This window comes from Mercenaria mercenaria, chromosome 11 (assembly GCF_021730395.1).
Source record: "Mercenaria mercenaria strain notata chromosome 11, MADL_Memer_1, whole genome shotgun sequence".
Lineage (NCBI taxonomy): Eukaryota > Metazoa > Mollusca > Bivalvia > Venerida > Veneridae > Mercenaria > Mercenaria mercenaria.
The window spans coordinates 74,274,774-74,375,876 of NC_069371.1; the positions used below are offsets into that span (position 1 = coordinate 74,274,774).

The 101,103-nt window shown below is 35.7% G+C and overlaps 2 protein-coding genes across 4 annotated transcripts; one reads left to right on the plus strand and one right to left on the minus strand.

The window, feature by feature from the left end:
- Positions 1 to 682: 682 nt before the first annotated feature.
- LOC123531670 (BRCA1-associated RING domain protein 1-like) lies at positions 683 to 31,807 on the minus strand. The gene is made up of 12 exons (XM_053517760.1): positions 31,650 to 31,807; positions 23,749 to 23,805; positions 17,108 to 17,271; positions 15,640 to 16,389; positions 15,086 to 15,198; positions 14,313 to 14,393; positions 13,457 to 13,629; positions 4,187 to 4,289; positions 3,524 to 3,653; positions 2,981 to 3,082; positions 2,277 to 2,398; positions 683 to 1,531 (listed from the first exon to the last, which is right to left on the minus strand). Exons 1-12 carry the CDS (start codon positions 31,730 to 31,732, stop codon positions 1,199 to 1,201), a joined length of 2,211 nt encoding a protein of 736 aa, XP_053373735.1. The 5' UTR covers positions 31,733 to 31,807; the 3' UTR covers positions 683 to 1,198.
- An 8-nt stretch (positions 31,808 to 31,815) lies between these two features.
- LOC123531669 (E3 ubiquitin-protein ligase HECW2-like) lies at positions 31,816 to 100,071 on the plus strand. 3 transcript variants are annotated; one of them, XM_045312837.2, is made up of 25 exons: positions 31,816 to 31,900; positions 42,794 to 43,522; positions 46,309 to 46,419; positions 49,817 to 49,926; positions 72,221 to 72,293; positions 77,353 to 77,516; positions 78,531 to 78,679; positions 79,775 to 79,872; positions 80,620 to 83,397; positions 84,046 to 84,180; positions 85,470 to 85,700; positions 86,422 to 86,659; positions 87,344 to 87,449; positions 87,960 to 88,118; positions 88,854 to 88,905; positions 89,994 to 90,174; positions 90,615 to 90,724; positions 91,226 to 91,361; positions 91,934 to 92,200; positions 94,185 to 94,283; positions 96,133 to 96,265; positions 96,845 to 97,106; positions 97,488 to 97,573; positions 97,931 to 98,043; positions 98,845 to 100,071. In XM_045312837.2, exons 2-25 carry the CDS (start codon positions 43,225 to 43,227, stop codon positions 98,954 to 98,956), a joined length of 6,201 nt encoding a protein of 2,066 aa, XP_045168772.2. In that variant the 5' UTR covers positions 31,816 to 31,900; positions 42,794 to 43,224; the 3' UTR covers positions 98,957 to 100,071. The 3 variants fall into 3 exon arrangements, with proteins under 3 accessions (XP_045168772.2, XP_045168771.2, XP_045168774.2); XM_045312836.2 differs by having other exon boundaries at positions 31,834 to 31,972; XM_045312839.2 differs by having other exon boundaries at positions 31,834 to 31,972; positions 84,046 to 84,147.
- Positions 100,072 to 101,103: the final 1,032 nt, after the last annotated feature.

Genomic DNA, 101,103 nt, shown 5'->3' on the forward strand with positions numbered 1-101,103 from the left:
AGGTTTTTCTATTATTTGACCTAATGACCTAGTTTTTGACGGCACGTGACCCAGTTTCGAACTTGACCTAGATATCATCAAGGTGAACGTTCTGACCAATTTTCATGAAGATCTTGTGAAATATATGGCCTCTAGAGAGGTCACAAGGTTTTTCTATTTTTAGACCTACTCACCTAGTTTTTGACGGCACGTGACCCAGTTTCGAACTTGACCTAGAAATCATCAAGGTGAACATTCTGACCAATTTTCATGAAGATCTTGTGAAATATATGGCCTCTAGAGAGGTCACAAGGTTTTTCTATTTTTAGATCTACTGACCTAGTTTTTGAAGGCACGTGACCCAGTTTCGAACTTGACCTAGATATCATCAAGGTGAACATTCTGACCAACTTTCATAAAGATCCCATGAAAAATGTGACCTCTATAGTGGTCACAAGCAAAAGTTTACGGACGGACGCACGGACGGACACTGCGCGATCACAAAAGCTCACCTTGTCACTTTGTGACAGGTGAGCTAAAAATAATCAGATGCTAAAAACCATTTGTTTGCGATAACATGACCTACCCTTGAAAATCGCTGTGACTCAACTTTTTATTCTGGCCAGTCAGATGAAAAGTTCTTCACCTATGATAATATGCAAAAAAAAAAAAAAAACCCCTCCCTACCTACCCACACAAAAAAATTTTGGGTTGTGTTTCCACAAACAAATTTTTAATTATGGCATGACTTGATGGATCAAACAGCAGCTACAAAGGGCTCCAGTCTGTCCTACATACAATCTAATAGGTGTAAAAAAACAAAAGGTTTTTATGGTCAAATACATTTGTTTTATACTATTCAATATACATGTACTCGACTTGCAATTTACTGGTATGCAATCAATTTTACATCCGACAGTTTTACTTCTGACAGCAGAATATGAAAATTATGACTGCTCAATTACTATTTATACGTATAACTGAACACTTAAACAGTAATCTGGATGTCCTAATAATTTGACATTCAAAATCACTTTTTTGCAGTTACTATTTTAACGTGTTGGTTCTGAATTAAACCATTCCACTGATGAAACAATGTGACTTAAGTTTTATCAAATGAAAGAATTGTTTTGAAACGGTAATAATTTCAATTTTTAAGCCTCTTTTAATCTTTCAGAGTTCTGACTTTTCAAGAAACACTGATAAGTGATAAATGGCTTTAACTAACATCAGGTAGTGGCAACAGTTTGAAATTTGCCACACAGTCCATTATCCATGTAGCTGGAATAGAACACATGTTCGCAGTCCTGATTGGTTTAAACTTAACATTTGCTTCATGAACAATGTAAACACAGCATGAAGCAAGTTCACTCTTCACATCCGCATGGTACGGTACTGTCAATGTCATCTCAAGATGACCCGGCTTTGGTTCACGACTCAACAGTTTGCCACCTCCAGCAGTTACAATACTGATGAAATCTTCTTTTGTTGGGTTGGCATATTCAAAACTTCCGTGGAAATAAAAGTAACAGCCATCAAACAATCCTGGAAGCTGTGGAAAAGGGAGTGAAAAAGGAAAATATCTTTAATATTCATAATAAATATGACTTTGCTTCTGTTCAAAAAAGCTTTAAAAAGTCCAATAATGGTACAAGTATAGAGTTACATGTTACATTCAGGTGTGGTTGCGACCTTTGAATCTGTGGTCCGATTTGGCATGGGGCACCTTTTATCTTATTCTGGTTAATTGTTTTTGCCAAGCTATTTGAATATCTATTCATGGACGTAAAAAGAAAATTGTTCTCTGCAAGAACTTAGAACAGCAAGACCCTGACAATTTCCCCAAATGGTTTGTTTTGTTTTTTGCTGGTTTTAACATCACGCTGGCACAATTACTGGTCATATGGCAACTTCTAGCTTTTGACGGTAGAGGAAGATCCCAGGTATTATTTCATCACAGGCAGGCACCAGGTAGAACCACTGACCTTCTTGAAGCCAGCTGGATCACTTCCCCAAATGAAAAATTCTAGGCCCTAAGTGAAGCTCAAACCCACATCTGTGAGGAGAAAATAAAGTCAGTGACCTTAACCACTCATCCACAGAGGCCCCCTCCCAACATGGATCATAGGTGGAGGATAAACAACTTGTCATATTGTCACAGACAACATGGACCCAACGGACAGAACTCGCAACCTCTTAATTTATTGAATAACGTTTTCCAGATAAAAATAAGTGTACAAATAAAATTATAAAATTACTTCTTCTTTTATAAATATAGTGTGGCAGATGTAGTTTACCTGTTGTTTCCTGTTCATTCTGCCTTTATATGGAGCCTGAGCATGCGGGAACAAGCTGGTTCCCTGTGCCTCAAAAGCTTCCTCACATACCAAACTACCAAGCTGTGAACTGGTCTCTAACCCTGGAATAAACATTACACACTTAGTGCATAGTGAAAATTCTGAAGGGTACAACATACCAGTAGTTATTTAATATTCTAGTCTGAAAAAAAAAATCCATTCACATTTTCATTTAAACCTGGCAATATTGACATCACATCAACATATTTGGTATCATAAAGCCGCTGAGGGATATAACATCTGATGTATTAATCTAAAAGTTGCTTCAGAACAAAAAGATATAACTTTACACTAAATTCACACACACTGTACTATTTATTAGGTGTGCAGAATAACTACGTAGAGGTATATGCACTCCTAAGTGATTCTACATAACATGTTAATCACTGAATTTTAACACTTAAAACAGGGCTTCGGCTAGCATCATGTCAACCTACAATATCTGGTGCCATACATGCACCATTTTAATCAAATTAAATATGAAAGACATATCAAAATGAAAATAATACCTTAAAGAAAAGACCTAAGTTATGATATTATCTCAACAATGATTTAGTTATATGTTGCATGTAAAAACAAAACGAAATACTGTTAAATCAAAGAGTTTTCAAAAACATTTAGCTCTGTGCTATGACATAACATACATTCCATATTCAGGATCCATTTTCCTGCAAGTATTGCCTGAACAATCTTGATGGTTCTTGGACACATTCCTTCACTGTTAAACTTTGTCACTATGTGGGTCACTGAAATACAGCACAAACAAATCAAATGGTTTCCCAGTTAGTTCTCATTTAAAACAGGTTGGTAAAGTTAAAGATTATGTGGGCTCGATTCATAACAGCAAGTTATCCCCATCACATAATGGGTATGACAAAATGCGCCATATTTTCGATCGGGCTATTCTGCATGTCCCACCGCAGGTGAATTGATGCAGTGCAAGTAGTCCGACTAAAATGAGAACCCTGCAAAATCGGTTTACCGGGTGAAATTGGTATTCACAAAAGAGCCAACCAACTAGTTTTCATTTTAACATATAGAACAAGAATATACATGAACGTGCAACCAGAGACACAACCTTTACTAATAATTCTGACATTGTTTTTGATGGAACAAGGAGTGCATTTACTTTTCAAAATAAATATAGGGACAACTTTTTAAAACTGTATATCAGACACTGTACCAACCTTCTGGGGTGACTTCATCTAGCAGTTTGACCTGTAACTGTGACGCTGCCTTCTGTAACAAAACTTTTTCTTCTCTCGATAGGCCTGTCCCCATCAGACAAGGTGTCTGGTACTCCAATACATCCACTGGCTGTAAAATAAATGTAAAATGAAAAAAGTCTGTACCTCATGTTGTAGCTGAATGATAGTTTTATTACCTTGAGTTTCAGTTTTCAACCGATTTGGTTTTCACATGCATAAAACGTCAGGCACTGGGTAGAACCAGGGTCCTTCCGTAAGACAGGTGGATGGCTTCCTCAAATAAAGAATTAAAGCGAAGCTCGGACCTGCATCTGTGGCGGCATTTCAAAGTCTGCAACCTTAACCACAGAGGCCCCAAAGTATAGATAATACGCGCTTAAACAGCAATACCTTATAGGGAAGCAGGCTGTACAAAGCTGAAAATTATACTACAGTTTACAATTTATTACAGTTTTTTAGTTTTGTATTATCAACCAGTATTTACAACACTGCCAAGATATTACGATGTGTTGAAGAAACTCTTCTGTATCTTCCTGGGTCAAAAACAGTGTATTATCCCAGCAGGAATGGAAATAATGGAAACCTTTAGTGTGGGAAAATGTAGAAAATAGTTACTTTTATCTAGTCTAGCAGACAACCTACCTGACTGGTCCGAGTATCAGCAGACGACATAACAGGTGTCTCTAGCGCTTTCTTCATTGTCTGTGTAATAGCAAGGTCCCAAGCTGTATGTCCATGCATGTTCCTAAAAATATCCACACAGTGTATAACAGTCAAATACAATGCTGGAAACAACTAGAACTGTCACAGGAGTGACTCATACCCCCACCATACGGTCTTGTCACAGAAGAATGGCAACCATAAGAAATCTTAACAAGAGCACCGCCTTGCGGGTGCTGACGCTCATCTGATTTTTTTTGTGTAATAGAAATATTGTCCTACCCATGATTTTCTACCCATGATTTTCTAAGTCTAAAAAGGGCCATCACTCTTGCAAAAAGCAGGATAGAGTTATGTTTCTTGATGTACAGTGTCCACTTATGATGGTGAAAAACTGTTGCAAGTTTTAAAGCAATAGCTTTGATAGTTTATGAGAAAAGTTGACTTAAACATAATATTCAACCATTTTTCTAAGTCCAAAAGGGGCAATAATTATTGCAAAAAGCAGGATGGAGTTATGTTGCTTGCTGTACAGGGTCAGCTTATGAGGGTGAACAAGAGTTGCAAGCTTTGATAGTTTAAGAGAAAAAGTTGACCTAAACATAAAACTTAACCAAGAAATCTGATATTTTCTAAGTCCAAAAGGGGCCATAAATCTTGCAAAAAGCAGGATGGAGTTATGTTTCTTGCTGTACAGGGTCAGCTTATGATGGTGAACAAGTGTTGCAAGTTTTAAAGGAATAGCTTTGATAGTTTAGGATAAAAGCTGACCTAAACATAAAACTTAACCAAGAAAACTGATTTTCTAAGTCCAAAAGGGGCAATAATTCTTGCAAAAAGCAAGATGGAGTTATGTTTCTTGATGTACAGGGTCTGCTTATGATGGTGAACAAGTATTCCAAGTTTCAAAGCAAAAGCTTTGATAGTTTAGGAGAAAAGTTGACCTAAACATAAAACTTAACCAAGAAATCTGATATTTTCTAAGTACAAAAGGGGCCATCAATCTTGCAAAAAGCAAGATGGAGTTATGTTTCTTGCTATACAGGGTCAGCTTATGATGGTGAACAAGTATTCCAAGTTTCAAAGCAATAGCTTTGATAGTTTAGGAGAAAAGCTGACCTAAACATAAAACTTAACCAGGCAACGCCAACGCAGACGCCGACGCCGACAACCGCTCAAGTGATGACAATAACTCATCATTTTTTTTCAAAAAATCAGATGAGCTAAAAATACTTTGGAGTACTTCATCCTGGGCTTCCACATATAAGTAATACTAGTATAATACTAGTATAGTAATACCAGTAAATATATTAAATCTCTAATATTAGAGATACACTAAAAGTGAATACAAAAAAGTGTCTTACTGACCCATGTTACCACAGAAAAATGTTTTTACTTTTTACATAGGACTTACAATAAAAAAGTTAGAAAAATACCTAAAATATTGAAAATCTAAAAATAGGATTTCTAAAAAAAGAAACTCAGTACAAAAGTTAAAAAAAAGTTACTTCTCTTTGGCTCTAAGCCAATCAGAATGAGATAAAGTGAAAATACATCAAAATTAACCTTAAATTCTAGGTAAAAGGGGACACAATTCAAGAAAAATTAGTGTCAAAGTTATGCATCTTGTGTCACATGATGTGGGTGATGAGGTGGAACATCTATTTTAAGTCTGAATCAAATCCATTCAGTAGTAACTGAGATATTGTGAAAATACATCAAAATTAACCTTAAATTCTAAGTAAAAAGGGGCATAATTCATGAAAAATTGGTGTCAGAGTTATGCACCTTGTGTCACATGATGTGGGTGATGAGGTGGAACATCTATTTTAAGTTTGAATCAAATCCATTTTGTAATAATTGAGATATAGTGAAAATACATCAAAATCAACCTTAAATTTAAAGTAAAAGGGGACATAATTCATAAAAAATTTATGTCAGAGTTAAGCACCTTATGTCACATCATCTGGGTGATGAGGTGGAACAACAATTTTAAGTTTGAATCAGTTCCATTTAGTAATAACTGAGATACAGTGAAAATACAACAAAATTAACCTTAAATTCTAAGTAAAAGGGGACATAATTCATGAAAACTAGGTGTAAAAGTTATGCACCTTGTGTCACATGATGTAGGCACATGATGTGGGTGATGAGGTGGAACATTTATTTTAAGTTTGAATCAAATCCATTCAGTAGTAACTGAGATATAGTGAAAATACATCAAAATCAACCTTAAATTCTAAGTAAAAGGGGTATAATTCATAAAACAAGAGCTGTCCGTAAGACAGCCAAGCTCGACTATTCCAAATATTGTCACAGAAGAAGGAAATTATTACCCAAAATGTTAAATATCAAAAGAGTTTAAGTTCGAAAGGGGACATAATTTGACCAAAATACATATCAGAGTTATGGGACTTGATGCTATCAACTAGTTTTATAACCCCGAAGAAACATGTTAGGTTTAAATTCAATATCTGCATTAGTTTTGGAGATAGTTACTTGCATGTAAACTTTAACCAGAATTTTCTAAGTCCAAAAGGGGGCATAATTTGTTCAAAATACATGTTAAGAGTTATGGAACTTGACCTAGTGAGGCTGGTAATTGACCTAGAAAAGGAATAAATAAGATTCAAAGCTAAATGCCTTTTGGTAATAGCTGTATGTACTTGCACGCAAAACTTTAACCAGAATTTTCTAAGTCCAAAAGGGGGCATAATTTGCCCAAAATACATGTCAGAGTTATGGGACTTGATTCTATCAACTAGTTTTATAACCCTGAAGACACATGTGAAGTTTCAATTTAATATCTATATTAGTTTTTGAGATAGTAACTTGCATGTAAAACTTTAACCAGGATTTTCTAAGTCCAAAAGGGGGCATAATTTGCCCAAAATACATGTCAGAGTTATGGGACTTGTCCCAGTGAGGTAGGTAATTGATCTAGAAAAAGAACAAGAGCTGTCCATAAGACAGCCAAGCTCGACTATTCGAAATATTGTCCCAGAAGCAGGAAAATATTACCCAAAAAGGTTAAATATCAAAAGAGTTTTAAGTTCAAAAGGGGGCATAATTTGACCAAAATGCATATCAGTTATGGGACTTGCTGCTATCAACTAGTTTTATAACCCCGAAGGCACATGTGAAGCTTCAGTTCAATATCTGCATTAGTTTTGGAGATAGAAACTCGCATGTAAAACTTTAACCAGAATTTTCAAAGTCCAAAAAGGGGAATAATTTGCTCAAAATACATGTAAGAGTTATGGGACTTGATCCAGTGAGGTTAGTAATTGATCTAGAAAAAGAAAAAATAAGTTTCAAATCTATATGCCTTTTAGTAATAGCTGTATGTACTCGCACGTAAAACTTTAACCAGAATTTGCTAAGTCCAAAAGGGGGCATAATTTGGCAAAAATGAAAGTCAGAGTTATGGGACTTGATGCTATCAACTAGTTTTATAACCCCGAAGACACGTGAAGTTTCAAATCAATATCTGCATTAGTTTTGGAGATAGTAACTTGCATGTAAAACTTTAACCAAAATTTTCTAAGTCCAAAAGGGGGCATAATTTGCTCAAAATACATGTCAGAGTTATGGGACTTGACCCAGAGAGGTTGGTAATTGACCTAGAAAAAGAAAAAATAAGTTTCAAAGCTATATGCCTTTAATTGATGGCTGTATGTACTTGCATGCAAAAACTTAACCAAGGTGTGACGCCGACGCCGACGCCAGGGTAAGTAGAATAGCTAGACTATTCTTCGAATAGTCGAGCTAAAAAATAAGTTTCAAATCTATATGCCTTTTAGTAATAGCTGTATGTACTTGCACGCAAAACTTTAACCAGAATTTTCTAAGTCCAAAAGGGGGCATAATTTGGCCAAAATGAAGGTCAGAGTTATGGGACTTGGTGCTATCAACTAGTTTTATAACCCCGAAGACACATGTAAAGTTTCAATTCAATATCTGCATTAGTTTTGGAGATAGTAACTTGCATGTAAAACTTTAACCAGGATTTTCTAAGTCCAAAAGGGGGCATAATTTGCCCAAAATACATGTCAGAGTTATGGGACTTGTCCCAGTGAGGTAGGTAATTGATCTAGAAAAAGAACAAGAGCTGTCGGAGGACAGCAACGCTCGACTATTCAACAGCCTTGTCGATTGAATGAATACGAAAGTCGAAAAAGGGGCATAATTTAAAAAAAGCAAAATAGGGTTATGGAACCTGCATAGTGCTTATCAGCTCATGACAGTGGACAAGTGTGTGAAGTTTCAATCCATTCCCATTAGAGGGTACTGAGATACCAGCTTACATATAAGAACTTAACCCAAAACTCCTAAGTTTAAAAAGGTGCATAATTTTGTAAAATGCAAAGTTGAGTTATTGACCCTTTGCACTGCATGTCATATCATGACAGTGAACAAGTGTGTGAAGTTTCAATCCTTTCCCATTAGTGGATACTGAGATACCAGCTTACATACAAAACCTTACCAAAAAATTCTAAGTCGAAAAAGGGGCATAATTTTGTAAAAAAGCAAAATAGAGTTATGGAACCTGCTTTGTGCATGTCAGATCATGACAGTGAACAAGTGTGTGAAGTTTCAATCCATTCCAATTAGTGAGTACTGAGATACCAGCTTACATACAAAACCTTAACCAAAAAATTCTAAGTCGAAAAAGGGGCATAATTTTGTAAAAAAGCAAAATAGAGTTATGGACCTGTGCAATGTAAGTCAGTTTATCACAGTGAATAAGTGTGTGAAGTTTCAATCCATTCCCACAAGTGGTTACTGAGATACCAGCTTACATACAAAATCTTAACCAAAAATTTGTAAGTCAAACAAGGGGCATAATTTTGTAAACAAGAGGACCATGATGGTCCTGAATCGCTCACCTCTTCTTACATGACCCAGTTTTGAGTATGACGTCATTTTTTCTATTATTTGACATAGTGACCTAGTTTTTGAGCTCATGTGACCCAGTTTTGAACTTTACCTAGATATTATCAAGATAAAAATTCTGACCAATTTTCATGAAGATCCATTGAAAAATATGGTCTCTAGAGAGGTCACAAGGTTTTTCTATTATTTGACCTATTGATCTAGTTTTCGAAGGTACGTGACCCTGTTTTGAACTTTAACTAGATATCATCAAGGTGAACATTCTCACTAATTTTCATGAAAATCTCATGAAAAATATGGCCTCTAGAGAGGTCACAAGGTTTTTCTATTTTTATATCTACTGACCTAGTTTTTGACTGCAGTTGACCCAGTTTCAAACTTGACCTAGATATCATCAAGATGAACATTCAGACCAATTTTCATACAGATCCCATGAAAAGTATGGTATCTAGAGAGGTCACAAGGTTTTTTTATTATTTGACCTACTGACCTAGTTTTTTATGGCATGTGACCCAGTTTCAAACTTGACCTAGATATCATCAAGGTGAACATTCTGACCAATTTTTATGGAGATCCATTCAAAAGTATGGCGTCTAGAGAGGTCACAAGGTTTTTCTATTTTTAGACCTACTGACCTAGTTTTTGACCGCACATGACCCTGTTTCAAACTTGACCTAGATATCATCAAGATGAACATTCAGACCAACTTTCATCAAATCCCATGAAAAATATGGCCTTTAGAGAGGTCACAAGGTTTTTCTATTATTTGACCTACTGACCTAGTTTTTGATGGCACGTGACCCACTTTCGAACTTGACCTAGATATCATCAAGATGAACATTCAGACCAACTTTAATACAGATCCCATGAAAAATATGGCCTCTAGAGAGGTCACAAGGTTTTTCTGTTATTTGACCTACTGACCTAGTTTTTGAAGGCATGTGACCCAGTTTCGAACTTGACCTAGATATCATCAAGGTGAACATTCAGACCAATTTTTATGAAGATCTCATGAAATATATGGCCTCTAGAGAGGTCACAAGGTTTTTCTATTTTTAGACCTACTGACCTAGTTTTTGACCGCACGTGACCCAGTTTCGAACTTGACCTAGATATCATCAAGATGAACATTCAGACCAACTTTCATACAGATCCCATGAAAAATATGGCTTTTAGAGAGGTCAAAAGGTTTTTCTATTTTTAGACCTACTGATCTAGTTTTTGAAGGCACCTGACCCAGTTTCGAACTTGACCTAGATATCATCAAGGTGAACGTTCTGACCAATTTTCATGAAGATCTTGTGAAATATATGGCCTCTAGAGAGGTCACAAGGTTTTTCTATTTTTAGACCTACTGACCTAGTTTTTGAAGGCACGTGATCCAGTTTCGAACTTGACCTAGATATCATCAAGGTGAACGTTCTGACCAATTTTCATGAAGATCTTGTGAAATATATGGCCTCTAGAGAGGTCACAAGGTTTTTCTATTTTTAGACCTACTGACCTAGTTTTTGACGGCATGTGACCCAGTTTCGAACATGACCTAGATATCATCAAGGTGAACATTAAGACCAATTTTCATGAAGATCTTGTGAAATATATGGCCTCTAGAGAGGTCACAAGGTTTTTCTATTTTTAGACCTACTGACCTAGTTTTGAAAGGCACGTGACCCAGTTTCGAACTTGACCTAGATATCATCAAGGTGAACGTTCTGACCAATTTTCATGAAGATCTTGTGAAATATATGGCCTCTAGAGAGGTCACAAGGTTTTTCTATTTTTAGACCTACTGACCTAGTTTTTGATGGCACGTGACCCAGTTTCGAACTTGACCTAGATATCATCAAGGTGAACATTCTGACCAATTTTCATGAAGATCTTGTGAAATATATGGCCTCTAGAGAGGTCACAAGGTTTTTCTATTTTTAGACCTACTGACCTAGTTTTTGAAAGCATGTGACCCAGTTTCGAACTTGACCTAGATATCATCAAGATGAACATTCTGACCAACTTTCATAAAGATCCCATGAAAAATGTGACCTCTAGAGTGGTCACAAGCAAAAGTTTACGGACGCACGGACGCACTGACGGACGACGGACACCGCGCGATCACAAAAGCTCACCTTGTCACTTTGTGACAGGTGAGCTAAAAAGCAAAATAGAGTTATGGGACCTGTGCAGTGTAAGTCAGTTTATCACAGTGAATAAGTGTGTGAAGTTTCAACCATTCCCACATGTGGTTGCTGAGATACCAGCTTACATACAAAACTTAACCAAATTGGGACGCGGACGCGGACCCAGACGCCGACGCCGACGCCGACGCATGGTCGAGTCCAATAGCTCTACTATTCTATGAATAGTCGAGCTAAAAAATAAGTTTCAAATCTATATGCCTTTTAGTAACAGCTGTATGTACTTGCATGCAAAACTTTAACCAGGATTTTCTAAGTCCAAAAGGGGGCATAATTTGCTCAAAATACATGTCAGAGTTATGGGACTTGACCCAGTGAGGTAGGTAATTGATCTAGAAAAAGAAAAAATAAGTTTCAAATCTATATGCCTTTTAGTAATAGCTGTATGTACTTGCACGCAAAACTTTAACCAGAATTTGCTAAGTCCAAAAGGGGGCATAATTTGGCCAAAATGAAGGTCAGAGTTATGGGACTTGGTGCTATCACCTAGTTTTATAACCCCAAAGACATATGTGAAGTTTCAATTCAATATCTGCATTAGTTTTGGAGATAGTAACTTGCATGTAAAACTTTAACCAGAATTTTCTAAGTCCAAAAGGGGGCATAATTTGCTCAAAATACATGTTAGAGTTATGGAACTTGACCCAGTGAGGTTGGTAATTGACCTAGAAAAAGAATAAATAAGTTTCAAAGCTATATGCCTTTAAATGATAGCTGTATGTACTTGCATGCAAAAACTTAACCAAGGTGTGACGCCGACGCCGACGCCAGGGTGAGTAGAATAGCTAGACTATTCTTCGAATAGTCGAGCTAAAAATGGTGTCAGAGTTATGCACCTTGTGTCACATGATGTGGGTGATGAGGTGGAACATCTATTTTAAGTTTGAATCAAATCCATTTAGTAATAACTGAGATATAGTGAAAATACAACAAAATTAACCTTAAATTCTAAGTAAAAGGGGACATAATTCATGAAAACTTGGTGTCAAGAGTTATGCAACTTGTGTCACATGATGTGGGTGATAAGGTGGAACATGTATTTTAAGTTTGAATCAAATCCATTTGGTAATAACTGAGATAATAGATTTCGGGACGGGACGGGACGGGACGGGACGCGACGGGACGCGACAAAACTGACTCCTATATACCCCCCTCAAACATGTTTGGTGGGGGTATAATGATCGGTGGCACCATGCAAAATATCCACACTGTACAACAGTCAAAAACAATGCAGGAAATACTGATGGGTGGCACCATGCAAAATATCCTCTCAGTGTATAACAGTCAAATACAATGGTTGAAATACTGACAGGAGGATACATGCTTACATTTCTGTTTAAGGAGATGTATTTTATTCTTCAATTTAAAACAAAAATTCAGAATGGTATCAGGCATATTTTCTCCTGCTTAGTTCGCAACAATCTTCAACAATAATCAACAGTCATACTCCTGAGCTTAGATTTGCATCTACTAAGTTCCAAGATGAGACTAAAACTCTTACATCATTAGCAAAATTTGTTGTCCATAGGTGATTAAACTAAGTATGTTTAGACTCTTGTCCAGTATCTCCGTCATTTTAATAACAGGTTTGTACACCATTTCCTTGTGTTATAATTTGCTTTCATGTCTCATTTAATGTAAATCTTCTGATCTATAGTATATGACGGAATTCACATTGACTTTCAATATTTAATTCCCTCAACTTTAAATAAGCAATTTCAGAAAGAGTTCCATAAAAAGTTAAGACAAAGCACAGGAGAAGAATAATACTGAACAGTCTACAGTGAAACACTGCAGTTCAAGCACCAATGATTCATGCATCTGAGCAAGAGCAATTCATGTTACCACCATCCAGTTTCCTTTTTATTTTCTATCTTTGGACTGATCGAAATCCAGGATAACTTATATATTTTGCTCAACCCCAAGCAACCAAGTGAACAGTGTTTTACTGTATTTGTCTATCGTTTAATGACATCATGCAACCGTGCCATTTTTAGTATCTTAGACAACTGCCACACCTGTTACATAACTTACCTATGAGTGAGAGAGGCTCCTCCAGAAACAAGTAGTTTAACACAGTCCACTCTTCCACTGTTAATGACATCATATAACAGTGTCATTTTTTAGTATCTTAGACAACTGCCACACCAGTTACATAACTTACCTAAGTGTGAGAGAGGCTCCTCTGGATACTAGAAGTTTCACACAGTCCACCCGACCATTGTTAATGGCATCATGTAATGGTGTGTCATTCTCTAATCCTGGTATATTTATCATGGCACCATGGTCCAGTAATAACTTGGCTATCTCCAGGTAACCATGGTTACAAGCTTCATGCTGTCAAAAAATGGCACATGGAATGAAACTCGTATATACATGAACATTTTCATTTAAAATACTAGTTAAATCCATAAATATAAAAGTCATTTTATTCGTGCTGGCTTTTAGGTCATCTAAACACAATGTACGTCCCTTTCCAACTTCTGTGGTGGAGAGACCTGACCTTCCCCTCTGGGCATCATTTCAGACATGGGTATAAACCACGGTAGAGGCATCGACCTTCAGTATACTGTCTGGATGACTGGGAAGCATTGTGGGAGGTTTAAATTCAAAACAAACAGTTAATACTGAGATTAAATTAGATGGTTATTTGCAAGTGAAACTTTACTGACTTCAAAACATATTTTTTTACTACAGAGATACAGTCTGATAATTGCATGCAAAACTTTAATCGAATTTCAAGTAGAAAAGAGCCACAATTCATATTAAATTCAATGAAGAGTTACTAAACTTAGTTATTTTCAGTAGGTCTGATCACTGAGATGTACTATGTGACCTTTCAATCCGATACATATTACTGTTGCTACTATGACTTTGCATACAAATCTTTAACCAAAGTGTGACACCAATGCTCACACGAGTAGAACAGCTCTCATTTTCCTGCAAAAAATGAATATCTCAACTCCCCCCTCCCAGTCTAAGAACTTTGACTCAGTTGACAAAACCTCCTGTGCTCTTACCAGTGGAGTCCATCCAGCATTATCTCGTACATTCGGATTAGCTCCTTCACCAAGCAGCTGCTTCACTCTGTCTATGTCATTCTGAAAGAAACATCATTATATTCAGCTTTATCAAACACAGCCAACCCCATCCTCATAGGAAACAGAAATAGTGGTCTTTGTTGACAGGTTGTCCCTAAACAGAGGTAAATTTATACTATTTTTGCTAAAAAGGACAAGATCATAGTACTTTGTAAGCATGTGTGTGTGTTTGGTGTAAGTCTTGTACAACAATTTTTCAGTTGTATAAACGACAGTGTCTACTTGTAGCAGTGAGCACAATGCCCAAATTTATTGTGCTGCCTCACTGGTATATCACACCTTAGACATGCCACATGATACCCCATCCAGTCACATTATACTGACACTGGGCTGACCAGTCCTAGCACTATCCTCTTAAGGTGATGAAGCTGTTAGTACCATTTTTTCTGTCTTTCTATGAGGCGGCTAGGGATCAACCCACAACCTCCTGCACACGATGCGGGCACTCTACCACTAGGCTTCTGAAGCAGTTTTATAGCAGTGGCTTTTATTAAGAGATTGTCTTTATTAATAGTATGACAGCTTCTTAAACTGTTGAACGAGAGCTCTTCCTAACGGTGAACAAAACACTTGTAAGAAATTGAAATCGGAAATGGCAGCAAAAAATGGTCATATATAAACAATTAATGCCTTTCATGAACCCATTTACAGTAAACATAGATATGTACAAACTGAAGGCAAACAAAATTTACCTTGATAGCAGCAACTTGAAGAGGAGTTTCACCTTTTGCATTTCTCTTATTCAAGGCAGGTGACTGTGCAGACCTCTGGTCTTTTCCCAGTTGTCTCCCTTTTGGTGTGCTCACTAAACAGACAAGATTTGATTTCACAGTATTTTCTACCATTTTTTCATCTTTCTTCATTTCTTAATTCTTTAGAAACCAATTCTTTCTTTGGGCAGACTAGAACAGTTTATATCAAGAGATATGGAATGTACTTCTTAACTAAACAAAGCTTTTACTTATAGTACTTTTAAAAAGGTGCCATTTAAAGGCCCACTACCCTGTAAAAAGTTTTGAAGACCATGCAGGCTTCCCATAAAACAACTTTATTTCACTATTTTTATTCCCTTTTGCCCTAAAACTGACCTGTTTCCACCTCCTCTCACCTTCCGCACAAAATTAAGTGACCCATACCCATTCACCTCTGAATGAAATATTTCCCCTTTAATAAAATAAACCTGCTTAAGTAAAAAAGGAAGAAACAAAATGAAAAAATATGGATTAATTAATCCTTTCAGCCATACCTTGTTTCTCACTGTTAATAACTGGGGTATGAACACCTGTTAACTTCGACCTTGACTTTGCAGACACAGGTGTCCTCTGACCAACACTCCCAGTGTCACTAACTGAAACATCCAAAGCACTCTCATCTCCTTCAGTTGCCTTTTTCTTCCCTTTCCTCTTTTTTGCTGTTGATGTACTCTTTGCAGAGGGAGTAACTTTTTCCGGAGTTACCTTCCCAATGTTACTATCTAAACTATGTCTAAGTCTTGTTTTTGGTACATTAATGGCTTTTTGAGTCTTTCTACACTTCCTTTCACTTTTTGTTGTCTTTTCATTTTCACTATCATCTGCTTTATCTGAACAATTCAATTCCTCCTCATCTTCATCATAATCGTAAAACTGTGTCAAAGTCGTCTGATCGATCGGTAAACTTTTCCTTCTCTTATTTGGTGATTTCTCATTTGGCGAGGGAACTTTAGAGATTGCTCTCTTACTGTCACGCTTTTCAATAGATCTTTTTGCAGTCTCTGAACATTTAGTGGCATTAGTTTGCTTTGTTTCTTCCTTTTCTTGCTGTTTTCTTTTCCTAATTCTGGTTTTACCTTCTGTTGCTGGTGAAAGGACTACTTTCTTTCCAGCAACTTGTTTACTCAATGATCTATTTTTAGTATCAGTCACATGATCATGGTTTAATACAGATGTATTATCATATGATGCAGATCCTGGGATTGGTTGATTTGGTGTGCACTGAATCTGAGGATCCTCGTTCTCTAGAAATACAAATTTATAATCAATCAAATATACAATGAAACACTGATCGTTTCAGGTTTGCAAGGGAATGCATAAATTGCTTGGTTATTCAGGATTTTAAGCTATCCAAACATAGAAATTCAGGAAAATTGCCGGGAACCACAGGAAAATTGCCGGGAACCACAAACAGCTTCAGTCAGCCCTGGTGCACTAGCCACAACATTTTTTCCACAGTCTATGGAGAGACACAAATGCTATTCTCGGCTTTTCTTAAGACATATAAATCATTTGTTTGATATCCAGCATGCATTTAAATTGAGTTAAGTATCATACTGTAAAGTCATTTCATTTCCTGCGCATGAAATATTGTGGTTTTGTTCAATATAGCTTTTTCATTATGGTGATATGAATTCATGAATTTCAATTTTACAAGAAAGCAGGAATGGAAAGTTTATTTCTTCATTTGAGTTTAACCCTTATCATGCTGAACAAGATGGATTCTGCCTTTGCGTCATCCATGGAGTCTGATCAAGGTCTGCACTGTTCGCCATTCAGTCAGTATCTTTTTTGTAAACACCCCTTTTAACAGTTAATGGTACTGTCCCAATTGAAAGATGGACAAGTTCATTATAGAAATTTAGCAGGGTAAGGGTTAATGATTGATGCTAGCACAAAATATTAGTACTCTACAAATATTAATGATCTCACTCTTATCCAACTTTATACAACTGTACAAACCTTTATAGTTATCTAAAACTTTCTCATCTACAGCCAGTTCTTGCCTCAGTCTAGCACACAATGACGCCAGGTTGAACAGTTGTCTGTCTACATCAGCATCCTTCACATCGGCTGGAATACTGCACACGGGGCATGCTGTACCAAGGTAAGCCTCACAACACAAGCTGCAGATAATTGCGACATAAATCGAAATATTTCGCAGTTGTTTCAATCTTGTTTTCATATCCAAATGAGAGAAACTAAAATTTTACAATCTAGAAAACACAGGTCTGTTTCATTAATTTATTACAAAATTTATTACACAGATAATCAAATTTCATTACTAATTCATATTTTTCAAACTATTTATAGTAACATATTTTAAAATCGTCCTGGCACTATTTTGATACATTATAACTCATGTTTTTGTATGGTCTATATACGGCCGAACCAACAGTTTCAATAAACAAGAGGACCATGATGGTCCTGAATCGCTCACCTGTCCCCACATGACCCAGTTTTGAACTGAGTATGACGTAGTTTTTTTCTATTATTTGACATATTGACCTAGTTTTTGAGCTCATGTGACCCAGTTTTGAACCTGACCTAGATATCATCAAGATGAACATTCAGACCAATTTTCATACAGATCCCATGAAAACTATGGCCTCTAGAGAGGTCACAAGGTTTTTCTATTATTTGACCTAATGACCTAGTTTTTGAAGGCACGTGACCCAGTTTTGAACTTGACCTAGATATCATCAAGGTGAACATACTCACCAATTTTCATGAAAATCTCATGAAAAATATGGCCTCTAGAGAGGTCAAAAGGTTTTTCTATTTTTATACCTACTGACCTAGTTTTTGAACGCACATGACCCAGTTTCAAACTTGACCTAGATATCATCAAGGTGAACATTCTGTCCAATTTTCATGAAGATCCATTCAAAAGTATGGCCTCTAGAGAAGTCACAAGGTTTTTCTATTTTTAGACCTACTGACCTAGTTTGTGATCGCAGTTGACCCAGTTTCCATCTTGACCTAGATATCATCAAGATGAACATTCAGACCAACTTTCATACAGATCCCATGAAAAATATGGCCTCTAGAGAGGTCACAAGGTTTTTTTATTATTTGACCTAATGACCTAGTTTTAGATGGCACAAGACCCAGTTTCGAACTTGACCTAGATATCATCAAGGTAAACATTCTGACTAACTTTCATGAAGATCCATTTAAAATTATGGCCTCTAGAGAGGTCAAAAGGTTTTTCTATTTTTAGATCTACTGACCTAGTTTTGGACTGCACGTAACCCAGTTTCAAACTTGACCTAGATATCATCAAGATGAACATTCTGACCAACTTTCATAAAGATCCCATGAAAAATGTGACCTCTAGAGTGGTCACAAGCAAAAGTTTACGCACGGACGGATGACGGACGCAGCGCGATCACAAAAGCTCACCTTGTCACTTTGCTACGTGTTGTAGCGCCATCTTCCATTGTCTCTATTTTTCAATTTGTTGAATGAAATTTCTTTAAACTGCCTTTTTATAGACAAAGTCTTTCTTAAAGACACTTACATCAGTTTCTTGTATGCGAGATGGGGCAAAAATTTCCGAATAATAGAATTTGTTAAAACTTTGTATATGAACACAGTTTCATGTTAGAAACAGAAAAATACAAAAGCAATCATAGGCCAGAGTTATCTACCCTTAAAACCAGATCTTTCTTCAAATTTGCATATTCAAGGGCAGATAACTCCTGAACAAGCATGGTGACCTTCGATTTTTTTTTTCATACTTCTGTTTCTAACAATAGAAGATGCTTTTGTAGAGAAGCGCATGTCTTCCCAATGCACAGTCGTATAGGCAAGAAGTCAATAGGCGACTGGAGCGAAATTCAGAGAGACACTGATGGTTGGCTGCAATAGGGATAATCTACTTGGCATGTCCAATCATCCCACTAAGTTTCAACACTCTGGGCCAAGTTATGAATTGCGACACTCTGGGCCAAGTTATGAACTGTGACCTTGACCTTTGATCGAGTGACCCCCAAAATCAGTAGGGGTCATCTACTCTGCATGTCCAATCATCCTATTAAGTTTCAACATTCTGGGTCAAGTGGTTCTCAAGCTACTGATTGAAAAGAGTTTTCTATGTTCAGCCCCCTGTGATCTTGACCTTTGATGGAGTGACCTAAAAAACGATAGGGGTCATTTATTCTGTAAGTCGTATAACCCTATGAAGTTTGAAGGTTCTAGGTCAAATGGTTCTCAAGTTATTGACCGGAAATGGATTTCCATGTTCTGTCCACTGTGACCTTGACCTTTCATAGAGTGACCCCAAAATCAATAGGGGTCATCTACTCTGCATGTCCAATCATCCTATGAAGTTTCAACATTTCTCAAGTAACTGACCAGAAATGGTTTTCAATGTTCAGGCCCCTGTGACCTTGACCTTTAATAGAGCGACCCCCAAAATTAATAGGGGTCATCTACTCAGCAAGTCCAATCATCCTATGAAGTTTCAACATTCTGGGTCAAGCGGTTCTCAAGTTATTGATTGGAAATGGTTCTCCATGTTCAAGCCCCTGTGACCTTGACCTTTAACAGAGTGACCTCAAAATCAATAGGTGTCATCTACTCTGCATGAACAATCATCCTATGAAGTTTCAACATTCTGGGTCAAGTGGTTCTCAAGTTATTGATCTGAAATGGTTTTCCATGTTCAGGCCCGTGACCTTGACCTTTGACGGAATGACCCAAAAAACAGGGGTCGACTACTCCATAAGCCCTGCCACCCTATGAAGTTTGAAGGTTCTAGGTCAAATGGTTCTCCAGTTATTGACTGGAAATGAAGTGTGATGGACAGACGGACAGAAAGGGCAACAAGAGGACTATGATTTTCATGAAGATCCAGGGGTGTAAAATTCCACTCGCCCGCTCGCATTGGCGAGTTAAAGTATGGATAGGACGAGTGGATCTCGCTGTATACTCTACCGATCGGGCGAGTGGTTTTTACGTCGTAGCTTTAATGAAATTTAGAAATTACATCTTGAAAAACCTCAACAAACTTTGAGATAGTTCAGTTGCTACTTTGACTGGAATTTACCCGCGAATCGTAAAGATATCAAAACGTCATGCCAGTAATTTTCCATTCCGATAGCACGTGCGATCTATCGTAGTATCAAATTCACATCTCCGTTACTTTTGTTTATGGACACGTACACAAAAAACGTGCGTAGTGCATTCATTTTTTAACATTATCGCTTCAGTATTTCAACATCGCTTGAGAAGTAATACAATTTGAAATCTACTAAGATTTCAATAAAATATCGACGGAAATATAAGCAAATTTGTATGAAAACGGTGGAATTTTCATATAATCATTTGTTAAATTTCAAACAGCGCGATCTTAATTACTGATTTCTTTCTAAGAGAAAATACGTGATACATACTATGGGCATAAAATGCAGACTTTTGACCAGAAAGAACAAAAAACAAAATTAAAAAATCTTAAATAATGAAAAAGCGGCAGTAATTTAAATACATTGAGTAAAACGATTTTTTTTTTTTTTTTTTTTTTGGTAAAAATGTCTCGTGGACGTAAATAGAAATGTGGTTTTAAAATAAAACGAAATGATGTTGTTGCGGTTTTTAATAGTTTTAAATGAATCTTTGTGCATGTATTTTTATTTTATATAAAATATTCCTTGAGGGCAAATAGTCGCATGGCGCAAAAACTGTAATATGACGTAATGCCATGACAATCTCGTGCGACAATACCGCTTTGATCTCCATTTCAGATGTCATGATACCAACACACTTCTTTTAGCTCTTTGAGAGGATGTTAATTGATGATGAAAACAGGCCAATTACTTAGTTTATCAACAGAATAATTACCGATGATCGTCAACTTTTTCTTTTCGTTTCAAGACGGGTAGGTGGAATATGATTATTGTGTCCATATTTTTAGGACACTTTTCAAAATATTTTTTTTTCAGGAAATAAGTCTTGAGAAAATTAAAATAACTGATGTTTAATACTTTCCTGACACTTTGGGAAACTACGGCAGGGGTTAGACTGTGTTTATTTTTACTATCGATGCAGTTATTATGGAAAGCAACTTGGTGGTGGAGATGACAAATTAGTGAAAGAAAAATGAATGTCTGGTGTGAAAAGGAAATTTAAAGAGTAACAAAAACGGATAATCAAAAAGGAAACGTAGTGTACGAGCTATGCGTTAAGTTTGAAATTTGCTTGTACATAATTCTCCTTTCATAAAACGTGACAGTATTAAACATGTCAATTATTAGGGCGAGTGACTGTCCACTAAGGGCGAGTAGATTTTACTAGCTACTAGTCCTGCAGGGCGAGTGGTGTGAAAAAGAATTTTACACCCCTGAGATCCATTTAAAAATATGGCCTCTAGAGAGGTCACAAGGTTTTTCTATTATCTGACCTAATGACCTAGTTTTTGACCGCACGTGACCCAGTTTCGAACCTGACCTAGATATCATCAAGGTGAACATTCTGACCAATTTTCATGAAGATCCATTGAAAAATATGGCCTCTAGGGAGGTCACAAGGTTTTTCTATTTTTAGACCTACTGACCTAGTTTTTGACCGCATGTGACTCAGTTTCGAACTTGACCTAGATATCATCAAGATGAACAATCTGACCAACTTTTTAAAGATCCCATGAGAAATGTGACCTCTAGAGTGGTCATAAGCTTAAGTTTACGGACTGACACACACATGGACGGACGACGGACGCTGCCAGGGTTCGACACTAACGGTGTCCCGGGGGCCCGAGGATCCCAAATTTTGAGGAGGAACACCAACTTCTAAAAGCTGGGATTCCGGCTGGATACCTATTTTTTTGGTCAATAATATCCAAAAAGTAAAAGATAAATACCTGTTTGAAAAATATTTTAACCCTTTCCCACATCGATACGTTTATCACCGTATCTATCGATTACCAAACAGAAACGTATTCACCCGTGTCTATCGGTTACCCGATAGAAACGTATAATACCGATTAACGGCCATTTAAACAGAATCGTTTTATCCCGTGTCTCATAATCAATCGCTTTATTTTCGTTCTTTTCCTAAAGAAACAAATTCCGGATGTTTACTAACTCAAAATATGGGATTTCGTCATCATTATTTACGTACAAGATCATGTGGTTACTATTTAAATATATCGGGTACTTTTCAAAGAAAGACACCGGGGTTTTTTCCTACATGTGCACGACGCTACGTCATGGAAAATTACTGAGAAAACTGCCTACAACTGGCCGGTTCGCGGGACTTTCCTCGTTCTAAAAATAACAACCATTTAACATCTAAGTATTTTTAAATGTGTTAGGTCATGAAGGTCAAGCGTGACACATGCAGATTTCCCCTGAACAACAATCTGTGTTTACAATGGCTTGGAATTTATGGCCTTACACAAAGAAGTATAAAATATATTTATTTTTATAGCTCTTTGCCTTACATAACGGGAAGTGTTAATCAAAACAGAAGGACCGCGGCTTCCAAATATTTTATGACATCCCAAGAGTTAATGCAGCGGAGGTCACCCGTGATGTACCGACGTTTGATCATCAAAATATTACTTAATATTATCGAAAAATATTTTAATTTTTAGTACAAGAATACTGTAGTCGGTTACGAGTCTCGATCTCTGCGATCTTTTTGCACTTTCAGAAATTTTACGATCCGTTATTTTTGTAGTGTTATTCAGTTTGATGTTGTTTTTTTTTATATAAATAGAAAACCTACTTACCGATTCCGATTCGGAAGATAAGTCTATTAACTATAAATCAAACTTTCAAACATCAAAATGAAATTGTTTATGAATTTCAATCTGAAAGTAATCCAAAACAGAATTTTATGCCTAAAAATATAATTCCCTTACTTTAACACTTTATATCTTCGAACCTCAAAGAGAAACTACAATAAATTCTGTATCATCGGAAATATAAATGCCAGGTAGTATTAAGATTTTATATTTTAAAATATATGAAGAGAAGTCGAGAATTTCAAGAATTTTTTTTTTTTTGATATTATAATTTTTAGTGGTTGTCACAATAGACTTGACTATGATTATATCTATAAGATACAAGTGTCTCCAAAGTCGAGACCTTGTCTTGACATTGGGAAACATGTAAATTGATATCAGTTGGATACATTCTTCTGTAGGAGTTAAGGTGTCAGCCACTCAATACAGAGATTGCGGGTTCGAATCCCACTGGGGTCACGACCGTAACTTCTCATAAGACACCTGTTGTGATTGTTTTTATATATCATATTATGAGGGATCCCAAAGCCTGAGGAGGACCCCCAGATTTAAAAAGTAGAGATTCCTTTGGGAACCTTGTTCAAATAAGTTAGTGTCTAACCCTGGCTGCGCGATCACAATAGCTCACCTTGTCACTTTGTGACTGGTGAGCTAAAAACAATATGTCTCCCCAAGTGGTGAGGGTGGGCGGGGGAGAGAGAGAGAGAGAGAGAGAGAGAGAGATAATGACACTGTGTTCATATACAAAGTATGAACAATTTCTATTACTGGGTAATTTTTAAACTAAAACTGCAGCAACCGTCCTTAGATAAGTTAGAATTATCATATTGTAAATACAGTCTTGAAAACAACTTACTTGCAGAATATGTGCTCACAACCTCCAAGAGTGACTGGACTGCTTGCAAAAAGCCCACTGAAAAATGCCAAAATCTAATAGACAACTAGAGCAATAACTTCAACAAAATGTGTTTTAACCACAAAATGCCAACAATATGCAAAACTAGCCATGGTACTGAGCATCCCTACACATCTGGTTGAAATCCCACAAGTAAATTCAGAGGACTAGTGCGCAGTGTTTCTTATTTGCCCAATTTGGGGCGGAAATTGGGCTCCATTCCCAATGGCAAACAGCATGTTTTTTCCCCAATGTCAAAGCTAAAATTCCCGAAGTTAATTTGTTTTACTTATTTTTTTCAACTTTTTCAAACAAGACTGTACAGGTCTATGAAGAATGAAACCTTAAATATTTGAAACACAAGACAATTTGTTAACTTAATGCATAACGATAGATTTTATGACCATTTTTTTTCTTTCTTAAATGTGACATTTTAATAAACAAGAGGGCCAAGATGGCCCTAGGTCGCTCACCTGTGCAACACACCATAACAGTGTAAACATGTTTTACCTAGTGATTACATGGAAACAAATATTCTGGCCAATTTTCAGTAAGATTGGACCAAAAAACGTGGCATCTTGAGTGTAAACAAACATTTTCTTTGATTTGACCTAGTGACCTAGTTTTTGACCCCACATGACCCAGATACGAACTTGTCCAACACTTCATGATAACAAACATTCTGCCCAAAATTTATGAAGATAGAATAAACAAGAGCTGTCACTAATGGTGACAAATGCCCCCACAGCACCTTGACCTTTGACCTGGTGACCTTGACCTTTGACCTGGTGGCCCCAAAGTCAATTGGGGTCGTGTACTCAATAAGTACTATTAGCATGTGAAGTGCCTTCATGCAAAAAGTTAACCTTGTGATGAACGAACGAACGAACGGATGGACAGTTGAAAACTAATATGCCTCCCTTCAGGGGCATAAAAATGTGCCCCCTAGGGTGTAAACAACCTTATTCTTTGATTTGACCTGGTGACCTAGTTTTTGACCCCACATGACCCAGATAAAAATTCAAACATTTCATGCAGACAAACATTCTGACCAAGTTTCATGCACATCAAATGAACAAGAGTGTTAACACGCTTTTCCTTTGATTTGACTGGGTGACCTAGTTTCTGACCCCATATGACCCAGTTTCAAACTTGGCCTAGGAACCATCAAGATAAACATTCTGACCAAGTTTCATGAAGATAGGGTAATAAATAGGGCCTCTAGGTTGTTTACAAGCTTTTCCTTTCAGGGATTTTTTAAGGCTGATTTTGGGGCTGAATTTGGGCCCCATCCCAATTGCAAAAAAATTTGCTTATTTTCCCAATTCCGAGGTATGTGACATTCAACAAAGACAAGTCTGAAATAAAGGTTTTATGATGGCTAAACTTATTTTTTGAATTTCCAAATTGTTAGGTTTTACACACCATTTTTCCCAATTGAATGGGCCCCGGACCCGAGGTTTGAAACACTAAAAAAATACCTGCCTTTTATTTGACCTGATGACCTAGTTTTTGACCCAACATGACCTAGTTTCGATCCAGCCTAGAGATTATCATGATAATCATTCTGTTCAAGTTTGTATCAAATCAAAGCATAAATGAAACCTCTATATTGCTGAAAAGGCAAAAATAGAAAATTTTGCCCCTTTCAGGGGCAGTAACTCTAGAACCCATGATGGAATCTAGCCGGTCTTCGAAAGGAACCGAGATCTTATTCTGACTTAAGTTGTGTGTGTTGTTAAAATCAAATATAAAACGTCACTTCTATTGTGTTCACAAGGTAAAAATTACCAACTTTTGGCTCTTTTAAGGGTCAATCAGGGTTCGTAACTCTAGAACCTATGATTGGATCTGACAGATTCACTATGGAATCCAAGATTTATTGTTGTTGTAGATATTTTGCAGATTTATATCAAATCAAACCATAAATGAAGTCTCTATATGGCTGCAAAAGCCAAAATAGCAAATTTTGAACCTTTAAGGGGCCATTAATCTGGAACTCATGACAGGATCTGGCCAATTTTCGAAAGGAACTGAGATATTATGCCAATACAAGTTGTGTGCAAGTTTGATTAAAGTTGACTGCAAAATGTTGTCTCTATAGTGTTCACAAGCCAAAAATAGCAAACTTCGGCCCTTTAAGGGGCCGTAACTCTGGAACCCATGATGGGATCTAGCCAGTTTTCGAAAGGAACTGAGATATTATGACCATACAAGTTGTGTGCAAGTTTGATTAAAATCAAATACAAAATGTGGTATCTATCGTGTTCAAAAGGAAATTGTGGACGGACAATGGACATAAAAACACTGGTGCGGACCATTCTTTGTGACAGACGGACACACAAGACAGACAGATATCTTTAATATCTTTTGAATTCATTACAATAGTTATTAAACCAAATTACCAAACATGCATTTCAAATAACAAATCTATCTAGCTTGGCAATTCATAAATTGTCAATCAGGTTACCAAAAGGAAAATATTGCGATTGATATAAAATTGTGCAAATAGATTAGTACATCTTTTAAATTACCTTTAAACCATTAGCCTGCTGGCAGCAAGTGATTCTGCCTTTGCAACCAGCGCAAACCAAGATCAGCTGTGCATGTCTGTGTAGGCTGATCATGGTCTGCTCTGTTCGCTATTCAGTCAGTCAGTAAATTTTCAATGAACACCCCTTCCAATAATAATTGGTACTGTCAAAACTGAATGATGGACCAGTCCATTTTAGAAATTTGGCAGGCTAAAGGTTAAAGCACACCGCAATGTGTTTTTTTAAACTCTATTTCTTCTGAAATTTAATAAAATTACTTTTTTTTTAATTCCCCTTTGCTAACATACTAAATTCCACTACGAACTGGCTAGGAGGGAACAATCCCTTATGTGGAAAGAGGGCTCTAACTTAAAACTTGATGCATCCAATCTCCACAGGCACGAGTATCGGACCTGGGACTGAAAAAATATGACCAGACTGATAAAAACCCTTGTTTGCACAACGAAACGGTACGAAAACTCGACTAAAATATGGTTGTCAGCCGAGCACGGGTCAAATTCACTTGTCATTACTAACAAGTATTACTAAATATGTAAATTAAGGCCACTCATGACTGTCAGTAGCATCTGCTACACCTGATACTTACTTTTTTTTATTTTTCCGTCGGTCTTTCGTTTGCATTCTCCGCCACTGAAAGCGATATGATAATATCCGAGTAATTTTGTGTGAAATGTTGCAGTTCTGTCAGAGGTGTGTCGCTATTGGACAATCAGAAATTACTTTAAAAAATACTGGAGGAATTCTGTTCAATAAACTGATTCTGAGGTACAGTACAGCTAGCGCGGCACCTTCAAAAACCCTTCGACCCTCGCGCGTAAAAATTTTTTCGGGTGTTCAGTTGCGATGGCCGGACACCCGTCGGCCCTCGCGGTCATGAACACAGCGGTTCGCGGTGGACGGCCGCGAGGATTCGCAGTGTTCACGCGCGAGGGACCATCGCGGTCAACGTTTTATTTTAACATTAATTTTTCAACAGTATATAGAAGCATTTAATTGTTAAATTTATCATCTACAATGTATTTATTATAAATACACAATGTATATCATTTATTCAATTTACTCGTCTACCTTTATCAGACCTTGTTATCTACGCCCGAAAAATTTTAATGTTTTGATTTTAGTTTATTGCCATTGACGATTATATCTTTTTCAATAAATTATATCCAAATTGTAAACAATTGTGTGAAGGGATGTTTTACACACACATTGTATCAAATTGCGACACGTTGATTACATTCACAAGATTTTTTCATATAATTGTCTGAACACATGTCAAATTTTGACACGTTATCGGCGTATTTTAAATAGAAAGAGCTCGCACATAATCGTAAGTGTTAAAAAAAAATAAACAAAATAACATAGCCGATAGTTGTTTCTTTTTTCTGAGTGAATATAGTTTTGTTTTCTGTTTTGTTTTCTCAACTGTTAACTAAAATCTAGAGGCAGCAAGACCACCATATGCATGTAAGAAATAATTAATCCGCCGATCAGACTGTACCAAGTAAGATGTACTATCTCAAAAGCGAATCTCAGAGAACTTTAGAACTCCTAATGTTATGAACATGTTTTTATTTTTTAATTTATATTAGCTTCGGGATTTGAGCAATTGTTTCAGTATTATTACATACTGATTTTATTTATTTTGCAGGTACAGCCGTTGTCAAGAAACGTATACTTTTGTACTTTGTTATATTTATTTTCGTTCCAATCTAGTGTTTTTATACTAACAATACCTAACAGTTATATTGTTTAGCACTAAACGGTTTATCTTTATTATGAATTTGGCATAAAATTAAAAGATTATAATAGAGGTAAGTTGCTAGGTTTCTTTTTCTAATGAATTTATTTGCATTAACGACTAAAAGCTATTTTACAATTAAAAAACGTTCTGTTTTGTAACGAATTTTTATTGCTTTTACTGCTAGTAACAACGTTCTATTTGGTTCGAAAACGTCTGCATGATAGTTTTTAAAAGTGCACAACTTTTCCAAGTGAATCTGAACAGAAACAGTGTACATAGGTTCTCTTTGAATGTTTTTACAACTAAAGGCCCAGTGCTAAAGGTTCAATGATCAATAATCATTTTAATATATTTGTGTGACTTACAAGCTGATAAAATTTCAGTAATTTATTATATTACGGAATTAATGTAAAATGCTGTTTGGTGAAAAGTATAGTGGTCTTCGAAAGTATTGAGCACACATTCTGAATGTTTTTTTTTTTTTGTCTTTTTCAGGCGGAGACTATGCAAGATTAGTGTCTTATTAGTTTTCCTGCAATATTTTGCACAAGGAGTTTTTAACATTTTTCTTTTAATACATATCTACCTAACGTGTTCCCGTCATTGTTCTGTCCTTACCATATTTGGCACATTTTTATTACGCAGTATTAGTACTACAAGTATGTGGGCCTCTGACGAACTGGGAGATGAGACGCAAATGACGAACTGAGAAAAAAACGGAGACATCTGGACACATAATTAATTTTATTACCATTAAAATTATGAGCTATATATGGCAAGGCCAGAACAAGTAATGACCGACGGAACGACAACTGGATGCACCACGACTAGTAACAGCGCCGACAGGACATAATTGCGTCGAAAAAGCATAACGTCGTAGATACATTATTACGTCGGAGATATATAGCATCAGAGACAAATAACGTCGGATACATATAACGTCAGAGATAAGTAACGTCAAAGATATACAACTATGATTTAGAAATATTGCCTAATACTGCTACATATACTACTAGCTTGTACCGGTCTTCCTTTGAAATTTTTGGTGCTTACGTGACATCCAAAAGACCTCATTCAGATTGATATTTATGTTTCATCAAGTAGCAAAGGTCATTTGTAATGATATGAATGTATGAATATTAATTATCATCAATTTATTAGTATCGTTAGTTTTTTGTGTTTTGTTTTTATATAATGGTTATTTTACAGATGTTTGAATCTTCTTACAGTGTAACTACTCATGTTAAATGTTATTAAATGACAGGTTTTGTAAAAGTTAATAAAGATAATAGGTATGAGTAGATTTCTTGGAAGCACAGAGCACAAAAAGCAGATTCAGAGCCCGCATTTGCAAAGTAGAACCATAGCAAAAATAAAACCTTTTAAGTACACTGAACTCTAACATGTAAACTAATAAAAACTCGAGGGGTAATGAAATGTGCAGCATCCTCCACCAACCATCACCACCCCATCAAAACCTACCATATGACGGAACTTCACTTCACAGTACAGTATGTATAGACAAGTGGATCGACTCGAGCATCCCGAAAGATCAGAGAAAAAAATAAACACAACAGAGATGACTCCAGCAACCCGAAGGTCCAGAGAAAAACAAACCACACTGAGACCACATAAAGAGAGTCTTTTTTTCGGTCACCATATGGCATTTATGACTGTTTAGTTAATAAATGAGCAAGAGGGTGTAAAATAACAGACTATGTCTATTTGTATTTGAACAAAAACTTCATATTCATCTTCTTCTCAAACACCAAATTCGCCGCTCGCTTACGTTTACCTGTAATTAAAAAATGCAACTGTTTCTATTGTTTACAGAAAAAGTACATGTAAATATTACAACAATATGCGGAATTCCGAAAACAAAAGGTATGTACCTAAGTCTCATATATCATAAAAGTGTGTATTAAATATTCATCTAATCAGTAATGAAAATAATAAATCAAAGACTCGAGTAAAAAGTTTTGAAATACTATTAAATATATTCATCTTATCACAGATTGTCAACAAATATGATAGTAATTATATTATTAAACATATTACGAACAAATAACAATAATTATTTGATGAGTAGCAATCATAGAACAGTGTAAAGAAACTTACCAATAATTTCTAAACAACTGAAAAATGACAAACAAGCGAAACAAAAGAGCGTATTAGGTACCGTAATAAATAAAACAGAGTAAGAAACAGCTGTTAGTAAAACATAATTTGTAAGGTATTTGTTAGATGAGGTGCGAATAGCATAAAATTAACTCAACAATCGATTTAGAAATGAACAATAGGATCAAAGGTTTATACGCTTGCAGTGACCTGAAAATAGAAATAAAACTGTTAGAACGAAACAAAGAATATGCAACTCTATTTAGATTTTACAGAAAATACAAAACAATGTGATAATTACTGTTACATATCATAACATCGCGACTGATTACGAGTATACGGACGAGGTATACATCCTAAATAATTAGTTTGTATATGCATAGACAATTTAAGCATTTATATTTATAAATTATGAGATGAATAATTCTTTCAAAAAGTATTGAATGAACACCAGGTTTCCTCGCGGCCGACCACCACGGACCATCGCGTCCGTCCATCGCAACGCGCGGTGTTCGCTGCCTCCGGCAATGACCATTCCTGAACACCCGAAATATCCGATATGACACCCGTCGCGGCGGACAGTAAAAACGAACACGCGAATTGGAATTGCGGCGACAGGTGTTCAAATGAAGGTTCCGCGCTAGCTGTACTGTATTTCCGTGATAGGGCAGAATCCCTCTCTTTAGGAGAGATATTGACCTGTGCAAAAATTATCACAATATTGTGACTTGCGTATAATTAGTTGGACTATGGAAAGAGCTATAAAAATAAATTGATCAGCAACTTGAAAGGCATGTAGAGCAAATCTCACAAATATCACGTGGGAACTGTATGAAACATACAGCAGAAGGATAAAAATCTGTGTCATGAAAAACTTTCTATCAAATTGTTTGTTTATAAATTATAATGATAATGGCCATTTATATATATACCGGTGTTGTTTTTTTTTAATGTTATTAGTATTTTTTGTACGGGGAAGGAATAAATTATGATTGGAATTTAGTCTGAGAAATCAGTTCACAGCTGGACCCCCGATTCGGTTTATTACGAGTGATCAAGATAATGCGGTGACACGAGCTTATGCGAGATTATCTGGCCGATTATCTCCTGTTTCCATTCGGTGTATTTCATACTTCTTTGGACTATGGTAGGACCAGCTAGAGAACACAGATGTTATAAATTATGTAGATAAAACTGACTGATACAGTGATAGATGGAACAAACTAAAAGGTAAAACTACTTTAGTTCCTCAATCAACTGTCAGAACAAATCACAAGTCTTAACTTCAATCTTAGAACACAAGGATAGAATGGATAAAGATTGCGAATATTTGTCTATTTGACATCTACAGACATTGAAATTGGACTATCCGACTTTTTTGTCCGAATTCTATTATACATAGTAATCGTAACAAGTATTTCGCCTATCGTTTTTGCGTAAGTACTTACCATTTGTGACATTTAAACTTTTCTTCAAGTGATGCCAATGCATTCCTGGTATAATGGAATGATACAGATGCGGACTTTTTCATAATTCTTTTCGCTCAAAATGTAAACATGCAATTTCCCGCAAAAAATAATGAACCCGGAAATGATTTATTTACCCAGAGTTCATCAGAAATGATGTTGGCTGTGTGATTTACATTACTTAATTGTACAGTTTATTTGATTATATTTAGTTTTACTGAAGCTATATTGAGGTAATTGTCATTTTCAGCAAGTAATTTCTTAGTGTTTTGTTAAATTACACCGTTGGACTATTTGATCAAGAGGTAAATTTTATGCTGTGACAAAATAATTTAGTTTTGTGTAGAGTAAAATTGGGATTTTTAGTGCAGTCAGAAATATAATTTTGCATCTCTGCTGTAAAATCAGTCCGTATTATGGTCTGGCTAACAAGAAAAACCTCGGGTACTCTGACCAATTTTCAGTAAATGAAAATGGTACAAGTTTGCCATCAATAATGACAATATTATGTACACATGCCATGGTACAATTTTGTTTTGAATTCTTTATTAGCTCTTGCCATGCTGGACACGATTGATTCTGCCTTTGTGACCAGTGTAGAGCTGCACTGTTCACCATTCAGTCAGTAAATTTTCAGGGAACACCCCTTCAAATATTAAATTGTATTGTGCAAATTGAATGGTAGACAAGCTTACTGTCGCTGAGTGGCTGCTTTTTAATTTCTGACTTTTGCAGCCATCGCGACGTTACAGTTTGACCGTCACAATATAAAACAAACTGTATACGTCGGATTAGTTCGACTAATTGAATGGTGGACCTGCTCATTTGTAAAATTTAGCAGGGTAAGGGTTAGACCATGGAATGGCCACTATTTCATTCATGAAATACTGCTTACTTCAAACGTGCAATCTAAGTATTCTAACCGTCAAAACTTCGAAGGACCAAAATAGTGGAGAATAAATCACAGTACACAGTCATGTAAAGTTATTGGTTTTATCCCTTGCGCATTTTGTCGTGTATAGATGCTGTAAATGTTAATAATGTACAGTACAGGGTTTCCACTGGCCCAAATTTTTTTTGGCCACAAAATATCGAAGTCAGTGATACATAGAGGGGTGTGTGTGTAGGGGGTGTTTTCTCCAACACACTGTGCATGTCGCGACAATTTGTCATTTTTATAGTTTATTACATCATTTAGATATAATTTTTCAAACTTTTAGGGTGGGGGCGGGGAGGGCGGGGTCAGGGGGTTTTCTGGGTCTAAATTTGGAGAAATTATTATTCCTTTGCCAAAATAGTAGGGTGCATCTTTGATGAATATAGGCCACTTCTCAGCTAACTTGAATGAAAGGGTTCTATAAATCAAAGAAACAGTCTGATGCAAAAATTGAGTCTAAAACTCTAATAGAGATATACATGTTATATTTTGCATTTTGACAATTTTATTTTCAGTTAAAAATACAAATTAATCGGAAATTGGGGGAGAGTAGCATTATTTATAAAATGAAAATTTATATAAGTTATAACTTATTTTCTATGACCAGAGTTAATTTTTACTATTGATTGCTGCTTGTTATTTGCCATGAAAATCAGTCTACGATCATGATTTAAAAAATCTTGGAAATTATCGCGGATGTCCCGTCAGTTGTTCATACAAAAGATAACTTTGAAATGGCTACTGTGACCCTACTTCTGTGAGTCCGCTCGTTAAAACATACATGTATAAATCAGATTTTTAGAAAGGAAATGGCCACGGGTAATATTGATTTTTTAGGCTAGATAGAGAGTACTTTAGACAAAGAAATACACATTGTAAAAAAATACATTTACGGCAAAATTTTTTTCGCCACTTTATTTTATTCGCCATTGGCGAATTGCAGCGGAAACCCTGCAGTACATACATTTAAATCACCAGAGAATTCGTAATTTGGAAATTATTTGATAATTTTTACATAAGTCATTGAGGAATTGAATCCCCTTTGGATTCATGTAAGTTTTATTTGAATTTATCTCATATTCACAACAAAATCAGCATTTAAACCCAAATCGGCAGTGTTGACAATTTCATTGGAAATTTCCTCTACTATTTTGGTCTTTCGAGTGTTTGACACAAGTGGAGCTATATTGCCCATAAGAAAAATAACTCAAAATTTCCTAGGATTTCAACAGTGAAAGGAGCTATTATTTAGTGTAGCATATAGTCGCATGTTTGGACCAGGCTACTACTGACATGAGTTTAAGGCATCAAGGTTCGAATTTAAGCGCGCATTCTCGCAAAATGGGAACTACTCGTCCTCGTGACTTTTCCCCAGACTCGTAAAATTATGTGAGTGCAAAATCTGAAAAAGAAATGACGACCATTTACATTTTTAGCTCACCTGAGCAATGCTCAGGTGAGTTTTTCTGATCGCTCGATGTCCGGCGTCTGTCGTCCGTCGTCTGTCGTCTGTCGTCTGTCGTCCGTCGTCTGTCAACATTTAGCTTGTGTATGCGATAGAGGCTGTATTTTTCAATTAATCTTCATGAATATTGGTCAGAATGATAACCTTGATGAAATCTAGGCCGAGTTCGAAAATGGGTCATCTCGGGTCAAAAACTAGGTCACTAGGTCAAATCAAAGAAAAACCTTGTGTATGCGATAGAGGCTGTATTTTTCATTTAATCTTCATGAATATTGGTCAGAATGATAACTTTGATGAAATCTAGGCCGAGTTCGAAAATGGGTCATCTCGGGTCAAAAACTAGGTCACTAGGTCAAATCAAAGAAAAACCTTGTGTATGCGATAGAGGCGGTATTTTTCAATTAATCTTCATGAGTATTGGTCAGAATGATAACCTTGATGAAATCTAAGCGGAGTTCGAAAATGGGTCATCTCGGGTCAAAAACTAGGTCACTAGGTCAAATCAAAGAAAAACCTTGTGTATGCGATAGAGGCTGTATTTTTCAATTCTTCTTCATTAATATTGGTCAGAATGATAACCTTTATGAAATCTAGGCCGAATTCGAAAATGGGTCATCTTGGGTCAAAAACTAGGTCACTAGGTCAAATCAAAGAAAAACTTTGTGTATGCGATAGAGGCTGTATTTTTCAATTGATCTTCATGAATTTTGGTCAGAATGATTGCCTTGATAAAATTTAGGCCGAGTTCGAAAATGGATCATCTCGGGTCAAAAACTAGGTCACTAGGTCAAATCAAAGAAAAACCTTGTGTATGCGATAGAGGCGGTATTTTTCAATTGATCTTCGTGAATTTTGGTCAGAATGATTACCTTGATGAAATTTAGACCAAGTTCGAAAATGGGTCATCTGGGGTCAAAAACTAGGTCACTAGGTCAAATCAAAGAAAAACCTTGTGTATGCAATAGAGGCTGTATTTTTCAACTGATCTTCATGAAATTTAGCCAGAATGATTACCTTGATGAAATCTAGGCCGAGTTCGAAAATGGGTCATCTGGGGTAAAAAACTAGGTCACTAGGTCAAATCGAAGAAAAACATTGTGTATGCAATAGAGGATGTATTTTTCAATTGATCTTCATGAAATTTGGTCAGAATGATTGCCTTGATGAAATCTAGGTCAGTTTTGAATATGGGTTATCTGAGGTCAAAAACTAGGTCACTAGGTCAAATTAAAGAAAAATCTTGTGTATGCGATAGAGACTGTTTTTTTTAATTGATTTTTATAAAATTTGGTCAGGTTGATTGCCTTAATGAAATCTAGGTCGAATTTGAATATGGGTCATCTGAGGTCAAAAACTAGGTCACTTGGTCAAATCAAAGAAAAAACTTCTGTATGTGATAGAGGCTGTATTTTTCAGTTGATCTTCATGAATTTTGGTCAGAATGATTGCCTTGATAAAATCTAGGTCGAGTTTGAACATGGGTCATCTAGGGTCAAAACCTAGGTCATGTCTAAGAAAATGCTTGTTTTATCACAAGAGACCAATTTTTTGGTCCAATCTTAATGAAAATTGGTCAGAATATTTGTTTCCATGAAATCACTAGGTCAAACATGTTTTACACTGTTATGGAGTGTTTCTTAGGTGAGCGACCTAGGGCCATCTTGGCCCTCTTGTTTAACTTTCAGTTTTGATCTCCTGCAAATACGCATTTATTGATGATACTTCACACAGTATGCATTGCTTGATGAAATTTTTACATGCACTCTGCATGATATTTGATGCAAAAACCGTGTTTTATATTGCATACACTTACTTGTACTGTTATGGTGGGCAGGGCCATGTTATGAAAATCAGTCATAGAAAATGTGCAGTTTCAAGAAGCCCAACTGGCATTTGTTGTAAGCCGCAAGTTCATTTGTTTATTGTGTTTACCACGCATGGGGAAATTGAGGTGCCACATGTATTTAAGAGGTTTTAAGTTACATGTTTTTATTGAACGGTCATCCCTTACAAATAAGCGTAAATTTCATCTGTCAATCTCTCATGCTGTCTCTTTGTTTAAATTGTTTAAGTTTTGAATTTGTTCATAGATATACTGGAATATACACTGCATAAGTCATAACCTAGCTAAAGAGATTTGACCAAGAACTGACCTAGAAAAAACACATGCAAGAAAGATCATGTACATTAAATTTTGTACGAATATCTTACTTTTGTATAAACTTCTGCCCAAAACATTTGAACAAAATTGCGAGTATTACAGTTTACTGTAAGGTTGAAATTTTTTGTACTTGCAAAAATTTGTTGCTTTGATTTTATTACCTTGTAAAACTTACCGTAATTCAAGTAAATAATGTATATTAAAAATGTCAGAAATCTTGGCATCTAGATATTTAACCACGTTCTTCCAGACGTTATGGGGAGTAGGTCATGGGGTCTTAAGTATGATAATGTTGTAATTCTAGTCATAAAATCTTAGCTGTTAAACAAGCATGACATGTAATGCTGCAAAATTATTATTCATACTATAGAGTATTCATTTTGTTGAGATTGAGATTGTTGTTCTCACACTGTGCTAGAGCTTGAACCTCAGATCCATGTTAGACCTCTGGCACATTTTGCTAATAATTTTAGTTTGTTTTCATTACAGGCTAAAAGTTTTAATCAGTTGGTAACATTTTTGACAGATATTCCCAAATCGATTAAAAATGGTCCATGAAAAATTTCGCTGTGTCAATTTCAAAATCATCACAGAATTACAAGTTTTAATAGGGAGAGTGCAGATCTAGGGATCGTGGGGTTGTCTTGTGAGTTGGATTACCCAGGCGAGGCGCGTATGTTTTCCGTGACAGTTTGATAAAAGAAATTGTGTCTGAAACAATTCCTCCTCCACAGCTGATTCAGGTGGGAAAGTTGGCAGTTACTTACGGAGAGCAGATCTGTAGTGGAACAGTATCCAGGAACTCTGGGTAGGCTAACTGCTCGCCTTTATGTAACTGAAATACTGTTGAAAAACGGCGTTAAAGTTAAACCCAAAACAAACAAACAAAAGAATTTCAAGTAATATAGATCTATTATTTCTCAAATAAAATGTCTAAAAATCCGATTACAGGTCCTGGAGTAAGTATCAGTTTGTATCATCTTTCTGTTAGCAAATTTATATTTAATCTTTGATGATGCTCGAATTTTCAGTTTTGCAGTTCATATAAGGTAGCATTGATTGGCTGAAACCACTGTGGTTGGTGATTACTAGAAGGTGCACATCCTCTCCAAGTAAATGAGAGGTCATCTCAGTACTATGACTAATCCCTAATGGATGAGAATGGAAATTGCTTGTATCCATGAAAAGAACAGATTCTTGAACCAGTAAAATTGCAAACAAAATGAAATAATTCCACAATATCATTATGTGATATAGAACAATTTCAAAGTATGTTGTATACAGTAGGTTAGTGTAGTGTGTGATATAGCCTATATAGGACAAGCAGATGTGCAGACAAGATTTCTTTTACTAGGAAGGGGAGGGGCCTGTGCCTGTTATTTGGTGACAAATTGCTCTGTATTTGGGCCATTGGAAAGAATTAGATGTTTAGTTAATTTTAGATGAAAACTGCATGATTTGAAGGGAAGCGGTCTATAAATGGCCCTTGCTATAGAACAAAAGAAGCAAATTTGGAAACAGTTGTAGGTTATTTCAGTGAAATATTTTCTTCAAATTAAAGGACAAAGATCTGTAATATTCTATTTGTTTTAGCTCATCTGAACCACAGGTACAGTTGGATGGTCTAGCATCCACCACCCATAGTTTTACTGTAAACACCTGAGAGGTCACAATGTTGGCCCAGAATTAATGAAACTTGGTTATAATGTTTGCCTCAATAAAGTTTACACAAGTTTACTATAAATTTTGGCATTCTAAGATCAGAAACTAGGTTATGGAAAAACCTTGTTAACACTTTACAAGTTAGATTTGCTTGAAACTTGGTCAGAATGTTTGTCTTAATGCAGTGTGTCTTAAGGTTTTCTAGGATTAAAAACTAGGTCACTGAATCAAATCATAGGCCATATTTTCTATCTAATTTAGATGAAATCTGGTCAGAATGTTTGTTTTAATGAAATCAGTAACAGTTGCAAAACTGGGTCACCCTAGCCTAAAATCCTGGTCACAAGGTTAAGTCATAGACACATAACACATTAGAAATCACATTTTATCTAGATGTTCATGAAACTTCTCTAGGCTTGTCTTTCTAGTTTTATACTAAACACAGTTATTACCTTTCATCATACAGCATCAAGATGAGGTCAGGTGAGCGACTTACCATCGTAGCACTCCTGTATACATCTGTTTGACATTTAAAAACAATTAGTTGAATAATATTTGCATACTCAATGATGTGGTTGCTGAATCTCATCTATACCAAGGTTGCTAAAAAAAGTTAGTATGTTATTAAGATGTTGGGCAAGTTTTCCTTTACACTTCAATACAGTATGACCAAGTTAATCCTACAGCCTGCAGAACAGACCAGTGATACAATGACATGATGGCATAGTCTTCTTGTACAGGAATTTGACTTCAGAGGAATTCTGTTTCACTTTTTTACGGTTAACCCTTATCATGCTGGACACAACTGATTCTGCCTTTGCAACCAGTGTAGATCATGATCAGCCTGCACATCTATGCAGTCTGATCAAGATCTGCACTGTTCGCCACTGGTTAAGTGGGGGTTTTAAGGACAGTCAATATGCTCTCATGTTAAATAAGGCTTTACTAGAGAGTGTTTTTTCATTCAATATACCAAATTGAATTAGTTTAATCCTTATCATGCTGGACACGATTGATTCTGCCTTTGCGACCAGTGCAGATCTCATGATCAACCTGCAATTTGGTATATTGAATGTCTGATTATGAAAAAACGCACTCTAGTAAAGCCTTATTTAACATGAGAGCATATTGACTGTCCTTAAAAACCCCACTTAACCAGGGAAGGATATCAGTGTCAACAAAATATAATCATGCCGTCAGCTGATAAACCTGTCATAGTTAGGACTCTTAAATCACAAATGTAGAGGTAATAATCATCAGAGGTAGTACTACAATCAGGTAAAAAAAATACTGAACTTGTTCCTTTAACCTTTCTAAAATGGACTGGTCCATCATTCAATTTGGGCAGTACCACTTATTATTCAGAGGAGTGAAAATTTTGCTGAAAATTTACGGACTGAATAGCAAACAGCGCAGACCAAGATCAGCCTGAATACCCGTGAAGGTTGATCTTGGTCTACACTGGGCGCAAAGGCAAAATCACTTGCCACCATGACCATCAGGCTAAAGGTTAAAGGTAGTCAATCACATTTCTGCAGCGCTCTATGACATTTTTCATTTCTAGTATATTCTATTTGAGCTTCATTCAAAGAACAAAAAGACCTATTCATATGGGGCTAGTTCCCTATTAGAAATATATTATTACACCCCTTTATTAGAAAAGTATGTAAAATCGAACCATTTCTTTGATTTTAATGTAATTTCCAGTTTTACATATGACTTTGATAAATCATGGGATGTTTCCGTAGCTTGAACCGACAAAGACATTTTAAAACATCTGCATTCATGTAGCTTCAGAATTCATTTACTTCCAGTCTATCCTGGTTGCGCAACCAAAATAGGCAAGGAAGGTAATAATAATTTTACAAACTTGAATTTAAAAGCTACAACTGAATGTTGGCAATTTACATGCATTTTGTTGGCTGTTCATTGAAAATATATTCAATTTGGTCACATTATTATACCATTTCTGTAAAACAAATGTTATTTACATGGGTGAAAGTGTAGTGGGTATCTTCTGACTTCCCCTTTTTTTGTCAATGAGCAATCATGTCCTGTATTTTCCGTTATAATATTTTGGCGATATTATGTTGCGTCATCCGCTTTTTTTTTTGACTCGTTACTTCTGCCAAAGCTAAAGTGCACTTGAGAAGAAACTGGGTCACTAGTCGTACAAGCACTTAAAGAGCGCAGGAAGTTCTCCGACTTTTGCTCTAAATTGCCTTGCGATAATTGGCCCTTGTTTTTTACTACAATAGCTCCGTTCGTACTTAAAAGAAAACACTATACCGCTAAAGGCTCATATTTGAAATGAGATGTCTAATTATAGGTAGAATATGCTTACAGATATTGGAAGATACAGTATGTGATAACAATGTAATTTCAGACAAATAGTGAAAAATTGTATAATTAATGATTTAAAGTGAATGTAAGGAAAACATGTAACTTTGGATTATGATAATAAATTATAAATTAATAATTTAAAGTGAATGTAAGGAAAACACTTTAACAGGTAGTTTTGGATTATGATAATAAATTATAAATTAATAATTTAAAGTGAATGTAAGGAAAACAGGTAGCTTTGGATTATGATGATAAATTATAAATTAATAATTTAAAGTGAATGTAAGGAAAACAGGTAGCTTTGGATTATGATGATAAATTATAAAGTAATTAATGATTTAAAGTGAATGCAAGGAAAACATGTAGGTTTGGATTATGGTAATAATGTGGATAATAGACTGTGATTAGAGATAATGTTGATGCCTTAATTTAGCTTCTGTGTGTGCATTGAATGAATTTTGAAATATTTAAATATGATTTTTGTTTACATCAGCTGATCAGTGAGAAAGGCATAAGGATCACATGTCTGAAATGTACTAGGTTTTTTGATAGGTCAGGTTGAAAGAAAAGCACTGTAAAAAGTGTCATAATATGTCATGATGCGACATTCAAAACTTCACATGTCTACCGGTACTCCCAAAATAGGAAAAATAGAAAGAAGAAAAGGAAAGGACTAAAGTGCCATTTACAAAATATGGAATTTTGTAAAATGTCTGTATACGAGTCGAGCTGTGACATTTACTGTGTGAATCTGGTCATGAATTGCTAATGAGTTTTTAGGTTCATTGATCGGATAGTTGTTGTTACTAGTGCAATATATAATTGTGTTGCTGCATTCAGTGGTTTAATATAACAATGTACATAATTATAGACTGAGTACAAAACAAATTTCTTTGTATTATTTGCATAACGTGTATAGTAGTGATTTATGAATATTTTTCTATGGAGCAACAAATTCAATACATGTGTATGTGTGTTTATGGAATATTTGCTGGTGATGTTCATTTTAAAGGTATTGAATACTGTGAAGTTATTAATTTTCATGGGTGCAACTTTTTTTTGGTTTCGGCCAAAATGCAAAATGCCTACTTTGTGTGGATGTGAATTCATGAATTAAAACTTTCTGAATAAAAATAAATGGATATTTAACTTGTTTCACACTGGCCATATCTGTCCTAGAAGCAGCACCAGTGGAGGATTTGTCAGTAAGAGAGGTGGATAGATATCCTCGTCAAAAGTGTGTTGTTAACAGTTTTATGAAATTAACTTTTTTGTGGATTGATTCAACCAGAAATCCATGAAAATAACAATATCAATGATTTTACAGTATGAACAAAGTTTGAACCAAACTTTAACCAAATCATGGAGAAGTTTAGATCTGTTGAAAGAAGTGTTTTTTTTTTTTTTTTTAAATTTTACTCAACCGTTTAGCTGTGCAGGCTGACCATAGTCTGCACTGTTTGCTATTCAGTCATTAAATTTTCAGTGAACACCCCTTTGAATAGTAAGTGGTACTGCCCAAACTGAATGATGGACAAGTCCATTTGGGAAATTCAGCATGGTAAAGGTTAGCGGGGTTGTGGTAAACAAGGTGTATTTGTACCATATTTGTACCATATCCTAGTGTGTTGTCTTTAATGTTTGCAGTGCTGTATTTCAATACCTTTACTTTGCTGAATTTAAAGTGCTTCTAATGTGTCTTGATGAATGTGCAGGCTGATCTTTGTCTGCATTGGTCACAGAATCACTTGCCGCCAGCAGGCTAAAGGTTAATAGCACAGAGTATATCTAAAGAGGTGGAGCTTAAACTTCAAAGCAAAGCAGTGCTGTAACAGGAGGTATAAAACGAATGTACTAAGAGCCATTACACTTTTACATTCCTCTTATTGGAACTTGTTGGGCGACATTTTAGTATAATTATGTAGTAAAGTTTTATTCAAATACTCAGAACTATGTCTTACATTGACCACAGATGGATGGATTAATAGAGCACCAAAACTATATTTCTTAACCTTAAGGCTGCTGGCGGCATGTGATTCTGCCTTTGCGACCACCGCAGGCCAAGATCAGCCTGCGCATCCATGCAGTCTGATCATGGTCTGCACTGTTCGCTTTTCAGTCAGTAAATTTTCAGTGAACACCCCTGCATATAATAGATGGTACTGCCCAAATTAAATGATGGACCAGTTCAATTTAGAAATTTAGCAGGGTGAAGATAAGCTTTGTCGGTTGATAATAAATTGATTGTGTTCATGTTTGCAGTTTGTAGGAGTAAAATGAACTCAACAAGAGAGTGATAAAATGATGTGCATTTCAAGCTGCACATCATTATTTGATATGACTAAAGCTTCAGTGCATTCCCATGGGTACCTTTTAAAGGTTGGATGCAGTTAACTTCCATTAAACCATAGAGCGCATCAAAAAAATTTGAATCAATAATCTGGTATCTTGATTTATAATTGATATAAAATGTGGGGCATGGCATTATCATGTTAATTCTGATGTAAAGCAAAATTATTTCACATTCATTGAAAATCATGTTTGTATTGTATTTACAGGATATCTGCAGGCTCTTCCAGTTAAAAGGAAATTAATGACATTGAAAATGGGATAGTTCATCGATTAACCAAACAGAACCTAGAACATGTTCCAGTGTATGGTCAAGAATCAAGCAGATACGATTTCTTTCAGAGTGGAATTTATTCTTACTAAAAAACATTTTGTGATCCATATAAAAAAATGTGTGAAAGGTTGAAATCATTCAATGAGACAGTACCTGTGTGTTGTTACAAGTTACTGGGTAATAAATTTTAAAAATTACCTAACTCGAAATGTCACAGCTGACACTATGTAAAAGTTCAAACCTTGAAAAATACAATTTATGACGGTGTTTATGTTTAAGAAAATGTCTGTGTTTGTTTACGATTGATATTTCTTGACAGAAATACATGCACAGACTGAGGATTAGGTCACAGTATGAGTTGCAGAAATGAATGAACGGGAAGGACTAGCAAGGAGATCGAGTTCAAAATCCAGTCAGCCAGGGACTGTTGATGATTTATCTCTTCCGTCGCCACGGACACCGTTGTTCGATGATGATCAAACTTTTGAACTACCAGAAAGAAGCAACAGTGATTCGGACCTTGCTGCACTGGCTGATGATGCTGAATCGACACTTAGTGTGTGTGGTCGCCAGTTTACAATAGGAAGTGGAGGAAAGGTCAAGGTCACATGGAAGGTCAGAGAAGAATGCGGGTCAGATGACTGGATTGGCCTCTTCCCAGTCGGTAAGAAAATACTTGACAGTAAAAGGACTTGGTCCCAACACCATCTCTTTTCATGATATTAAGTTAAAGTTAAAAGACATTTTCACCTACCGATTTATATTAGGGCGCTGTAGGTTAAAGGGCAAGGTCAGAGTGATCCCAGAACTGAGAATGGCGTAGGCCATTTTGAAAAGCATAGATGTTTTACAAAGTGCCTTTGTTAACTTTTTAGCTGACCAAAAAAAGGTGAGCTTTTGTGATCGCCCTTTGTCCGTCGTCTGTCGTCAACAATTTGACTGTTAACACTCTAGAGGTCACAATTTTGGCCCAATCTTAATGAAACTTGGTCAGAATGTTACCCTCAATAAAATCTTGTACGAGTTCGATATTGGGTTATCTTGGTTAAGAAGCTAGGTCACCAGGTCAAATAAAAGGAAAAGCTTGTTAACACTCTAGAGGTCTTATTTATAATTGTTCTTCATGAATCTTGGTCAGAATGTTTATCTTGATGGTCTCAAGGTCCAGTTTGAATCTGGGTCATATAGGATCAAAAACTAGGTCACCAGGTCAAATCAAAGGAAAACGCTTGTTAACACTCTAGAGGTCACAATTTTGGCCCAATTTTACTGAAACTTGGTCAGAATGTTACTCACAATTCAATCTTGGACCAGGGGTTCCACTAGACCCGAAAACCCAAGAGTCCCAGGACCCTTGGGCCCAAATTTTGAAGGGTCCTTTTCCAAAATACAGGAGTCCTGTCCCAACACGTCAATATAATTTACTATATTTTTTTATTCAGTAATACGTAGATCTTTACCTAAGAAAACAATAAACCCAAGATCATGTTACAGCATAATAAAAATGTCAGTCTCAGATCATATAGTCTCATATTGTAAACTAATATTTATCAAAATTCATGTTATTTTAATTAGGTTTTTCTTCAATATTTCATTTCATTTTTAATAACAGAACAGTGCTATAACACTCTAGAAAAATGTATCCAAAATGTACTATCCGAATACTGTTACACTTTCAGAATGTCATCAGAAAGTAGTTTTTGCTCAGTCTATTTGGCAAACTAAGCTAAATCAGCGATAGTTCCTCAAATAATGATGCTACTTATCATAAAAAACTGCATTGAAAGTCAGGTTTTTTTTTAGGAATTTTGGAAATATGCATATGACATCGGGTGTAATTAGACCCGTGAACGGACATTCTAAACTTATTTTTGCTTTTGAAATTATCAAAATTTGTAAAGTTTCTTGTTGAAATTACGATATGATCACTAAACAATGGTCTAATTTAAAACTGGCATGAAAAAAATCTTGCAGGGCACTTTTCACATGCTCGGTAATCAGCTGCTTACGATAATTTAATAATTGGCGCCTTTTTTGACAGTACACAGGATTCGCTTTATCAGTTAATTTCAACACTTCATTGATTTCTTGTTACCTATGTGCACTCACCGTGAGGTAACTTGCTGATAAAAAATCAGCGAGGCATGTCTACAGGAGAAAGGGCGGGATTTAGCAGAGATCAAAGGCAGTAGAGCATGACCGCGCGTGTTTATTTTGAATACACATGTCTATCGTGGAAATAGTTTTACTGAAGGAAATTAATGATAAGAGAAAGGATTATCAAAGGAAAATGCCCCCGGGTCCCGAAGGACGCACAGGCAAGTATTCTGCCGGGTCCTTTGAGCGTCTTTTGAAAATCTCCCGGGTCAAATGGAACCCCTGCTTGGACGAGTTTGATTTTGGGTCATCTGGGTCAGAAACTAGGTCACTAGGTCAAATCAAAGGAAAAGCTTGTTAACACTCCAGAGGTCACAATTTTGGCCCAATCTTATTGAAACTTGGTCAGAATGTTACCCTCAATAAAATCTTAGACAAGTTTGATTTTGGGTCATCTGGGGTCAAAAACTAGGTCACAGGTCAAATCAAAGGAAAAGCTTGTTAACACTGTAGAGGCCACATTTATGACTGTATCTTCATGAATCTTGGTCAGAATGTTTATCTTGATGGTCTCAAGGTCCAGTTTGAATCTGGTTCATATAGGATCAAAAACTAGGTCACCAGGTCAAATCAAAGGAAAAGCTAGTTAAAACTGTAGAGGCCACATTTATGACCATATCTTAATGAAACTTGGTCAGAATGTTAATCTTGATGTCCTTTAGGTCAAGTTTTAATCCGAGTCAGATGAGGTCAAAAACTAGGTTACTAGGTCAAATCAAAGGAAAAGCTTGTTAACACTCTAGAGGCCACATTTATAACTTATCTTCATGACATTTAGTCAGAATGTTAATCTTGATGATCTTTAGGTCAAGTTCGAATCTGGGTCATGTGGGGTCAAAAACTAGGTCACCGGTGTATAATCAGAGGAAAAGATAGTTAACACTTTAGAGACAACATTTACGACCATATCTTAATGAAACTTGGTCAGAATGTTAATCTTGATGATCTTTACTGACTTTAGGTTAATAGGTCAGGTGAGTAATACAGGGCCTTCATGGCCCTCTTGTTTAATTTTTGGTTACAGTCTTGTGTGTTAGCAGATTCCTCAGACACTACTTGGGAAATTGCTTTCAGTCTTTACACAATCAAGTTTTTCAGCAGTGAAAGAAATGACCCCAAAAGAAACTAAAGCTTTTATTTTGTCAAAGTAATGCTCCTTTTAAATTCAACATAGAACATGTAGAAGATATGTGAAAGATTTGCACGCATAAGATGTTTCTTGTGAAAGTTTTGCATGCTAAAATTTTCTTGTGCATGTAGCTCTAAATTTACCATTACTTGCAAAACTTACAGGTGAGATGAGGGAGTCAGCATTCTGGGACAGTAAGACACGTGGTGCTAATGGAGGACAGAAAGGGGAACTACTCTGGGATCTTGATGTTGTCAGCCATTATTTCACTGATGGTAATTTCTTTTCCTGTTTAATTGGTCCTTCCGTCATTTGTTTGTCAGCTCACCTGAGAATGAAATCTGTTGTTGATTCACCATTTTGTTTGTTTTCACATGCGTAATTTTGACACAATGTACATATATGTTGGAATAAGTTCTTGGGAAAATTAGATGACGGGTCAGCAACCTCCGCGCAGGAATATTGTCAAACAATCATCCCTGCCTTCAAGCAAATCATGCGATGATGGTACAACCATGTGGTCCTAAAATGGTGACACGCTTGGCTATGCCAGATTAATCAAATATTTGCCATAACCTACAATCAAATTGACATAAAGAACACAGTGAAACTTGAAAGTATTCAATATATCTATATTTTGCAGTATGCCATTCGTCAAAGTTTCTCACTGTACTCAAAATACTGTCAAGTAATTTCATTGTTTACATTTTTAGCAGGTGCACGTCACAACACCAGAAAAAAAGAAATAATTTTAGTATTACTGCATTCTTTTTTAGTTTTTTGCTAGTTTTACAAGCAAAGTATATAATATATAATACATATAATACAATAATACTGAGATAAAAACTTTTTACAACAAAATTAATATACCGGTACTGAAAAATATAACTTGGCTGAAATTCAGCCCAATTTATACGTGGTGGCAGTGTCTACTGTACCAACAAGGGGAAGTAACACTGTGTTGGAGTTTGACAGGTCAGCTGAGACTATTGTGTCAAGAGTTACGACCCTTGATTTATCAAAAAATGCCAAATTTAACCGCTTAAGTTAAAGTTAGTGGGCTTAAAATTGATGATTTTGGCCAAACAGCTGTAAAGCCCAAAATTTGTGGATTTAAACTGAAAAGATAAAATGTATGGGAATTTTTTGTGTTCTTTGGAAACATAATTTCATGTAGTACTGGCTGTGATTAGTCTTGCACCGTCTCGAAATTCAGGAAAATCAGTTTCCCACAAAAACGCTAAGTTTACATACAAAAGTCATGTACTCACTAGATCTTGTGAAAATTTGATTATGGGCCATATTGAACCAATAGTTTTATGCCTTAAATTGATCAAAAATGCAATATTTTACAATTTTTCCTCTAAAGCACATTGAAAAGTCATATCAGTAAGATCTCAATGAAGTTAAACTGTTTGATAGCAAAGAAATGAAGATTTAAGGAAATTTAAATTGTGAACTTGTTGACTGCAGAAAAACAGTTAAATACCTTTTCTCCTTTCAACCACAGACAAAAGTTATTTTTGAAACAAGGAAGATTTATTCCAGTGTAAATGCATTTCTCCTTTTATAGATCTTTTTCTTTCAGTGATTGCTCTCCATTTGTAAATGGAATTTGTTGTCTTGATCACACTTACCTACAAAAACGCTAATGGTCTCTGTGTATGAAATTTTCAGGATATTTCCTACTAAATGCTTGGAGTTGAACAAAAATACAAATTTTTAGTTAAGGTATATAAATCTTGATGATAAAATAGTCTCAAATTTAACTTTTATTTTCTTTGTTACCTCCCCTGCCTATCACCTGTTTAAATGGTGTTCTCAGTTTGCTTTTAAGTTAAGAAGTTTTTATTTATATCAGGTACGAACTGTCATTTGTTGTCATGCAAGCAGTTTTGTTGACTTCACCTGCTGACTGACGTGAAAATAAAAATTAAGATCTGTCAAACAAAAACAGGTTGTACGCATCATGAAGAATGAAAATTTTATAGACAATAATGTGATGATTTTTTTTGTGCATCAGATTTTCATGTCAAAATTGAAATATGCTAGTAGTGCCTGCTTCCAGTCTTAAAAAGAGCATGAAATACACTTTGTGTTCCCTTTCATTATTATAATTGTCACAAGTTGACTCCAGTTAATGGCTTAAATTAGGCACTTACCTTTTATATAAGGTGAAATTTGCATAATTGTATTAATGAATACTAGCAGAACACAAAATTTGCCTTGAAAGTGATTATCCAGATGTCATTCTCTTAACTATTAGCCTGCTGGTGGCAAGTGATTTTGCGTTTGGTCTGCACTATTCACTATTCAGTCAGTTTATTTTCATTGAACACCCCTTTGAATAATAAGCGGTACTGCCCAAATTGAATGATGGACCAGTCCATTTTAGAAATTTAGCAGAGTAAAGGTTAAACGATGGTGAAAACGGAAGATTTTCTAGAGCAAGTACTTAAGTATGATTAAAGCACTATGTGTCCACACCCATATGCGTGCATTTATTTGTTTCAGTGCTATTTAGTACAAAAGATATAGGCCATTTTCTCCCCTCATCCCACCTGATCTTCACTTGTTTAAGCTGTGTTTATGTTTAATGATTATGTTTGATTTGTTGATATAAATACTGCTTTTTTTAGCTCGTTTATTAGAATATTTTCAGTCAGTAGAGCTGTTTTTGTCACTCTTTTGTCAGTGCAGGCCTTCCATCTGTAACACGTAAGTTTTGCTGCGATGATGATGTTGGCAGGTTTCCCTAAAACTAATTGGCCTAATGATTTCAAACTTCACACATATATTTGGCATCATGTGATGACCCCACAAGACAAGTAACATAACTCTAGCTTTTATTTTGTCAAAATTATGTTCCTTTTTAACTTTGAATTTCTGGTTAAAGCTTTGCATAAAAGTTACCATGCGAAATTCTTTCAAACTTAACACATTTCTGGTATCATGAGATGACCTCAAGGGTGAAGTTGTGTAGCTGTAGCGTGTATTTTGTAAAAAAATTGCCTTTTAACTTAGCAATTACATGTAAGCAGGTTTCTCAAAACTACTTGGCCAAATGCTTTTATGACTACATAATGACTTTGGCATAGAAATTTCATGATATGTTACTACTTTTAACCCTTAGCCTGCTAAATTTCTAAAATGGACTGGTCCATCATTCAGTTTAGGCAGTGCCATTTATTATTAGAAGGGGTGTTCACTGAAAATTTACTGACTGGATAGTGAACAGTGCAGACCACGGACGTGCAGGCTGATCTTGGTCTGCACTAGCCGCAAAGGCAGAATCACTTGCTGCCAGCAGGCTAAAGGTTAAGATTCTCGACTCTTCTTTGGCAACATAGGATGACCTTTTACGGCATGTTCATGATTCTGGCTTACACATTATAAGCATTATGACCCTTTTTCATCATAGAAAATTTTGCTAAGGCTCTTGTTTGTAAGCTAGTATTGGGTGGAAGAGCTTTAAGCCGTCGGGCTTGCTGTCATTAGCTCTTTCTTCTACATCACTGATCAGATAAGTCTTGCGTATTAGCTAAGTTGAATAGAAAAGTGTGCTCCGGCTCAAAATCCAGAGGTACGTTTTCTTTCTCAAACTAGGCCCTGTTCCAGAACTACATTTTTAATGAGTTATAATTATCAAAATCTGAATGATTTTTGTTGCAGCAAAGACAAAGGTCTGTTTCAAATACTTCAATGGCAGTACAGGCGACCTGATTGCAGTAAGCCCAACCATTGTGATCCACAATCCACATAGCAGCACGGCAACCTCAGAGGTAAGCTTTCATTTACCTGAAACAATCAAACTATCTAGATTCAGCATGTTTGGTTCAGGTAGAGGCAATATGATTTACTAAATTAACATAATTTTCTCCCTTCACTATTTTCACTCATTTCATTGGGCAGTACTTCGTACCAAAATGTAAAATTCATGCAAAAGGAAATTTCAAGATGTTACATAAATTGAGAAAATCATTGTAGAATAAACAAGTTTGAAAAAATAGAATTGCTAAACAATGGTTGTTTAAACAGGAGTGGTGGTTTAGTGGTTAAGGCGTCAGTCACTCAGTCAGCCGGAAGGTTGTGTGGTCACAACTGTTTCTTCTCATATAACGGTGGCACTGGTTTTTCCGGGAAGCTGACTCGAGTGATCATAACTTTTTTCACAGTCAAGCTGTAATAAATAAGTGTAAACTTACGAAAAAAAAAAATTTTGTGGTATATGTTTTTAAAAACAGGTGGTCCAACGTGTTTGGTCCTTCAGGGCCTCCTCTGCCATTCACCAATGTAGCCAAATGCTACAAATTCAAAGAACTGGCTACAGATTTTTGCAAGCGACGGCAAGAATCTTATTAACCTGGGGTCAAATTTCAGCTATTCATCTTCAGTTTGGCAGTTCCTCTCAAAAAGTGGCTACAACTTTCTGAGGCCCAGTGGAGGCCCCTTTTCCTTTTTAAAGTTCTGCAGTAGGTCCTTAGCTGGTTTTTCTTACAGCTTTATAATCCACCAGATTTATTTCTTTCTTGTATCAATACGATATCAATTAAGGAACAAAATTGATGACAGCTATCAGATTTACCCTCGCCACTTCATACATCATCTAAATATTCTCTTCTAATAAAAACTTTCAAACAGATTTTTTTAATGTACAAAATGTTGAAAGTGGCCTGCAGGCAAATATTGTCGCAATTTCACAGTGTATGAGAAAAAGAGATCACAAATTACTTTGTCGAAAATTGAGCTAACATTAAAATTGCACAGCAAGAGGACATGCAATTATATACTTACCAAAGATACACATCTTAAAAGGGCGTCTGACTTGATACGCTTACTGAAATTAAAGCGAAGGAGAAGGTTTAATAGAGTTTAAGTGTAGCAATGTTTGGATAAAGTTTCAGAGATATTAAATTGGCCCGGCAATTCTAAAGGTATGCAAATGTGTGTTTTTATGATTTGAATATGTATATTTGATGCTTTCAAATGGAAGAAAAAATGTAAGATATTTGCATGTAATTGGAAAAGAAATGTCTTTCAGGACATAAATTTTTATTTTCTTTGTATGGGTAAGACACTTTTGAAAACATATACTCTGTAAGAATAGGATGATATATTGTTTTTTCTCGCCGAAAAAAAAGCCTGTAATTTGTGAAACAAATATATCATGCTAAAAAGATGGCATGAAAATAATATGAACAAATATATTGCTAATATGGACCAGTTTGATAGAGTAGTCAGGTTGCTTAAGGCTGCTGTCATCTTAGGTTGAAATACCTGAAAGTAGAATCGTGATATTTATGTATCTGAGCTATATTTCATAGAATTTTCACCCTTAAAGGGACTAGTAGTTTTTTCAGCTCAATTTTAGCAACATATTGACGTCTTTTGTTTTATACATCAAATTGTCATCTATGGCCTGAAATTTATGCGAATGCATCCCATTTTTTGTACCAATCAAATATTACTACATTCATGCATTTCTTTACAGATTTGCTATTTTTATTGTTTTGCACTACTTCAAAGGAGAGGCTTTATGTTTATTGACTATCCTTAAAAAGTAAATAGTGTAGGATGCTGTAATGAATCGTTTTGATTTAGATTATTAAAGGAAATGTAGATCAAAGAAACATCTGTCTCGCAAAAGTTCGGATTTCACTGACAAGTTTAGTTAGATGTTTCATAAGTCAATAGATACCAATTTTTAAGAAAGGGCAAAAATATAAAGCTGAGAACTATAGACCAGTCTCATTAACGTGCGTGTGTTGTAAACTTTTAGAACACTGCGTTACAGGTCACATAATGGGACATGCAGATAAAAATAACATCTTGTATCCTTTGCAACATGGTTTTAGGCAGGGGCGCTCTTGTGAAACGCAACTCATTGAATTTATTGACGATGTAACAAAAAATATGGATTCTGGTAAACAAAAGTGATGTCCTAGTCATGGACTTTTCGAAGGCATTCAACAAAGTTAGCCACAGCCTTCTGATTAAAAAACTAGAACATTATGGTATTGATGGCAAGATTAATCGTTGGATACAAAGTTTCCTTAGCGGCAGGTCACAATCCGTGGTTGTAGAAGGGGTAACATCTGAAAGTATCAGTGTTGAATCTGGCATCATTCAGGGCTCAGTCCTGGGACCGAGCTTATTCCTACACTATATAAACGGCATGCCCCAGGGTATAACATCCAAAGTTTGTTTGTTTGCTGACGGTACAATAGCATACCTAACAGTGTCATCAAAATCAGATGCCCATACTCTAAATTCGAAAAATCGATGGAAAATGTCATTTCATCCTGAAAAATGCAATGTGATAACAGTTTCGCGTAAACATCATCCAATTAAGTACAACTGCAGATTACATGGTCACACCTTGGAATCAGTGCAAGTTGTTAAGTATCATCTGAGCTTAAATGGACTGAGCATATCGCTAAAACCTGTGCTAAAGCTAATGGAACTCTTGGATTCTTAAAGAGAAATTTAAACATTTCATCTACAAAAGTGAAAGAGCAAGCCTTAAAAAGTTTGGTTCGTTCGAATAATTGAATATGCCGCAGCAGTATGGGACCCCTTCTTTCAGCAAGATATATCTAAACTCGAACAAGTCCAGAGGAGGGCGGCAAGATACGTATTGCATAGACACAGAAATCGATCTAGTGTGACCGAAATGTTAGACCACCTTGATTGGCAATCACTACAAGACCGCAGACGGGATCAAGACTTAATATGATGTACAAAATTGTAAACGATATTGTTTACCATCGATAAAAGTAATCATTTAATCCCACCAACTCGACAAACAAGAGGAATGCAAGAACACTCATATCAAATCCCACACTGTAACAATGATTATCGTAAAGAATCCTACTTCCCAAGGACAATCAGGGAATGGAATTGGTTACCACCGGATATAGTGTCAGTGGCGACCCTGGAAACTTTCAAGTTTCAGGTGTCCAAGTACTTTGCCTAATCTCTGTAAGTTATTCTTGTTTTTAACTTTCCTCTGTATATAGTATATCTTTTAACTCTCAACTTTTTATACGCATACTCCCAAAACGTCAGTATAATCAATATGTTGATTGTGGACGCGAAACGGCAGAAGCAGAAGATAAAGGAGCAACTGCCTGACCAGCTGAGAAAAGAGACCATCTACCCATGGGTTCTGCTATTTCTGACTTGCTGAGACAGGGGACCATGATACTCTCAATCCATGGTTCATGAGACTGAAATTCTCAATTCATGGTTCATGTGACCATGATACTCTCAATTCATGGTTCAGGAGACCATGGTATACCCAAATACATGGTTTATGAGACCATGGTACTCAATTCTTGGTACTGTGATACTATCAGTCAGTGGTTCATGAGAACATTATACTCTCAATCCATTGTTCATGAGACAATGATACTCATTCTATGGTTCTATCATCCCCATTTGGTCGAGTCAAGAGACCTGACCCTTTTCCAGGCAGGTTGAGACAGGAAAGCAATAATTTTTAATTATGGCCTTTGGGTAACCTAACTGTAAGGGCAGAGTAAGAATGTGTAGATCTATCACAATGATTGTGTCATTAGACAAATGAATGAACACAGATTGTCAATAAAAGCAAGTTAATGTGCCTCGGAGATGATCCTTTCATATTAAATAATAAGCAAAAAATCTGCTTTATAAATACGGCTTCAAAACATGTTTGTTTTATTCCACTGGCAGTCTCAGATGAAGATGATATTGACCTCGAAATCACATGATTCAGAACTGTTCATTATGAATGTGGAACTTTTACTGCAGCCTTCATCATACATTATATGAGCTAGATAATTATACCGATTGTTATATGGCTAATAAGTACATAAATTATGAAGCAGTTCTTTGGCTTTACATCTGTTTATAGAGCGACAGCTTTGTTCCATGAAGCTGATCAACTGACGCGATATTTCATTATAGCAGTTTTGGATGCAAATTTTTTGTGAACACATTTTTCTGACTGTAGTGCATATGTCAGTACAGCGTACCATAATATTAATTTGCACAAAGAATTTAGGAGAAATTATTGCCAGTAAAAGATGAATGAGAAATTATTGTGGTTGTGTATAAGTATACTGTTTATTTGTATGTCAGCATAATGTAAGGTGCGTGTGTATTATGAAATTGGTGTACATAGTGCATAACCTTTTTTTCCAGAACTAATCTGTTTGTACTAATTTGATTCTGGTTACAAAAAGTAGTTCCTAATTGTCCATATCCCCAAAAATCAGTATAGTCTGTGATAAAGACATAATTGATGGTACTGCCGATCAGTACATAACCATCATATGAGATTTTCGCAGAAATATAACGAAAGAGAATATAATAATTATTGATGGTAATGCCGATCAGTACATAATCATCATATATGAGGTTGCCTAAGAACAATAACAAAAGATTAAAAATATCGATGGTAATTAATTATGCCGATCAGTACATAACCATATACAAGATTGCTAAAGAACAGTAGCAGTATAAACAATAACTAAGTTAGACCGTGGAAAGTTATTTAAGACAATGGGTTACTGTTAAGGCCAAGCAGCACTGTTGATATTGTTGGTGAATTTCATTACTTGATTTTCCAGCTGATATTTTATGGTTTTGATTACATTTTGAGTAGTTATCACATATCATAAGTTTGCTGTGATCGGAATCGTCACTTTTTAAGAGGAACCTTTTAATGAATACTGTCGGATTGCAGTTTTTGAAATGGATGCAGTTTTTGTAATAGATGCAAAATTTTTTGGATTGGATGCATGTTAATCACAATTTGTAAATAGTTTTATGTATTGTTACGCCCATTGCAGTTTATGTAGGTTGTCTGTAGGGCATGTTTGTATATTAGATAATATTATACTGGATATATAACAGATAAGACTAGTGGTGATAAATTGATCATCGGAGACAGTTACCAATAACGAACTTGTCAATACGTTTATAAAAATTACTTTCTGATAATTGACAACATATAACTTGCTTAAGGCAACCTGGTTTAAAGCATGCCATTGATGAAGGTTATTATTTACTGTTATACTGGTGCAGTACTGAAGAAAACAGGTTTATATAATATCAGTGATTCTGTGCAGTTATGCTGACTTATGCCTAAAAGAACCTATAAAAGATAGGAAGTAATGCCACATGTGACATGACCTCAGCTAACCCCCTCCATCAGCAAGACCCACCACTCTTATTATGTACTTAGTCAATTTTCTCCTGGCCCTCCAGCAAACCATCTGGTATAGAAATGAAGCTAAGCAATTTTATTTAAGCTCTTCTTAAAATTAGCTAAGGCTTGTTAGCCTTGTGGACTTCCTAACAGTTTGTAAACCAGCGTGCAGGGATGTGCCAAACCTGCTTATTTAATGTCTTCTTGAAAACATTAGCCCTAGGCCTATAATGTAATTGTCAACTTTTTACTTTCAGTTTTATATGGTCACAGTGGCCAAATTAATGGTCACCACAGTATTCAGTGGACATTGTGACATGCGACCACTATAATTACTGTCAAATTTGATTGGTCAGATGAAGGTCAGGGGTAAATTTGATTGGTTTACTTTTTAAACACAGGTGTTGCCAAGACGGGAGGAAGTCATTAGTTTAACCCTTTTTATGTTGTCACCTTAATTGTTAGAAGTTTGTCAACGCGTTTGTAAATATTGGTGTGTTGTGTGGTCAAACCTCAGTTTTTACACCAAATATGCTGTCAATTAGCTATAGGTGTAAGTTGTCATAGATTTTTTTCTCACTCGTTAATGGTGACATTATTTGATCTAGTACCATATAAAGGAAACTGGGCATTAATAATTGACACGATTTGTGAACATGAATGTAATGGAATATAGATGGATATAGATCGTCTTTTTATTGGTGGAATTCTTACGGAAGTGATTGTTGAAAATCAAGGACAGGAAGCGATAATGTTCACTTAGCCAAGCAGTATGTCATGTAGCTCTATTACAGTCACTGTTTTTGCTGATTAAATAGATTTGTTTAAATTAAAGCAGAATCTGATTTGAAATTGTTACAAATTGTAGAGAAATTGGAGAATTGGAGAGAAATTGAAAGTTTTCTCTCGAAATGTTTTTGTATGAGCAATTCTCACTGTGTCATGATGCAGATGACTATTCCCGATTTATTCTGTTGACATTCAGAAAAAATTGCATTTCATTTGCGTAGATTGACTGTAATCAAGATAATTTAAAATTTCCTGTTGAAGTTGGTGTTATTTTTGAAGTACTTTTTTTACAAATTGTCTTGAGTCCAGTCATAAACATTAATTTTTTGAAAGGTGTTTTTTCTGGTAGCTCAAGTGATGGCCTCTTCCTGCCCTGTGTGAAACATGATACTGCTGGTTTTTATTAAGGAAGGTGAAAATTGATCTGAATAAATACCTTTTGAAGAAAGTTTAAGTATCACTTTAACAGAAGGTTTACTTTTTGTAAAGAGGGGGTCAGATGACCGACACTTTCACCTGTTTGCCTGTTTACAGATGTATTTTCACAGTTGTTACACCTGTTCAGCGTGTTCAGTGTGATTTTTGCAGTTCTTTAGTTCAGGGTTTGGGAAGTAGGGGTGATAGTGTCAGGGCTAAGTTAGGAGGGTACAGTTGCATGTAGACAAACAAAATCACCTTGTAATGAAAACAGTTCCGTTACAAATATCATGATCAGTTTAACCCTTAGCCTGCTGCAGGCGAATTTAACAGCCTTTGCAAACAGCTTGGAACCAGATCAGACGCCGATTAAATACAATTTTAGCAGACGACATTTCCAGCAGACGACAATTTACCTAGCATGCTAAAGGTTAATAATTGTCCCGAAAAAGTGGCAAAAGCTAAATGTTTTCTTTTGTTTGAATTGAAATGGTATGATTTGCATAATTATGTTCAAATAGATTTGGTTTGAAAATGTTAAATTGAGTATTTATAATAAATGGGGGAAAATATATTATTTGAGGAGAGGGATCGGAACAAATTTTTGTGCTCAGACTAGCCAAAAAGTCACTAAGCATTGTAAGATTTTCCTTTGCCAATCTTTGCTTGGCTTAAAGCAACTATAATTGCACATAAATATAGGTTTTGTGTAGAGGCAATGAAACAGTCTCTTTATAAATCCCTGATTCTGTCTTATTGGTAAAAGCAAACTAGTATTCAGTCCAAATTAGACATTCAAAAACACTTCATTAAAGAAAAAGAACAACCTAAAATGCAGAGATGCATATTTCTGGGTCATTATTTTTAATCATTTTATTTTACAATACTTCATACAATAACTCCTTTGATATTATATAGAAGACGTCCGATCTTTCGTTGAGGTTGAATGCGTCCAAACTGCCTTTCAGACAGGGTCTGTCTCCATGGAAAAGAAATTGAACGAAAGTAGCGTAAAGCAATTTTGCTGTCATTTTGCTGTGGACTTTTAATACAGTTTTTATAGTTATGATTTGTGTTTATTCTGACTGTTATCTTGTTTAAATTATCGCTCAACTGCCTGACAAAAGGCCCGTCAAATTTTTGTGGGATTTTTAAAATCTGGAAGATTTAGATAAAATTTTACAATTTGCCTGGAGACACTGATTACTGTAGGTACCTGTCTGTTTTATCGAGGTCAATTTGGTTTATGATTTTATATTTGTAAAATGTTAAGGCACGCTGAGGTCAGTTCGTTTAAAATAGAGAAAAAAATGATTTCATTTTAAGTTGATGCAATCAGCAGGTTGGAAAAGTGTAGTTTCAATAAGTGATAAAATTTTTATCTTACTTTGCCTTCCACTTTATGAATGAAGGCTATTGTTGAAAAAATTACATCCTGTTTCATTTTTATTGTAGTCAATCCTACATTTTCAACATAAGCATGTAACACAGTTGGAATTGCTGATTATGCATTCAGCAGCCCTGTATGGCTGTGCACTATATGTTGTTAAGTGTGATCTTAGATCACTGGAGATATATCTGCTATCATTTGTTTGCAGTCATACTATGCATTCTGGTGTGAAGGGTGAATGTCGCTGTGCTATGGTCATGTTATGCATTATGGAGTGAAGGGTGAAGGTCACTCTGCTATCAGTTTGTAGTAATATGCATTTTGTTGTGAAGGGTGAAGGTCACTCTGCTTTCATTTTGTAGTTACATATGCATTCTGTTGTGAAGGATGAAGGTCACTCTGCTATTATTTTATGGTCATATTATGCATTATGGTGTGAAGGGTGAAGGTCACTCTACTATTATTTTATGGTAATATTTTGCATTCAGGTATGAAGGGTGAAGGTCACTCTACTATTATTTTACGGTAATATTTTGGATTCAGGTATGAAGGGTGAAGGTCACTCTGCTGATCAATTTACATTCATTTTCAATGCAGCCTTTTGTGCAAGGTAAATGTCATACTTTGGTAATATCGGAAGGGAATGGTAAATTTACATATATTGTGAATGAACCTGTACAATGGAACTGACATACACCAGCACAGACACACCAGCATACACATAGTGATGTGACCATATAATTCAGACTATATATATTACAAAGGAGGAAATATCTATTTTATAAAAAGAACCAGGATTTTTGTAATTGATAAGCCATTTGTAACAAAAATTAGCGAAGTCTCTTATACCATTTAGAAGTGGAACAATCTGAAGACTTTGGTACCTTTGAAATGCAAATGGGTAAAGCATAAAATTATTATATGAAAATGTGTTGTGATAGAATAAATCAAGAGTTTTATTGTCTTCAGAAAAACAAATATAGGACAAATTCAAATACAATAATTCAAACTCTAGTTTTATAAAATCTTGCACTTAAAACCTTTGTTTTTGGAAAATTGATTTTTTGCCTTTAATGTGTCCAACCCAATTATATTTCAGTCCTGTTTAGAGGGTATAAAGGCATCAGGCAGCAATTACTTGCCAATTCTTCAGGATTCATGAATAATAAACTTGCTGCTTTATGATTGTTACACACTCCCCCACTTATCCGAACTTTTCATTCATGTTTTCTAGCCATAACATAAGCATGTGTTTCCTATGCTCTTGATTTTTGTTACTGAGATATGAGCCACGCCATGAGAAAACCAACATAGTGGCTTTGCGACCAGCATGGATCCAGACCAGCCTGCGCATCCGCGCAGTCTGGTCAAGATCCATGCTGTTCGCTAACGGTTTCTCTAATTACAGTAGGCTTTGAAAACGAACAGCATGGATCCTGACCAGACTGCGCGGATGCGCAGGCTGGTCTGGATCCATGCTGGTCGCAAAGCCACTATGTTGGTTTTCACATGACGCGGCTCATATATTATACAATACAGGATTGGAAAACATTAGTGGTACCATAGGGAAAGCCTTTAATCCTGGTACTTGTATTGTGGGTGGGTTAAATTAGCCAGTGTGGTAATGGAACTCTTTAGTTTTATATTACAGGCTATTGAATATTACTGATTTAAAGTATCTTTTATGGACACAATCATATAATTGGAAATGGGATGAAAATGAGTTCAAACTCATAGCAGGATGGAATTTATTTTGAGATTTCTGCTTTTCTTAAGGTTTGTTAAGCTTTATTTTTTCTTCAGTCTGAAATAATTGAAGATGAAGATTTTAAAGGATTTAATGAAGAATACCCTTTCAAAAATAATGGTAAATAGAAAAAAAAAAAAAACTAATTACACTGAACTTTTCAACCCCAAAGTTCAATAATTGTAGTTTTACTTTAGAACAGAAAAGTTGAAACACTGTAGAAAAAGTTAAAAAATTGGAAATCAAAATAATAGTTCATTTTTGTCTAGATGAAAGAAATTGAAACAAACTTCCTGTTATTTTTGAACTCATTAAATGGGCAATGATTATAACCCGGGCAACAATTTCAAGTTAACCTTTAGCCTGCTGGCGGCAAATATTTCTGCCTTTGCGACCAGTGCAGACCAAGATCAGCCTGCACATCCGTGCAGTCTGATCATGGTCTGCACTGTTCGCTGTTCAGTCAGTAAATTTTCAGCAAACACCCCTTCAAATAATAATTAAATGGCATTGCCCAAATTGAATGATGGACCAGTCCATTATAGAAATTTAGCAGGGTAAAGGTTAAATAGCTTGCACAGGAAGAGGATGGCCATATATCAGTTTCTGAAACGGAAATGTATTATTCCTTCATCAATTCAGACACAGATAAGAGAGACTTTTCAATTATTAGAGTGAAATTTCTTCCTGTATTTTGCTTTCCTATGTTTTGGTGTGCTCTAAAGTATTTTGAATATTGACTGAGGTTAGGAGCCATGGATTGCCAATTGTAGCCATTCATTTAAGGTTTTAACTTTATTAATTACGTGTGGGGAAAGAAAATTGAGAAATTGAATACTGTAATTGCTTATGATATTAGGGATATTTAGGATGTCTGTGTCTGCAGTGGAGATGGGTCTTTATTTAGCTGAGGTTCTGAGAAATAATGAAATACATGAAGAAAAAGCTTGATGAAATGCTGATCTTGATGTTATTTCAAAACTTTCAGAGATGGTTAACTTTGCTCTCACTGAATTTTAATCCTGTTTTTTTCTTACAGGGATATTTTCAATGAAAAAAGTTATATCTGAAAACTGTAAGCAAATCATCTAAAAGTTGAACTGATAGATTCAGTTAAATTAGCTAAAAAGTAAACACCCGGCCCTGAAGAGAACAATTAATTTTTTGTTTCAATGCATTTTTCTGATATTTCAAGCTCTTGTGAAAATTTTAAGTTTAACATATCCTTTAAGTTTATGAATACTGAGCAGGACAATAGACGTACTGTTGTCCATGATGGTTTAAAATTTTTATCGAGGATTAAGCTTTTTTACACGTTCTTGTTACGGATAGATGAACAGATTGGGACAAAATAGAATACTTTAATTGGTTTCCAAAACACGGCACATGAATTTAAGTTGGATATTTCGGTCTTAGATGTAGCGTAATTGTGACAGTATTTTCGCATCCATAATCGTACACAAAAGTTTATAACGAGTGTCGTCAGACTGTGAAATACACGAGTGATCATTTTACAGGTAACTATAGTATTGTGGAGTAGTTAAATTACTTCAAGCTCAGGTGATGTTGATCTAAACGTTGGATCTATCGTAGCCACGTTTTAAATGTATTATTGCGGATATACTGTGCATATATTTTAGATAAACTTTTTGGGAAGGTAGGATGCATGCACAGGTGCATGCAGGAGGTGTATATATTGCGTTTTATGTGTGAATGGATTGATTTTCAAGGAAAGATCTAATGAAGAGGAATTATAGGTGATAAGAGAAACTGATCTCTATGCTTTAGACAGGATATATTATAGACATGGACTGTCAGGAGTTTTGTTACAGAAAAATCTTACTTGCTTGGATTTGAAACTTTAGTGTAAGTGCATATTACGGGACATCCAGTTTACAGGATATATAATCAAAGCGTTTTTTGTAAGTATTCATTTAAAAAGATCACTGGAAATATATACAGTTTGCTCTAAGGTAGATACTTATTGAATAGTTAACCAAGTCAATAGTCAAAACTATTTGCCTGAGGTCTTGAGTATTGTTACATATTACTAAATAAAAGTAGATAATAGAAAACATTGGGTTCTTGCTCAAAAACTGTATAGAATTATATATTATATTAATTTTCTGTAGAAATAATATTAATGCTGCTCCAGTTACTGCCCTTGGAGATAATGTTTGAAGGAACTGCGTCTAACACTGACATCACTAAATTAAATGAAATAAAGTAAGTACTTGGTCTTCTAGGACTGTCGTAGCATGAAATGCAAGCAAAAGCTATGGGTTACGAGCCACAGTCACCAAAAAACTCCATTTCGCACAATGGTCCCACCTTGAGGAGAAATGTCAATTATTATTAGAAGTGTTCATGGCAGTTTTGGTACTTACATTAAATCTTTACTTGAAGTAACGTTTCTACAGGATTTTGAAAAATCTGTAAGCATGGTAATGGAGACGAAAATCAGCTGTTGTATAAACACTTTAATAACTTGTTATAAATCATCATTAAATATGTAACAGATTTTCTCTTGTTCGTCAAACAGCCAAACCTGACATGACAGTAAAGTCGATAGAGCCTGGATCAATGGTTTTAGTCACCCTGTATTCAGTGAATCATGTTTGTGAGGGTGCACTTATTGTCTTTACTCAGTAAATAACAAACATAAATGTGGTTAAATGAAAAATTATACATTTTACCTGAATGACAAAACTTTCTTGGCCTATAAAATTTTGTTTGTGTACTTGTGCTTTAGTATCATGTTTGATTTAACATTTAAGATTATACTTTAGGTTATTAACCCTTACCCTGCTAAATTTCAATAATGAACTTGTCCATCTTTCAATTTTGACAGTACCACTAACTGTATACCAAAAGGAGACAGACTGAATGGCGAGCAGTGCAGATCATGAGCAGACTGCATGGATGTGCAGGCTGATCATGATCTATACTGGTCGCAAAGGCAGAATCGACCGTGTCCGGCATAATAAGGGTTAAGATGTTGTATGTAATTTATCTACGCTATTAAATCAATTAGACAACTTCCCCCCATTCAGGGCATTTCTCTTACATAAATTGAAATCTTCTCATGTTTACAGGATTGAAAATTTTAATTTGACAAATAGCCTTTAAGCATACATGCATTTTTATCATATTCAAAGCCCTTATATTTATAAGAAGAAAAAAATCTCAGTTTAATAGAAAAAATTTTCCTTGTATATTTTGTATAACTGATAATTTGAGTACTGTATTGTAAATGGGTTAAACTGTTTTGGCAAACTATATAAATGTTTATGTATCAGTAAACTATACGTAGGTAGTTATTATTCATTGTCCAATTTTGCGAGTATTTGAACAGTCACATTGAGTGTGATTTTACTCGCGTACAAGTCCGATAAAAAACGCTGTTTGCGTGGGGTACATGAAAAAGTCACCTAGTTTGAAAAAATAAAAGAAACATGAAAAATGTTTTATTTACAAGGAGACTGATTAATGAATTAATCATCTGACAGAGAAAAATGGATTAATTTTGAAAAACCTTTGAAACCTGATATTTAAGATTTTAGAGGTATTACAACACCTGGGACTGTATTTATCACTAGTCGGGGGATATCAGCCGTGACTAGGAATCGAACCCAGATCACTGGCATTGTAGTCTGACCTGCTAATCACTGAGCCACTGACACCCTGGGTTTATTCTATAGGTGTATCCACGACAACAGCATTCTGAAGAAATAAATCAACTAAAGTTGTGGAAACAAATTTGAAAAGTTCAGCACCCTCTTCACCCGTAGTCTAAACACAATGAGTGCCCCACCCCCAATTTGTACATAGTTGGAAAAAGCGGTAAATAACTAACCTTGCTGCACTGCAAGGTCAACAACCGATTGTGTTATGTTGGAAGTCCTATTATATGATTTAAGATCTCTGATACATATTAGCGTATAAGAAACTAGAATTATAACAATTAATGAGTCATTTAGTACCTTGAAATACATTGTTACAATATTACAATAGATATTACCAGATTTAAGGTAGAAGCACAAAGATTTCTCAAGTGACAAATAAATAAATTAGCCTTGAAATTATTTTTATTGTCCTGGATGAAATTGTCCAAAAATTGTAGAAAAGTAAAGATTTTTCGAATGATTGAAATATTTCTTTCTTTCTTTGTCCTGTGTTAAAACCTTGTGGTTAAATGTATTTTATTTACGATTGTAAAAAGGTCAAGAGTATCTGTTGTTTGAAATTACATTCTATATGATAGTGAATGAAGTAACGGGCATTTTAGGTTGAGGGTTCGAGCCAACTTGTACAAGAGCATGTGACTTTGAATGTCTCAGTCCAGTGGTAGTGAGTTTTATTTCCTAGCAGGACTAGTGTTGTCTGTGTAAAGTATAACCCTTACTTTGCTAAATTTTTGTAAGGAACTTGTCAATCTTTCAATTTGGACAGTACCATTAATAGTTTAAAAAGGGTGCTTTCCAAAAAGATACTGATTGAATGGCAAACTGTGTAGATCTTGATCAGACTCCATGGATGTGCAGGATAGACTTTAAAAGAGACTTTATTTCTAAAATTGTCAGAAGCTGTCAGCTTCTTGTGTAGAGCCGTATTTCTGAAATTATAATAAGTTGTCAGCACCTTGTGGAGAGCAGCTAGTCTTTATAGTATCTTGGGGAGAGCTGTATACTTCTTAACTTTATTGTAACTTAACAGTCATTTCTCCTGGAAAGCAGTTGTTACATAATAACGAAATGCTTCTAAAAAAATGTTGCTTACATAACCCTAATTAGATTTGTTGCTACAGTAAGAAAATTTAGGAGTCACAGGAGCGAACATACATCTTGAATATAAATGTATAAACATCAGTCAAATTAGTGCACATAGGCAAAAAACAGATGAGACACTGCATCAACTAAGACATTTGTTGCTGAAGAATGTCATAACTGCAAAGCTGACACGGAAAAAATGTCTCCTAAAATAATAAAACATTCGCATGAAAAATGCATCTAAAAGATAAAAACAAGCGTATGAATACATTTTGCTGACTGATAATGTGTCATTTTAAAATGTTTCTCTTTGAAATGATACTGTTTTGTTTTAAACTGTAGTTTTGTTTTAAACAACGGCCTCAATTCTAATGTACTGAATGGCAGTATCATGGGCTACTTTGTAGTACGATTTATTCTGTTAATGAGATTTTAACGGTCGAAAATTATTGAAATTTTCAAAATTCTTTTGGTTCTGTTCATTACTTAAAAGTATTAATATAGCTTTATTAACAGACTGATCACCTGAGCATTGTCTTTAAATGATTTTGCCTAACTTTGCCGCTTTGATCGCCGTACCATCTGATAATCATAGTTAGCTTTGATTTTTGCCGATAAAATGAAAACAAAATATAAACAAGTCTTGAGAAATGGCGACAGTTTCAGAATTTGACTATTGTGTTGTATGCTCATGGTTTAATGAAAGTGATACAATATGTCTCCAGGTTGTCGGCAGTTTGAAACATGAAATCTTGAGTTTGTTTAAGGGGAGAAATAGTGTTAATGGGTGCAGTAAAAGAAGTGTCATTTTGTGCATATATAGGCCTTAAAATTCTACTTGAAGTTGCCGACAAGAGCTTCGTCTGTTTGGATAAGTTTAATTTTTTGTTATATTAATACCATCTTTAAACGATTTGAAAATAACCTCTATTAAATAGGTTAATGATATTATTTTCCAGTAGACTGTCATAGAAAGTTGAAAATATGAAAGCTTCATTACCCTGCTTATTTTTTAATTTTCAGATCTTTTTTGCTGTATAATAATATCTGTTATTGCATTGAGTTTTCATCAGACTACCAAAATCTTGCAATTCATTGAACTCAGAAGGGAAATTAGGATATGCAACTTGGAGAGCAGCAGTAACCATCATTCTGTACAATAAAATAAATCTCTTTGATGAAATTAAATGCTCTTAATTGGTGAATTTGTGCAGTTTTTCTATATTTCTTTATTGCATTAATGTAACTATGAGTATAATTACTGCCTGTGATGGGAAGTGTTACAACTAATTAAAAGCAGTTTTTGCCGTGAGTAAATATTTCTTGTGGTTAGAATATGTTATAATTACTAACGTATGATAAATTTTGTCTTAATTATACAGTCGTGGGTAAGAACAAGAGGAACAAGGAGCTCACAAATACAAATCAATTGCCGTTAAAGGAGCTGACTCATCTCAATACGGTTGTACTGTATGACAGAGCGAACACTGTGATCTTGACATAATCTGATCAAAATAATATAGTCCGCGATATTTTATTACAAAACATTGTGCCCCATATTGTGTCCGTAATGGCATTAACCAGCTTGTATTATATAGGTAAATATCGTGAGTCATTTGGACATTCACGGTTTTATTTGCACGGCTTATTTATCGCTTCTGTTTCATACAATTTAACTTTATTGATACGGTATACGAATAATGGATTATCTAATTGCTTTCACAGCTTTTCTTATTGATTTGAAACAGTTGGCGAAATTTACTGTAATAAGACGATAAGTAAGTAGCAAGTGGATTAAACATTGAAAAAATTGTTTATCATGATAGTCGTGATTATTTGAAGCGTATCAAGTGATTTTAACTTATCATCACATACTTTAAAGGATTTTTGACACCATAAAACTAGATTTGAGGTAAGTTTTGTCTGTTCGTAATGGATGTTTCGGAGTGTTTAAAGATTGTTGCAAATTTTAATTATATTGGCATATCATTTTGTTGCAAACATGTTATTTATCAGCGGGAGAGTCCAGTGAGAGAATCTTTTGGTTTCAGTGTCAGATTCTGAAAGAAATATTAAAAAATTATGAAAGTGTTAACTGGTGTTGCAAAAATGATGAGTTCAAACATGTATGAGATTTGAAATAAGAAAATTTAATGATCTCGCTTAGACTAGATAAAGATGACTTCTGCAGGCTAAATGGCAAGTTTGATTTAAGAACTGTTTCAGAGATCGGCTGATAGATTATAATTGACATTATTGCTATTTTCACCTTAAGCGTTTACTTACACCTTTAAGTGTTTTTGCGGTCACCTCATGATGATGCAGAATCACATGTTGTAAAGACTGATTGTACGAGACATCAATCTGGTATCATATAGAAATAATATAATACTATGATACTGTTTATACTGAAAGGTCGTTTTTATTACGTGCTGGAGGTTAAATGCACTGCGTATTGCAAAAAATGTGGTTTTTCGGGTAGACTTCACGGCTTTGGTTTATGTTGATTTTTGGAGACAGGCTTTTTTTTTCAGAGTCGACGAGAAGTGACTGATTTTAGAATTGACGACTGCCCTTTTGAAAAGATATTAATTAACTGGCTATTAAACTGTCTGAAATTAATTTAATGTTGAATATCATAGGCCCGTTATTTGAATTCGTGCTTGATACTAAATAGTACGCTCGAAATTATGCGTAAAGAAAAACTTACGAGGAGCATGAAATTGCTTTATTCATATTGAGTTTTATAAAGTAATTGATGTACTTTAATCAGCTCGACAACCTAACAATATTATATTTTAGAAATTTGGTTCATTTACTTTGCCCTATGCAATCTTTATTATTCAATGGGGTGTTCACTGAAAATTTAGTGACTGCAAAGTGAATAGTAGAGTGCATACCGTAATTAGCTTGCAGGGACGAGAAGGCTGATTTTGGTCTGCACTGGCCGCAAAGGCAGAATCACTTGCTTCCAGCAGGCTACAGGTTAAAGAACCCAGTCTAAGAGCTAAGAAAAGTGTAAAAATTATTATATAAATTAGAGATGCATCTTCATGTCTTATATATCTCTTAACCCTTAGCCTGCTAAATTTCTTTAATGAAATTGTCCATCTTCCAATTTGGACAGTAGCATTAACTGTTAAAAGGGGTGCTTAGGACTGAATGGCGAACAGCTCAGATCTTGATCAGACTGCACGGATGTGCAGGCTGATCAAGATCTACACTGGTTGCAAAGGCAGGATCACTTTCCGACAGCAGGCTAAAGGTTAAATTTGATCCGGGTTTTCAAGGTACTTAGTCAGGTACACATTTTGATAACAAAAAGATTATCATATTAAAATGAATATGACTGATAAAAGGTAAAATTCTTGTTAATGATTCATTTCCTATCCACTATATCAGAAAAAGATGATTTTTAAGTGGATTTGCCTTTCAATATCACATGGAATTAATGAAGTGTGGTTAAAAAAAAAGTCTTTATGCCTTCAGACTTGTAGAGGCTTGTTGGGTGATTGATGAGTTGATTAATTCATAATTGTTGCATAAATTGAATAAGAAAAAATTGTTTCATTTTTTGGGAAAGATGATGGAAACTGAAGTTGATGACTTTAAAATAAGAGATAAGGAATCTCTTGCCCCTCACCAATGCAGGATAGAAAGGTCACTTGGTAGAGCCTGGCTGAGTGGTTACGGTTGCTGACTTCAAATCACTTGCCTCTAATTGATGTGGGTTTGACCCTTGAGCATTCTTCATGTGTCAGGAAGCCATCCCAGCTTGCTTACGAAGGTTGAGGGTTCTACCCAGTTGGCTACTTGTGATGAAATAATGCACGGAGTGGCATCAGATGGTGTGGCTCTAAACCCAGCTAAAACAAAATATGCAGTACAGTTCTAGTAAGAAATCCAGGAACAGTTATAATAATATGAGCTGCACCATAAGAAAACTAACAGTGCATTTGCGACCAGCATGGATCCAGACCAGCCTGCGCATCCGCGCAGTCTGGTCAGGGTCCATGCTTTCAGAGCCTATTGCAATTAGAGAAACCGTTAGCAAACAGCATGGATCCAGACCAGCCTGCGCATCTGCATCATTCTGCGCAGTCTGGTCAGGATCCATGCTGGTCGCAAATGCACTATGTTTGTTTTCTCATGATGTGGCTCATAGGGATTTATAATAATATAGCTGCTGTTACCTGCATTATATAACAAACCATTTTAGTATCATGGGGAAAAAATCTTTGAAAAATTTATATTTTCATTAATTCAGTTAGATTTTCAGTGTGCAGAATGCTTTATGACTTATGTAGGACTTACTCAATGGTCTCTTGAACCGAAACAGCTATAAGATTGAAAAACACTTAAAATATTGCACATAAAGTTAATGTATTACAAATTTTGTGTTCAAACCAAATCCGCAATCTCTGTAGACAGGATCTAGATCGAGCATGATTTTAATTCAAGAGCAATTTATTTTCTTAAATAGCAATATCGCTATGATAAAATTTAGCAAAAATCAATTTCACCTTCGTAATAGGGATATTAACATTCACTTATCAAAATCAGCCAGACATACACATAGGACAGGCGGGCGCGATTATCTAAAATTGTGTCAACACGATCATTATAGATAATTTGATACTCACGTTTGCATTTCGAGAGAGAATTCAATTTCAAGGATAAAACCAAACTCAGTTGTTTGTTTTTGTTTGTGTACGGTGCATTATCGTATTGATACAATGAAGGGATTGTCGCTACTTGAAGCAAGAGATTTAATTATATCAAATAGCGTGTAAATTTTATATCCATAATGTCAGGTGCGAGCTGAATCTATACGGAAGGTATGTGATTTAGTGTACATTAGAGCTCTTTCTCTTTGAACGCTTTATTTGCTAGTAAATGAATTGCATAGTTTTGCTTTCAAATGGTACTTGATTAAAGTGGAAACTTTTAACCCTTAGCCTGCTAAATTTCTAAAATGGACTGTTCCATCATTCAGTTTGGGCAATACCATTTATTATTCGAAGGGGTGTTTACTGAAAATTTACTGACTGAATAGCGAACAGTGCAGACCATGATCAGACTGCACGGATGTGCAGGCTGATCTTGGTCTGCACTGGTCGCAAAGGCAGAATAACTCGCCGCCAGCAGGCTAAAGGTTAATGTTTTAATGTGTACCGATTGTCAATGGCTGAATATCGGCACTAGGCAATCATATGGAGTAGTGATACTGCAGTTTATAGAAATTCCAAGTGTTTATCAATATTTAATAATCATGGAGTGGAAAGAGAAATTTAAGTGAGCCGTTTTCCTGAAATTTATTTAGTGCTCAGTGCCGGAAGATTTAATTTTGTTTTTGTTTGGATAATTTTAAGATTTAAAGGCCAGTGGACAATACTGTTTATTTTTTTCATGAACTGCATCTTTTGTTACAAGTCTTTGACAGATGTGCTGTTGATCTAAAAAAATATGTGTTCTATAGTCTTAAACAATACAGGATTGAGACTTGTACTTCAGCAGGCCCCGTACCTGTTCTAAAAAGGCTTAATTTTTTTATTTCCCTTATTACTAGTTTGTGACTTCTGTCCATTTACCTATATTTGATTTGTTATTTAAAAAAGACAGTTTGTTCTACATGTTAATCCTGTTATTATGTTATTTGAGGCTCGTTAGAAGTTTAATTATTTTAATGGAGAGTTTTACCAAAAAAAGTAGTTAGTTGGTTTTGTCGTTTACAGTCGCACATCGTTTACGTCCCCTATAACACAGGTGTTCACATATTTTACCTATGTTACATTATTTTTGTATAACTAGAATGGCAAGTGTACTTTAATTAAATTAACGAAAAAACAGAGATTATGATATAAGAAAGTTACATATTTTCTTCACCTTTGCTTTAAGAGATTCACTTTATCATTTTGTTGCAGTTGTTTATGTTTTCAGTACGTAAAATATGATTAATTAGTTGTTTACTGAAAAATAGTAAAGTTTTTATGTCATCCAGCCATTTTTCATAGGGAATTCGTACTTTGATATTGTTGTCTTCTCAGTATCTGGAATGAAAATATTTCTTTCACCAAAACTTTGTATACAGCTTTGGCATGCCACTTCGGAGCATTTCAGAGGTCACAATTCTGCATTGGCTATTATAGTTTAACCCTTAGCCTGCTGCAGGCGAATTAAACAGCCTCTGCAAACAGCTTGGAACCAGATCAGACGCCGATTTAATCGGCGTCTGATCAGGTTCCAGGCTGTTTGCTACTCTAACAATATTTCTTCCAGTTTTGGAGCAAATTGAATGAACTTTACAATTTTAGCAGACGACATTTCCAGCAGACGACAATTTACCTAGCATGCTAAAGGTTAATACTTTGTCATGTTGTCATGAAATTTATACATTTTGCTTGGAGTTATCCTGTGCAGTGCGGGGGGTAGTTACAGAGTAGACTGTTTGTTTCTTATGTAACACAGGCAGTTTAAACCTACCAGTGCTCCTGGATTCTGTACCAGTACAAACCTGTTCTCCATGAGTAACTGCCAACTTCCTTACATGAATCAAAAGTTGGAGGACAATTGATTTCAGACGCATTGCCTTTTATCAAATCATCACGGAGAATGTTATGCCCTACCAAGGGATCAAACTCAGGACCCCGTATGCAGACTGATCTTTGTCTGCATTGGTCGCAAAGGCAAAATGTTTTGCCACCAGCAGGCTAAAGGTTAAATATGCAAAAAATGATTTAAGGAAATTAGATATTCAGGGCCTGGGTCTTATGTTCAGCTGGTAATGTCTTTAGATAGATAAATGTATATTAGGACATTTTTTGCTTACAATTATTAATAGACATAATTTTTATTTGTTATAGCCTTTAAATATTTGTGTTGCCCAGCATACATTCATTAAGTGAGGATAAATGGTCGTGATATACCAGGATTTAACAAGATAGATGGGATATGAAACACACAAGGATCGGTAGCTAGACACGTATACTGCTTCATTTCTTGCCTATGATAATTTTAGGCAGTGCAAAAATCATTTTTTGTGAACACTTTGTTTGATTTTCCAAAGAATTGAATGAAAGTATACTCAAATAACATTTTTAATGTATTTAGAAATTCGATATTTTACAAAGCTACTATTGTGTACCTGATGTAAAGGCACGGGTTTTATTGAAGACGGACCGAGATCTAATTTGCATATTGTATCAGTTTAGAAAACTTTAGGTGCATTATATTAAAGGGCATAATCATTATATATTTTATAAAGCAAAGTATCATATAGATATGTTGGTTATAATATATTTATATAAACATTTTATGTTGAATAGTGTGATTGTTATAGATGGTATGTAACTTTGGAGTAAAATATTCTTTTCCAGTCTAGTCAGTTCTGTTCTGTTCTGTTCAGTATCATGATACACAGTCTGTCATATCATGGGTTGATCTCTTTTTGTCTTTGCAAAGTGATATTGGTTACTAAGCTACGAACAGCATTTGTGATTTTTATGGTCAGACTCATTGTCAGTGCCTAATATTAGAAAATAAAGTCCTGACCAATTCAAAAAGAAAAAAAAAGATAATAAAAGGGACATTTTATTAATTCTGGTAACTCTTTTTAAAGAGGTTACCAGTATGGCTGAATTACAGTAACTGTTAATAAAACGAATATGGCAAGACTATCCTTCCTGCACTTCCAACTCTCATATATATTTTTCATGAACAAGTAAAATTTGATTTGATATAAAACTGAGTAATATCTTTCTACTTTCAGAATGGTGCCAGTGGAGATAACAAGTTAAAAGATTCTGCAACCAGTCAGAAGTTTGTCCATTTAGAATTTACAGGTAAGCAAAGGGGATTGCATTAAGGACCTGGATTTTAGTTCCATATGAGGATAAATGAGCTGTGCCATGAGAAAACCAACATAGAGGTTTTGTGACCAGCATGGATCCAGACCAGACTGCGCTATGTTGGTTTTCTCATGGCACGGCTCAAATATTTACATATATAATAACTTGAAATAAATCTACTCTTCTCCCTACAAAGTTTTTTTTCTGACCAGTTACCTTAAACAGAGTATAATTTACGTACATCTAAAAAAAAGATTTTGTTTGATTAGCAGCCAGTTTGGCTAATATGTCTAGAGTTATGGCCCTTGAATTTGTCAATGGACAATTTGCCTGCTCATTAAGAAGTGTATAATTGTAAAAGTGATTTTCTATGAGAGGCTTATAGTGTGACAGTTTGGGCACTCTTGAATTGAAAGTGTTATTGAGATGAAAGTAACTATCGAAATGAAAGATTTTTAAAGGATCTTATAACAAGGTAAAGAAAGTCTGTGTAAATGTTTTTTGCATGCTTATAAAGTGGACTGGTCAGGTCATCTGTTGAACTGAAACTGACCCCACGGTACTTGGTAATATCTTCTGTAGCTTTAAGAGGATGGATTAAATTGAAAGCCTTCTTATCCCATTTTACAAGTAGATCACAGAATACAACTTGTTTGTCCTGCAAATATCCATCGAGTTAACCTTACCCTGTTATATAAAACAAACCACATTTTTTGGTATGCTTTTTTATAATGGCCCCAAAGGAGGCCATATTAAAATTGCACCGTCTGTTTGTGTGTGTTCGTGCGTCCATGTAAATTCATGTCCGGGCTGTAACTTCGACATTCGTAGGGGGATTTGAAAATAATTTGACACAAATGTTAGGTGTGTCGCGCTTATGACCCAGGTCTCTCAGGTCGAAGTCAAGGTCACAAAATTGATGTGTGATTTTTTTTTCTTTTTTGCACGGAGGAATTTTGAAACAAGTTTGCACAAATGTTTGTCTAATCCCAAGGGTGTGTCGTGAAAATGACCCGGATCTCTTGGGTCAAGGTCAAGGTCACAGTATGACATATCGGTTACGTCTGTAGCATTCTTCAAGGCATGCTTCGGGGGCATTTGTCACCAATAGTGACAGCTGTTGTTTGTGAACGAATTACAAAATACTACTTGTTTCATGTTATTGGACTGTGTGCTTTGGTTTCTTAGTATACATATAATTGTGACAAGATTGAGTAAAAGAAATTGTGACATTATAGGCCAGATCTCTTAATATGTTCAAGTAGTTAGTATTGAAAGTAAGTGTCAATTAAGTTTAGGAATGTCGCTGAATGAGAGGACAATAAACGCAGTTGCATCACAAGTAAATTAAGAGATTTACATTTTCTATACCCTGGATACATAATCATTGTGATAATGATAGGGTACTTGTGCTCTACATTCCTCCACCCCTGTGACGTTAATAAATTGACAGGTATTTTGAGTGTTAAAGCCCAATGGAAAACTTCATATACCTTGGGTCTTTAACTCTTAATGATAAAAGAAGTATGTACAGCCTGGACAAAAAATAATAAAAGTAAGTTTGTAGTAGTAATATATAAAAATTAAAAGGTTATGGTAGATTTTCTAGAAGCACAGCCAGTGCCATGCCTCGTAAAGTAGGCCCACAAGACATAGAAACTGTAGTGGAAAGATAAAGCAGACAGGTCACTTCAAAAATTTAACAAGTACAATTATATCCAAGATGCAAAAAATGGGTATTCTGTTGAGAAAGGGGTAGGGGTATTCAGGGAAGATGAATCTTCAATAGAGAAAGCCAAACTGCATCACTGTTCTTTGAAAATATTGTATGGGGTTCGGGTCCTTAAAAAATATAGTTTATACTGTTTTACTGATAATATAATATCAAACGGCACAATAAAATACATCAAAGCAAAGGACATCAACACTCCTCACACAGACATCCCAACTCTCCCGATCCGATCGGGTTTCTCCCAATTCTGGTTGTAAAACCCGACCACCCCGATCAGAAGTCTCAATCTCACGATTAAAACAAAACAAACAAAAAAACAACTTAAACAACAATAAAAAAGCAAAAATTATGAAATAATCCACTTCTTTGCGCCTATCTGATACTGCATGTATCACTGCTGAGTCTGTAAACAACACCTTTCGGATATTTTCGCACCTTATTCTACCCCTGCTGATTATTGTTTATTACACGATTCAACAAAGCCAGGTGTTGATTAATGTGTCACAATTGAAATTAAAATCCAGACATTAAATATCTAATTAAATTCAATCAAATTTAGATTAGAAATTATACTGGCTTTACCTTTTTCTGTAACTTCTTGAAATCGAAAATAGATGGTGGCCGAGTCAACCTGCAAGGTTTTAAAAAAACATTTCTCTTAAAATCATTTTGATAAGAGGAAATGTCATGGTAAATTTTAATATCACTTACCATCAAATGCTGTTAAACTGTCTTTGCATCATAACAATTTGTCAAACACATCCTTTTAACTGGAGATTTAGGCAAATCTACGAAAGTGTAACAATACCCGGACATTCAATTTTGGATAACAGGATTTTGATCAATAAAAGTGAGCGAGGGGTTTTAAATACTGGTTGACAGGGATGAGAATCAAACAGTAAATTTTCTATTGCTTGAACTTTTATTCTTTTAGCTATATACATTTTGTTTTTACAGTTCTAACAGCTAGCTGCACTGTTTGTCATGTAAAATTCACCTGGGGAGTCTTCTTTCCAACAAAAGAAATTAAAGTGCAGGTTTAATTCTCAGTGGTGTTTTGAATTTAGACATACTGCTTGAAGTGCCATAACTATTTAATTTTGCACAGAAGGCTTCATGTATTATTGTTCCAAAACATTAAAAATGCATGAATAATAAGATAGAGACAAGTGAATTTTTTAAGACTAGTGACTTTATAAGGGCAGATAAGTTTATATTATCATTAGATTTGTTAAAAGCTTCGTTATCATGAACATAATTACCGCAGTATAAAATCTCCCACTTGAACACCTCAATCTCCCACTTTGGAAAGCAAAAACTCCCATCTGGCATTCAGAAAAAGTTGGGATGTCTGCTCACATTTGCATATTACAACGTATCACAGTACAAAACATGGAGTATATTTCCTTGTTTCGTTGTATTAAAGATTGAAATACTTTTCATCCATTCATGAACATCAGATGCAATATTTTCAGAGTGGTGTAGCCAGGATTGAAAATTTATGATCTTTTGTTTATGAGTGAAAGATATTTTGATCTTTGAAAATGTATGCAAGTCAAACAAATTTTCTCTTTTTTCGTGTTCTTTCAAAATTAAATTTTCGAAGTAAGTAGTTCTGTACCAGCGCAAAATATGCACCTATGAAAAGTCTAAGTTTTCAATGAAATAACCAGATATATTTCAACTGCTCACTTAGAAACATGAAATAAAAGCAGTTTCCTCCCTCATGAAAAAAAAGTTCTGAATATTTCTGAATTGTAATCTGAATAATTGCTGGACATTTCTGAATTTGTCTTTGCTAATTTCTGAATACTTGCTTAAATTGGCACAATTCAGAAAAATTCTGACATCAATTCAGAAATGTCCAGAAATAAATTCAGACATAAATTCAGAAATTTTCAGAAAAATAATTTCATGAGGGCTGTAAATATGAGAAAATGACATCATTTGAAGAGAAGTGAAATTTGCAAGTTGTCAAGATGCATGTCATATTAACAAAACACAATAAGCTTCAAAGCAGGTTAAACAAAACAATGTTGATTATTCAGCCTCCAGCAAGAATACACTTGTGTAACAAAACTGAAAACTGAAACTTCCGTTTTCTTTATTACACAGGGTTTATTTTCATAGTACTTGACAACTTCTTTTGATATATGATTTCTTCTACTGTATTTTCTCTGTTTATTTGATGTTTTATATAACTTGATATGAGAAATTAGGGTGAAGCTTGTTTGAAAATTTTCTTCTGGAATTTAACCCTATATCATGCAGGATACAGTTGATTCTGCCTTTGTGACCAGTGCAGATAATAATCAGCCTGCACGAATTGCACCGTTTGCCATTCAGTCAACTGATCTCTTTTTTTGCTAAGCACTCCTTTTAACAGTTAATGGTACTATCAAAATTGAAGGATGGACAAGTTCATTATAGAAATTTGGTTTGGTAAGGGTTAATACAGGTGATCACTAAGACAGGTTTGACTGTAAATGACAACTTCATTACATGAATCAGAGGAGGAGAGGGAATAACTACAGACATTTTTTCTACTGTCAGATTGTAACTGAAAACACTCATCTTGCTGAGGATTCAAACACTTGACCTTGAGAGTCAAATCTGTTAAATTTTCTACCAACTGAACTAAACAGGTGGGCCTGAAAAAAAAATTGGCTAAGAATTCAGCAGTATATGAAATGTGAATGAAATTGTTGCACTGAATATTTGCCAAAGATAACTGATGATAGTAAAGATAATGAAGTAGTACACTTGTAACCGAAATCTTTGCCAGCTTTCATTCATAACACAACTCACACACTGAGGCTTATTGAGTACAAGTACAAAAATATAAAAAGCGAGGCGTTCAAAACAAACCATATTCATTGAAAGTGATTGGTCAGTTAGTGCAGGCAGTTGAGTATAACAAACTGGTATTTATACTTATTAAAAAGCAAAAAAAAAAAAAGGAAAAAGGACATGTCAATTTTTTTATCGGTAATCCCGTAAAATAAACATAATATGGCTGTTTAACTCTATAGTTTGTTGGTTATGTATGAAACAGATGATGAAGTCTCAGTACAACTTAAATCAATTTTTAAGTTATTATACTGCATAGTCCCACCAAATAAGTTTTAGGGAGAACTATGTTTGAACCGCTTGTCCCTCCGTCATGAAATGTTGACACCACTGAAGGAAATTCATTTGTCGGAGTAATAGAAAAGATGTTTTTCATTTGATATAGCTGTGTCTTTAAGATATGTTTCTTTTAGAGCTATTGTATTTTAATTGACAATGAAATTTCATTGTTTTGTTGCATATTTATTTCAGATTTAGAATCAGTAAACCTAAAGAAAGGGATATTTTTCAACCCAGATCCGTACTTGAAGTTGTGTATTCAGCCGGGCAAACTTTGTCACCATCAAGCACATCATGTACATGAGTTGCGAACCTCCATAGCGGAAAATACAACATGTCCCACCTGGGGCTCTGAGGTAATATACTTCATTAATGAGCCACGCCATGAGAAAACCAACATAGTGGGTTTGCGACCAGCATGGATCCCGACCAGCCAGCGCATCTGCGCAGTCTGGTCAGGATCCATGCTGTTCGCTTTCAAAGCCTATTGCAATTAGAGAAACTGTTAGCGAACAGCATGGATCCTGACCAGACTGCAAGGATGCGCAGGCTGGTCTGGATCCATGCTGGTCACAAAGTCACTTTGTTGGTTTTCCCATGGCACGGCTCATTTATATTTTACAATTGAAACTGGTATCTCAAATTCCAAGGGATCAAGTGTTTAAGTTCAAGTTAACTGAAATTTGACTAAAAATGATATTTTGTGCATGTGTTTTCGGGACGGGACTTGATAAAGTTATCTGTGAAATAGCCAGAATTTTCAGTACTTACACAGTTCTTTGCTATCCGATGGTTGCTCTATACATTATACAAGAATTTGGAAGCATACAAAGTCAGAGATAAGTATGTAATATTTTCTAATGACAAAGAGACAGTCTGTTACTTGCTATGGTTACTTTTACCACATCCCACAAGATGAAAGGCAAACTAAGGATCTTTGTCATAAAAAATGTGTTTGATTGTTAAGTTCCTTCTAAAAATAGAGTTTGCTACTTTTTTAAGTGGTTAGAGCTTCCCACATTCAGATTTTATCTAAAAATTCTAGCTGTTAGTCCAGTAACATTTTTGTATGCAACAGGTGTTAGGACTGTCCAGTTGAAAGAAAAGATTTTAAAGGATTTTCTTGACACAACCTTAGTTTATGTTCAAATAATGTTATATGTAGACATTGGATATAGACCCTTCATTATACAGGTTACATTCTGTGTCTACATTCTGTAATGTAGTATACTATAAAATCATTCATTTTTGTGAACACAAAATATCTTTGTTTTGGCCAAAACAGCAGTTGGGTGAAGCTATGAATTTGTGGGCTTCAGTGTTTAAACATAAAATGATTTGGGATTAAACAAAGTTTTGTTATATTACAGGTACTGGCTATGGATGTATTGCCCTCGGATATTGTTGAGTTTGAAATCAAAGACAAATTTGCTAAAAGTCGACCTACATTAAGTCGGTTTCTTGGAAAAGCCACGGTGGCTGTACAAAGAATCCTGGATAAAGCCGCCGGGAATGATGGGTAGGTATTCAGACTTTAAAAGGTGGTTTTTGGACTTAAAGAGATGGTTTTCAGTTTTTAAAAGATAGATGTTTTCACTCCAGCAGATAACTTGTATGTGTGACAATTAATTCAGTAAAAATATATGTAAGACATAAACAGATTCCTTTATGTTACAGAATTTATACATCTTTTTGTGATGTAAACATACATATTTTGACAGATACACCTGTTTAGGTTGACTGAAATTGACCTATTTGTTAAACAGATGTAATATTTCCACAATATCAAGCAAATGTAATGTGATACTAAACCAACATTATGTTTCTTTTATTTCCTCTGCCTCTAGAAATGATGAATTTGTTTGTGTGTATTTTTGCCGTTAATGATATTTTGACAATTAGGGCACTTATGTATGATATTGTAAAGGTCAAACTTGTGTAACACGAGGCATCTGTTAATGACATAATTACTTTAAAACTTATTTATCACTCAAAAGATCCTTTACATAAATGTTTACATTGAATGCTTGATTTAAGTGTAATTTATTGGATTTTAAGTCTGGAAGGGATTTTAAATAAACAAAAGCAAAAAACAACTAGTCCTTCATTAAACTGGAGGGTTGGCTTGCTAAAAGATAACTCATACACCTAGCCAGCAGGTGTATGATGTTAGGAACATTACATAACTAGCACTTTGTCCTGTTATTAGAATGACAAAGGATGGTAGGGTTACTTTAGAATCAAAAAGAAAATAGTTACGTCACACTGACCCTATAAACTGTAAAACCAGTTAAGGTAGTAGATCAGTAAGGACAATAATTTCTATGTGATTATGTCATTGTATTGTGTTGCGAAATCCAGGTATTCATGTTATTCTAATTCATACGAATATGGAATCCCTTGAGAATGCTGAAAGCGCAAATATAGAATATGTAGCCAAAGGAAAAATTTTTACTGGTCCGCTGCCTTAATGGTAATCAAACTAAAAGTATTAGAAATTACAAGAGTAAAATTTGTTTGTGTTTTTAACAGATTTTTTTGCTTAGACCTTTCAGTATTTTTCCGGGTGAAATATTTTTAGGCATTGTCAGTGTAAACTTTTATGATTTTTCAGGCCGGTTTCCCTGTCACTGGATCTGAGTCGGAGAAATCCTGCCGAGAGTGTTAGCGGAGCCATGAAGTTTTCTGTAAGAGTCACAAAATCTCCACTCAGTAAGTATGCAATAACATTCTAGGTCCCACTTTCATTTTGACAATTTTAGGCAAAATTTGTTAAGATGTAATGTAGTATAACATTTCAACTGCATGTTGGTTCTTCAGTTATTCTTAACATCACATCAGAAATCACATCAGAGTAACAACTTTCCTTGGGGAAATGCATGAGACTCATGATAATATGATACAGATAGTCAAAGGGGCCTCCGTCGTTGAGGTTGCTCACTTCGAATCAATTGTCCCATCACCACTCTGGGTTCAAGATCTTGCTCGTGTATAATTCTTCCAAGTAGATGGTTCTTTCTAGGTGCCCACCAGTACCTGAAATAATACACAGAAGGGCACCTAGGATCTTCCTTCACCATGAAAAGCTGGAAAGCTTTCATATGACATATTATTGTACTGGTGTGATGTTAAACCAAACCCTTAAACAAAAACAAAAACAAAAAATCTCATATAGTCAAGCTAATGATTTTTGAAATGTATTCATAATAGTCCTTGGGTTACTACAACTGTTCCAGCTACTAATTAGATTTCGTTGATGTAGGTTGTCAGTAAGACCTGAGTCTTGGGAAGCGGGATGTTGGGGGGAGTTCATAAGTATAAATGTTTAAACATGAGTCTGTGAAGGAAAACTACATCATTAAGAAGAAAACAAACTGTCTAAAATTTTGTGTTGTTCTGGAAATTGGCCTTTCAGTCGAATACAAAGAAGTTATTGAATTTATTGATTGTTTATTTCAGAACCCTCTGGGAAGCCAGTGCCAGCAAAGAGGAAACGGCCCAATGATTTACGTCAGTCATCTTTACCAGAGTCGTCAGACTTTGGAGAAACGTTCCATTATGCAAACAAAGAACGGTGTTTCACCGATACTGCAATTAGTAGTTTAAATGGCATTTTAGGAAAAGACTCGAGTGAGTCACCAGACTCGGAAAACGCTGCAACACTTTTCCATGAGAGCGAGTTACGAATATCTGATGATTTTGATCACTCACAAGAAGACGAGCTTCTGTCGCCAAGTTTCACAACTGTGCCAAATACGTTTGGAAGTAATAGTGTTGTAGATGTTGTGTCAGGATTTGAAAATGGCTGTGATCATAGAGAAGTGAATAATGTTGACGGATTTATTCCAGTGACATCTGCTGAGTTTACCATTCAGTCAGATAATGAAATAGGGGCCGTAGGTGGATCTAGTGCAAACCTATCGAAATGTGGATTTATAAGTAGTGTTAAAAATGGGTCGGGATCACGTAGTGATGATAGTGCTCTTCCGTCAAGTGCAGATAACTCTGATGGTTCTAATGCAATGGGTTTAGATATTGTGATAAATAAATGTTCAAATTCGACATTAACAGATAATCTTGAACTGTCAGACTCTGGAGAGGTTTTGCCATCTTGTATAGGGCCTGCAGTTGAAAGTTCAAAATCAAGGAGGAATTTTGCAAATTTTGATTTCACTTTAAATTTAGCTTCTCCAGATAAAAACATTTCTCATGCTTTTGTTCAAAGTAGGGAAAGGCCTCTTTTAGCAGAAGGGATAACATTAAATTTGCCAGATGCAGAAGATGATGTTAGTCAAACGCCCCCAGATTTACCTCCGCGGACATATAAAGCACCTCCTTTACCTCCGCGACTTCGTGCAAATGAGGCTCCGCCTCTTCCTCCTAGAAACACTGAAAAACACTCATCAATGCATGCTTCAACACATGGTGTGACAACACCAACAAGTCCAGCAAGATCTGTTGAAAGTTTAGACTTTGTAAATTTAGCTCCTTTAGAGCCCCCTCCATTGCCCCCAAGAACATACAGTCCGGTTCATATGGCAGGGGCCGAAAGAGGGGACAGAGGTGCAGATTCCAGCGGGGGTTCCATGTCATTGCTGTCAACAGAGGACAGCGATAGTCGAAGTTTTGACAGTATGGAAGCATTTTCGGGTTCTCGCGAAAGTTTACAAACTGATTCGGGTGAAAGGGAGCGGCGTTCAAGTGGCTTAGGCCAGGATGTGATTAAACGTGAACATAAAAAATTACATAGACTTTCCCAAGGGAGGAATATTAATAGTCTTTCAGGGGGGATAATTTCTTCTAATGCTGGTGTTTTAGGTGCAGAGTCGTTAGAAAGCCAAAGGCCTGTTACTCCTCCTACGAGAGAGTGGCGTAGATCTGCTGAAATTGTGTCATCAAATCGCGATGATGCAAACAAGACTCCACCACCTATTGTTCATAGACATAAACCTATAGATAGTAATACTAATATGGACTCGTCATTAACAGAGGGGAGCCGGAATGAAAACTTTGATTCGCCAGTCGAGAGGTTAAGATCTTTAAATTTTGCTCCTGTTAATGAAGATAGTGATAACCCACTGACTCTGGACAGATTACGAGGTAGAGATCAGGATGATACTCCACCTCCGATTGAAAGACATAAACCGTCTGAAACCTCGCAGTTTTCTGGTGAAAGGCATAGACAGTTAGATTCTCAGAATGCACATAGACCTTTGAATTTATCTCATTCTGTGGGTAGACACAGGCATGTAGACCCGCAGTCTTCAATAATGGATCGCAGTCGGACATTTGATAGACAGCGATCTGTAGATAGTATACCTGTTGATAGATTAAGAAATTTGGATCCATTATCAAATACTCATTTTGATTTTGAAATGCCCCCTTCTTTACCACCGTTTTTAAATCGACAATCAAGTGAACAACCTCATACAGATAATGTTGTGACGACGGAATACTCTGGGCAACTTGTGAATAGTGAAGGACAGAATATTTATAGTCCAGTCCTAGAGCTTCAACCTCCAGTCTACAGTAGACAAAGGTCGCGGGAAACTCCACGGGTCGTTGATAGACAACTTTCAAATGAAAGTACAGGAAGCAGTGTGTTCCATGCAGATAACAAGAGTACGAAACTTCCTGTGCGACGGTCTTTGAGTCCTGCTGTAAGGCGTATTGTTGATTCTAGTGTTTCTGACAGATCTGAACCCCAGGGGGCAGTTGGTGGCTCGCCAGCACTTCCTGTAAGAACATACCCAGGAATTGACTCATCAGCTGTGCGTCCTGAAACCCCACCACGCCCTGGGGCTCTTGGGTCAGGTCGTGAAAGTACACCTTCCCCACCAATAATTCACCCTAGGAACAGAGTGCTAAGTGATGAAGAAAGGCAACAAAATCGGCAAAACATCCATCAGCATTTACAAATGTGGACTCAGAAAAAGAAGGAGCACGCAAATTCTAGTTTTGGAAGTGAAGCTGGGGATATGGATTTAGCATCTCCAACGTCTGAAACGCGAAGTCTTACAAATGGCGTCTGTGGTTGGGAGAGGTTTGATGAACCAGGTGTTGCCATGGATACCTCCCAGCCAGAGATTCCACCACATGTGTCTGGGGCAGACGGAGGTGCTCCAGCAGGGCAAAGTGCAATAGCTGTCAGTAGGTTGTCCCCAACACCAGCTAGCTCTACTGTCTGGCAACTGAGAACTGCAGGGGAAAATGATCCCCCACCTAGCATTGATTCAGGTACATATCTTGTGCATATTTGCATATTTGTTTCATTTTGCTATTCCTGAAAAAACGATCTAGTTTTGTTTGAGGTATATTTATATGCTGATTAAATTTACAAAATTTTGATCCTTTCAAGAAAAGTCATAATATTCACTTTAGTATGATACTGAAGGCTTTTCATTTTAATTGGAACTATTTCTTATCTACTCAAAAATCGCAGCAACAGTAGACATTTATTATAGTTATTTTATGTTCTTAGCTATCCAGTGTACTTTGTCTATTATGATAAAAAAAAAAGTTCTCGAAAGTAGAAATTTCAGCTTTGTTTGGTTGGAAAATAAAACTTATACATGGACAATTCTTTTGACCAGTAAATTTACCTGATAACGATAGAACCGTGTATGCATTTTACAGAAAAAAAATGAGGAAGTACTCCCATGTTGCCAGGGCCTTTTTGTATTTAGGTGATAGGGAGTTTTTTGTAACTTTTCACTTTTTTAACAGATCTCTACTTAACTTTCACAGTATTTGTATAATTATAAAAGGATGTTAATTTTCTTGAGCTGGCAAGCTGATTTGTAGCCTCCCTTTGTTGAAATGTATATTTTATTGCAGATACTTTGTTCTTCATATTTAGAATATTGAAATTTGAATTTTTTCCAGTTGACACTTCAGGACCACCCTCCTCCCCGTTACCCAAGTTGCCGGCTCGACGAAGGTATCACAGGGTGGAACCAGGCCCCGGGGATGTGCCCCTCCCACCAGGTGGGTATCAGGAAGATTCTCAATCACCCAATGGTAATCATAGCTTCACTTTCATTGGTTAATACTGTGAAGACATTATTATTAATGGGAGACTATTTTTGCTGTTTAGTCTGTCCTCGAAATTAAATTCCAGTGAACCCATAAAATTCCCTGTCAAAATCTACGTACCAATATTCCAGCAAAATACCTAGTGACCTGCACAACGAATTTGTTGCTCATAAAATTACGTGATTTCACACACGAGTTAAATGGTAAACGTAGCATTATTTTCGTTGGTGAAAACAAAAGTTATGGAAGTTGAAATGCAGTAAATGGAGAAGATTCCAGTTAATATATTGCCTTGTTTACATCATGAAATTTACGCAACATGAATGTTGACATTTTAGGTAAAATGTTGGGGGTGTGCATTCATTACATTAATGCACGCAATATAATAACTTCTCATTGTCATGCTTGATCTTTATTAATGTTACTGAAAGGTCAGTGTGTGTGCTACGCCTTTATGCTGACTGATACAAATCATTATAGCATTCATAATTTCCATACAGGTTTTGCTTTGTTGTGAAAATTGGACACCGGTATAATCTGTTTGCATTTGCAGAACAAATAAAGCAAAGAGATTAAAGATAATAGAAATTAAGGGCCAAAAGTGACATAGGCTGACCTTTTTCAGCGACTGGGGTGGGACGGTGGGCGTTAGATACTTAAAATACACAGCAAATTTAAATTACACATAAAATTTTCTGTTGTACGGGGAGGTGGAGACTAACAAAAAGATGGTATTAGTCAGTGAAAATTGCGAATCGGTTAGTGTGAATCGGGGTTTGGTCAATGAAAATAATGTTTTGCTCTGCAAAAAAAACATTTATTTGTCCTTGTTGATGGCAGCCCTTATTTTCCTGTCATATACATTGTAAGGTATTTCAGAAAAATATACTCTGGAACATAAATCAGTTATGCTAAGAAGATGGCATAAGTCAGTATGTTCTTTTGTGATTTTTCGAGATCAGGCATGCTCTGTCGCAAAGCCAGTAAGATACAACTGAGCCGCGCCATGAGAAAACCAACATTGTGGCTTTGCGACCAGCATGGATCCAGACCATCCGCGCAGTCTGGTCAGGATCCATGCTGTTTGCTAACAGTTTCTCTAATTGCAATAGAATTTGAAAGCAAACAGCATGGATCCTGACCAGACTGCACGGATGCGCAGGATGGTCTGGATCCATGCTGGTCGCAAAGCTGGTTTTCTCATGGCGCAGCTCAAATAGTTAAAAGAAGAGATACAGTATGTTAAGATATTTATTGTTGATACTGTTTTACAGGTTGGGAAGCTAGGGTAGATTCTCACCATCGGGTGTTCTATATAGATCATGTAAATCGTACTACAACCTGGGAAAAACCTCAGAGCGGTCAGCGCTCAATACATCGGCGACCAACAATCAGTTCTCAACAACGTCAGCAAATGGATCGACGGTACCAGAGTATACGTCGGACAATACGACAGAGAGCGGAACCTGAACCTGCCAGTAATTCTGCCGAAAGTACTTCATCAGGTATTTATAAGCTGTCTTATTAGCTCACCTGAGCACGAAGTGCTCAAGGGAAGTGCTCAAGATGAGCTTTTGTGATGGCCTTGTGTCAGTTGTTCGTCATTGACAATTTGACTGTTATCACAATTTTGGCCCAGTCTTAATGAAACTTGGTTAGAAGGCTACTTTCAATTAAATTTTGGACAAGTTTGATATAAGGTCATCTGTGGTCAAAAACTAGTTCACCAGGTCAGATCAAATCAGGAAAAGCTTGTTAACACTCTAGAGGCAACATTTTTGACAAAATCTATATGAAACTTGGTCAGAATGTTAACCTTGATGATCTTTAGGTCAAGTTCAAATCTGGGTCAGGTGGGTCAATAACTAGGTCACCAGGTCAAATCAAAGGAAAAGCTTGTTAACACTCTAGAGGCCACATTTTTGACAATATCTATATAAAACTTGGTCAAAATGTTAAGATGCGGTCATATTTTCTCATTATGATGTTAGAAATTTGTAAGACTACTTATATAACACTAAGCAATGAATGGGGTTTCTGGATTTCATAGCATTATGTATATGTATTTTATAATAATATTACAGCTTCTCAATGAGATAATTGAAAGTGTCTTATTTTCTTCCCCAAACATACATGTGACAAGTTGTGCTTAAATGATTTCTTAACTTTGTAAGTTCATGTACATAAGGTTAAAAACATATATGTAAGGAAAGTAATCTGTTTTAGGTACAAGTGATGGAAGCCCTCAGACCTCTGCACAGACTGTGATAGCCGCTCCAGTGACGATGATGGCAACGTCAGAAAATCGTGGAACGTACCGTCAGCCAGCCGTCAAGTTTCTAATGCGGCCAGATTTCTTCCCTCTCCTACAAGCGAATGAGAACGGAATGATGGAATACAACAGAAATCAGACACTAAAACATATGATCAGCAAAATACGCAAAGATCCTACTAACTTTGAAAGGTAAGGGAGGTAACTTATTTTTACTAACTTCTCGTCATGAATTTGATCTAGGGAAGAAACATTATATTTATATAAGAGATAGGCAAGATACATTAATCTGTCAGACAGTCTTTATTGGAACAGAATGTTAAGAGAAAGAGAAAATTAAAACCATTTGAGCCGCGCCATGAGAAAACCAACATAGTGGCTTTGCGACCAGCATGGATCCAGACCAGCCTGGGCATCCGCGCAGTCTGGTCAGGATCCATGCTGTTCGCTTTCAAAGTCTATTGCAATTAGAGAAACTGTTAGCGAACAGCATGGATCCTGACCAGACTGCGTGGATGCGCAGGCTTGTCTGGATCCATGCTAGTCGCAAAGCCACTATGTTGGTTTTCTCATGGCATGACTCATTTGTGATAGAGCATATGACTCGCGTGAAAAGATACAAAAGGTTCACCCTACATTTTCTGCAGTGAGAACAACCAAAAATTGTGTGTACATATGTATCTTCTTAAGGTATGGATGTAAAATGGGTGAAATTTGGTTGTATATGAATTGTTTCTCACAAGTAGATCAGTCAGATTTTACAGTGTTATTTTAATCCTTACCCTGCTATACTTCTGTCATGATCTACGCGGGTTGCAAAGGCAGAATCACATGCCGCCAGCAGGCTAAAGGTTACCTAGATATGTTTTATTGTAGGTATCAGCACAATCGTGATCTGGTGGCATTCCTGAATCTGTTTGCTGACATGACCAAAGAATTACCAGAAGGCTGGGAAATGAAGTTTGATAAAACTAACTCAAAGGTAAGTGAAGACATATATCACATGTACGCAATATAGATAATTTCCTGTGAAAATAACATTTAAAAGCGATAACTTCAATGTATAAAACAGCAAGATTGTGCTTCTTTGGGGCGAGAACTGACAAGTGGTGCAATGATGACAATGCCAGGGGTCATGCTTCCTCCAACTAAAATAAAAAATAACATTTGGGAAAGGAGTCCCATGACCTATGTATGGGTGCTTTACACCTGGCATGCCCAAGAACCAGAGAAGCGTCCTGAGTTGGAGCCTCTTCTTATCTTGCACTGCATTGTATCTTCCAAATAAAAATCTTAAAACCAGTCTTGTGTAAGAGTCACCTATATGGACTACTGGTGGTGACTATACGAAAAAGTTAGGGTATACTTAGTAGAACACTTGGAAATACAGAAAATTGATGTTTTGGGGGCTATTCAGCTGATTCGTTTTGATTAGAGGAAAACCATCCGAAAACATAATAACCCTAGCAATATGTTGTTGTTGTTTTTTCAGCCGTTTTTCATAGATCATCATTTGAAGGGTACAACATTTATTGACCCTCGTCTCCCTGCCGATGTTCCACCAGTAAATCCAGACTTTCTCCACACATCATTGATACGGGTCAGGCATCGGTCAGGTGGTCAGGAACATTCACCAACTCGCAGCGAAGCGGTATGTATTCTTCATAGTGTCTTGTTTATTTGGAACAGGTTGAATAGTGTCTTTCAACATTGTTCAGGTTTTAAAGTGCTTGTCAGTTAGCCTAACCAGTGTTCTTTGATCTTTTGCTGCACAGACTTTCTTCTAGGAACTACTATAGATTAGGTAATATTTGTGACAGTTCAATTTTGCAAATATTCATGAATAACATGCATTTAAAATATTCTTGCTATTAATCAGTACTTTGCCCTTGAACAAACACATTACAACTTATTAATAACGTGAATAAGGCTTTAGAGATAGACCCAGCTGAGCGGACCATGTGGCTGATGTGTTGAGTCAATATTTAACAGATGTACTGACTCTTTTAAAATACATCAAACCATGAATAAAACTTACTCATGATTTCTATTTATTTCCTCAATATTCTTATAATATTACAGTAAGAGGATTCTTTGACAGGAAATAAGTGATACTGCATGACTTTGCAAATTGAAAAAAAAAATCTATTAATTTTTCTCCAGCATGTATGTTTTCCAATTTTCTTTTAGTATGACTTCTATCATTTCCATTCTCATTAGTGTCAAAATGAGGAAAAATATTTGATGCTGTTTGTAATGTGATACCTTTTTACAGATCTTCAGGAATTATTTTACCTTGTTCTTCTTGTTATTGGTGGAATAATTTGTTTTAAACAGCACCTGTGGTATCATCAGTGTTTATAATTGTTGTTTTAACTAATTTCAGCCGACACCTCCACCCCGGCAGCCAATTATAGATCAAAGTGCAGTTCCAACAGGTAGATTTTTATTCATGTATTAGATGTTGTATTTGAACATTGCAAAATGGAAATAACTTTTTATTTGGTTTATGAAAATGGCGTACCTATTTCATAAGGATGACCATAAGCAAAAAGGACTGCAAACAATTCCCAATTCAACTAAGATAGATAAATGTGAGGCTTGTTCATTTAATTTTCGGCCAAATGTCAAATTTTGTTCTTCCACGATATATTGAAATAATACAGTATTGACAGAATCTTTAATATTTGTAGGAAGTTCTTTTCATGGATTTTGTGGTTGTGTTAACCATTACCCTGCTAAATTTCTATAATGGACTTGTCCATCTTTCATTTTGGACAGTACTATTGCCTGTTAAAAGGGTGCATACCAAAAAGGTACTGACTAAATGGTAAACAGTTGCAGATTATGATCAGACTGCATGGATCAGTCAAGACCAGCATGATAAGGGTTAAGGTATCTGGTCCACAAATAAGCAAGTTCTATATAACAGTGCTATTAAAATATATTAAATATTGACACCTGGTAAGCTCATTCAATTTTGGTATCAACTGAAAGTGTATTGTGTATTTATTTTCTTACTTTATAGTTTTCAATGACGAACAAAAATCCAGTTATTACAGTGTAAGATTCATCATTTCGCAGTCCAAAAAATGACTGTAGGGATTTATGTAAATTATTTATAGACATCGTATTTGCTCATTCTTGTTCAGCAGACACAAGTCTTTCAAACGATACCAAAAAACATGGGGTTCACCAGGCATAGAAATGTTATCTGTTTGTGGATCGGATACATTAATCCATGAAATATGATCTCAATTTCTCTTTCATCTTATTTTCAGAATTTAATAAATCGCTATAAAGTAGCTGTTCTGGCCAAAACCTCGAAATTTCATGCCCATTAAATGAAATAATTTCTTTTGAATATAAATTAATTTTAGATAATTTTATGATAAAGGTATTGTCAAGAAAATTTTTCTGAGCAAAATATGTTTTCAGTTGGATGGTTAGATAGATTTATATTTGAAGGTATACGATAACTATTTTTATATCTTGGCAATGAATAACAATGAGAATTTTTTTCCAGCATACAATGATAAAGTGGTGCTGTTTCTACGGCAACCCAATATTCAAGAATTGTTGAAAGAAAAATATCCGGTATATGCTACATCTAGTCCATTGAAAGATAAAGTACACAAGATTGCGACAGGGGGAACAGAGGCATTGGATAAAATGTCCAACGATCTTCCTCTAACAATGATGCTGAGGTAAGCAAGTCTCCACAGTGGAGAAGGACATTGGTTCTATCTGGGGGGCCTTCATGCCTGAACCATGGAGAATGAATGGATAAAATAGGGCTTTTACTCGGGCTGATTGATGTGTGCCTCAGAAGATGCAATTCAGTAGTAGTTTAGTTGACCTGTCTTTAATAATCATTTTGGAACTACTTATTGCTGATGTTGTTTTCATTGAAAAAAAAGGAAATACACCTTTAGTTTTTAATTCTTATGTGAGATGGTCCTATTTAATTACAAAGCAAAAAAACATATGACATTTAAACTGACACTGTTAATTTTTTCCTGTTGTTCAAATAGCATAGCTGATATATTTCAGTGTAAAAACAGAAAAAAAGCAGTAATTATTTCTGATCTTTTGTAAAAATGAGCTATTTATTGATGAATGAACTATTGCCTTGTTCTATTTTCAGCGTTTTTGAGAATGACATAATGTCATTTGTACCACCACATCTGTTAGCAGCTGCTCGGTCTGCATCCCCCATGGAAACTTCAATCACAGATTCTCCCCATAGCTCTCCTAGTAAGTATAAGTTTTCCGTGCATCCTCCCATAGAAATTTTCAATCACAGATTCTCCCCATAGCTCTCCTAGTAAGTATATGTTTGCACTACATCCCCCATGGAAACTTATGTCACAGAAGGTCCCAATAACTCTCATATTAGTATAAGTTTGCTCCATATCTCCCATGGAAACTTCAATCAGAAATTCTCCCCATAGCTCTTCTGGTAAGTATCATAAGTTTGATGTGCATTTCCCATGGAAAATTCTGTCATAGATTCTTCCCATAACCCTCCTAGTACTTGTAAGTTTTACAATACTTGAGCAGAATTGTTGCTTATTGTGTATTTGTATGTATTCATTAACTACTCTTTTAACATAGCTTTCAATTGTCAAGCCTTTGACATCTCCTGTTTTTAATACTGATTTAGAAAATTTCATACAAGGACTAGAAAAAATTTAAGATGTTTCTGCAAGAAACTGCTTGCCCTTATTCTATATGTGAAAAACAATTTTTTTTCAGATACTGTGGTAGCAGACATTGCAAGATCTAATGTACGAGTACCAGCTCCATACAAGAGAGATTTCCATGCTAAACTGAGAAACTTCTACCGTAAATTAGAGCAAAAAGGTCATGGACAGGGACCTGGAAAATTAAAGTAATTATTATATATAATATTGTTATTAAAGCTTATTTGTAACAATTGAATTCACTGGCAAGTCTACCTGTAAAAAGCAAACAAATACTGTGTGATTCTATGGAAATTTCAATCGCATGGCTAAAACATTTATATTGGTACTTAGTGTTACTAGTATATAATTTCTAGCTTAGTATGAAGGACTCGGCCCAAAGATGATAAACAAGATTGATGGCAGCATCTGATAGTCGTTTCTGAGCTCAGATTTGAAATGGACAATCATTAGGTCAAAGGTTAAGGTGACATTGACCTTGAAACTGAAAACTACCCATCCTGTTTACTACTCAGATAGGCTATCACGGGGGTGGGGTATATGTGTTTTTATAAACAGCTGTTTTCAAGTGTATCAGTCACTTATGAGAAAAAAGTAAATACATGTATTTGCTAAAACAAATGAATACCAGTAAAATAGGTTAAAAAAATAACTGAGAAACAAATGTAAGTAAACAGACATACACTTTATAGTTTATAGCTGATTTTGGAATAAAATATGGTTTAAGATTGGATGCAAACGAAATGATTTTCTATTATAGAATGATGGTAAGAAGAGATCATGTATTGGAGGACGCCTTCAACAAGATCATGTCCACCCCCAAGAAGGAGCTACAGAAGAGTAAACTGTATATTACCTTCACTGGTGAGGAAGGGTTGGATTACGGAGGCCCCTCCAGGGAATTCTTCTTCCTCTTGTCCCGGGAATTATTTAATCCTTACTACGGGTTGTTTGAGTATTCGGCTAATGACACATACACTGTGCAAGTCAGTCCAATGTCAGCATTTGTGGAGAATTGTCATGAATGGTAAATACTTGTATTTGTCATATTCCATTGAACTTTTCTTACATTTCTTTCAAATTGTTCTAAACAAAGCTGGTTTTTTTTTAAGCTCACCTGTCACAAAGTGACAAGGTGAGCTTTTGTGATCGCGCGGTGTCCGTCGTCCGTCCGTAAACTTTTGCTTGTGACCACTCTAGAGGTCACATTTATCATTGGATCTTTATGAAAGTTGGTCAGAATGTTCATCTTGATGATATCTAGGTCAAGTTCGAAACTGGGTCACGTGCCATCAAAAACTAGGTCAGTAGGTCTGAAAATAGAAAAACCTTGTGACCTCTCTAGAGGCCATATATTTCGGGAGATCTTAATGAAAATTGGTCAAAATGTTCACCTTGATGATATCTAGATCAAGTTCGAAACTGGGTCACGTGCAGTCAAAAACTAGGTCAGTAGGTCTAAAAATAGAAAAACCTTGTGACCTCTCTAGAGGCCATACTTATGAATGGATCTCCATAAAAATTGGTCAGAATGTTCACCTTGATGATATCTAGGTCAAGTTTGAAACTGGGTCACGTGCCTTAAAAAACTAGGTCAGTAGGTCAATAATAAAAAAACCTTGCGACCTCTCTAGAGGCCATACTTTTCATGGGATCTGTATGAAAGTTGGTCTGAATGTTCATCTTGATGCTATCTAGGTCAAGTTTGAAACTGGGTTAACTGCGGTCAAAAACTAGGTCAGTAGGTCTAAAATTATTAAAACCTTTTGACCTCTCTAGAGGCCATATTTTTCAATGGATCTTCATGAAAATTGATCTGAATGTTCACCTTGATGATATCTAGGTCAGTTTTGAAACTGGGTCACATGCGGTCAAAAACTAGGCCAGTAGGTATAAAAATAGAAAAACCTTGTGACCTCTCTAGAGGCCATATTTTTCATGAGATCTTCATGAAAATTAGTGAGAATGTTCACCTTGATGATATCTAGATAAAGTTCAAAACAGGGTCACGTACCCTCGAAAACTAGGTCAATAGGTCAAATAATAGAAAAACCTTGTGACCTCTCTGAGACCATATTTTTCAATGGATCTTCATGAAAATTGGTCAGAATTTTTATCTTGATAATATCTAGGTCAAGTTCAAAACTGGGTCACATGAGCTCAAAAACTAGGTCACTATGTCAAATAATAGAAAAAACGACGTCATACTCAAAACTGGGTCATGTGGGAAGAGGTGAGCGATTCAGGACCATCATGGTCCTCTTGTTCTTATTAGCATTAGTATTTCAAGTCTGGGATTATTCAGGACTGGTCCTGATTTCAGGCTGTTGGCTGCCAGTATTTCCCTATTAAATTCTTTTGAAGAAGGACATTTCAGGCTTTAGAATGTAGACCTTTGGGCTTTTGATTTTTGACTAAATCCCAGGCCTGGACTGTTTACAAAAATAGGTGTTTATTGTGAAATCTGTTAATTTTGCGGGAATAAAATTTATTAGTTTTTGCAAAAATGACAATTTCCTGAGGACATAAGTTTGAGAATTTCACAGTTAAAGGTTATGAAAAGTTTGCTTATGAGAGGGATTTGATTCTTTGGATTTGTACAGTTATGAAATCTACGAAAGTGCCTCACCAAGAATATTAAATTCCACAGTATTTACACAATTTTATTGCGTTCACGTGAAAAGTTGTAGTCCTTGATACTACAAAATCGTTAATAATGATGGGGGACTAATTATAATGAATTTCATGGTTTGTGTCAATCCATGATATTTAATTTCAATGAATATATAAAATTTCTATTTAGTGTATCCTTATTCTTTAAATTACACAAGTTCACAAGGCCTTTGGTAGAGCTGTTTTGCTAAATTTACAAAAAATAAATGCCTGTGAAATTAAATAGTTTCACGGAACTGCCTTTTCTTAAAAGTCTATATGAAATGTCTTCCCTTTGATGCAAAAGGTTTTAAGGACAAAATTGTTTTTCCACAACCAAGTATTTGCTCTGTTTTCAGGTTCCGATTCGCTGGTCGAGTTCTGGGACTTGCCTTGATACATCAGTATCTCCTGGATGCTTTCTTCACAAGACCTTTCTACAAGTTCTTACTGCGGGTGTAAGTTCATTTTCAATAACAATGCAGTCTTTCTTTCAAGTTATAATATGTTTCGATCAAACTAACAGTTGAACTTGTTAAGTTTTTCAGTAGATTATTATGCCCCCCTTTGAAAAAGGAGGGGTATATTGTTTTGCAGATGTCGGTCGGTCGGTCGGAATGTAGACCTATCCGTTTCCGGATGATAACTCAAGAACGCTTGGGCCTAGGATCATGAAAGTTGATAGGGAGGTTGGTCATCACCAGTAGATGACCCCTATTGATTTTGAGGTCTGTATGTCAAAGGTCAAGGTCACAGTGACCCTGAATAGTAAAACGGTTTCCGGATGATAACTCAAGAACACTTGGGCCTAGGATCATGAAAGTTGATAGGGAGGTTGGTCATGACCAGCAGATGACCCCTATTGATTTTGAGGTCAGTATGTTAAAGGTCAAGGTCACAGTGACCCTGAACAGTAAAACAGTTTCCGGATGATAACTCAAGAACGCTTAGGCCTAGGATCACGAAAGTTGATAGGGAGGTTGGTCATGACCAGCAGGTGACCCCTATTGATTTTGAGGTCAGTATGTCAAAGGTCAAGGTCACAGTGACCAGGAACAGTAAAATGGTTTCCAGGCAATAACTCAAGAACGCTTGGGCCTAGTGTCAGGAAAATTGATAGTTAGGTTGGCCATGACCAGCAGATGACCCCTATTGATTTTGAGGTCAGTATGTTAAAGGTCAAGGTCACAGTGACCCTGAACATAAAACAGTTTCCGGATGATAACTCAAGAACGCTTAGGCCTAGGATCACGAAAGTTGATAGGGAGGTTGGTCATGACCAGCAGGTGACCCTATTGATTTTGAGGTCATTAGGTCAAAGGTCAAGGTCACATTGGCCAGGAACAGTTAAATGGTTTCTGATCTTCTTGTCTAAAACCATAGGGCCTAGGGCTTTGATATTTGGTATGTAGCAAAATCTAGTGGTCCTCTACCAAGATTGTTCAGATTATTTCCCTGGGGTCAAATATGGCCCCACCCCTAGGGTCACATGGTTTATATAGCCTTATATAGGAAAAAGCTTTGAAAAACCTCTTGTCCAAAACCACAGGGCCTAGGGCTTTGATATTTTGTATATGACATCATCTAGTGATCCTCTACTAAGATTATTCAAATTATTCCCCAAGGGTCAAATATGGCTCCGCCCTGTGGGTCACATGGTTTACATATACTTATTTACAGTGTGCATATAATTTCTGTTCCTTGTTCAATTACTAAATGCATCAAGGGGGGCATTTCGTGTTCGACGAGCTCTTGTTAAAATGTAACATTGAAATATATCTGATAATTTCACACTGAAAATAAAGCAATAAAGACTGATACTTACAGAAAGTCAGGAATTCTTATCAATAATTTATTATGGAAAAAAAAAAAAAAATTTAAAATGTATATGATACCTGGCTGTCAGTCTCATAGAATTATTATCATGTGCTTATGGTATGCAATATTAGACAGAATGATTAAAATTTGCACATGAAATAAAAAGATTTGTGTGTTGGATGAAAATATCTTCTTTTCATAAAGACCAAATTTTATATTGCACCAGATACTTATTGGTTAAAAATATTTCAGTTTTAATTCAACTGAAACAAGTGAAATTAGTTTCTGCTATGTGTGAAGTTAAATGCAGTGGTAAACTTTAGGTTTAAATTATCAAGCTTAAGTTATTGAAAATAGACGCATAACTATATTCATAAAGTTCATTCCTTTACCCTGTTGCAAAACCTTACTTTTAAGTAGAAATATATTATGTCTTAAAAGTGCATGGTAGGAGCTTGTTTTAAGACTATATTTATTGTACGTAAACAGGCCATGTTGTCTTGCTGATGTTGAAGCGTACGATGCAGAGTTTCACCAGAGTTTGACCTGGATCAAAGAGAACGATATCTCGGACCTCGACATGGATCTCTTCTTCTCAGTCAACGAAGAAGTGTTTGGACAGGTGAGTCATACAATCGTATACTTAATGCTTGTTACTAATCATAATAATGATATAATGCAGTAAGTCGTATTAGAACACTTCTAGGTCACATCCAGACTGTTGAAATCTTTCTTTGTCATGTGTTTCTCCATTGACAAGTGATGAATGCCAATAGTGTAGAAATTGTAGTCTCCTCTGAATTGAAGCCCAGCTTTGGTTTGCCATATGAGGAAGCCCTCCAGCTTACATGTGAGCAGTGTTCTACTCAGGTGCTTACCCATGCTCGAAGTAATGCATACAGGGGCTTATCTGGTCTTCCTTCGCCTCTACAGCTGGAAGTCACAATATTTCCTATATTGCGTTGATGCAACTAAAAATCCAGCAAAGCAAATAAAGTTGTCTGGATGATTGTCTGCTTATATTTGCAGATGAAAATGAAATAAAATGAAATAGTGCTACAATGGGATACAATTTGTCTCCTGAAGGTCCTCATATTATCTTTGCTTCTTGAACATGAAACCGTAGACCAATTGACAAGTACACAAGAAAATATTCCTGAAAATGAAAAGATTTCTAATGGCTGCTTTTTCTAAACCTCAGGTTACAGAGCGTGAGCTCAAACAGAATGGGAAGAACATCCCTGTTACAGAGAAGAACAAGAAAGAGTATATTGAACGAATGGTGAAATGGAGACTGGAGAGGGGTGTTACAGAACAGATGGAGAGTATAATTAAAGGGTTTCATGAGGTTCTCGACCCACGGATTGTCTCTGTATTTGATGCACGTGAACTCGAGCTGGTGATTGCAGGGACAGTGGAAATTGATATAAATGACTGGAGGAAGAATACTGAATATAGATCTGGTAAACTTTCTCACATATATGTAAAATCATTTAATTTTTTGGACATGACATTTTATGGTTTAGACAAAAATGGTTGTTTCCATCGGGTTATGAATTATGGATTTCAGCTACTTAACATAAAATGAATGGGTGTGTGACTTATTAGCTGAGATTTAATTTCAAGGATTGATTCAGTCATGAAATCCACAAAAGTTAGTCCCCCACCAATATTAATGATTTCATAGTTTTCATACATGTACAATATGAAGTTGATAATTACTCTATGAATACCGTACTTTGTACCGTTTCAAAGAAAGAGGGAGAATTTTGAATTTTGCCACCTTTGTAGGGAGAAATGCTATCACAATTTAAACTGGTTATATTTGCTTTTATGTTTTTCAGGTTATCACAATCTGAATCAAGTGATCATTTGGTTCTGGGAAGCTATAGAAAAGTTTGACAATGAACGCAGGCTTCGTTTATTGCAGGTAATATTTCAGCTTACTTTTTTGCTCTTTAGCCTAAGTATGTGAGATTTTTCTTCAAGAATTAAATTCTTGCCATATTAATGATATTACAATATTTGACAGTTAAACTGTTTCATTATAATTGCTTAAATATATATTTCTGTATTTAACATTAGAATCTGCTGCCTGGTAATTCTTAGGCATTGTCAAGACTGGCATGTTATCACTAAGTAGCGTTATTGATTCTTCAGTGACTTTTCTTTTGTGTTCATACAAAATGAATGTCAAAAGTTTCATCAGAATGAATAGAGAGAATTTAAATAAAAAATGATATATTTTGTGATTGAGTTATACATGTATTTCTTGTTTGGTTTTCAGTTTGTAACAGGGACATCCAGTATACCATATGAGGGTTTTGCTGCATTAAGAGGAAGTAATGGACCTCGAAAATTCTGTATTGAAAAGTGGGGAAAGGTCACCAGTTTGCCAAGGTATATTATATTCTTAATTTAGATTGTTTTCTGTAACCTGCTCGTCTCGAGTTACATGTACATGGCCAGTTAATCTACGCATTTTATGCAAATTTTTACACCAGTGCCTAATATGTAAATTATATACAGATTTTACTAAATACAACATGACAAAATATGAACTGAGATTACTCTTGAGTAGAGAATGTTATCAAAACAAACCTTTTGTAAACAGATATTAAAAGAAATGTGACCTGTTGCTGAAAATAAAATAAAAAAAAATTTCCCAGTCATTTTTCAGACAGCTTTCCATATCTATATACTGTGAAATCATTTATTTCCTTGGGAACAGTACAATTTTGTATTTTGATTTTGGGGTTTTGGTCCAAACAGCTACTGTGAAATCATTAATATTCGTTGGGGACTAATTTTCGTGGATTTCGTGGTTCAGTCAATCCACGAAATTTAACCCCAACGAACAAGTAAAATTCCCACTCATTTTATGTTCAAAAGTTGAAATCCACGAATTCATATCCCCACGAAATTGCCGTTTTGACCAAAACCACGAAATTTCATGCCCACAAAATTAAATGATCTCACAGTATTTCATAGGGATAAACTTTTGAACATAAAATGAATGGAAATTTTACTTGTCTGTTAGGATTTAATTTTCTGGATTATTCACACACGAAATCCTTAAAAAAGTTGTCACTCACATATATCAAAGAGATATAAAAAATTTATACTTCTTTGCATATATTTATGATTTGACAGTACGAAGTAGTGCCATTATTTTGAGAAAATGTCTTGTTACATTCACAGAGCTCACACGTGTTTTAACCGACTTGACCTGCCACCATATACAACCTTTGAGATGTTGTTTGAGAAACTAGTCACAGCTGTAGAGGAGACAAGCACGTTTGGAATTGAATGAGAAGCTATCCTCTACTGCTTTGGAACAGAATGGGAAGCTGTTCACTACTTTGGAAATAAGACACAAGCACAATAAGAATTGAATGAGAAACTAGTCACTACCTTAGAGTCAAGACTTGATTCCAGTTTAAAACCCAGTACGACAGTGCCATAGCAGCCAAGTGTTCACTGTTCATTTCAATTTTACATTGCTGCAGCAGGAAGGTGACAAGAATGCCCTGTCAGGATATTATACCCCGTCGAGAATTTTTCATCTCGCAGTAATGACATTGCGACATAATACCATGCTGTTAAGTAAGGAGAAGATGTTTCGAGACTATCATTGTGCAACACATGCTGTTAAAGCATTCAAGCATGACTGCACTATAACTTTATAGGGGGGCAGTTAAGTACAAGGGTTTTACTTAAATTCACTCCTGTTATCTACTACTCGGCAGTTGAGCTATCTTGATTCACAGTGTACAGTTGTCTTTCAAATGTACCTTGAATAAAGCGGTATGCTTAGTTGAGCCATAGAATCAGTACACAGTGTAAAACTGTTTTTCTAACGTACCTTGAATTGATTAGCATTGTGTTGTAGACATAGTGTTGGCACAAAGTGTATAACAACCTTTCTAACATACCTTGAATTTAGCTTAGTCAGCACAGTGTACAACTGTCTAAAATACCTTTTATTGATTGATGTGTAGTTAAACCAGTCAGTACACAGTGTACAACAGTCTTTATAATGTACCTTGAATTGAATGACATGTACACTCCTGGATGCAAATGTTAAAACAATCAAAATATTGTAACTGCTCACCATTGTACTGTAAAAGCATATATTTTTGCTGGGTCAAAATTTTGAATTTTGAGTCTGTTCGCAAGGTTTAATATTCGCGAAATGTAAAAATGGTATCATACTTGAATTTGAATTATACTTATGGTGAATATTTACACAAGGATTAATTTTCACGAGATGTAGGGTCTCGCGCTAACAGCGAAAATTTAACCCTCGCGAAAATTTCTGCTTTTTACAGTAAGTCTGCTTCATTTGAGAGATATAATCAAACATCGTCATCGTTGTCTTCTACAAACTGAAGGGAGAAATGAATGTATTGGTGCAAATATCATATGTTGTATCTGTGGAGAGAAAATGTCAAGTCATCTGATTTTGGCTTGCATGTAATATTTACATGAGCCACATCATGAGAAAACCAACAGTGCATTTGCGACCAGCATGGATCCAGACCAGCCTGCGCATCAGCTTAGTCTGGTCAGGATCCACACTGTTCGCTGACAGTTTCTCTAATTGAAATAGGGGTTGAAAGCGAACAGCATGGATGCCGACCAGACTGCGCAGATGCGCGGGCTGGTCTGGATCCATGCTGGTCACAAACGCACTATGTTGGTTTTCTCATTCTGCAGCTCACATGGCATTGTATTCTTGCAGTAATCAATTTTCAAACCCTTACCCTGCTAAATTTCTATGATGAACTTGTGGATCTTTAAATTTGGACAGTACCATTGGCTGTTCAAAGGGGTGCTTACCAAAGGTTACTGACTGAATGGCGAACAATGTGGGCCATGATCAGCCTGCACAGGATGATCTTGGTCTGCACTGGTCGCAAAGATAGAATCACTTGATGCCAGCAGGCTAAGAGTTATAATCCAGAAATAGTATAACTATATTAACATTTTACAACCTGAAAGAGATGAGTTATGTATTGTAGTTGATAACCAGTAATGTGTTCACTTTACTCATTTCTGTATAAATTAATAATGTCTGCCATTGACAATTGTTAATGTCTGCCATTGATAAATTTAATGTCTGCCATTGATGATTGTTAATGTTTGGCATTGAGGCATGCTTATATCTGCCATTGACAGTCATTTATGTCTGTCATAGTAGATGTTTATTGTCTGCCATTGATGATTGTTTATGTCTGGCATTGAGGCTTGATAATGTCTGCCATCGACAGTCATTTATGTCTGCAAGAGTTGATTTTAATGTCTGCCGTTGATGACTGTTATGTCTGGCATTGAGGCTTGCTTATGTCTGACATTGATAGTTGTTTATGTCTAACATTGTTGATTTTTAATGTCTGCCATTGGTGACATCACAGATTTGAATTTGTTACGAGTTGAGTAAAATACAATTTTAACATT

What these genes read in the sequence shown, in the direction of transcription:
- LOC123531670 (XM_053517760.1), bottom strand. Translation starts at nt 31,732, where the DNA reads ATGAAAAAGTCCGCATCTGTATCATTCCATTATACCAGGAATGCATTG. An exon ending in TATTAACAGTGAGAAACAAG is followed by an intron (nt 15,199 to 15,639) that starts GTATGGCTGAAA and finishes TTGTCTGTTTAG; the next exon opens with TGAGCACACCAAAAGGGAGA. An exon ending in ATGCTGGATGGACTCCACTG is followed by an intron (nt 13,630 to 14,312) that starts GTAAGAGCACAG and finishes ATTTTTTGACAG; the next exon opens with CATGAAGCTTGTAACCATGG.
- LOC123531669 (XM_045312837.2), top strand. Translation starts at nt 43,225, where the DNA reads ATGAATGAACGGGAAGGACTAGCAAGGAGATCGAGTTCAAAATCCAGT. An exon ending in TTGATAAAACTAACTCAAAG is followed by an intron (nt 87,450 to 87,959) that starts GTAAGTGAAGAC and finishes TTGTTTTTTCAG; the next exon opens with CCGTTTTTCATAGATCATCA. An exon ending in TTCTCCCCATAGCTCTCCTA is followed by an intron (nt 90,725 to 91,225) that starts GTAAGTATAAGT and finishes ATTTTTTTTCAG; the next exon opens with ATACTGTGGTAGCAGACATT.